Here is a 144,179-nt window from a genome sequence, read left to right on the forward strand (position 1 = left end):
GACTTTCTGGCTGCTTTATTACATAAGCAAACACTAATAGACATACGTTATTCGCCAGTTAGGGGGATTTGCAATTTTCATGACACCCTGGTGGCGTAACAGTTGCTAGTTACGTAAGGTGTATTACCATATAAATTTGAAGTTTGACATATGTCTCCCATACGCGCTCACGTTCACACTCATTTACTCTCTCCCTAACACAAAATATAAATATTAAGTTTTGAACTGTTATTTTCATTACAAAAGAAAAATTATCGAAAGTTTAGAACTGAAAACCTTTATAACGTAAATCGGCACACTGATGTGTTATTACTGTTTTCAAATAACAAAAGAAATATAAACTGTTATGGTTTCTATCTGAATTTAGTTTCTTAAGTTTCGTTTAAGTACTTTTAACGGATTTTTCATATCTACGAAACTATTATAGGTAGGAGTACCAAATTTTGACATACTGTTCATCTGAATAACAGAAGGTTATGTACCACTTTTGGAATAAAACAGATAATATTTAACATAGTTATTTAGTTTCTTAGAAGAGGTGAATAAGTGGACTCTATACGTTCTAACATTCATGGTGGTGTCTGTTACATCTATATCGTGTCTCCCTACCACTTTCGCGCCACGACGCTCTGAGCGTGTTTTTTAGGGAATTGACTAGTTTGAACCTGGGACCTGTTGCTGGTAAGGAGACGCCAGACCACACATGACCTGTAGAGTTTAGTGAGACTAGGGATGATACAACCAAATACTTAATGATTTCAGCGTCAGCTCCACTGCACTCCCTGTAAAAGAATCTAAATACTAACTAAATTTAGAGGAAGGGGTTCAAGGCTTTCCTATTTTTAGTTAGCTGGAAAAATAACGTCGAAAAAGCAGTTAAGTTTACCATTGGAAATTTTATTCTACTCACAAAACATTGTTTATGAATTGCACTATTGATAAAAGGAAATGTTCTAATACAGGATGGTAAAAACCAACTGCGTTCAACAAAAATGTGAACGAATATTCCCTGAATGGGTTTCCAAGTTCTACAATGGATCGAAGGATGACCTATGCCATATCACATCTATAATCTAGGTTTAAATTAAGTTTCCCAAAAGAGAAAACTATCAAAATGGTCTACAGTGACCCTCAATTATCTTTAATTACTTATCTAACCTGTCGTAAATTACAGTGGCTGATGTGGCTTCTGAATAATTATATAACAGAGAAATCATCGCGTTTCAGATCTTTACTTCATGTGGCAAATGTGAACACCATGAGCTTTAATTGACGATCGACACTAGTATTACGCAAGAAGGGGGTGTAACAGATGAGACTTCTGCAGTTCTGAGTGAAGCCTTACGCGCTCAAAAATGCGGCATCGCGTGCGTTCATTACCTTGTCGGTGTTTAGGCAGCGTCAGGGCGGCAGCGGCCGGCGTAGCAGCCATCCAACTCGCCGTCTCGGAACTAACTCACCTCTCCTCACATCTGACCAATCAGGGTCTCAATGTTAACCTTAAGCTCCGCCTACAAAAATTCTGTCTATCGAATGAGAAACGTTATACTTTTCGTGGCGGGGCAATGTTTTTAAAGTTTGCAACGTAACAGAGACGCGAAAAAGTGTCACGCTAAAACTTGCATCTGGTGTGGTCCTTTTAGCGTTATCGTAATATCTATACTGTTTTTCTGGAGGGCTCTATCTTTTAACATGGGCTGGGGGTGGTCCTAACGTAACAGAGACGCGAAAAAGTCTCACGCTAAAACTTGCGGGTGGTGTGGCCCTTTTTGTGTTATCTATACTGTTTTTCTGGAGGGCTGTAGCTTTTAACATTGGCTGGGGGGTGGTCCTTGATGTAACAGAGACGCGAAAAAGTCTCACGCTAAAACTTGCGGGTGATGTAGTCTTAGCGGTTAGCTGGCGACGTGGGTGTCCGTCCATCCCTTATCGTAGGGCCTTCCAGCTTAACACGATTCTGCTCTCGGCTTCTGTTCTCGTTTCTCCCCTCGGAACTCCGTCTATCTCACGGTGGGAAGGTATGACATGCATTTAGGCATTCTTGTGTTAGTCTGTGGTATTCCATTTGCTCACTCGTTACTCGTATTACTTTGGTTAATTTAATGTCACGATTTATTCGGAGCTATGTGACATTCTAATGGATTTGCTTATCATGTCAGGGTTTTCATGGAAGGTGTTGGATTTTCCTGACACCTTACAACGTGGCACACAACGCATTCCCACGCTCGGCCAAAAGGTTAGGTGGCTGATGACGGAATAGGCAGGCCACAAATCGGCCCCCGCTGGATGCTACTACACTGCAGGCTTCCAATACAGTTTTCATAATGTAACAAAACTTACTGCAAAAACAGCGGTCGCTTATTAACCCACGACGCTACAATATCAAGTTCAAATATATGTCACATATTAAGATCTGTGGTCGCATGGTGGCGTAAAACTTTTAAGTTTCTAAGCCAATTCAGTCAAAAAATATGGCCATTTGTGTCACATATTTTGATACTCGAAATCTCACTCATCAAAACCTGTAGGGTCTTTCCTGTTGATCTACAATCATACAGTTTGGCACGCAGCAAGGATTCAAGGTATACGTAAAGGAAAACTTCTGAAATTTGTTAATTTGTTCTTATATAACACGCAAAAATATTTTTTGTCATTTTTTATCGGTTTGTCTATTTGTCTGTTCGTACATTAAGACCTCTTTTCCTGCAACAGTTTGTCATCTCTATGTTCAAATGTATGTAACATATTATAGTCTATGATCCCAATGTGGTATAAAAATTTTAAACTTGTAAGTAATTTCAATTAAAATATACTGCCACATACGTCACATTTTTTGATACTCGAAAACTCACTCATGAAACCTATACAGTACTTTCAGTTGACCTGGAATCATAACGTTTGGAAAAAAAGCAAGGTTACGCTGTACAGGTAAAGGGAAAAATCTCAAATTCTTAATTTGTAATTATATCACATTGTCATATATTATTCCATTTCAAACTTGAAATTAAAACATTCTCTAAAGCTTTGGAATCTCTTGGACCGATATCTTACAAATATCAATGTCGATAACAGACAAAAACGGTCAGTATTCGATTCCTGGGATGGACTAACTGTCTGTATACATGACTAAGCTGTTGCGGAATCCTCAGTGCGCAAGCCCTGGCCGATTTTATTTCGTTTACTAGTGTCAAACTGAGTATTAGAGAAGTTTTCTACCCCTGCAAGAAGAAGGTCAGCATAAACACATGAAATAGTAACAAAAATTTTACACAAGGGATAGTAAAATTAAGCAGTATATCAAACTTGTCTTTCTCAATTTACTCTAAAATCTGGCGTAAAATAGTACTTCACCGCGTATTTACATGGCAACAAATATTTGCACAAGAACTCGTGTAAGACAGATAAATACAGTTGGGTATAACGGCATCAGCCCAAGAACATGTGGAACGAGAAGTAGGAGGAATTTCAGAGATGAACACAGTAAGTGCGATGTGTGTGTGTGTGTGTGTGTGTGTGTGTGTGTGTTTGTGTAAATCAAAATCAGAAGTTACGCCGCTCAGCTGCAGAATTTTCAGCGCCCTGGGAAAGTACTCGGAGACGAATACAATTAAAACAGTTCAGACTAAAAATACATAGGGTTTGTGGAGGCAAACGTATGCGTGATGCAAGAGTATACATCAAGTTTTCAGCAGAAGTTCGCCATTCTCCCACCAAGTAACGCATACATCATCTCCTCAGCTCTATTGGGGAACCTCGTGGCAGCGCAGCTGGAAATAATTCGGCACGTCACTTTCGTATGTTTTCGATTTAAAATTTGTATAGTTTGGAATAAATATTAATCAAACACAAATCTATTTGAAATTACATAAATTGTGTATCGGAACTGGTCAGGATAAACTCATTGATCTCCATGACTTTACTTGTTGATATTAACTGTAAACAGCCACGAAAAATAACAGAGGAGTGGGGTAAAAGTAGGCACTATGAAGTTCTACCCATACACCTACGTACTTTTAATCTGTCAAGAAACTATCTGCAAACATTTACCCTGTAACATGAGCATGGCTGTGTGGTCCCTTACAGCGCATTCAAGAATATTTTGTTGGTGTTTATTTACCTTCGATGCCTCATTATTCACCTCAGAGAACTTGAACAAATTTTCTTTCTTGTAGTTCTTCTTTTCATGGATAGGGAATTTTCAAACATGTCAACCTCTCAGGTACACTTTAAATATAATCACGCCTTTCACAGTGGGATTTTTCTTCCAGAAGCCAACTGTGAATATTAAACGGACAGCCATTGACTGAGCCGTTCTACCATAAAACTCTTGGACTTATTGAAAATGGGAGCTCAATATGGCGAGCATCCTATGCTAGTGGGTTTTCAAAGGCTGCATTAAGGAAACATCTTAAAACCGGGAGAGCTAGTGAGTACCTTGGCCCATTCACAAAAACCTTTTCATTCGTGGTACAACAAGCAATAGTGTTGCATTGCATTTCCCTCGATAAACATCTTTCTGGTCTTACTCTCAGATCATTACAACACTTACTTTCTGAATTACTAAAACATAAAGAGCTACTAATTTTTTCAACGTATTTATTTGTAAACCTTTTTCTTTTCTTCAGCTAGGGGTAAAAGTATGCTCTGCGTACCCTCGCCCCAGGGACGCTTCGTCTAACTTCGCAGCTTGGGGTTAGGGCATGCAAAATTATTCTTAGGAAAACTTTGACTATCCCTCTAATAATAATTGGACGACAATGAACATTTTACACAATGTAATCATAATTAGAAACTAGATGTTGCTTGCGTATTGGTTGCAATACTGTTGCAAATTTCTTAAATATATTTACTGACACCGTATAAGCGTAGTTTTACCCCCACAAACACTACACAGTTTTACTTGAAATTACCATAATTTTCTCCCATGTTCAGTCGTATTTACGTAACCCTTCACCAATCCTTCTACCACAATTGCATTGCAATGTATATTATTTAATTTGATACTTTTTACTCTTCACTTATTATCAGCTGTTTTGGGTGTACTGTGTGGGGTGTCCAGCGAGTCTTCTTTGAGTTCCGAGTGATCAGACAGTCAGGTCACAGTCAGCTTGGCTGAGAATTCTGCGATGTGAGTTTAAAGTAAACTCCCTTGTGCGCTACTGGGTTGAGGAAGGTCATGTTCGCTGCCGAATGGCGCGGATTGCTGGTTCCTAGCTGATGAGGTGGGAAATGTAGCTGGTCTGTGTACAGGAAGTTCGCACTTGCCATACGATTTTGTTAACTCTTCACAATGTACGTGTGGTCGGTTCTTAATCATTTTCTTGATTCACATCTCGAAATTTCTGTATCTTGCGTATGTTATGGACGTGTCTTGCATGTGGATACCACGTCTTTGGGCCAGCATGAGAAGAGTACGTTTCGAGCCTCGGTACAATATCTGTTTTCCGTCAATTCATCTGAATAGTAGTACAGTGTATTTAGTAAGCTTTCCTGTCAGTGAACGTTCTTAAACGCTTTTATTTTTCTTACAGATGGACCTCTGTGTTGTAGGTGTTTTCTGAGCAGCAGTAATACGTACGTCACTGTGATGTACCCCTTTTCTTGAAATCAGTTATACGAATTTACATTCAGATATTATATCCTGTTTCTTTCCTTGCCACTCATTTTCTAATTTTAAATAATCAGCTCTCAGCAGCTAACTAATTCATGCGAAATATACTGTTTATATTCTGCAGTTGGTAGGGTGTTATGTTATCACGGCAACTGACATCAATTACAGTACTATTCGCTACCAATAATATTCTTTACATTTCTTTGCTTGCTGTTCAGGAGAAAATGTAGGTTATGACGCTAATGCAGGTTACAGTTACGCAATGCTTTGCTTCATAGAAAGTGTTTTTTGTGCCTTGTATTTGCGAGTATCATTATAACAAACTGTGTCCATACAATAATTTTCCCTGTTTAAAGTTATAACCCAAGTTGCTTAAAGACTTCTATACTTGGAGAGATATTTAGCACGATTACTAATGTTCGGTTGAATTCAATTTTCGTTTCTCCTGCTTCCATTGCAAATGGTTGAGCTCATAAAAGTAAGCGTTCACTGTCTTGGTAGTGTTCTACAAAATGCTTTGCATTCACACCGCTTTAATAAATGAAATTCATGGGTCGAAACGTGGTATACGGAAAAGCCTTTTTCTTAAATAAGAGAATATTCGGATTTACTTTCGTAGGTGATTCGCTTTTCAAATGTAGCAGAAACATTCAAAATTTCTGGAAAAAGATGTAGGAATGAACATCGTACTGCTCAAGGTAGAAACAGCTGTAAAATTTTTCGTTTGAGTAGAGAAAGGGACGTCTATACATTTTACAGCAAAGGGTTCCTGTCTTGCACGTGACGATGACGGTGTTCAATTATCGTTTTATTTCAAACCTTTTGGGCAGACGCAACTTGTTAAAGTGTTCATGCAAGTTCAGGGCTCCTTAAAATTAAAGAATAACACTGTAATTATAAAAAAATATGCTACATTTTTTAAACTTTATTTTGTAAAGAATATTAAAATAGCATTTTCAGTGTTAATACTGGTTTTTTGTCGCGTCTATAAGGCTGTGGATGAACCTTATAAGTGGAATTATAACACTTTCAAAGAGTAAGCGCAGAATGGGGTAACAGGAAAAGTTCTATTGGGATGAAATGAGTGGAAATGCTTGCAGACTCCCGGACAATGGTGGCAGCCACAGAGAAGGGGAGACTGTTAGGAAGAAATTGTCTTATGTAGAAAAAAAGAGTGCTGTCACTTCTAACTAAACACCTTTAAGAAGAGGAACATAATGCGGCGGGCACATTATCACTCGTGGACTACGCCATAAAGGGCGGGAGAGGTTAACACACTCGGTCACGTATACTACATCTGCACAAAGTCAATAGCTCATAAGCCACCACTTGAAATTCTACGGAAGTAATTGTGAAGGCTGGAGGATTTACTCTAGATGGTGTAATTTAATTACTCAATGCAGTAATATTATCAATGAATAGGTGAAAATATGTTAGTGATAATAGAGAACAAAATTTTAATAAATACATAATAATTAGCACAATGCTTCACTGCTGCTCCTTCGGAAGAATAAATTTAGTAATTTGACACTGTGACAACAGCATTGTTCTTGTTGTTACATCTATTTCAAGACGATTTTCATAGAAGGTCTAAAGTGGTGTCTGAAGTTATTTGTTAAAAACAAAATTTTGCTAAATTTACAGAAAATAAGTAACTGATTACCAAGGCTTGTCTGGCTACTTATTTATGCTCAGCTCATATTAGCGAAGATACATAGATTATTTTTAGCTATGCGTCCTTCACATCTTCACCGTAAACTGAACTATATCTTAAGGCGTTTTTTGTCGCTGGTAAGTGATATGTGTACTACTTTCTGACGAAATTGCTACTGGCATTCAACACTTGTGCTTACATGTCACATGTAGAAAAATCAGAACTCTGTCACCCAGCATAAATATTAGCTACCGCAGCGAGGTAACCGACGACAAATGCGTTCATACACCCAGACCCAACATGCCAAAGTCTTGTCCCTTTAAATAAAGAGGCCGTAGGAGCCCAAAGAAACATTCAGTCGTGCTGCCAATCACTCCTTGTCACTATAACCAGAGATACCGACGGTCTTTTGGGTTTCAGTGAAACCACAAGAAGCTCATCGATGACTGTCAGCTAGCTACTGGCTTCAAAACTGAGCCGCAGCCAATCGGATGTATACGAGAGCTGTGATCTACAGTTGCTGCACACTGGTACTGCCCAGCGGCCAACCCTGCTCCACTGCGGGTCGCCACAGATGGTATGCAACCCAAGACCAGCCCTACGGGGCGTGGGGCGATTGTGCGGCTCTCCAGCCGACTCGTGATTACGTCACTTGCAGTCTTGGTCGATCCATGGTGGATTTATAGGGTCTAGATTCAGAGACAAACGACATCCTAGACTACAATTGGCCTTCCTCACCCAAATGTGTGACGAGCCTTCTGAGGGAGGGCTGAAGTTGAAGCAACACCGTATCACAGAACAACTGAGCAGACGACGCCTTCTCGTTCCGCTGCTGCCCCAACTACAACACGTGGCCGTGGCTCACTGGCCTATGGGGCTACATCACAGCTGCTTGACGTCGTGCCGGCACTTCTTCATGGCACACGCTTACGCTTGCCCGCCGACCGCTGTATTGATGACACTTTATAGCTCTGTAAACTCAACACAGTGAATAAATGATAGTACAGATACCAGAGTGTGACTGACGCCTCTGGACCGGTGAAACTCACTCCGAGCCCCGCTTCCTGCTCAGAACGGGAGCCCAGTCCTCAGATGCCTGGTTTGTGGGACGCTCAACTGCGTGATCATCAGCGCCCGAACAAATTCCCATTCGGTACACAGTCCAATCTAGCCACTTTCACGAATGATGCTGTAATGACGAAGACAATACAAACACTCAGTCCCTGGACAAAGAAAATAACCAACCCGGTCGACAATCGATCCCGGGGCCCCTTGATCCAGAGACAGTAAAGCTAGCCACTAGACCACAAGCTACAGATACCAGTCCTCTGGGTCGCATCGGCCACTCTATCGCTGTCGTAAGTCACAGCTCTGAAGTTGTGTGTAAGCGTTATCAGTAGTCGTAAATCAGTGTAGTAACATGGGCAGATGTAATAGAATGGCAGGGAGGAGCCATCGTACTAGGCATACCTATGGCCACATCTTGAGTGAAGTTACTTGATTTGTTGGTATATCAGTGCATACTGTCCAAAGTCTCTAGAACTAACGGTGGAGTACTAGCAGCCATGTAAGACACGTATTAATAGTGATCCTAAAAGTGATCATAAACAGAGCCTAACTGATTGGGAGTGGGGGCGATTTTCATGCCTTATCCGTAGCGACTGATTTTAATCACCAGAGGAAATTCTGCTGTTACTGGGTTCAATCACTAACCAGCGAACGTTAAAAAGGGTACCGCATACAATGAGTATTTGGAGTCAGATATCTCCCGCCAGCAATGCCACACATTCATTTCAATTTATCTCGCAAAAACCGATTGCTCAAAGTGGCACGACCGATGGCCGTAGCAGTCTGCTCCCTTCAACTCTACAAACCTCAACGTAGCACCCAAGAATACAAGCCATTAATGGACCAATCAACACAAAAACTGGACATTAGTTGATTAGGGGGCGTGTAGTATGATACGATCCTTTCAAAATGATGCAAGGTGTCGAATGCAGCGACGGCCCATTGACCTGTAGTTTGTGGAGGGTGTAGTACAGCTTGCATGCGATTGTGTTGTATTTTGGGGTTGTTTTGGTACTAAGGTTTAGGTCCACTCATTCAGGTTCATGTGAAAACAAAAACAGAACGTTTATTTCAGCATTATCAGTGACTATATGTTGTCCTTGAGTCTACCTATCCACGATCAATACGCTGCCGAAACTCCCCATCTAAGAAAGTGTCAACAGCTGTGTTTACAACACTGCATACGTAAGTTCCTGGTTTGTGGTTTGAAACACAGTCAAGCTGCATTCAAATCACAGCCATCCTACTAAATCGTGTGACTTTAATCTCATAGAAAATATTTGGGGCTATTTGGAACAACAGGTGATCTTTAGCTGGCTCATCTACGCGATTTGATAGATCTACTAGATCTAGTCCTCAATGAGTAGCTTCTGTGGGTTATGAAATACGTGAAGAAATATGTCGACTCTCTTTCCCAACAAAATGAGGCCATTTTATGAAGACTAGTGGCACTGTTACGATATTCACACCATGTTTCATTAAGATAACTAATTTTTGGAACTGTGTTTGCATATACAGAGAACAGGCTTTTTCTCCACAGCTTCACCCACGTATGCATTTTACACTTATAGTGAGAACACTTCCTCCATTCCCTTACTGTGTCTTCCTGTTCATCCCTCTGTCTGTCCATCTCACGTTTGTCTGTCAATCACCTTCTTCCCACCCTAGCTCTCTCTTAATCTCCTCCTCCCCTTCTTCGTCCATTTGCTCCATTCCTTCTCTCTGATCATGTCTTCATCTCACAGCATCTGACTTTATTATCCTCCCCCTCAGTCATTCTACCTCCCTCTCTTCCTTTTCCAGCAGCTGGCTACTCTCTAGATGTTCCACCTGCCTATACATATCCTCTCTCTCACCATTTCCTCCTTTCCCTCACTCTGTCCTTCGCTGTCCATCTTAACCTGTCCCCAGCCATATTCATCAGCACATGTAGCCCCTGCAATAGAGTTCAATAAAGAAGGCAGATTCTACACGCACAAAATGTCTGTTATGCAGGGTAGGGTACACATCAAAGCCTAGAAAACTGTTTCTAGCTTGCAAAGCTGATTAGTTTGGAAGGGCAATACTGTTACCACACAACATGCCGGTCACTCAGGCAGCCTATATACCAGGTGCTGCAAAAAGAAAAGAAATAAACAAAAAAAAACATTTCTGTCCCTGTCTCTGTTCCTATTGTAACTAGAAGGTTATAAATGTGTAGTGCTGATACTCATGGGTAGTGCCTGGATTACTATATAAATATGTATTTTTCTTTAAAGTAATGTGCATTTTTTGTAGTTTTCTAAAAAAGTCATGATATTAGGAGTCTGAAAATGTAACATTCATTTTCCATATTTTTATATATTTCAAGGTTTAGTAGACATTTTTCAATACTTCAATGTTTAGCCCATATTTTTTATATTAAATTTGCATAAATCCTTATTTTCAATGCTAAGTTATATAAAACTGATCTTTCTCAACCGTGACAACATTAAAAATTGATTAAATAACACTTCAAAGAGGGATTCCTGGCTTCAGAATGGGCGAGCCTAAAACACAAATGGCACTCTCTGAAGCAGAATAGTCTTTAAATAGCTTGCAAGACATTTAGTGTTTCTTCCCAGGAATTATGGTAAGATGGAAAAAAGCAAAACCTCCTGCGGGTAGTGAAGCAATGAAATGATGTTTTCCGAGTGGTGGGGTGGGGTAACAGTTTTTGATATGTTGTCCATTGCTGTTAACACACCCCTTCCCTGACTGTCATCTCCTGTAGTGAAAATACTCACTAAATTTACTAGCTTTCGTGGAAGCACACGTATAAGGACGCTTTTATCTGTCGTGGTACTTGTTTGTAGTAATGAACATGGGATTAATTTAAGACGGCTAAAATGCAATTTCTTTCAATGGCGAAGGTTGTCGGTACCCTCGACGTCTGTGAAATCCACCAGTCGAAACTAGGGTGCCAGAGCTCACCAAGAAGTATACAGTCAGTACCATATTTGCCGTTTTCGTCGTAGATATGTTACATGATTTCTATTCTTACACGCTTTCTGCCTCGTCATTCAATTGTCTTTCGCGTGGAAAGTAAAACAATTAGGCCTTAAATCAAGCGGGCTAGTTCACGACGCGCACCTCCACACGTAGTACACTAGACGTATGTATAACTTTCACGTCCGTGGCATTCACTGTTGGTAACGACTTGGTTTGCGGCTACAAGTTATTGTGTTATTTACGCATCTACGTTCTTTCAAGTGTAAAACTCGCATATCTCAGTCTCTGTGTGAAGTTTCTTATGTGTACATAAAATGCCGAAGGATGATCAACCGTTGTGTTTCAAATTGCTAAACATATTGAAAATTTCTCAATCCAGTCTTTGGGTAAAGTTGGTAACGTTCTCTTTTGTACTGCTTGAGAAAAATCCGTGTCGACTGGCCAACAACTTCTAATATCACTGCACGCATACAGCACAAATTTAAGATAAATACTATAAGGAAGAATAAATTCAAACCAAATTACTTCTGATGGAACAGCCAGTGGCTCCAAAAGTTATGCCTTCTCGAAAGATTCGTGTTATGCCGTGATTTGTGCAGATATACTTTTATGGAAATTAAGTGGCACAGTGTTTAAAAGCTTCCTGGAGAAGTATGCAGTCAAACATGTTCCTGACGAATCTACGTTTAGAAAAAATATGTCAGTCGCTTTTACTAGGATTGTTAGGCATCGATTCGAGAAGTAAGTCATGTTGGTCCTACGTAGGACGCAATCGACGAGACTACGGACATCCAAGAGCGATTCATTGGCTATGTAGTAATTGGACGACTTTTTGAAGACAAATCGAGCAAATCCTTTACCTTGGTATGTGAAGAACTTCCTGAATGTAACCACCAAATATCAGCAAAGCTCTTTAATGTTGCAATGTGTGTATCATGGTCTAGTGGAGCAACTTGAACAAGTTTTCTTGTTACTTGCCGATGCTGCTCCTTGTTTCGTTAACTCTTCAGATGTGCTGAATGTATTATATCCTAAAATGATACATGTAGCTTCCTTGGTACATGGAACAAATAGATTAGCTGAATGTTTAAGGATAAATCACAATAATGTTGATAGTTCAATATCAAACGTGAAAACAATTGAAACCTCTCACTAGAATCTCAAAATTTAAAAAGACGTATCCCAATATTACTTTGATACCAGAACCAGTACTGACATATTGGGGGACGTATCTAGAAGCAGTTGAGTACTACGTTGAACAATTGACATTATAATAATGATTTCTCAATTTCAATATGAGCTTGCTTGCATTTTGCTTGCACTTTGAAAGATACTGTACAGAGAAAGGTAGTGTACATAAAGAGCAATTACTATTTCTTATCGCGCCAGATTGAGACACTGGAAAGCCCTTCAGCATAATTGAAAAACAATGTAAATATTATCGAAGACACAAAAATGAAAATTACCAAAGAAGAAGGATCTGTTGTTTGGTTATTAAATCAAAAATTTAACTATGGACTCAAAAAAACTAAAGGTTTTAATCTCCTGATAAAAATTAAGAGTATGCTGTGCAGAAATATAACTGAAAAACTAGCAGAACTGCAAATTTTTAATTTGTTCGAGTCGCATCCTGGGACGCTGAAAGATCTCTGTCTGTACAACGCGTTGTTCTGCTCAAATAGAAGTAGTTTTCATTTTGGAAATTAAAAAGAACATGCGACTGTGTATTGTAACAATATAAATAAAGCCAGTGAAACTGAAGAAGCATAAAATTGCTTGTTTTTGGTATGATAAAGTGTGGTTTATTTGAAAATAGTTGTTTTCTGTCTTCATACTTTTTCCATATTTTACATAATTAATTCCGTATTATGTATACATATTTTATCACTATTAATGCTTATTTATCCGAACTCTGTAGTTTCTGTGCCAGATTTGTGAGAAATCGATACAGGCATATGTTTGGAAGCAAATCACAGACACACACACACGTGCTTAGCTTGCATCTACCATGTATCTCTAGCCCAAGTGACTGGAAAAAAGTGCAGGGGCGTCCTGTATATAAGAAAGGCCAAAGAGAAGACTCACAAATATACAAACTTAAGGATGGATTAGTAGTACAAGTTTGTATGTCAACTAGCTCTGCAGATGACGAAGGAATTGAAGAAATGTATGATGAAATAAAAGAAATTATTTAGATAGTGAAGGGAGACGAAAATTTAATAGTCATGGGTGACTGGAATTCGGTAGTAGGAAAAGAGAGAGAAGGAAACGTAGTAGGTGAATATAGATTGGGGGTAAGAAATGAAAGAGGAAGCCGCCTCGTAGAATTCTGCGAAGAGCACAACTTGATCATTGCTAACACTTGGTTCAAGAATCATAAAAGAAGGTAGTATACATGGAAGAAGCCTGAAGATACTGGCAGATTTCAGATAGATTATATAATGGTAAGACAGAGATTTAGGAACCAGGTTTTAAATTGTAATACATTTCCAGGAGCAGATGTGGACTCTGACCACAATCTATTGGTTATGAATTGTAGATTGAAACTGAAGAAACTACAAAAAGGTGGGAATTTAAGGAGATGGGACATGGATAAACGGAAAGAACCAGAGGTTGTAGAGAGTTTCAGGAAGAGCGTAAGGGAACAAATGGCAGGAATGGGGAAAAGAAATACAGTAGAAGAACAATGGGTAGCTTTGAGGGATGGCAGTAGTGAAGGCAGCCGAGAATCAAGTAGGTAAAAAGACGAGGGCTAGTAGAAATTTTTGGGTAACAGAAGAAATATTGAATTTCATTGATGAAAGGAGAAAATATAAAAAATGCAGTAAATGAAGCAGGCAAAAAGGAACAAAAACGTCTCAAAAATGAGATCGATGGGAAGTGCAAAATGGCTAAGCAGGGATGGCTATAGGATAAATGTAAGGATGTAGAGGCTTATCTCACTAGGGGTAAGGTAGATACTGCCTACAGGAAAATTAAAGAGACCTTTGGAGGAAAGAGAACAACTTGTATGAATATCAAGAGCTCAGATGGAAACCCAGTTCCAAGGAAAGAAGGGAAAGCAGGAAAGTGGAAGGAGTATATAGAGGGTCTAAACAAGGGCGATGTACTTGAGGACAATATTATGGAAATGGAGGAGGATGTAGATGAAGATTAAATGGGAGATATGATAATGCGTGAAGAGTTTGACAGAGCACTGAAAGACCTAAGTCGAAACAAGACCCCGGGAGTAGACAACATTCCAATAGAACTGCTGACGGCCTTGGGAAAGCCAGTCCTGACAAAACTCTAACTTCTGGTGAGGAAGATGTATGAAACAGGAGACATACCCTCAGACTTCAAGAAGAATATAATAATTCCATTTCCAAAGAAAGCGGGTGGTGACAGATGTGCAAATTACCGAACTATCAATTTAATAAGTCACCGCTGCAAAATACTAACACGAATTCTATACAGACGAATGGAAAAACTAGTAAAAGCCGGCCTAGGGGAAGATCAGTTTAGATACCGTAGAAATATTGGAACACATGAGGCAATACTGACCCTATGGCTTATCTTAGAAGCTAGATTAAGGAAAAGCAGACCTACGTTTCTAGCATTTGTAGACTTAGAGAAAGCTTTTGACAATGTTGACTGGAATACTCTCTTTCAAATTCTGAAGGTGGCAGGGGTAAAATATAGGGAGCGAAAGGCTATTTACAATTTGTATAGAAACCAAATGGCAGTTATATAAGTTGAGGGGCATGAAAGGGAAGCAGTGGTTGGGAAGGGAGTGAGACAAGGTTGTAGCCTCTCCGCTATGTTATTCAATCTGTATATTGAGCTAGCAGTGAAGGAAACAAAAGAAAAATTCGGAGTAGGTATTAAAATCCATGGAAAGAAATAAAAACTTTGAGGTTCGCCGATGACATTGTAATTCTGTCAGAGACGGCAAAGGACTTGGAAGAGCAGTTGAACGGAATGGACAGTGTCTTGAATGGAGGATCTAAGATTAACATCAACAAAAGGAAAACGAAGATAATGGAATGTAGTCCAGTTAAGTCGGTTGATGTTGAGGGTTAGGAAATGAGACACTTAAAGTAGTAAAGGGGTTTTGCTATTTGGGAAGCAAAATAACTGATGATGGTCGAAGTACAGAGGATATAAAATGGAGACTGGCAATGGCAAGGAAAGCGTTTCTGAAAAAGAGAAATTTGTTAACATTGAGTATAGATTTAAGTGTCAGGAAGTCGTTTGTGTAGGTATTTGTATGGAGTGTAGCCATGTATGCAAGTGAAACGTGGACGATAAATAGATTAGACAAGAAGAGAATAGAAGCTTTTGAAATGTGGTGCTACAGAAGAATGCTGAAGATTAGATGGGTAGATCACATAACTAATGAGGAGGTGTTAAATAAGATTGGGGAGAAGTGAAGCTTGTGGCACAACTTGACTAGAAGAAGGGATCGGTTGGTAGGACATGTTCTGAGGCATCAAGGGATCACCAATTTAGTATTGGAAGGCAGCGTGGAGGGTAAAAATTGAAGAGGGAGACCAAGAAGTTAATACGCCAAGCAGATTCAGAAGAATGTCGGTTGCAGTCGGTACTGGGAGATGAAGAAGCTTGCACAGGATAGAGTAGCATGGAGAGCTGCATCAAACCAGTCTCAGGGCTGAAGACCACAACAACAATAACATGGATGGCTTGCTGAAGAATTCTTCAGCACATTCTAAATGGAAATACAATAAACTTTCTTGAGAGACAAATTTTTCTAGGCACATATTTACACAGATCTATATCACATCACTCATGCAAAAATTAACTTGCGCTTTTCTTGTAAGATATCCCGTGAATGGCGAATGAGGGGCAAAAGGCAGATTCCATATTCCTAGCTTTCCAAAAAGCGTTGGACATAGTGTCACGTTGCAGACTCGTAATGAAGATATCGGCCATACGGAATAGGTTCTCAGGTACGTGTCTGACTCAAAGACTTAGTAAATAACAAAACCGAATAATTTGCCCTGGACGGTGATATTTCCTCGGATACGAAGATGTTGTCCGGTGTGCCTCAGGGAAGGAAATGCTACAAGACTGCTCTTGTGCTGTACATACATAAATGATCTGACGGATAAAGAGAGCAGCAGTCTGCGACTGATTTCTGTGACTCTGTCGAGAGCGGGAAAGTTTCGCCCGGCGCTGGATAAGTCAGGCAGAATTTTGATTTCATGTGAGGAACAGCAAATCACTGTAAACAAGGAAAAGTCTAAGCCTGAGTAGGAAAAACGGTACTGTAGGATTTAAATACACTATTCGTAGAGCGCTGCTTGCTACAGTAACAACGATTAAATATCTAGGCATAAGGTTGAAAGCAGTAGGAAATGGAGCGAGCACATGAAGTCGGGTGTAAGGAAGGCGAATGGTCGACTTGAGTTTATTTGGAGAATTCTAGGAAAATAAAGAATGATTCTATAGAATATAATGATCGAGTGCGTTGGTTCCACACCAGCTAAGACTAAAAGACGGTATCGAAGCAGTTCAGAGGCGTACTGCTAAATTTGTTACTGGTCAGTTCCAAGAACTCGAGAGTATTACAAAAATGCTCCGTGAATTCACACGAAAATCCCTGGAGGCAAGAAGACTTGCTTTTCTTGTAAGGATCGTGAGGGAAAGAAAAGAGAAGTCATTGCTCATATGGAAGCATATAGACAGTTTACTTTGCCTCGCTCTGTTTGTAAATGCAAGAGGAAAGGAATGTCAATAGTGGTACAATGTACGTCCGTCATACACCGTAAGTGTCTTGTAGAATATATTTTAGTTAGTTACTTACATGTTCCATAGATCATTTGAACGATTCATTTGTCGAAATGATGTGGAACAGGTCAGTTTCAAGATATGTATATTTAATTAGTGTTAACATTAATGAACATACTATCACTTTATTGCTCCTCATGTAACTACACTTAAAAAATAGTTGGTCTTCGGTTTGTAAGTAGAAATTCGTAGGTGGAATAGAATGAATTGTCCAGGAAAAATAGTTTTAAATTAGATTTAAAACTTGCCTCTCTATCTGTAGACATGGGTAATAGAGTCATTTTTCCCTCTAGTGTTGTGGGTATGTACAAAAATGTTTTTCCCAACGTGTAATGTTTATGGTGAATTTCACTAGCGAAAGTAGGTGTTATGGAAGTGCAGTAAAATCCCTAGCTCCTTGGATAAGTACCTACATGACGTCCGTCGGTGAACACCACATATTACTCTTGCTGCTCGCTTTTGTGCAATAAATACGTTCTTTCTAAGTGCTGAGTTATCTCAGAAAATTGCTCCGTATGACATTATGGAGGTGAAACATGCAAAATATAGCAGGAGGTTCGTAGTCTGTTTCCAAGATTAGCAACTGTACGAAGATCAAAAGTAGCTGAACTTAACTGTGTGAAAAGCTTAGTATCATACTTCTTGTAGTTCATCAGTATGTACTCTCTAAAATTTGAAGCATTCTACCGTATGTACTAGCTCTTGCTTATATGCGACATCAGTTATTATAAGACTCTATTTGTTGTACAGAAATGAATATTGTGTGTTTTTCATGGAATCATTTAATAATTCTTTGGGAAATGTCATTTATAAACTCTTTTGTTCCTTTTTTTTAAGGATTTACTATAACACTTGCCTCGTTTGCAACAGGTACCATTTTTTCTTGCTGAATGTTAAGTGGAAGGTCTCTCACATATATAAGGAACAGGAGTGGACGCAAAATCGAACCCTGTGGGACTCGGTTTGTAATTTTAGCCCAGTCAAGTACGATTCAAACCAGCCTGTGTGAAAAGCCATCAGTTCCACAAAACGTACGTTTTTCTATGAGATTATCACGATCTACAGAATTAAAGACCTTGGAGATATCACAAAAAAGTACCCCTGAATACGTATGTAACCCGCAGTTTGCCTCATCAGTACAGTAGTGACTCAAGCGGAAGCTTTTTGTGGTAGCGTATTTAATGAAATATACTTATTAACATACAGGCTGACAACAGAAAAATCCTTAATACTTCATCAGTAGTTCAGCCCTGTTCTCTGAGGATGTCTGCTTCAAAGATGGTAAAAGATTTCACCTTTCGTTATGGCAAAAGCTCAACACTTTTGTCTTCGCCCTAGGACGACCCATCCTGTTAGAGCGCAGTGCTTGCTAACGATGCCTGGAAGTCGCACAATTATTTTCGATTGTCGCGTCACGTTTTTTGCCTTCACCGCCGGCCCCTGGCCTCGCCGGTCCACAATCAGATGTCATTTTCTTCATCAGCGCGACTGTGCATTCGCAGCTGGCAGTCATTTTCTTCGTAGCGGTTCAAACACGCGCCCGCCTTCTAGCAAAGGCTGCGTGCGGTTGTTAGCGCGCCCCGGCCGCCAGCTGGCGCTCCGCGCACGGAAATTACTCGGCTCTGCGCCACACGATCGTAGCCGTCGTGTAAGTGCAAAAACGGCAGCCGCTTTCTTTCCTCTAAGCTGTGCTCACCATGAACTGGAGTGGCACGTACAGAACCCAGCGAGATAACTTCGTAGCTCAGCACAACGGAAATGTTTCAATCGTCCAACTCACTTAAGTGGCTGATGGGTGCTAAATCATTGTGACATAGCGACCCTCCATCTGACAGTAATTGGCTCCACATACGGTCGTGAAAGAAGTTTTCATCTGAGAAACAGAGTTGAATGGATAACTTCACTACACATTGCAACGAACCAAAATTGCTCTACTTTTGATCAATAGCAGATTACGATACTAAGCGTGTTTGACGAAATTTGTGATTCCGTTCATTTTTCAGCTATGGATTAGGTAAACCTGATAGTCTGAAGTATCAATCGGAGCCCGTGGGATTCGTGCACTCCGTGAAACAGCTAAATAAAATTTCAAACTTTTCCATCATTTCCCGTAGTATTTCGGATAATTATTTATATTTTTATTCATATAAAGATAATTAGCCTATAAATTCCATTTATTCAGTTTGAGAGAGAAAATGGTTCAAATGGCTCTAAGCACTATGGGACTTAACATCTGAGGTCATCAGCCCCTAGACTTGGAACTACTTAAACCTAACTAACCCAAGGACATCACACACGTTCATGCCAGAGGCAGGATTCGAAACTGCGACCTCAGCAGCAGGGTGGTACCGGAATGAAGCGCCTAGAACTGCTCGGCCACGGCGGCCGGCTCAGTTTGAGCGAAAACGCCATGTATTTCACACATTACAATATTCTGGTTATAAAATTTCTCAGGACATTTTAGTCTTCACTACTTCAAGAATAGTTATTACACAACTGGCCATTAAAACTGCTACACCAAGAAGAAATGCAGATGATAAACGGATATTCATTGGACAAACATATTATACTAGAACTGACATGTGATTACATTTTCACGCAATTTGGGTGCGTAGATCCTGAGAAATCAGTACCCAGAACAACCACCTCTTGCCCTAATAACAGCCTTGATATGCCTGGGCATTGGGTCAAACACAGCTTGGATGGAGTGTACAGGCACAGCTGCCCATGCAGCTTCAACACGATACCACAGTTCATCAAGAGTAGTGACTGGCTTATTGTGACGAGCCAGTTGCTCAGCCACCGTTGACTAGACGTTTTCAGTTGGTGAGAGATCTGGAAAATGTGCTCGCCAGGGCAGCAGTCGAACATTTTCTGTATCGAGAAAGGCCCGTACAGGACCTGCAACATGCGGTCGTCCATTATCCTGCTGAAATGTACGGTCTCGCAGGGATCGAGTGAAGGTTAGAGCCACGGGTCGTAACACATCTGAAATGTAACGTCCACTATTCAAAGTGCAGTCAGTGCGAAAAAGAGGTGAACGAGACGTGTAACCAGTGGCACCCCGTACCATCACGCCGGGTGATATGGCAAGATGGCGCTGACGAATACACGCTTCCAATGTGCGTTCACCGCGATGTCGCCAAACAAGGATGCGACCATCGTGATGCTGTAAACAGAGTCTGAATTCATCCGAAAAAAATGACGTTTTGCCATTCGTGTAGTCAGGTTTGCCGTTGAGTACACCATCGCAGGCGTACCTGTCTGTGATGCAGCGTCAAGGGTAACTGCAGCCATTTTTTCCGAGATGATAGTCCATGCTGCTGCAAACGTCGTCGATCTGGTCGTGCAGATGGTTGTTGTCTTGCAAACGTCCCCATCTGTTGACTCAGGAATCTAGACGGGGCTGCACGATCCGTTACAACCCTGCGGATAGGATGGCTGTCATCTCGACTGTTAGTGATACGAGGCCGCTGGGATCCAGCACGGCGTTCCGTATTACCCTCCTCAACCCACCGATTCCATATTCTGCTAACAGTCATTGGATCTCGACCAACGCGAACAGCAATGTCTTGATACGATAAACCGCAATCGCAGTAGGCTACAATCCGATCTTTATCAAAGACGGAAACGTGATGGTACGTATTTCTCCTCCTTACACGAGGCATCACAACAACGTTTCACCAGGCAACGCCCTTCAACTGCTGTTTGCGTATGAGAAATCGATTGGAAACTTTCCTCACGTCAGCACGTTGTAGGTGTTGCCACCGGTGTCAACCTTGTGCGAATGCTCTGAAAAGCTAATAGTTTGTAAGTAACAGCATTTAATTCCTGTCGGTTAAATTTCGCTTCTGTATCACGTCTTCTTCGTGGTGTAGCAATTTTAATGGCCAGCAGTGTATTTTTAGAAATCAAACTTTTATTTTCAATAAAATAGACATCTGACAAAGAATATTAAACATGTATTATTTTGGCGATGTGTCGTAACTGTAATTTATATAAAAATTCTGTTTCAAAATTATGTGTAGTAATCGGCATGAAATTTGCTAACCTGAAGATCCGTCTTTTCTTTGTGCTGTTCACTCATACGTGCAAAAAATTCTGTTCAAAATTTCTAGAACAACCTAGTATTTCATGCTGTAATATACCGTTTGTCATACACGTCAAAATGTAATTATTGCTTGTTTGGAGCTAAACTGGGACAGTCCTTGTCTAAACACAAGACTTACTTTATGTTAGTTTTTGTCCTGTGGACACAATGTGCGCCATGTAGGAATTTACTATTAGAAACTAGGATTTGTATTGAAAAAACATCTCATGTTGTACAAAGTTTTTTACTCAGGACGGTGATTGGTATGTTTTCTGTGTATTCTCGTAAGAAGACTCCCTTTAGCCGTTTGCAATAAGCTGATATAAGAAATTCATTGTTTACCACGTCCGGTTCGAAAATAAACGAAAACTAGATGAAAATGAAATAAGTACCTTCACAAATATTCGAAAAACGTGAAGCTTTACATCATACCCTGGGGAAGACAACGTTTGACGCCACAAATAAATCCACAAAATATTTTGGTCATTGCAACAAACGTTTCATAACTTCGTTTTTAACATTGAAGTTGGCCATGTTATACGACTATGCGTTTACGTATGTATATGACTAGCTAAAGAAAAGCAATTCTTTGTCATCAAATTACGTAACAGTGTCTTTTAATTGGTCACAGAGAGCGACAGTGTTAAACCATTCTGAAGATACAACTACATTCGAGCTCAATGGGAATATTTCCCAAACAGTTAGAAAGAAATTGTAAATGTGCATAACTCGAATAATATAGACAAGGCTATAAGGGAGATACACCGCGTCGTACACCGCGAAGCTAGACATTTGGAGGGGTCAAAACACTGAGAATACACACAATTTAGGCTGTGTCATAGACGCATAGGCTAGGAACGCAGAGGTGTCAGAACATAGACCACATACACAAAAAAACTTCAAATGTGTGTGGAATCTTATGGGACATAACTGCTAAGGTCATCACTCCCTAAGCTTACACACTGCTTAACCTAAATTATCCTAAGGACAAACACACACACCCACGTCCGAGGGAGGACTCGTACCTCCGCCGGGACCAGCCGCACGGTCCATGACTGCAGCGCCTAAGACCGCTCGGCTAATCTAGCTCGGCGACAAGATACAGCAATTATATCTGAAAATGTGGGGGCCTTCACCGCGCTGGCAAAACCGACCAGAAATGGTTCGGCGCGGTCCGGTGGAAAGGTTTTTGTAAGTCACTGGAAGGGCAGGAAGGTGACAAAGGCCATGGCGCGTACTATTACAAGCCATGTCAGGGGTAATCAGGGATTGTATTAAGTAGGAGGCCGCCACTCCACCCTCCCAGTGTTAACAACGCATTTTACATTGCAAAGATGTTTGGTGTTCATAAATAGCGCAAATAGAGTGTCGTAAAAAACAACTGTAGACTAAGACTAATTTTAGTTTAGTAAATAACAGTAAGATGGTTAATCAAAGATTAAATTTCCTACCAGTCTGACCTCTGTCGAGATATTTATTTAATCTATTTGAATAACGGGTTATAATATTAGCGAAAAAATGTTCAAAACTAATGATAAACTAGTACATTATACAAAATTATCTGAAATTAAAGTGCTCTGGGACGATTCCGGAGAGGACGTGTATGTTAAAAATTTTGCCTAATGGGTTGGAAGAATGAAAGTCGAAAGTAAAGACAAGTAAGGTAAAAATAATGGTAATAGATAATTAGAACAGACAATTAAGGGCAAGAAAATAAAATACTATAGCAAGAAAATTTATTTTGGTGCTTGGGTAGTATAATACAATAGTAGATGACAAAGGCAGTGTAATACATATCGGAAGAATTGCTATGATCAAACAGTCTTTCAGAAATGAGCAAAAGTTTTTGACAAGTAACTACCTCAACACAGCTCTGAGCACTATGGGATTGAACTGCCGAGGTCATCAGTCCCATAGAACTTAGAAGTACCTAAACCTAACTAAGGACATCACACACATCCATGCTCGAGGCAGGATTCGAACCAGCGACCGTAGAGGTCGCAAGGTTCCAGACTGTAGTGCCTAGAACCGCTCGGCCACCCCGTCCGGCGAAATTTATCAAGATATGGAGCATTTTAAGCTGTGACTGATAAGGGTGTACTTTGGAGAACAAGACATGCAGAAATTAGAAGAAATAGATATTACAAATAGAGAAGGGCCACAAAAAACATCGTGGACTGAAAAAAATGTAATGAACAAATACTAAAATAAATTAAAGAGAATAGGATGGTCATTAACGTGATTCAGAGAAGAAAACTAAATTATCTGGACGCCTAATTCGGCAAAGAGATACATGAATAGAACACTGTAGAAGGAAAAATCCTGGAAATGGTGAGGACGCAGGCTCAGAACATCCACACTGTAAAGCGTGAAATGCAGCTAATACAACCAAATAATATAGACGGCGATGGGCAGAGAGGAATGCCTATATAAACCAAGCGTTCACTTGTCTCATAATGGTGGTGATGATGATCATGTGAGGTAGAATTGAAAGTACATTACTTAACAGTACCAAATATTTAGCAAGTCGTACAACTCACTATTTTAATCGGGCAACAGTTTATGAGGTAAAACAAATAAAAATTTTCACACAGTTAATCCATAATAGTTGTTTCGTCTGTGAAGTAGGCCTATAGCTATGGGAGACTGTTCCACAACACTTCTTACACAACAAAATAGTTCTAGGGCACACAGCCGGATTTCAGGGTCCATTTGGCACAGTACTTTGGCAAACGACGACATGACCATAGCCAGGGCAGTTGATTAAGTGATCGCCACGAGATGGGAGCGCGGTTATTCACCCCAACCCTTCCGCCCCTCCCCATCTGCAGTACCCCCCCTTCCCCCCCCCCCTCCCCCCCCGTTGGGTTGCTGATACTCACTGCTCCTTCCTCGCCTCGCTGCCGGCTTCATTAGAGTTCCACCTGCCTGTGACATCAGTTCCTTGTAGTTGCAGACTGTCTACAGCCTCTTTTTAATCAGAGTACGGATCCCCACGCTTTGCCGCAACAGTAGTGCCCGTATTTTAGACAGAGCTCAGGAAATGGGAGTAATTGCTGCCTCCTGATAATTCGTTCTATCTTTCAAGATAATTCTCCGCTCTATGGGATGGAAGAAGTTGCTACATCCTATTAAACTACTATTCCGTTTCTGGAAGTTGTATTGCCTGTATAGGGCGAAAGCTCGTACCATATGCCACTCTCTGTAGCCCATCTTACGAAAACTCGTCTTCATACGTACTAGTGCTTGGATGACAATGTCCATATCAGACACTGTGCGATTCCTTGTACCATTGTTTTCAGCATCCCATTAAGAAAGAACTAGTTATACCAACCCGTTAGTTTATTTTAAAGTATCCAGGATTCCTTTATTATTAGTGACTAATTGGTCTCTGTACAAGATGACAGGTATTGAAGTATATGAGAAAACAGTAAATTGGTTACAAAATAATGCGTGCACACACTTCGTTCAACAGGTACACATCACTACAGATATTCGGATTTAAGTTATGAGACGTTCAATATGCCTGCCATCATTGGCGATCATGTGACGTAGACGAATAGCGAAATACTGCATGATTCGCTGAAGTGTCGGCACATCGATGCTGCCGATGACCTCCTGAATGGCTGTTTTCAGCTTAGCAATGGGTTTGGGTATTGCTGTACACCTTGTCTTTAACATATCCCCACAAAAAGGAGCCTCACGTTTTCAGACCCGAAGAATATGAGGGCCAATCGAGGCCCATTCCAGTGGCCTCATGGTAACCCAGAACCAGAATGCGGTCTAAAAGTGGTCTTCAAGGACGTCAAACGTTCTTCTACTTCGATGGGGTCGAGCTCCGTCTTGCACAAACAACATGTAGAAATCAGAGTCGGTTTGTATAACGGTCATGAAACCATCTCCCTAAGCCTTCATGTACCGTTCGGTAGTCAACGTGTCATCACAGAACTTCGCACCGATTATTCCGTGACTGGACACTGGTCACCACACAGTCAAACGTTGAGGGTGAAGAGACGTCTCGATCGCGAAATACGGATTCTCAGTCCCCCAAACGCGCCCACTTTGATTATTGACGAACCCAACCAAATGAAAGTCGGCTTCGCCGCTAAACCAAACCGCATTCACATCAAAGTCCTCTTCGTCAATTCCGCGGACAGCAGTGTTGGCGAAACACAGCCGCTGTTCCATGGTCAGGGAGCTTACCGGGTGATGGTTTAGAATTTTGTATGGGAAGAGATGCTGGTCTTCAACAACAATTTGTCGCAGTGTATCCCTGTTGATTCCTACTTGTTGTACAGCTCGTCTGGTCGATTTGCTGGGGCTAGTTTGAAACACAACGGGTGTCTTCACGAAGTTTTCAGGCGTTTTCGCCGTTTCTGGACGACCACCATTAACATTGTCATGACAAACACTACACGTTCTCTCGAACTCGTGAATCAAATTCTTGATTGTCAGTTCACTTGGACAGGTTGTCTACAGTTTGAACTCGGTCGTAAAGTTCCTATGAGCAGCAGTTTGACTGTTATTGCTCGCATAGTAGGTCTTCACAAGCGTTATATGCTTAGGCACGCTGTGTCGTGACATTTTTACGTGCAAATAGCCGACAGCAAGGCTCGTGCGCATGCGCATACCAATTCACATCATGAAAAGCGGCCAGCCGCACAGTTTGAACGCTCTAACTCAAATCGTTCATAAGTTATGACGATTTAATTTCATATAGTTCTATAACCGTAACCCTGGAATTACACTCCTGGAAATGGAAAAAAGAACACATTGACCCGGTGTGTCAGACCCACCATACTTGCTCCGGACACTGCGAGAGGGCTGTACAAGCAATGATCACACGCACGGCACAGCGGACACACCAGGAACCGCGGTGTTGGCCGTCGAATGGCGCTAGCTGCGCAGCATTTGTGCACCGCCGCCGTCAGTGTCAGCCAGTTTGCCGTGGCATACGGAGCTCCATCGCAGTCTTTAACACTGGTAGCATGCCGCGACTGCGTGGACGTGAACCGTATGTGCAGTTGACGGACTTTGAGCGAGGGCGTATAGTGGGCATGCGGGAGGCCGGGTGGACGTACCGCCGAATTGCTCAACACGTGGGGCGTGAGGTCTCCACAGTACATCGATGTTGTCGCCAGTGGTCGGCGGAAGGTGCACGTGCCCGTCGACCTGGCACCGGACCGCAGCGACGCACGGATGCACGCCAAGACCATAGGATCCTACGCAGTGCCATAGGGGACCGCACCGCCACTTGCCAGCAAATTAGGGACGCTGTTGCTCCTGGGGTATCGGCGAGGACCATTCGCAACCGTCTCCATGAAGCTGGGCTAGGGTCCCGCACACCGTTAGGCCGTCTTCCGCTCACTCCCCAACATCGTGCAGCCCGCCTCCAGTGGTGTCGCGACAGGCGTGAATGGAGGGACGAATGGAGACGTGTCGTCTTCAGCGATGAGAGTCGCTTCTGCCTTGGTGCCAATGATGGTCGTATGCGTGTTTGGCGCCGTGCAGGTGAGTGCCACAATCAGGACTGCAGACGACCGAGGCACACAGGGCCAACACCCGGCATCATGGTGTGGGGTGCGATCTCCTACACTGGCCGTACAGCTCTGGTGATCGTCGAGGGGACACTAAATAGTGCACGGTACATCCAAACCGTCATCGAACCCATTGTTCTACCATTCCTAGACCGGCAAGGGAACTTGCTGTTCCAAAAGGACAATGCACATCCGCATGTATCCCGTGCCACCCAACGTGCTCTAGAAGGTGTAAGTCAACTACCCTGGCCAGCAAGATCTCCGGATCTGTCCCCCATTGAGCATGTTTGGGACTGGATGAAGCGTCGTCTCACGCGGTTTGCACGTCCAGGACGAACGCTGGTCCAACTGAGGCGCCAGGTGGAAATGGCATGGCAAGCCGTTCCACAGGGCTACATCCAGCATCTCTACGATCGTCTCCATGGGAGAATAGCAGCCTGCATTGCTGCGAAAGGTGGATATACACTGTACTAGTGCCGACATTGTGCATGCTCTGTTGCCTGTGTCTATGAGCCTGTGGTTCTGTCAGTGTAATCATGTGATGTATCTGATCCCAGGAATGTGTCAATAAAGTTTCCCCTTCCTGGGACAATGAATTCACGGTTTTCTTATTTAAATTTCCAGGAGTGTATTTGCTCTGGTACCGAGAAACTCTGATGAAGAGGTGGACGCCACTGTGTTTATTTGATTATGAATTGTTGCACATTCCCTTCCCATTTCTGTTATGTTCCTCTTAAATATCAGAATGAAGGTTTTTTTGTGTGATTCTGTGAGTAGGTCAGCTGTAATGCAAAGAGGCATGTTTCATTTCCTTTAGTAGATTGGCAAAGATGCACTAGTAGTGGAAAAGTATACAGTGATTGGTAGCAAGTACGTTCATCACCTTCAGGGCTGAGTAGAGTGACCCATTAGGGATGCTCCGTCGTCTTGTATCACTTTGGTTAGCCGAGGGTATGGATGGAACCTGTGCTGGTCTCCGTCAAGCAGTCTGCTAATTTAACGTGGGGATGAGGTATGTCAGATCAGGTCACTAACCCGTTCTTTTCCAACGTCATCGCAGTTACGCTTACGTTATTAGCATTTTTTTTGTTTCCGTGTATAGTGAACAGTCAGAATTCATGACTCTAACGTGAGATTTGTAATCCGGTTTTAAGCTGTTAACTCTGTGGTGCGACAGCGTCCATAATAATTTTTCAGTTGATTTCTCGGTTATGAAGCGCTTAACAATTTTCTGTTATTAAATTTCATTCCAGAATTTGGAAGACTTTTATTGGTAACATGCACTTCTCCCTTTCTGAAACAGTTAAACATGTTGCAGTAACCGTGTGACAAGGAGTAACCATTATCTTACTGCGCTTTCAATTTTGCAATTGGGGGTGTGAAAAGTCTGAAATATTTAACGTATTTTGCATTTGACATGAGTTGATTAAATTTATTTTTTTCTTAGTTGGTCTTTCTCTCTACGCTGACAGGTGTGCAGTACTCATCGGAGAAACGCGCACCAGCAATCTAAATTAAATTCAGGTTCTGCGAGTGAAATTATCATACAAAATCCAAGTACGGTCACGGACGGTGAATAATTTGGAGCCAATGACTCCCAAGATCATACGTGGACTCGGCTGCACTGTCGATAAGCCAACGATCATTCCTGTGGAAAAAACGAGTAGAGATTGCGTGCGTTTCATGTGAAGATTTGAGACTATCCAAAAACGATCAAAGATAGTACGTTAAATTTTTTTGCAATGACAAGATGTTAATGAAATGTTGTGGTTGGTTCGTCACTATATATGATCGTTCTTGTGGAAATCCAGTGACGGTTTTGCGAATGTTCGTGTGGGGGATTTCGTAGGATGTATTTCATTTTCGTGTATTAACGGTGCATATGTGTGTCTGCTGGCTCGTGGTCTTGCGGTGGCGTTCTCGCTTCCCACGCCCGGGTTCCCGGGTTCGATTCCCGGCGGGTTCAGGGATTTTCCCTGCCTCGTGATGACTGGGTGTTGCGTGCTGTCCTTAGGTTAGTTAGGTTTAAGTAGTTCTAAGTTCTAGGGCACTGATGACCATAGATGTTAAGTTTCATAGTGCTCAGAGCCATTTGAACCATTTTTTGTGTCTGCTGCTAAAATTTTATTTAACAAAAAACGATGCATTCAAGAATAGAATAACAAAGAAACGAATGTTGTCACATGCTTCTTATAAATTTTAAACTCTCCCCGTATGCTGACCGTCGTTCTCGGCACACAGTGGGATTCGCTGCCATGTGCGTCAGCTTGCCCAGTGCACATTTCGGGAGTGATCATTCTCAGGGCTGTCTTTCGGCCAGATCTAAATATTTCGAGACCGGGAGCTGTGGTGCTCAGCACATTCATGTTTCGTCACAACCTTATGGTGAGCCGGTAATGCTGGTAATGCTGAAAGTAACTATCCACACGAATCACGTCGCGTATTCTTATCACGATCACTTGATTAACTGATGCTGCAGCATTGAAATAAACGGCAACCTTCTTTCGTCATCCAACGACGCATGAAGGTTCTAGGAATGTTCATGTCCGCCGACCGCATCATTTTCAGTGACTTCATTGTCTGTAAATTAATAATGGAGAGGAGAAGAAAGGGAAGGAAAAGGTAGGGATCAGTGGTGTCAGCTGCACTGGGACATTGCGCGGAATCGGCGGCGAGGAGTGAAAATGTGTACCGGATCGGGATTCGAACCCGGGAACTCCAGGTGCGGTAACCACTGCGCCATCCGGGACGCAGTGATATCGTTACTGCACGGATTGTCTAGGCTCGCCCCACTGCCAATCCACACTTCCATCGAATGCCACCCATCAGCAGCCCCAGTCAGTTTCATCCATATTCGCTCTTCCGAGATTCCCATAGGAAGTCGGACGTATCCGCGCTTTTGGAAATGGACAGTGGCTGTTGATATGTGATGCTCGATGGGAGTGTGGATCGGCCGTGGGGCGAGGCGAGATAGTCCGTGCAGCTGTGATAACGCTGTGTCCTGATAGCGCAGTGGTTACCGCACCTTCATAGTAAACAGGAGATCCCGGGTTCGAATCCCCGTCCGGTACACATTATTCGCTCGTTGCCGCCGATGCCGTGTAATGTTTCATTGCAGCTGACAGCAGTGAACCCTCCCCTTTCCTTTCCTTTCTTCCCCTCTACACCTTCAATTTGCTTATAATGAATAACCGCTGATGACTCTGCGTGTTGTCTGTTTCTTCGCACATGTCCGAAAGAACACACACTACACATTCATCTGACGCCATTATCGTCGTTACATGTTTTGCATCTTCCACTACGTGGTGTATCTGTTACAGACCCAGTTACAAACACCTTTATTTCCAGTTTCCAAAGATTAACCTCCACTTGAAGCGCTTAAAAAGGTGTTATCTAATTTCATCATATGTCTCACCCGTTCGTTTCTTTTCGTGCACCGAAACGCTCAGAAGAAGACGTTCTTCAGTTGTAGATCCGCTTGCTTCTGTCATTATACCACAAATGTTTACAACAGCATCGTCTTGGTAGGTCACAACACGATCTCATGATACATTTTCATGGAGTGGAGCCTACATTGTTGTAATTTGAGTGACCTCTACCAGAAGGCAGACTTACTAAGGGAATGGAACACTATTTTCGACCTAGAATACATTTGCAGATTCACGTAACCGTGTAAAGAAGTGATAAGCTACTTGAATACTTTCCATTCATGACTTCTGGCACAATCCACAACACAGTGAAATTCTTCGTCTGCTATAACTAAATGAATACTGTCGATATTAGCAATCACTGTATGCTTTCAAGTAGAAGATTTAAAAGTTGCATACATACTGCAGTGGCAGTTTATAGAAATATCACACTACTTTAAGGTCTGATTTCCTGCCGACGGACGACGGTTCCGGCAGTTTATCTTCTACGTTATTTATCTCAGCTCCAACCTATGCGACTGTAATAACAACAACTAATTTACCAGTTAAAATAATTAAAAGTTAATGTACTTGCGAGGAAAGCAGTACCGACAGGACTGCAGTATGGAAGGCCTAAGCACATGGCTCTTCCGACCGCTGTCACTATTACCTCCACTTCTGAATTAGTTTAATTAGTGCTTAACAAATTTTTGAGGCCGGAAATTGTACTTCAAAATGAATTAATTCTGACAATAATTTGCTTCGTGATTTTGAATATGTTGGGAAGTCGGGCAAGAAATGCCAAATAGTCAGCAATGATGTCGCAGTGTAGGAGTGCTGTCCATAATTTTTTTCTGGTCACTATTTCAGTGAATGCAGTAGTTAAAATTTTTCACGAATACATCAATTTATATTCTAAGGGGGCCACTTGTGCGTAATTTTGATGGTTATTCGCGCATGAATCCACCAGAAAGGGCCGGAGAGGCCATTTTGGTCGTTGGATGTGTGTCTGGCAGCCTAACATATCCAGACAGACCTCCCGATACTGTACATATGTGCGAAGTTTGGTTGGCTATGAAAAGTACGGCCCTGTCCTCATCGGCCATTTTGTTCGAAATCCGAGGGTTTAAATAACCCCCACAGCAAGAGCTGTGACTAATTGAGAGCTGAATTATTCAGCCATCAAGATTACGTAATCCTAACATCAAGGCCCCATGCCGACACAGTGTAACTGATAAGGAAACTAAAGGCTGTGCTTTATCTTTCTCATTGATATGGGAACTGATACAAGATATTGTAATAGACCAACCGAGTACGAAAAGCTTTTTCGGTTTAGCATTTTTTTCATATGCGTCTATTAAAATGTTCCCAGCCCAGTAAATCCTAACATTCATTAACACCTACTCAGCATATGGCAACCTACTTCCACCGCATCGAGTGGAATTTTATTCATGATTCGCAATGAGCAGTCATGATCTCTCTCTTGCTGTAGGGGGGAAGATTTTTGATTTCGCTATTAGCGGTACCCCAAGTGCAATGGCACTAACCGGTCTACTTAAAACATCTTCACCCTAAAACGAAGCAACGCAAAATCCGCCCGAACTTCGCCCACTTAGTGCATTTATTGCTAATCAGAACGATTTTAATGCGGCCTTTCAAACTATTCTCATGTGAGGCGGTGAATTTGTAGTGAATTAAAAACAGGTAAATTGACATTGGTACTTTATATTTATTTACAAAAGACGCGAAACTGAATGTTATATAACTACAATAATTGAACCTCTTTGTTCTTACTTGATCTGATAGCGTTAAACATGTTACAGGGGGTGGGGGTTAGGGAGCTGGAGTAGCAGCCTGTCTCTTCCACAATTATGATGAAACAAATGGATGGTGGACAAGGAAACGAGGAACCTGATTGTCGTGACTATAATTTACGCCACTTCTGTAAGCTAAACACAAGTGCTGAGTACTTGAATAAGAAGACGCCAAAGTTGCCTCCCACCCGGGAATCAAGTAACACTCATTAGTGTCCATGTCCGTCTGAACAAAGATTATTAAATTACTGCGGATTTAAATCGTTGCCATAAGTTCACCCCTTGTCACGTGGTCACATTTCACCAGGATAATGCACGACCGCATGTTTCAGGTCCTGTACGGGCCTTCCTGGATACAGAAAATGTTCGACTGCTGCCCTGGCCATCACATTCTCCAGATCTCTCACCAACTGAAAACGTCCGCTCAATGGTGGCCTAGCAACTGGCCCGTCACAACACGCCAGTCACTACTCTTGATGAACTGTGGTATCGTGTTGAAGTAGCATGGGCACTGTACCTGTACGCGCCAACCACGCTCTGCCTGACTCAATGATCAGGCGTAACAAGGCCGTTATTACGGCTAGAGGTTGTTGTTCTGGGTACTGATTTCTCAGGATTTATGCACCAAAATTGCGTGAAAATGTAATCACGTGTCAGTTCTAGTATAATATATTGTCCAATGAATACCCGTTTATCATATGCATTTCTTCTTCGTGTAGCACTTTTAATGGCCAGCAGTGTAATAACAAACTTTTCGGAAGAGAGAAGGAAATGTTTGCTACGTGAAAACATGGTTCAAATGGCTCTGCGCACTATGGGACTCAACTGCTGAGGTCATCAGTACCCTAGAACTTAGAACTAGTTAAACCTAACTAACCTAAGGACATCATACACATCCATGCCCGAGGCAGGATTCGAACCTGCAACCGTAGCGGTCGCTCGGCTCCAGTCTGTAGCGCCTAGAACCGCTCGGCCACTCTGGCCGGCCTGCTACGTGAACTCTAGTTAATGGGATTCCTGACAAAATGGTTCAAATGGCTCTGAGCACTATGGGACTCAACTGCTGAGGTCATCAGTCCCCTAGAACTTAGAACTAGTTAAACCTAACTAACCTAAGGACATCACATACATCCATGCCCGAGGCAGGATTCGAACCTGCAACCGTAGCGGTCGCTCGGCTCCAGACTGTAGCGCCTAGAACCGCTCGGCCACTTCGGCCGGCCTGCTACGTGAACTCTAGTTAATGGGATTCCTGATAAAATGGTTCAAATGGCTCTGAGCACTATGGTACTCAACTGCTGAGGTCATCAGTCCCCTAGAACTTAGAACTAGTTAAACCTATTCAACCTAAGGACATCACACACACCCATGCCCGAGGCAGGATTCGAACCTGCAACCGTAGCGGACGCTCGGCTCCCGACTGTTACGCCTAGAACCGCTCGGCCACTCCGGCCGGCCTGCTACGTGACTCTCGTTAACGGGATTCCTGGCAGTCTCTGCCATTGGACTACTAGTAAGTTTTGATGATCTCAGTGGAGCGTCGTTTTATCTTGGCCGGGAAGCGAAGCTTTACAGTTCCCTAAGGAAGTGACTGCGCCTTAGCAGTTTTCTTCCGCTGGACAAGGGCAGAGGCGAGAAATTCATCAGTGCGGCCCGTGCAGCGCAGGTGCCATCTGCAGTTGCTGGAATCGCAGCTCATCATGTCGCCTCTTCAAGTTGAGAACTTCTGGCAGCAAAGAGAAGCGATACGTCAATGATGAGACAGGGGTAAGCGCGTTTTCAGTTAAGTCGCGGAAGACGCTCATTTTAAATCACACTCTGGCAGTCGATGCCGTAACCCTGACTCAGTCTTTTCGGTTCCTGCGTTTATTTTCCTAAACCCACCTGAACGACAGAATCATTTTGTCAGGAATTTACTATAGTAACCCTGTCAGTTAGCTACAAGACTACGTAATGCCCTCCACTGCAGAATTTGCCGTTCAGTTTCTGGCAACTGTTTAATTATACGGATTTCGTGTAACGGTTTCTACTCATCTCCATTATATTAATGATTTAACTATTATGTTTGCTTGTCATGAGCTGTTCCTCCTGCTTCCCTTAGGCTCCAGAGAATTGTAGGACACACGAGGCAGTACTGATCCATCAACTCATCTTAGAAGACACGTTGAAGAAGGCAAACCTATGATAATAGAGTGTGTAGATTTAGAAAAAGCTTTTGACAATGTTTAATGTGAAACACGTCGGTCGCCTATTGGGTCGACCTGTTTTATAACACGAGGTATATTAATCCTCCATTTGTTTTAAAACGGTTAAATGAGAGGACTAGTGAGAGAAATTATTGTTACTTGTCGGTTGACGGCATATTAATCCTTCTCCTTCTTGCTGTTAATGTAAAGTAGTTACTGCAAATAACTAGCAGTTTCCATAACCCTGCACAAAATGAAGACCCTTTCTCACCTTTTTGACGTGCCTCTTGCTGCTAGACTTCACTCTTTGACATTTTGAACGTAGCAGAGATATAGCAGACGTGGGCGGAGATGTTATTTATAACTTGCGCAGATAGCAGTGAACGTTTATAAGACATTAGAGGGAAGCAATGGTTGAGAAGGGTATGTGACAGGAATGTAGCTTAAGCTCAATGGTACTCAATCAGTACACTGAGCAATCAGTAAGAAAACGAAGGAGAAACGTGGTGAGGCAGTTAAAGTTCAGTGACAGAAATAACTATTTTCAGGTTTCACGATAACACTGTAATTCTATCAGAGACGGTTAAACACTTGGAAGAGCAGATGAGCGGAGTGGATATCGCTTTGAAGACATATAGTAAGATGAACATCGAGGATAATTTATCAAGGGTGATGGAATGCAATCGACTTAAATCTCATGGTGCTGAGAGAATAAGATGAGGATATGAAACACTAAAAGTAGTAGATGAGTGTTGCTATTTATTTAGCAAAAGAACTGATGACACCCGAAGAAGCTAGGATTTATTACACAAACTTTCAGTAGTAAGAAAAGAATTTCAGGAAAAGAGGAATTTGTCACATTTGATACAGATTTAAGTGTCAGAAAGTTTTCTGTGAAGGTATTTGTCGGGAGTGTAGCAGAGTACGGAAGTGGAAAGTGTAAAGCAAGGTGTTCTAAAACATACTGCACAGCAAAAATTTTTCAAAAATTGATACACCCAGTCTATTCATATGAAACCCTATCTACCACAAATGTTCTTGCTGTTCTTTATGCTGCCATTGTTTAGGAGTGGTCAGTCATAACTTGTTCTTTCATTACAAAATTCACTCTTGAGGAAAAGAAAATATTGAAAAAAGAAATGTCGCACTGTAAACAAATGAACCAACAGCCCAAGAACATCTGCCACGGTTATGAAAATATTGACTTTGTATCTACCAAATTTGTGTTACATGCACGGAAAATTGTAAAATGTCTGCTGGATTATTCATAACTGTCACACTTATTATATGAAATGATTATTGTGCAGTCATTGTAGCTATTAAGTATGATAAGCCCTGTTCCAAATTATGAAACAGTTGATTTCTAAAAATGATACATTCATTTGTTTTTGATCCGCAGTTATATGTGTCATTGCCACTGTTGGCAATAATGCAGCAGTTGCTGTGCTCTACTTCTTGCTTTTGTGTACATTAGTGAACCAGAGAATATCTACTGTACTAGGTTTTCAAGTTGTTGGTTGTGTTTGAGTGTGTGCATTTATGGAGTTCCTGGAAGGGAAAACGTGGTTTACTTGGCACTTTTTTTTTTCAAATGCAGTTTATGGTTCATGACATCATCCATTATTTCAGAGTACTTCAGTCATTTCAGTGATACTTTAAAAGAAAGACCATTAGTTTTACTACTGGGTGGTCATCTTACAAGCGGAAGGCCTCAGACACGACCAACCGATTCAGCTCAAATTTGGCAGGTCGCTTGTGTACAACCTAAAACGAAGGAATCAAAGATATTTTGGGCCAACACCCCTGCAATTTTGAGAAAATCGCCCCTAAAGGTTATGACGAGCAATCGACTCAAAATTGGCAGGATCGATAGATAATTGTAAATATAGCATTTTTCATAATCAGGTATAGGGTACGAAAATGCATACTTTTCCAGAAATCGAGGTATGAAACTCTTACAGCTGTCGCTTCTGTAACCACATGGTAAACGCCTTTCGCTGACAGCACGGATAGCCCAACGGCCAAGGTAACTGTCTGGGACTCGGAGAACCCGGGTTTGAATCTCGAAGAAACCTAGCGCATGTTCTTCTTTTCGTTTGTATTTTTCCATATCTTAATTAATAGGGGTAGGAGGGTTAATAAGGTAAGTATTATTACCATTGATTTACTTACCTTATTAACCCTCCTATGCCTATCAATTGAGCTATGGAAAAATACAAACGAAAAGAATAACATGCGCTACGTTTCTGCGAGATTCGAACCCAGGTTTACCGATTCCCACCAATTACCTTGGCCATTGCACTATCGGCGCTGTCGGCGAAAGGCGTTTACCATGTGGGTACAGAAGCGACAGTTGTAAAAGTTTCTTTCCTCGATTTCTGGAAAATTTTGCGTTTGCGGGCCCCATACCTTATGATGAAAAAAGCTATATTTACAATTACCTATCGATCCCTGCAATTTTGAGTCGGTTGTTCGTCATAACCTTTAGGAGTGATTTTCTCAAAATTGAGGGGGTGTTGACCCAAAATATCAAAGAGTCCTTCGTTTTAGGTTGCACACAAGCGACCTGCCAATTCTGAACCGAATCGGTTGGCCGTGTCTGAGGCATTCTCCTTGTTAGTCATTTAGATCCCACAGTAACTGAAAAAGCAAAGGAACAGAAAATTTCAGTCGTGAAACTGTCACCATACACAGTTGATCAAATTTAAATAATATTTGGGTAAGTATTATTCCAAGCCATTCAGGCAAACTTGCATTACTCAGTTGATTCGGCGGCAAAGAAACGATCAGAGAATACCGTCTAAATCAGGATTGGCGAATCTTGTCTGTGAAATATGGCCATGGGCTTTGAATCGCAAAAAATAATTTCAGGCTCCAATGACACATGAAACTCTCACTACGATACACCACAGTGGCTTGACCCTGAAAAAGTTCATTGATATAATACAAAACAAAATCAGACTGAATGACACGTGTCACTGAGCTGGATCACAACATTTCAAAGACGCTATTCTTGCCTTGCTGCGATTGGGGTAAAATTGAAGCTAAGGAGTTTCTGAGAAAGACTGTGACCTTCGTATGCAGCAATGAAAATTTAGCAAGTTTTGAGAATTTACTGCGTCAGAGAATATAATAAACTGACGAACCTGTCACTAGGCCACTGTCCCAGCCTAAAACTTCAGAAGAATATAGTGTACTCAGTGCTGAAAAAGAAACTCCTCCAAACAGAAAACGCACAGGCCAAAATCAGAAAAGGCAGATATCAATCTCTGCGACCAAAGTTGTGGTGAGTACGTCAGAGAGAAATGAAACTGTGGAGACTGATTCGGATTCCGTCATCTCTTTGAAAAGTGACTACAATCTGCTCGATATGGATCCTTTTGAAGAATTCATCCCAGATCCCATCATAATGAGGGATCTCTCTAGAGATTAGACGAGACCAAAATAGTTTTAAAATTAAATATAAAAGACATTTCTCATATTAATATGAGGGATGGGATTGGGAAATTGCCAGGTTCTGATGTTGATTCTTTGGTATCAAATGTCGAACGAGGAATCTGCTTTGTGTTTAATGCTTCTGTTGATGTTCATGGAGAAAATAAGACAGTGATTAACTTGTGTATGTTTTTTATTTTTTCATTAATGTCAAAATATTAAATATATTTCTAAAGAGTTCCCGTCTATTGTTGGCTGGGCTTTATATTATTCAAGAGAGAGAAAAAAACAAATAAATATTTATAGTTCATCCTGACGTGCGTTTTGTGCTAAAAATATTCCATTAGAACTATCCCAGTTATACATACATTTTTTCTTGGTTCTTTACCTAATTTTTAAGATCTCAGTCACCTGTTTTCAATGTAAATGAGAATATCACATGCATATCGTATTTTCGATTTGCCGTATCAGATGTAATTATTTTAGTCCAAAAAGTGGTTTTATTTTTTCTTATCGTGTTTATAACATTTAAGAATGAAATACAGTGTCTTTTTAAAGCAGATGATACTGCCTACCATACGCAATTTTTTTCCTAACAGGTACTGTTTACTTTAAAATATACAAACAAATTTTATGATTTTGTTTCATATTTAGGTCACGTTACCTTGCAATGAACAGTTTAGACCAAAAATAACATACAATCTCTTAAGGTTTGGTGCTAAGAAAGATTGCTGAACTATAAATGAGTAGAACGAATGACTAACGAGGAGGTTTTGAAACGAATTGAGGAACAAATAAGTTACTGGCACAAGTTCACTGATATAAGGGATCGGCTGATAGAACACATCCAGAGGCATGAAAGAATAGGCAGCTTGGTAACAAAGGTAAATGTGGGGGTAAAGTAAGTATAGGGGGTCCAAAGCCCGTATACAGTAAGGTGCTTCAAAGGCTTGTAGGTAGGAGTACTTTTTCAGAGGAGAAGATGCTCGCACTTAAAGAGGCACTGTAGTGGCGATAGTCCATAAAACAGGGTAGCTATTAACTGCTGGGCTATTGCTAAACACAAACAGCTTCTTTGGTCTGTATCCACTAAGCACATTTAACACCGAGATCGCACAGTGATAAGCAAATATACAAATGGCGGTAGTACCGATTGCGTAAGGCCTAAAACGACAGTTCCTTGGAGAAGCAGTCATTTGTACTCAACTGATTAACGTGAAAAGGTTTTCCATGTGATTATGGCCGCACGAAGGGAATCAACCGATTTAGAAAGCGGAATGGAAGATGGAGTTATGCGACATTCCATTTCGAAAATCGTTAGGGAAGTTAGTTTTCGGACATCCACAGCGTCAAAAGTGTGCCAGGAATACTACATTTCAGCATTATCTCTCTCCAGAGACAACGCAGCGGCCGACGGCTTTCATTTAGCAGCCGATAGGAGCAGCGTTTGTGTAGAGTAATGAGTGTTAAAAGACAATGAACTCTGTCTTGAAATAACCGCAGTAATCAATGTGGGACGTACGATGAACGTATCCGATACGAAAGAGCGGCGAAATTTGGCGTTAATAGGCTGTGGCGGTAGACACCGACGCGAGTGTCCATGCTATCAGAACGACATCGCTTGCAGCGCCTCTCCTGGGCGCTTCACCTCACTGGCTAGACACTAGACGACTGGGAAACCGTGACATGGTCAGATGGATTCCGATTTTAGTTGGTAAGAGCTGATGGTAGGGTTCGAATGTGGCTCAGATCCCACACAGATTTGGCTCCAGGTTGTAAACAGGCACTGTGCAAGCTGGTGGTAGCGCGATAGTGGTATGAGCTACGTTTAAATGGAATGGACTGGATCCTCTGGATGTTCGGCTACTTGGAGGCCATTCGTAGTCTTTTCAGTGATGGAATATTTGAGGATGAGAATAGTCCATGTCACCAGGACACGATTGTGCGCAACTGGTTCGAAGAACATTGTGGACAATTCGATCGAATGGTTTGGTCATCAAGTTCACCCAACAAGTAACCCATCTAACATTTATATGACGTAATCGAGAGGTCAGTTCGTGCATAAAATCCAGCACAGGCAACACTTCTGCAATTTTTATTTAAATTTTAATTTCATTGTACAGCTAGGGCCCTTGTTGTGCAGACCGTTCGCCGGGTGCCGGTATTCTAATTTGACGCCACATCGACGACCTGCAGTCGATGAGAATGATAGGATGATGATGAGGACAGCATAACACCCAGTCCCTGGGCGGAGAAAATTCCCCGACCCAGCCGGGAATCGAACCCAGCCCAGAGGATTGACAATCCGTCAATCTGACCATTCAGCTACGATATGAGGAGGTATTCCATAACATTTTCACCTCAGTGTATCTTTCGTCTCAGGCAATCATCGATAGACTGTTCAGAATTAGTGCCACACGCCACCAACTCACCACCTATAATTAAACCTCGAGCGAAACGGTAACCTGCGCCTTGAGCATCACAAAAGAAAGAGAAACAACTGGCTGCTTTTAGGGGCAGTGATCTCGAGGCTGCTGAAGAAGGTGCGCCGCTGGTCTCGGGTAAAAGCAGCGTTTGGAAGAGCGCGCGCCGCGCCGGATCGCTACATTTGGCAGCGGAGAGAAGAGAGCGGCCCATTTCCGGGCAGCCGGCGAGGACCTGTCAGGGGCTCACGTGGAATTTCCTGCGCTCCTGCAGCGAGAGGCGAGCTTTCGGTAGGCGCGCCGCCCTTAATGGAGTTCCGGCCGGCTCCAGTGGCCGCGCGCACGCCACGCCGACGTGACCTCGCCACTCGCCCCCGTCTGCGCATGCGCCGGCGCATTCGCCGCCGTCTCGGCCATCCACTCTTAGCACAAGCACTACGTTTGTTCTTCCGAAGACGTCAGCCCCAAGTATGGACGAAACATTGGAAGAAGGTTAGTGTCTTGGGAAGGATATTTCGAGAAGCTAGGTTCAATTCGTTACTAAGCAACATAGTGACCGAAAGGTGCGTTACATCGCCTTTTGACGTCCAAGCTGACCGATAGTGACTGCAGAGCTCCGTGTGCAGGAATCAGAGGTTTGGGCTCCCTAGGAGCGCGGCGGACATGGAACCAAAAGAGGTTAACGTTGTTTCCAAACTTAACTACTTTCGTCCAAATAAAACTGTGGGCTCTTTGACTGCTCAGTAAGGTGGCATAAATGAACCTTAGCTCATGAAACGTTAGTTCACTTTATTACAAGTAATGAATAAGAGATTTACTTAACTTTTATACACATCTTTGCAAGAGAAGTACTCCATAACTTACAACTATCATTGACTAACAAAGTATCACCTATTGCACCAATCGACCAACTGCTCTCTTCAGTTACAATGTTCAACATTTACTAAAGTACAAGTTCACCAGAAACTTTAACAACTAGTTGGTCTTGCAATATGATGCTGACTCCTTCAATGAGGACACGAACTACACAGAGGTCTTCCATGCCCGACTCTATATTGATCTCAGTATGAGAGCACTGCTGTGCTGAGTGGTGAGGCACGTGGTCCTGGAGAGCAGCTCCCATATCATTATGTGGATTGCAGTAAGGCCTTGCTAATGTCCGTGGAATCGATAGTCGTTGCCACCATTGGTGTCGCACTACAAACTATAAATGATAGCACGCTTACTGACGATGCACGTGAGTAGTGGGGCAAGGCCAGTATCAGCACAATTAGATAGTGCAAGTGGCCTACATCAGGGGAAATCATACATTCAGGGGCAATAGTATTGTTCTCTTTTGATTAACAGGTTCCTAACCTATTGTTCTTCTAAACAGATTATAGCCCCCTGGGGACAATGTATCCCTAACTTATTGTTTGGTGAAGTGGTTTCCTATATTACACCCACCCCCTTTCACAGTCCCTACTCCTCTCAACCCCTCTGGGAACCTCCAAACCTGCCCCTCCCTTTTTGCCAATACAAGTATACTTTCGACAGCAAATTAATTATTAATCACTAAAATCCATAAAATAAAATCATAACCAGTGCATGGAATATTGTTTATTTAAAAAATTTCAAGGGTACAAGTTTATTTGTTTAAAGAATTTGTCAGGAAATTGACTGCATTGTATGGAATACATTTTGATTTCAAGAAAGCAATATGGAACATTTAAACAGTTGTAGCACTTTCTTTTTACTCCAATCACACAAGGAATACCATCATGAAACACTCATATCACACAATTATGCTGTTATAAATCTTTAGATCATGTGCCATCTACTGAACTTCACACATTACTGGCTTCCTCCATTGCAGCAGCAGCCAAACAACTCCACATGGCAGTGTCAAAGAGAACACACTATGCCCACTTGGGGGCCTTGTGATAGTTGTCATGTCAGCTACTACAACACGAGCAACCTCATGCAGTGCACAAACAACGTGTCATGCTCATCCATGAACAAGTGTCAGGTAATGGCATCCCTTTGATATTTGATGTCTGAAAAATTCCCTCCATCCACCCCTCTCTCTCACTTTCTCTCTCCCTCCCACCCTCCCACCCTCAAGCATTTACCATTGGTTGCCGTAGGACCAAACCATAAACAAAGAAGCATTTTCCTTGTAAACCCCAGCTGTGGATATCTTGGATACATCCCCTCATTCTATCAGATTGCCTGACTAATTACATTAATTGATACCCATTGTGTGTGACAGTTTTTATTTGCTTCTTATTAGTGGTTATTACGATTGGAACATTTGGCAAGACTCGATACTGCAAGCACCCAGTTTCCAAACTTTACTGGATCCCATCCCCCTTGCTACTCGTCAGTGGATCCCAGCACATATAGATCATTAGTTAGTGGGTCTATCACTGTGGACGTATCTGCACACTTAAAATTTCAGCTCAGTTGCATGTTATGTCCTTAAACAACTTGCAGGAGGGCCTGTAGTAGATGCATGCTTCCAATACAACTGTCAGAAACAATAAATTGATTAATTGGGAATTTCATGTTGTGATTGGGGTTTTAAAGTGCTATATAATTATGTGATTCTTGAGTTTCTCCCGGCGTATTTGATAATCAAAATATCCACGGGTGTACTGCCGGTCTATAGTGTCCAACGGGCTCAATATTTCGGCGATGAAACATGTCGCCATCATCAGGTGAACTGACGGACTGAGCTCCTGTGAACGTGCCGGCACGGAGATCCGTACGCTATGGCTGCTCAGGGGAAACTGGGTTCGGTCGCGGCGGCGGCGGATTTAAATACCCTCCGCCCGCGGCGCGCTCCCTCCGCCGTCCGCGCCCCGCGCCACGGTAGCGCGGTGGAACAGATTGCGACGGCGTCTGAGATGACGTCGGTGTGATGGCTCTGTCCGCCGTGGTCGTCACAACTATGCGTTTGCTCGATTTACTCTTGATTAACCCAATCGCTGGTTCCCAAGCTTTGCTAAGATTATAGCCACAGTCACGGTTTATGAGGTCGTCATTGGTGCGAATTTCGATGGCCTCTCTAACAACGCTGTCCCAGTATCTCGACGTCTGTACCAGAATCCACGTGCGGCCATACTCCATATTGTGATTTTCCGACAAACAATGTTCAGCGACCGCCGACTTGCTCGGATACATCAGTCGAGTGTGCCTCTGGTGTTCACGGCATCGATCCTCGACGGTACGCATCATCTGACCAATATACAACTTGTCACGTTGACACGGAATCTGGTACACGCCGGCCTTCCTCAAACCGAGGTCATCTTTGGCGCTCCCCACCAGTGCACTAGTTTTATTCGGAGGAAAAAACACAGTTCCGACCCGGTGTTTCTTCAGAATGCGGGCGATTTTCCCCGAGAGTGCGCCTGTGTATGGAATAAATGCAGTGCCTACCTCCTCCCTCGTGACCTTATCCATCTCAACAGGTGTGTGCTGCAGTGGTTGGGCGGAGAGCACGTTGGATCTGCCACTCTGAGTACCCATTTTTTCGAAATAGAGTTCTCAGATGTTCCAATTCCTGGGGTAGACTCTCTGTGTCAGAGATAGTACGCACCCTATGTACTAGAGTTTTAAGTACCCCATTCCTCTGTGAAGTGTGGTGGCAGCTGTCTGCATGCAAATACAGATCAGAGTATTCTCGTAACACACACATTCACTTCAATTGATGCCCACCCAGCACACTGGTCACTTTGTTAGCCCCACTGCTGCAGGCAAGAGCAGATATGTTGGTGCATTCTTTTGCCTATCCACCAATTACAGCCTGAGCTAATCTGTTATTTTGCTCTACATTTCCTCGTGGCGACTCCTGCCACCAGTTGCAGTGCACGGCAAAACCACTGCAGCTTAGATGTATACAGTAGTTCTAAGCAACTCCCCCACCACAGGCCAGTTTAAAAAATCCACTTTACACAATCAGAGACCATACACCTCGAAATTCTCATTTAAAATGTAGATTTCTCCCTTTTATACAAGTTATTTAGGAGATAGAAGACATTGGGCTGTACATGCATTTTCACATCGCTAAAGGACCGCAAAAATCCTGTAACAGTATGGCATTGGCTATATTTTCTATTTGTATTTTCTCATCAGGAAGGAAAAAAGGTCTGTCCTCATCACCTTAATATCTGTTACGTCACGTATCACAGGACTAGAATATTAAACTCATTTTTGTCCCATCATTGAGTGCTATCTCTGTCACTTTCGAACCCTCCTCAGGTAATCAAATGCCTCATGACATACAAAGGGTCATAAGGTAACAGCACAGAGAAGTTGTAAATATCAGGTTTACTCTATATGTCGCTTTATAATTATACTTATGATTTTTTATGATGCTTTTCTCTTCCTATTTAGGTGGGAGATTGAAATTTCGTTTCCACAATGGAAAGATGATGAGAGTCATTTTGCATGCTTTGTAGTTTCTTTTTGAGCAGTCTGAATACACTCATGTATCACAAATGGGAATCATTGGAGGGAAGACAATTTTCTTTTGAAGGAACACCATTGAGCATGGATATTTGAAGCCAACCACAGAAGAATTCTACCGCCAGCAATACGTATTTTGCTTACTGTCACCCTGCATAAATAATTGTCTTGGTTCCTCAGGCACACATAAAGGTCACCGATAGTGTTACGCTTTCTGGTAGAAATGGTGTCTGGTATTTGGAATCAAATCTGTCCATTCAACCCTACACATGCGTTGGATTCATGGAGATGTCTTTTAGTGATTACAGCCACTATTAAATCATATTCATTGCACTCTCATATCTCGAAACGAGTCACTTTTTTCGAACCTATCTGCTAAGGACGCCATACAGCTGAACTCCAGCATGGTTTTCAAAACACTCTCTCTGCTTGTGGTAAATGTTCCTCTGTCTGTGCCCCACCCTCCTTCCAGCATTCCAATTTAAGCTGGAATTGAACGGAAGTTGAAGAGTGCTATGTCGAAGACATTCTGCATCCCGCAAAGTAATAGAGTGTGGTTATGTTACAGGAGCGTGACTACTTGGTATAAATGAGAAAGTATTGTCATAGCTCTGCCAACTATGTAGAATTTGTAAGGCCAGCGATAAATGAAAATTTATCTTGCAACACGAGGTAGCAGAATAGAAAGTTCGAGCAATTACAGGGGTGTTTATTATCAGGAAAACTAGGAAGACTCCACATCATATGGAAACAGGAAGAAGGATGAGGAGTTTGCTACTGCATTGAGGTGCATATCGAAACTGCATTCAGTTACTGCAATCTGAAGGAGATCTGCCTTTCTCATGGTGTATTCATGTCTCTCACCAAATCATTCTTCCTCTCCTCGTTATTTTGTACCATCCAAAAAAGAAAAACTATGAAATATAAAAACTCTGTTAAAATCACTCGGTAGAGAACTTGATAATATATTACCATGTCCCTGTCTTCAAATGTATCGAAAACAAGTACTGTCTTTGTTCTGGCATCGATCATTTGTGACAATCCTATTACATATACAGGTCTTGGTCGATTGGTGCATGTGGCCCGTGGTCAAAGTCGCTTCCACAGGCAATAGTAAAATTTCGTTGCCTGTATTGTAGGAGGACCATATTCCACAGACTATCAATTGCAAGAGAGGATACCCATTTTGTTTTTTCATATGTACTTTGATTCATTGCTTTTTCCTGCTATAACACATTCAAGTAACGTATGACAACAGCTTTGTACATCGCCATCATTTTATTTTTTCTGCTACAACTCCAGGTCTGCTAAACTAACATTAACACATCTAAGTCCACTGGCTCCCACTGAAAGTTGGACATGGCATGTTTCTCCCACAATGCACAGGATCGTTGAAATAAAAGACAGAGGTGGAGTTTCTTATTGACAAAAATGTGGAAGGCATCATGACTTATGTAAACTGGACGAGTTTGCACTTTGCACAGCTGCTCGATGTGATTGATGACATCTACATTTAAAGTCGTCTTTCACAGTGACATGGTAGCAGATGTCTAGGTGTTCAGTTTCAAACAGACCAAGGCTCTGGTACCTTATACTACAGTCATGCACATGGACACTGTTTCGTGCAGACCATCCTCTGAATGTGCTGCTCCCACCAAGACTCTCTCGATCTCAAACAAGTTCTATTAGTCAATCATTATGTGGTAATGAACAGCATACCAGAAGATGGGTCGGATGGAAAAGACACCATAGATAAGTATGCTTCCCAATTTCAGTATCATCACTAACCAGTCCTCCACTACTTTATGTGCACCATATAGTAGATCTCAAATGTGGATAGAAGACTGTGCAGTACATGAATGTATGGGTAATTCTCGAACATATACACCAAAGTAAACCCTGTAACGATGTAGTTAGGTTACCTACATATTTCCAGTACTTGGATAATAGTGCGTAATTTACGATTGTCCATCCTTACGTGTGTGGATCAGAGTCACAGAACACTCTCGCATTTTTGGGATACAGTGGGATACTGAAATATTTCCTTACATTGTCTTTGACCAGATCTCCCTGCAACACAGTACTTGATTGAATTTGCAGCTGATCAGAAGTACATTCAATGTCTTATGAAGGAACAGAGCGACCCGTTTCCATACCTGCCATTCAGCAAAGAGTTTCTCACGAATCTTACTCATGGTGCCTGTCCAAGTACACAAAATTCCCTCCAGATGCGCACATGTCGAGGATACTAGCAGCCCTTATCGGTGTATAGTAGATACGAGAGTGTTATGATGGTACACCAGACAGTTAAGAAGAAATGTGTGGTTCATGCATGATGGAGCTCCAGAGGGATGTAGTTTCCAGCATTTTTTGTAAATCAACTGTGCTATCAATTCTAAATTATTCTTCTGGTGTTTGGTGTCCATGCCAAGAAGATATCAGAACAGAGAAATGACTGTGGAACATAAACAGTTTCCAAAGAAGTCTACATGGTTCATCTCTTAAACATGCTATAATGCTAGAGCGATATGGTTTCTGTCCTATTAGTCATGTGGAATGTCACATTGCTAATATTCCAATATAAGAGATGTATTGCCAGTGCATGACATACATTCTCACTGAATTTTTCTCTACCGTAAATTATGGTGACAAACTGTAAAATGATAAAACTATTACATTGCACACCAAAGAAAAGGCCGATTCTTTATAACAAAAACACTAGATGGGTTTCCAGAGGTATATGACGCCTGCTGATTACGAAGTTCAAGCCCGATTACGCCTTGGAAATTATATATTCACAACAGTTGGCTTCTGAAACTGCAAATGAAGAAACTGTGACGTCTTACGAGAGAAATAAACACCATGATCAGTAGCCAGAGGATATGTAACAGTGTTATCGCGGTTTACCATCACCCCTGGTAAACTTCCTATTACAGAAGTCATACTCCGATGTCAGGTTGTGTTGCTCATGTGTGGGATAATATTAACGTTTCACCCTGGCGCGATGCTTTATAACGCCTCCTCTTCCACTATTAAGACATGAATATGTAGTATCAGTCTACTTTCATCCTACAGGACCTTGTGTTTTATTGGTTTTGCAGAGAACCCGTTTCATGGTATTTTTCGCTACTTTGATGTATTCTCAGTCAATTCCTATAACTGTACTAGGTTTGCACTATATTACATATTTCATCGCATTTCCCTCAATTTTTTGTGATTATAAAAGTTTTTCCTCGAATTTTTCTGATGCTGAGTCTTTTTCACAGTTTTCCATATATATATATACTCATATTGCTGACATACCCATATATTATTTGATCTGTGCATCTTATACAGCAACCTACTAAAACATCCTAAAATATGCCCTCTCCCTGATAATACACATGCATGCGTTTTGGATAGGACAAACATGAGATGCGTAATAACAGTTGCTTTGTACCTACATGAAGGTGAAGACGCATATTAAGTTCAAGATTTGACAGAAAAATGGAGTACTTTGCATACATCTTCATTTGTCTAGAGGAGGTTGCTGAAACAAATCTTCCATCGATGAACATGATTCATCACACATGGATAGGAATTCCTCTATTGACTGTGGTATGGGAGAGTGGTTTTTCTATATACACAAATGATGTGGCAGACAGAGTGGGCAGCAGTCTCAGAGTGTTTCCTGACGAAGCCATTGTGTCTGGTAAGGTGTCGAAGTTGAGTACATGTAGGAAGATACAAGATGACTTAGGCAAAATTTCCAGTTGATGTGATGAATGCCAGGTGTAAAAATGTAAGTTAATGCAGGTAAGTTAGAAGAACAAATCTGTAGAGTCTGGATAGAGTATAACAAGTGTCCACCTCGACACAGTTAAGTCATTCAAATAATACCTGGCCGTAAAGCAGCAAAGCGATATGAGGAGGAACGAGCATGTGAAAACTGTGGTACGAAAGGCAAATGGTCGACTTCAATTTATTGGAGGAATTTTAAGAAAGTGTAGTTGTGTAAAACTTCCTGGCAGATTGAAACTGTGTGCCCGACCGAGACTCGAACTCGGGACCTTTGCCTTTCGCGGGCAAGTGCTCTACCAACTGAGCTACCGAAGCGCGACTCACGTCCGGTAATCACAGCTTTACTTCTGCCAGTATCCGTCTCCTACCTTCCAAACTTTACAGAAGCTCTTCTGCGAACCTTGCAGAACTAGCACTTCTGAAAGAAAGGATACTGCGGAGACATGGCTTAGCCACAGCCTGGGGGATGTTTCCAGAATGAGATTTTTACTCTGCAGCGGAGTAGTTGTGTAGTTCACCGGTAAAGGAGACCGCATATAGGTCTTTGGTACAACCTATTCTTGAGTACTACTCTAGTGTTTGGGATCCGCGCCTGGTCAGACTGAAGGATGTTATCGAAGCAATTCACACGAGAGCTGCTAGATTTGTTTCTGGTAGGTTCAAACAAATGGTAAGAGTTATGAAGATGCTTCGGGAACTCAAGTTGAAATCCCTGGAGGGAAAGTGACGTTCCTTTCAGGAAACACTATGAGAAAATTTAGAGAACAGGCATTTGAAGCTGACTGCTGAACGGTTCAGGTACTGCTAATGTACATAGGGCATAAAGACCACGAAGATATGAAATGAGAAATTAGGGCCCATACGGAGGCATACAGGCAGTATTTTTTCTCGCTCTATTTGTGAGTGGAACAGGAGGGGTAATGACAAATAGTTGTACAGGGTACACTCCGCTACACATCATACGTGGCTTCCAGAGTATCTATGTAGATGTAGTTGTAGAAGAACGATATGAGGTAAATAGTACTGTAAGTCACACATAGAACACACAACTGTATATGAGTCGAATGCAGGTTATACCACACAACTGATATACCTCACGAGAAAAACGGAAGAAATGGTTAAATACGCGATAGATAACCTACAGCAACAGCACCCTCTCTGTAGAATGCGTCATCAGTCTACCAATAAATCATATCTCATTAAAACCCCATGTCAATCGGTCATTGAATCCACTTTCAATTATCCTTTAATGCAGTTCCAAGTAAATTTACAGGGAGATCGTTGTCTCTTCCAGGAAAGCATCAAAGACTGCAGTCAACATGCACGTATCATTATTAACTCAATAGATATAATAAAGAATGTTGTAAAAGAAACCGGACAGTAAAACCTCTGTAAGGGGTTTGTTAGCTGACACTGCATGGTTGTGATTGATGAAGAGTACAGAGAAGCACAGTGTAATTATGTTTCTTATTGTTTAAAGCACCTAAACAGTCCTGCAGAAGGTCAAACATGGGATCCATTCTATAGCTATATATTTCAGTTACCCCAGCTGGTAATACAAACCTCTTTAGCTAAGGACACACTATAAAAATTTTCACATACTGTTGCCAGTAAGTTTGGGGCCACATCAGGGCTTGTAATCCAACACAAATAAATTTATTACCCTACAATTAGTGTTTATCCACGTTAAACATTCTGTTCCAACCGTCCTATCGGTATTGACAAAAATTACTGTTACTATGGTTCCCAGTGCTTCCATGTCAACTTTTCTCATATTCTTCTTGCTGCCGCTTACTCGTTCCCTTGTACGAGAATTTTTCTGCACCAGAAGACATGCATATACTTTCTCATTCTCCCTCAATTTCCACCGCATTTTGGCGTATTTTTCCTCATTTTACACGTTTTCTGAGATTTTTGTAATTTTGTGAATCTCATGTCACTTCTGTCCATGCGATCTTGACATCACTTCTTGCAACGTGTACCAAAATTGCTTGTAAATGTTATACAGATGTCAGCACCTAGCGGAAATGCACTATTTTTCTGGTTGGATGATGTAGTATAGCACAGTACTGAAATGTGTCCAGTCACATCCAACCACATATTCTACAGGTGAAATGCGCTTTCGCTATTTTCTGTATGTCTGTGTCTCTGCGTGTGTTGTGTATGGCTCTCCTGACCCACTCCTCCCGCTGCTATATCCAACTTCGGACACAAAACACATCTACGGATGGAACTTGTGGTGGATCTACCTTCAAACCCTATCCTGGACGTGGCACGTTGTGGATCCGCCTCCGAACATCGCTCCGGATGTAATGCGTGGCGCAGCCACCTTCAAACCCTATTCCAGACATTGCATATTGTCCGTCGGGATTCAGAAGGTCTTAGAGAGAGTACTTTCCGAGTTTCACTCAGATCGGAGTTAAATTGGAGTGGTCATATGGAGAAAGCTGCAGGGAGGGCAGGGCAGAGGCTGAGGACAGTCACAAGATGCAGGGGGAATGGGTAGAAGGCCGAGCTGGAGTTTTAACTGTGTGGGGTCCTTAGCAGATAGGTTCGAAAAAAATGACTCGTTTCGAGATATGAGAATTCCATTAATATGATTCACCAGTGGCTGTAATCATTAATAGATGTCTCCATTGGATCCAACGCATGTATGTGGCTTAATGGATAGACATGATTCTAAACTGCAGTCAGCATTTCTACTAGAAAGTGTAACAAACGCTACCAGTGACTCTCTTGTGGGCTGCAGAAACAAGACCGTTTTTTATGCACGGTGACAATAACAAAGTCGTTGTGATCATGATTTTTAATGGTGTGGTCCTTAAATGAAATGTATGTTTCCGGTGGTAGAAGGCTTCTGCAGTCAGATTCAAATGTCCCTTCTCTATAGTGGTCCTTGGAAAGAATATTGTCTCCCCTCCAGGAATTCCCATTTGAGCTAGTTGATGAGTGTAATGAGACTGCTGAAAAAATTACTCGCCGCGAGCAGCGACTCTCAAGATCAATTTAATTAATTAGCATATCAATTTTATATCAATGACGTGCCGTCTGGCGAATGGAGGTGATGGCTAAGGCACCACAGGTGTGATTCCTGAGTTGGAGTGGTAATCAGCTGCTTTTTTCGATGCTGCTATATCTTTTAACGAAATTTCCAGCTCCCACCTAGAGGGGGAGAGATGACCATCGTAATAAAATCAGATTTATCACCAAATTAACATACTGATACATTGTATAAACCTAATATTTACAACTTCTCTGTGCTGTTGCCTCATGACACTTCGTATTTGGCCTGTTATTTAGTTACCTCAAGTGAGGAGACATCCTGTGAGAGAGATAGCTCTTAGCACTCTGTCATGACCCAAAATTGAGTATAATATTCTAGTCCTGTGATGCATGATGTAACTGATATGAAAGTGGTTATAACAGATTTTTTTCTACCCAATGAGAAAATACATAGAGAAAACGTAGGATATGCCATACTGTTGCAGGAATTTCTGAACAACTAACGGTTCTTTAGCGATTTGAGAAGGCTTGCAAGTCCAGATTTCTACTGTCTTTGAAAGTAAGTTTTATAAAAAGGATAAATCTACATTTCGCATGGGATATTCGTGGTATATAGTCAACAACATTCCTGTCTCATATTGTGTAAAATGGGTTTTTTTAATGCCAGAAATGGGGTCAGGTGCTATGTTTGAGTGGAGGTGGGTAGAACCACTGTATACATCCAAGCCTCAGCTGTTTGTTTTATAGTACACTGCGACTGGTGGTAGAGGTTGTCACAAGGAGGGATTGACCCGAAGTAATGGATCAGCTCAGCCGGTGACAAGCAGTTAGGCTATCCCATCAGATGGTAGACTCTCCCACCCCCTCCCAAACGCAGCAAAGAGAACCAGTTTAGGAATTCTATGGCACTTTGGAAACAGTCGCAATGTGAAATTCCCGATTGATCACTTTATTGTTTCTGACAGTTGTATTGTAAGCATGTATCCGTCCAGTCCCTCCTGTAAATTGTTTAAGGACATAACATGGAACTGAGCTGAAACTTAAAGTTTTCAGCTACCTTTAATTTGATGGACTTCCTACCAAATGATGTAGCTATGCTGATGTTCTCCGACAACAGGCAAGAGGAAGGGGCGGATGGTTCAGTGGAATTTGGAAACTGTGTGGTTACAGGATCGAGTCCTACCAAATTTTCTAATCTCTATAACCATCAATAGGAAGCAAGCAAAAACTGCCCACACAAAGGGTATCAATTCAATTAAGTAGTCAATCATTCAGAAAGTGTGGTGGGATATATCCAAGACATCCCCATCTGAGGATTTAGAAGAAGAATGGTTCTTTGTTTGTTGTTTGATCCAACTGTGAATAGTGGTGCGTACCGGCCAAACAGTTACACACTCCTGGAAGTGACCACTTGAGAGAGAGATAGATAGATAGAGAGAGAGAGAGAGAGAGAGAGAGAGGAGGTGTTTTGTCAGGAATTTCTCAGGTATCGAATATCAAAGGGACGCCATCACCTGACGCTTTTGTCTGGAGATTATTTCCATTCTGTGCAGCACATGAATCTGCTGGCACTGTGGTAGCCATCATGGCAGCTGTATGGAGGCCCTGAGCAGGTGTCGTGTGGTCTCCTGGAAACCAGTGCTGCGGCTGCTGTGGTGGCGCGCCCTGGTGCTGTGTGTGAACCAACGGATCGCAGATGGCGGATGACGGTCGGCACATGCTTCGTGGCAGTGGAATTACGTGTGATTAATGTTTTACGGCAGTATTAGTTGCATAACTGGAATAAAGAAAAACGCGACACAAGTGTTTAAATATTCTGTACTATCTCATCTACCTCCAAATATTTAAATATGAGGTATTCCATACACTGCTGTCAGTTACCCGACAAATTCTTTAAATAAATAAACTATATTCTAAACACTGCCTTGTATCCCATATTTTGTTTAACTAAACAATATTCCGCATGTTGCCTTGTCTACCAGAAATTGTTTAAACAAAACTGCATGCACTGCAATCGATTTCCTGCCAAATGTCCAACCAAGTGAGTCTTTTCCGTTCAATTTGTGGGTGGGGGAGAGGTAGGAGACTGCTTGGATATTACCAGAGGGAAATGGGTTAATTAATCGATCGACTTATTTAATTAGTCAATTAGTTTGATACAAAAAGTGTACCTGTATTGGCTAGTGGAGGGATCTATCGTGTTGTGACGTGTTCACAAAAGAACGAACTTGCGCGATTTGTCGGTGTATCAGGGCAGACTGTTCTACGTATCTGCATGCTAACGAGTACCACTCGCTGCCACATAACAGTTAGTAAGAACGGTCGTCGTGAAAGATCCAAACTGAGAGGGACGGGAGACGATTGGCAAGCCTTGTGACGACCAGCTGTTTAGACGTGGCTTGAATTGTTGCTGTCAGTAAATGCAGGCTCATATTAACGAATTTCCAAGCGAACATTGCAAAGCGGATCTGCGCGCAATCGTGCAATAGATATCTGGAGTTGGGTCACTCGCAAAAGGCACTTCTGGCAGCAGCAAATAAAGCCTATGGTTTCCAGTAGTCCACACAGCAAAGCAATTTCTCGACAGCTGAAGAGTCGCGTTGTGTGGTTTAAAGAGTCGCGATTTCGCCTCTTTCCAAACGGACAATGGCTTCGATTGCATCGACGACCCAGTGAGGAATAGGTACAGTTCATTCCTATACACACTGCTTTCGTAGACAAGATGAAACTAAATACATGGTACACACAGGCGCCTAAGCAATCATTGTTTCCTGTCTCCATACGCGAGTGAAACGGAAAAGTACTTTAACAAGCGGTAAAACCCAGACCACAGTGAAGTACATGGAAGGTGATATTTAATGGCGTAGTAGAGGCGGTTTAAGTGACAGTATAGAATATTTGGAGACATGTGGCCCAACTGTAGGGGAGGAACCTATCTATTTGGTGGCAAAGTCATGTAGAAGTGTTCGGTGATCTTAACGGCTTCATAGCTGTTATTTAAAGAATTACTTAAAAAGAAATGTTTGCGTTTGGCTGCAACGAGATACATGAGCTCATACATGTCTTCATAAAAACACCTGTTTCCAAACCATGTAGGATCGTAGGAGATCCCCAGTAAGTGGAGAGCCAACCTACAATTATCCAATGGTGTGCTGCCTTATGATAATGCTATGTGGAACTTAGAATAGACGTTTTCTACAGTAAAAACAAACGGGAGCATTTGTTTGTGTATGAGCTAAGAACTTCTTTGGAAATTTAATCGCCGGCCGCGGTGGTCTCGCGGTTCTAGGCGCGCAGTCCGGAACCGCGCGACTGCTACGGTCGCAGGTTCGAATCCTGCCTCGGGCATGGATGTGTGCGATGTCCTTAGGTAAGTTAGGTTTAAGTAGTTCTAAGTTCTAGGGGACTGATGACCACAGATGTTAAGTCCCATAGTGCTCAGAGCCATTAGAACCATTTTTTTTTTAAATTTAATCTTATGTGTGGAACATTCTTTATTCGTTGGCCTTATACACCTCATTATATGCGTAATCAATAAAACGTAGTGTGTGGAATAACCTACTACGTGAAAGTGGAACAAAACGTTGTATTACACAGTATGGATCATTCTAAGCCTGAAATTAATGACAGTCAATCAATGGAATGCAACTGATAGATATCATTGGAGGCCGAGGGGTGTAAATGCTAACAAGATTGTTGGTCAAATCATTATTCAGCATAAGATTAGGAATTTAATTCACTGGCATTTTATGGTTCAAATGGTTCAAATGGCTCTGAGCTTTATGGGACTTAACTTCTGAGGTCATCTGTCCCCTAGAACTTAGAACCACTTAAACCTATGTAACCTAAGGACAGCACACACATCCATGCCCGAGGCAGGATTCGAACCTGCGACCGTAGCGGTAGCGTGGTTCCAGACTGTAGCCCCTAGAACCGCTCGGCCACTCCGGCCGACGACATTTTATGTATAGCTTCTTTAATTACCACCCCGTATGATGCTTATTGTAGACATTATAAGAAATGGACATAGAATTTTAAATTTGGTACAGACTCTGAAGCTGGTTTTCTCAGATTCGTGATTTTGTCATTTATAGCCCTTTGCTTTTAACCTCCTCGTACTGAAAAAAAGGTTTTTCTCTTGGTTTTCAGTCTGAACATTGGTTTGATGCAGCTCTCTGCGCTAATCTTTCTTTGTCTCTGAATAACTACTGTAGCCAACATCAATTTGAACGTGATTTCGCTGTCCATCATTAGGCCCCTCTCTACAGTTTGTAACCACCATACTTCCCTGCATAGTCGAATCGATTAATCCTTGGTGCCTCAGTATTTGTCCTATCAACTCATCCGTTCTTTTAGTGAAATTGTGACATAAGTTTCCCTTTTCCGCAATTGGATTCGGTGTCTCCGCGTCTGCTTGTTAGTCACGCTATGTACAATTTATGCTTCAGCATTCTTTTGTAGCAACACTATTCAAAAGCCTCTATTCTCTTTTTGTATAAAGTGTTTAATGTGAAGATTTCAGTTTCTCACACTCAAATCAATGTTACAACTGAAACCTAAATCATTTCTGTTTTACAATATTTATTTTACATTTAGTTCTGAAGCGGCTTTCGGCTTGCTAACCCATCATCCGATGATATAGAGAGCTGAAAGCCACTTAATAATGAAATATAAACTAAATACCGTAATTCCATAAATTTTATTGAAATCTGTGTTACCAGCTATGAAATTTGTCATTTCCAGGGATGTTGTCTTCATAGAGATAGTTTCCGTTTTATATGCTCTCTACTTCGGCTATCAGTAGTTTCTTTTGTGCCCTAATAGTGAAACTCACCTATTAGTGTAATTCCCTTTGTCTCGCCAGATTTAATTCGGCTACAATCCATTAACCTTGTCTTACTTTCGTTGGTGGTCATCTTACAACCTCTTTTCAAAACGCTAATGATTTCGTTCAGCTGCTCTTCCGAATCTTTTGGTATCTCTGACGGAATTACAATGTTATCTGCAAGAATGAAACGCCTTATTTCGTCTTCCCTTTTCAAATTTATCACCGTATTCCTTTACTGCTTCCCCAACGTACAGATTGACTAACATCAGGGTACGGATGCAATCCCGTCTCACTCTTTTCTCAACTATGTCTTTCGACTGTTATAACTACGGCCTTTATTCTATACTAGTTTTAAATAGCCATTTTCTTTGTCTATTCTATCCTTGATACTTTTTGAATTGAAGAAGCTTATTTCACTCTACATTGACAATTGCTTTCTCTAAATCTGCCGATGCTATAAACAAAGGCTTTCTTTCTTTAAATTGTCTTATTAGATAAGTCCTAGAGTCAGTATTGCCTCACGAGTTCCCATATTTGTCCAGAAGCTGATCTTACACCGATTTTATCTCGTAGCAGTTTTTCCATACCTCTCAATGTCATGTCAGCACTTTGCAGATAGGACTTATAAAACTAATGAATCTATTATACAAGGTGATTTCTTCCCCCGTGTACAAAAAGGTCTCATGAAAACTTACGTCCGGAAATGCACGGTTTCCATGATAGAGACCATTTATTCAATCACATACTGTTACAGAGACTGCAGTCGGATACACTCTGTACCACGCAGCCACAGTTACAGCATGTGCTGGAAATGGTTTCGATATGCCTCAACGCATGCGTGTACGCAGCATCGCATATTCTGTCTCACACGTTCATATAGGCAAGGCTGCATCCAAACACTACCAAAGGCAGCATGAATACGTTGCTCAAATGTCTCCACGTGTGGAACAGGCTCTGCACGCAGGACATTTTGAGATGCCCCATAACCAGAAATCACACGCATTGATATACGGTGAACGATTAGGCCATACAACTGGACCATTTCCCCCTCCCCGTCAGATTCATCTCTCATGGAAGACACGATTGTCATGCGTAAAGACGTTAACGGCGAAGTGGGCTGGAGCACCATCATGTAGCAGCCACATAACTCTTGGAACCATCAGTGGCATTTCTTCTAGCAGAGAAGCGAAAGTCACTAGCAAGAAACCCCGATATCTCCGGTGAATTAGGCGACATGTAAGGAAGACTGGTCCCAAAGTACAGTCACCAACTATCCCGGTCCAGACATTCCGGCTGCATCGATGCTGATGATTCGCTGTCATCATACCATGGAGGTTCTGCACAGATGACTGTTATGACAGCTGGAGATACCAGTGCACATGAAGGTGGCCTCATTTGTGAATTGGATGCGTGACACAAATCTCGGAATCGTGGTTGCCTGGAGAAGAAACGAGAGACAAAGCTTCTCCCTATGACGAAAGTCTGTCGCTAGTAAGCCCTGCACAGTGCACACATTGTAAGTGTCAAGGGTTGTAACAGTTGTCATGAAGAGTGTTCGGTCCCGGCGGAGGTTCGAGTCCTCCCTCGGGCATGGGTGTGTGTGTTTGTCATTAAGATAATTAGGGGTTAAGTAGTGTGTAAGCTTAGGGACTGATGACAGCAGTTAAGTCCCATATGATTTCACACACATATGACCATTTTTGGAGAATGTTCGACACGGTCGTCTGGCTTATCCTGCTCTGGCCTTCCACAGTGTTATTTACATTTTCCTTCAAGTCTGGTATCCGGGCATTTGGGGTGTGTCCTTCATGATTTCTTGCTTTCTGAAACTACCCTGCCTCAGAAAACGGCTGTGGTTGTTTTCGGCTGGGATACGTCTCCTGATACAACCTTGCTGTCCCCCACGCATTGCCATTTGCCTTTCCTTAAGTAAACACCATATCGTCCAGCTCTCGATTCGAACACGGAAACATTGTGTAGAATGCCGTATCACATCCACTACAAGGATCGAGCACATTGCTACCAATTACTATGTCAGGACAGGGTGGTAGGGCATGAAGTATGAGGAACAGTACCATCCTCTTGGAGGACACAATACCTAATGTGACTGGCTGCTTGGTACAGCGCGTATTAGACAGTAGTTTCCGTAGCAAAATACTACTGAATAAATGGCTCTAGCATGGAAACCATGCGTTTGCAGACATACGTTCATTATACATTCTTTGCTCCGTATCCTCTCATCGATCAATCCGTAGAGTTTGCAAACGTTGGAAAAAATCCGTATAATTCATACCCGTCAGCTTTTACCTTCCTTAGGTTTGCATGTAAATGTAAGGTCCCGAAATCTGCTACAGCCAGATGTTTCCTCTTTTCAACACACTGAGTTGTTGAACTTCTTCATCCAAATCCCCGATACGACGAAGGTTTCACTGTACACAGCACTGAGAGAGGAAAGCAAAGGACAGAACAGAAGCTATCGCAAAGGCTGTGTATGTAAGGTTACTTGATCATTTTATATCACACGATTTGCTATCAAATGTACATTTTAGAAATCGTTTGACAACTGAAAATTCTATATTCTCTTTTCTCTGTGAGCTACTGGATAGACTAAACAAAAAGTTTCGAACGCTTGGCGTATTTTTTGATTTAACAAAGCCATTTCACTGTGTTGATCTCACAATATTGCTCCAGAAGTTGGACCATTACGGAATAAGGGGAGTAGGTCACAATTGGTTCATCTCTTACTTCAGCAACAGGCAGCAAAATGTTGATAACGGCCGTGATGTGGGATCTGAGTGGGGTACTGTCAAGTGAGGGGTGCTCCAGGGATCAGTGTTTGGGCCGCTCCTGTTCCTTATTTATATAAATGATATGCCCTCTAGTATTATGGGTAAATATTTCTGTTTGCTGATGACACTAGCTTGGTAGTAAAGTATGTTGTGTGCAACACTGACTCGGTTTCAAGTAGTGCAGTACATGACCTCAGTTCATAGCTTGTAGAAAATAAACTAACGTTAAATCACAGTAAGACTTAGTTTTTATAGTTTCTAACACACAATTCAACAAAACCTGACGGTTTAATCTCACAGAACGGGCATATGATTAGTGAAACTAACCAGTTCAAATTCCTAGGTGTTCAGTTAGACAGTAAGCTGTCGTGGAAAACCCACGTTCAGGATCTTATTCAAAGACTTAATACTGCCATTTTCACTATTCGAACGGTATAGAAAGTGAGTGATAATTCGACACGTAAATTAGTCTACTTTGCTTATTTTCATTCACTTATGTCGTATGGTATTATGTTTTGGGGTAACTCTTCCCATTCTAGAAGGATATTTTTGGCTCAGAAACGGGCGGTTCGCCAATAAGTGGTGTGAGTTCACGAACCTCTTGTCGACCTCTGTTCACGAGTCTGGGTATTTTGACATTGGCCTCTCAATATGTATATTCCTTATTGTCGTTTCTTGTTACCAATATTAGTTTATTTCCAACAATAAGCAGCTTTCACTCGGTTAATACTCGGCAGAAATCAAACCTTCATTTGATCGGACTTCCTGAACTCTTGTGCAAAAAGGTGTGCAGTATACTGCTACATCCATTTTCAATAAGCTGTCACTCGAATTCAAAAATCTTAGCAGTAATCCACGCGCTTTTAAATCGAAACTGAAGAGTTTCCTCGTGGGTAACTCCTTCTATTCTGTCGAGGAATTCCTTGAAAAATTAAGATGATTTTCATTGTATTGCTGATAGCGTTTGCTTAAACTTATGGACTGATTTTCTTTCAGGTTCATGAACATTTATTTTAATCTGTTATTACTTTTATGTTGTAAGTTCATGTACTGACACGTTCCATGACCTTGGAGATTTGCTCCTTAATTTGGTCCTACGGAACTTGAATTATAAATACAATAAATAAATAAAAACTACGGGACGGTCCACGGTCTACAAGGCGTGACGCTGTGCAGAGCTGTGACGGCGCTCCGCCGTGTCCCGCAGCCTTTCTCGACGTCAGCCGATCCCCCTTCCTCCACTGGCAGCGCTTGCCCGTTGGAAGACCGCAATAAATCACGCAGCGCGCGCAAGTTCCGCCGGGGAGCGCGTCTCTCACTCACAAATTACGGCCGGCAAACGCTGCCCCCGGGGACGCTTTAAAAAATCGGCCAGCCGCCTTCTCCTTCTTCTGCTAGTCCTCTGCGATTCACTGCCGACTGCAGGATTCCCTCGCTCCGCCATGTCTCTGTTGCTGGACCATGTTTAATCTCACACTGCGATAACAGTTCGGTGTGACTCAGAAGTTATACGTTAAGTTTCTGTTTTATTCTCATCCCCATGGTTTCCGAGGGACATGAAAAACAGTATACGGAATATAGTCACTACCTGGACTGTATCACATTAGCGTCTCGTAGTTCTTCTGAAGGAGACGATTTCTCCACACCCTCTGCTGGTGTATTGGGGATCATGATATAACCGTAGAAGATCCATCTACGCATCAGGGAAGTAAACTAATCTATATGGTGATTGTTATTAACGTTTAAAAACCTCTAAAGCGAAGTACATGATGCCGAGACAAGTAATTTATTATGATACACATGGGAGCCGGCCGTGTTGGCTGAGAAGTTCTAGGCGCTTCAGTCAGGAGCAACCCGGCTGCTACGGTCGCAGGTTCCAATCCTACCTCGGGCATGCATGTGTGTGATGTTCTTTGGTCAGTCAAGTTTAAGTAGTTCTAAGTCTAGGGGACTGATGGCCTGAGATGTTGAGTCCCATAGTGCTTAGAGTCAATTTTCGCACATGGGGCCGCAAATGTTGGGAAATACCACAAATAGTGGACGAAAAATGCTGAACATGATACATCACTTCATAAATACGGAAGACGTTCTTGAGAGTATGCATGAAGTGATGATACAGTGATCCAGGTTGCTGCATTCAAGCAAAAGCCTCCTAATTCCGAACACCATTTCTAAATGTGATCTTTTCTAAAATTTGAAGTAATAAAATTATTGTCCTCGCTGTAGCCAAGCGAAAACTGTTTCTAATTTGTATTTCTTTTCTTTTACTCCTTCTTTTTATATTTACAGACGGTATGTATGAAAGAATACGAACGTCAGTTACTGATAAATTTCGGAACTTATACTCAAGACGAAACACGGTAGGGTTTTGTTGTGCCGTACATTGCAACGGAGAGCGCGAGAGTGGTACATGAAATAATGAGCCTTACCTCCATATAAACAAACAACTGTTTAGCGCGGCGGAAAATCACTCCTTCCAGGTGAAATATTTGAACCCTGAGCCCCACACGCTGGAGTAGGCCCGCGCCACTTGGGCATAAATTCACTGGAGCGCCAAAGAAACTGGTATAAGCACGCATACCTATTCAAATACAGAGATATGTAAACAGGCAGAATACGGCGCTGCGGTCGGCAACGCCTAAGTAAGACAACAAGTATCTGTCGCATTTGTTACATCGGTTAATGCTGTTACAGTGGCACGTTATCAAGATTTAAGTGAGTTAAAACGTGGTGTCATAGTCGGCGCACGAGCGATGGACACACCATCTCCATGTAGCGATGAAGTGGGGATTTCCCGGTACGAACACTTCACGAATTTACCGAGAATATCTGGAATAGGGTAATGCATCAAATATCCGACAACGCTACGACCAAAAAAAGATCCCGCAAGACTCGTTCAACGTGATAGAAGCGCAGCTCTTCCGCAAATTGCTGCAGTTTTCTATGCTGGGCCATCGTCAAGTGTCACCGTGCGAACCATTCCTCGAAACATCATCGATATGGGCTTTCGGAGTCCAAGGCCCACTCGTGTAACCATGATGACAGCACGACACGAAGCTTTATGTCTCGCCTGGGCCCATCAACACCGACATTTGACTGCAGATGACTGGAAACATATTGCCTAACGAGACGAGTCTTGTTTCGAATTGTATCGAGCGGATGGACGTGTACGGGTATGGAGAAAACCTCACGAATCCATGGACCCTGGATGTCAGCGCAGGACTGTGCAAGCTGGTGGAGGCGCTGTAATGGTGTGGGGCGTGTGCAGTTGGAGTGATATGTGACCCTGGCATGTCTAAATACGACTCTGACAGGTGATAGGTACGTAGCATCGTGTCTGATCACTTGCAACCATTCATGTCCATTGTGCATTCCGACGGACTTGGTCAATTCCAGCTGGACAATGCGACACCCCACAGGTCCTAAATTGCTACAGGGTGGCTCCAGGAATATTCTTCTTAGTTTAAACACTTCTGATGGTCACCACACTCCCCCGGACTTGAACATTATTGAGCATATCTGGGATGCCTCACAATATTCTGTTCAGAGGAGATCTCGACCCCCTCGTAGCCTTACGGATTTATGGATAGCCCTGCAAGATTCATGGAGCCAGTTCCCTCCAGCACTACTTCAGACCTTACACGATGTTAGGCAGGTGTGCCAGTTTGTTTGGCACTTCAGTGTATTTAACTTTGTTTGGGACGTTCAGGTGCAACAGGCGGATAGCCTCAACCGCTGCACGTGCGGCGAGTTACGTCACATGATTGTGTTACGTATTCAACTTCTGTTATCCATTATTCGGATATTTCGCGACTTTCTCGGCCCCGTACAGCCCACATTAAATTACTTGTCTCAGCATCATCTGCGTCTCTTCATTTGTTTTTAATTCTGAGTAAGACTCAACAAGTATATCTGCGGATTGGATCGCAGAGGAACTATCGTTAAAGAAAATACGTCTATTTTCATTGTAATCAGTCAAGTGGTTCTGTATACACACAAGTGAAACGAGTATTTAACTAGATAAATAAACGTAAGAAACACAGTCCTTCAGTTCGCTTGCTGACGCGGAAGTGTTAAGTCGTGCTACGCGGTCGCTCTTCCGTGTGACGCTTGTGTTTACCTAACTAGTGCACGCGCGTAACAGCTTTCGTTTGGTACGGTTTTCTGTTAGGCAGATTCACACCTGACATTGCTATCGGTGACGGCAAGGCCCGCCATGCATGATGGGGTGTATGGAGAAGGGGGTGGTCACTCTGACGCTCCTATGGGACAACATCAACAACCACCACCTGCCCAGCGGCTACATCCAGATGCAGCACCCTTACCAGCTCCTCCAGGAACTGGAATACAGCGGGTAGAAGAGCATATGGATTTATCGGAACGGGATTCCTCCAGCTTCTCCGCTACGAGAAACAAGCGACAAAGTGAGGTCAGTCTGGATTTAAGAAATTCCAAAACCTTCATAGCAGACGCTAATCAATTCTTACCTGTAATTGACGTTTCAAATGTAGCTGACCCCCCTGTAGCAACTGCTTCTGGGGTCACTCCTAACCAACATGCTGTAACTAACACCCCTCCTGTGGGACCTGCACCTACTCCGAGGTCTCTCAACTTTTACAAACGTACAGATAGGGGACCATTCATAGTTTACATGGAATGTTTGGACAAAAACTTAGGCCACTTGCACCCTATGGCACTAGGGAAATTATTGCATATTTCCTTGCTAGAAATGAAGAATTCTATACTTAACATCTCTTCAGCATGAAAAACAAAAGTTAATGTGGAAATGAAAACCCCAGACAAGGCTAATTTCCTAGTTACCAGTGAGGTATTAAAGTAAAAAAATATAGAAGCTTACATTCCTTCCTTTGTTGTCCATAAGCTGGGAGTAATCAGGAACGTAGACACCAACCTTGTAGAAGCGGAGATTTTGGAAGTCGTAAAATCTCCCCTCCCTGTTGTAGGCGTTAGGAGGTTTACGATGAGATATGGTAAAGACCAAATCGGTAAATTGCAGACCTGTTTTTCAACCCTCGACTCTCAAACCTCACCGGAAGCCGTGTCTGTTCACTGAACAAGATGTCCCGTTGACCTTTATGTACCAACTGTCAGGAGGTGCTTTAATTGTCTTCATTACGGGCACATGAGCAAACAATGTCGATCTCAGATGAGATGCATTAAATGTAGCGGTCCACATAATGTTGAATCCTGTGTTTCACCTATCACTATTTGTGTTCATTACAGAGGACAACACGCATCCACGGATCGTTCCTGCCCGGAATACCATACACGGCGACGAGCTCAAGAATTAGCTACGTTCAACAACATTGACTTCAGGGATGCGCTGTCTATTGCTCGTATGCCAACCTATGCATCCGCCACCGAGGTTCAACAGCATCACTTGCCGGCTCCGATCATTCCTGCTCCAACAAATTTGAGCTCTCAGGACTTTCAAAACCCACAACTCTTCCCGACGCTGCCCGCCGCAAGCATGCAGAGTCAACAACGCGGAAGTGGGGACGCAACTCAGTTTGCAACTGTGCCCCAGCAGACACTCGTCGCTTACCGGCCTCCCCGGTGGCAGGCGCAAGTAAACAACCAAAGTAATGTTCGTGGGTGGTCTCAGTACCGCAGCCTGTTATATTCCATGCAACATTCATTCACTCCTATCTGCCAAAATCCATACCAGCCTACTGCTCACAGATTAGCAACCCCACAAGCGCCGAATCAACGATAGCCTCATGATTATGCTGAACTTATAGATAAGATAATAATTGCGATTGATATTGTCATGCAAAACATGAGACAAAATCGTGCTATGAACAATTCCAATATCCGGCACCTCGTTACTGGCATATTTCAATCTCTCTCTCCCTAAATTATGGCGGCTTTAACAGTATTGATGGGGAATGCGAGCTCGGCTAATTCTAATAGAGAAAGCTTGCAACGAAAACTGTTCGTAAGTCAGCCTGATATCGTTCTGTTATGTGAAGCTTGGTTCACATTCGAACAAACTGTTCGCTTTCAAAAATTTTTTATAGTAAGGGAAGACCGTCTCGATGGGTGGGGCGCCGTAGGTATACTGGGAAAAACGTCGCTGCCGCATCGACCACACCCGCTACACGTACCTGTCACCAACCTTAAATTAGTTGCTGTGGAGTTACGAACTGCCCACAAAACCTTCACAGTTGTCTCGTTGTATAACGCTCCCCACCACAGTAGCGTGGAAGATGACTGGAGACAACTAATAAGTCAGCTTCGTCCTCCCTTTATCGTAGCTGGAGACGTGAATGCCCACCATGTGGCGTAGGGAGGAGACGTGACAGACAGGAACGGCAGGACCTTGATAAGCGTTGTCGAAGATAATAACCTAGTGATACTCAACGATGGCTCTCCTACTATGATAACTTCACCTGTCCGTAGGCCCTCCGCAGTTGATGTAACTCTTTGCAACCCCTGCTGTACCGAAATATCTAATTGGTGCGTTAAAAAGGATTCAATGGGATCCGATCATCTCCCAATAGAGTTTCACATTACATCAACGTCGATACTACGCACACCTGTTAGTGTAATAGTACGTGGAAAATCAGGGAAGCCAATTGGGCCTCTTGTAAGGAAACGGTTTCGGCGGGCACTCGCAAATACGAGACGTGACTTACGCGACGAAGATGCCTATCCAGTTTTACTCAATGCTATGAACGTCGCAGCTGGCATCAGCATCCCTAAGAAAAATGAGTTTACAGTAATGAAGCACCGTTCTTCTCCTTGGTGAAATTCTGAATGCTATCGGGAAGTTGCGAAGCGACGACTCGCCTTGAAAATCTGTCGTCAGAATCCTTCATTGGACAACTTCTTGGCTGTGTAAAAAGTGAATGCGCGATTTAACAAGTTCCTGAAGAAAACCAAGAAGGACAGTTGGAAACAATTTTGCCTGTCCGTAAATAATGAAACCAGTATGGCAAGCATCTGAAAAAAAATAAAAGCTTTTAGAACAAGAAGACTGCCTTCCTCCCCTCCTGCTAACACGGTCTGGTTAGAGGAATTCATAGATACAATAGCTCCTCCCACGGTGCCATTTTTAAACCTTCGGTTCCCTGCTGAAGAAGACCGCTATCATGTTCTCCTTCGTCCTTTCTCTAAAGAAGAACTCAACGAAGCTATTAAAGTATCGAGCGACAGTTGCCCTAGCATTGATCATATACACTACTCTATACTTGCACACCTTCCTATAGAAGCAAAAGACTTTCTCTTGAACATTTTTAATCAGTACTGGATGAAGAAAGACCTCGTGTCAACATGGAAGACGCAAGTAATAACTCCAATTCTCAAAAGTGGTAAAGACCCAAATGTCGGTGCTAATTATAGACCTATTGCAATGTCGTCGTGTGTTACAAAAACACTGGAACGAATGGTAGAAAGGAGACTAGAATGGTAGCCTGAAAAAAGTAATTTGTTGCCTCGGAGTCAATACGGCTTCAGAATAGGCAATATGGATATCACGTCAGCCTTTCAAACGAAAGAGACAGTAGTGGCAGCTTTTCTTGACGTTAAGCGTGCATATGATCACGTACAAATACCGATACTCTTGGACAATCTGGCAGGATTCGGAATTCCTTCACGGATGATCAAGGGTATCAGTACCCTGATTACTCAAAGAACGATCTACGTCCGTTTCAAAGGTACCATGATCGGACCTTTTTATGTCTCCCAGGGCTTGCCGCAAGGTGCAATTTTAAGTCCTCTCCTGTATACTCTATATACGCACGATCTAGAACGCATACTTACTTCCCACACAAAAACCGTACAGTATGCTGATGATATATGTGTTTATTCTACTGCTGCTTCATATCTTCAGGCCAAAACGGCATTAACCACAACCATCGCACACTTCGATGAGTGGCTCTCTATCAATGGGCTGGAGATCTCGGCTGAGAAATCAGCAGTCGTTCCCTACTCCAAGTCGACGACAGCTCGCACGGAAGGTCACATTACCTGTGGCAAGTACACCTTCCAAATAAAATCTCACGTTCGATTTCTGGGGATGATTTTTGATTCTCGGTTAAGCTGGGCGCCCCACATCCGATCCACCGTTACCAAGTGTGAAGAAGGTTTAAATGTAATCAGATCACTCACTCGTGTCTGGTGGGGAGCGCACCAGAATGTTTTACTCACCATGTACCGAGGGATAATTCCATCTCGATTAGACTATGGCTGTTAATTCTACCACGCTGCGTCAAAGATTCATCTCTCCAAATTAGATCCTCTTCAATGTAGAGCCATTCATACATGTCTTGGAGCCATGCGATCGAAGCCCACCAACGCCCTTTTAATAGAAGCAGGGGAGATGTCCTTGAGCATTAGGCGCCAAATGTTATCGGACAAATTCTACATTCAAGGCATGGCCATTATGAACAGTTCCGTCTATCAAATTAGAGACTGAGTTTATCGACTGTGGATTGCATCATACAGAAGGAATAAAGCGCCAGCCATTTGTGCCAGCTTTGACACTTGGTTACATGTCATACATTGTATACGTCGTTCAGCGCATCTACCTGTTTTTGAATATGATCTTCAAACGCTCTGCTCCCAGATCCCAGTCCATTATTTAAGTGCGACCTGGCTGGACAATAATAATGTCCGCGTTGGCTTCAATCGTCTCGTTCAAGCGCAATGGCCGGGTTTTCTCTGTATATTTACCGATGGCTCCAAAATTCCGCAAGAAGAGTGTGCAGGATGCGCTTTTTCTGCCCTCAGATCCAGATACGCAAAACCTTCAAACTGCCTACGAGAACTTCTATTTTACGGCGGAGACAGTGGCAGTTTTGGAAGCACTTAAGTTTGTCTCTAGCACTTCCTTCCCCAAGATATTGATAGTATCTGACTCGCAAGGCGTTTTTAAAAACATTCAGTACAGTCAATGGAACAAAACAAACAACAGTTATATCTTCGATGTGATATCTGAATATATTCGCAGCACACTCACGGCCCGTACGATCCATTTGTTGTGGGTACCTTCCCAGTCTGGTAGCCTCTATAATGATGAAGTTGATCTATTAGCCAAACAAGCGTCATCTTTAGGCACCGTCCTGGATCTGCACCTTCCTTATACAGACTACTTACGTGAAGTCAAGGATCACGCAAGACAACAATGGCAGGAAATGTGGAACGTCTCTCAACAGACAAAAGGCAGTTATTACGCAGTGCTCCAACCTCGGATTACCTCACAGCCGTGGTTCATGAGGACACATCTGGACCGATCCACGATTTCTACTATCATAAGACCCCGCTTCAATCATGCCTCTTTCCCACAACATCTATATCGGATCAACGTTTACAGTTCACCGGCATGTGAGTGTGATCCTGAGTCGGAATCTGATGCCAATCACATCTTATTTATGTGCCCCAAATTTGACCGTGAATGGTTGGTCTTTCTGAAGACATTGCTGAGAATGGGCTACCATCTTCCTCAATCAGCTTCTTCCGTTTTGTGTACTAAAGGCGTTCGTCTAAATAAAGTGATAGTTAACTTCATCAAGAGTATTGGCTACAATCTGTAGGTTTTCATGGTGTACGTAAATTATAAATACGTCTTGCTGATGAAGATATTTCAGAATTAGTGTGGATTGTGAGCCAACACACTTTTAATTATTTTCTAATTCAATTCAATTCAATTTTTAAAACATTATGTACAAAACTGTAACAGTTAAGCTTCTTATTCTTGTAAATAAGCATTTCTGTATTTGTTTATTCAATTATGTGTACATTGTCACAATGTGTTGCCCATGGCTAAATTGAGTTCACACTCAAAGGCCAAATAAACAAAAAAAAACACATAATCCTTTTCTTTTGAAGCTATGAACGTGATTTATTTGGTTCTTCAAAGAGAGTTACACCAACGAGCTACACTTCTTTTTAAAAATAGAACGTCATTTTTTTCTCTCATGCAGCTCATATGGATAAAAAAATTGAAGCCAAATTTGTACCAATCTAATCTAGGGAGCAAGACAAGTTCACAGTTTTATGTGTCGATGTGACATGCTGTACATACTTACCTCTGTTCAGGCGAATGTTCTGGTGAAGGAACTTTCTTCTGCGTGAGGTGTCGCGTTTTGTTCAAATACACGGCTCAGTACGCCTTCTCAACGACCTGAGGACGAGAGGTAAAGTTGCTGGTGTCACGGAGCGACAAGCTTTCTGGAATCGCTGTTTAATGTCACCTGGACTTTTGGACTCGGCAACATAAACACATTTTTTTCAGATATTTATACAAAAATAAATGGACTGGCTCTAAACTGGGCTAATGTGCTGGCCATTTTTGAGAACCATGGCGTCCTAACTATCTACATGGGAACCTGTTGTTAAGATAGGGCACATTGTCGCATGCGGAACAGGGTGAGTGAATATCGTTCTTCATTCACACGGCTACCTAGACTGAGATTTTCAAGGAGAGCACTTAAACTGTACACGATAAAAGCTGGATACCTCTCATGTGTCAGATTACTGCGAAGTAACGAGGAACAGTGATTCTCTCTCATTAATGGTCCACCTTCGGTGACATTCGACACGACGTATCCAATGACACCAGGAGTTTACATCTTGTCACAAAGTGGTTTAGAGGCTCACTGAGCTGTGCATTCACGAAAATAGGCAGTCATTTGAACATCTCAATTAAATAAACATTCCACCACCAAGAACATCCATCTGAGCACAGCCATTTATGTACATGTTTCATCCACTTCGAAAACTCTAAACGTTTCTACCTCCATGACGAAAATTAATAGAAATTTTATAGAAAGTGATTTACAAGCAGTTGGTTTAAATACATTAGCTAATAGACTCTTAAAAATAATTTTCTATTAAAAAATTACAACTGCCTAAACTCCGTTCATAAGTTTAGCTATCTATACAGTTATTAGTTTCACTTATTGTTTTGTAAGTTACAGGAATAAAGCCTTATCTAAAACACGCTATCTGTTCGGACTAGCCGGCCGCAGTGGTTGAGCGGTTCTAGGCGCTGCAGTCTGGCATCGCGCGACCGGTACGGTGGCTGGTTCGAATCCTGCCTCGGGCATGGATGTGTGTGATGTCCTTAGGATAGTTAGGTTTAAGTAATTCTAAGTTCTAGGGGGCTGATGACCTCAGATGTTAAGTCCCATAGTTCTCAGAGCCATTTGGGTCATTTTTTATTCCGAATACCATGCATCATGTACAAGAGACTGGTTGTCTTCATTGGCTAGTTGTAGATTAATTATTTTTCGTGTCAATTCTTAATTGCACATATTATTCCGTCTATTCTCATACTGAACTGGAAATATCGGTACACTAGTACAAGTATTAAGAGAATGTTGTGGTGTGTGCCTGCTGAGGTACAATGAGAATAATGCGCAGTTAAACAATTTACAGTAAGGTAATACAAATTCAAGAAGAGAAGCCTCCTTAATGGAGTTCTAAGTTACACACAAATCTAGGTACCGTTGTTACACTGAGTCTCATGATGATGATGTGGCTGAAGTCCAAAGTGAGTAACAAAAAGGAATGTTCTGGAATTATATGAATGCACAGTGGCTCATTTTTCTGACACGCACGAGGGAACAGACACCACGCATTCATTTAGCTATTTTATTGGCTTCTGTGGGCAATGAATCCACAGCCTTCAGTATGGATGCACAATATCAAACGACCTCCAGTGGGAATCTGAAGTTAGAGAGAATGGAGGACATGGACATGGAGTCCAGATAGGTGGCGCTACGTGGGAGTGGGAGTTGGGAAGGAAGCGTACCGAGATAGTGCTTGCATTTGCGCTGAACACTGGGTCTGAGATACGTACTGGTTTGCGCAACTGTCTAGTAAGCATGAATACCCGGGTTCAAATCCCAGTCACCTCTGATACCGCAAGAGGTCTCGATGCAGCTAATATCAATAGTTCCTTTCCTTTCCTTTCCTTTCCTTTCCTTTCCTTTCCTTTCCTTTCCTTTCCTTTCCTTTCCTTTCCTTTCCTTTCCTTTCCTTTCCTTTCCTTTCCTTTCCTTTCTCCCCACTGTGTCTTCGTTTACGTAATATGTTCTGCAGTAATTAACAGAATTAGTCTTGATTTCGGCAAAGAGAGAGAATATGCACTTAGTTGCTGCGAGGCCAAAGTCTGAAGAAGTACAGTCACTGTCTTAAAATCGAGATTAGAAAGTGAACACAGCAAGACGACTGCCCAACGAAGATTCCTTAGCGAGAGCTCTGATTGATGAACGAATACTGCGGTCTGCTTTTGGCCCAAAGAACTCGAAGTAGACATCATGTAGAACACTACTGCGACTCGTTCTGGGCTACAGTTCGACTGTTTGGGATCACCACCATGTCTAGCTAGAGGAAGACATCGAAGCAGTTCAGAGACAGGCCTCACGATTTGTTAAATGTAGGTTAGGCCAACACGCAAGTATTACGGAGATGCTTTGGGAATTAAAATGGGAATTCTTAAGAGGAAGGCAATGTTTTCTTCAACAAAACTATTGAGACTATTTAGCGAACCGTCATTCGAAGCTGACTGCAGAACGATACTACTGTTGTTAATGTATGTTTTGCGTAAGGACTACGAAGATAAGAGGAATTGGGGCTCGTACGGAGGCATTCAGACAGTCCTTTTCCCTTTGCTCTATTTACGAGTGGAAATGGAACAAGTAGTGGTACAAAGTAAATCCGCCACGCACCATACTGTCGCTTTCGGAGTATTGTATAAATGTAGATCACTGGAGGGAAGCGTGGAGGGTAAAAATCGTAAAGGGAGCCCAAGAAATGAATTCTGATGGCTCTCGATCTTCCACCATAATCGAGTCCATCAACATGAGATGGCAAATATGAGGTAGCCAAGGAGGTGGAAACGTGGGTTCTACTATGCCAAGACTGCTTGGTAGCTACAACAGATAACACAATTAATTAGAAGGAGTAGAAAATAAGAATGTATTTACTACTTAACTTTGCTGTAATCCATGATCAGTTGGTTGACAAGTATAGAAAACGCGAATAGACAAGGCGTCTGTAGAATGGCATAATTTACAAGTCACAAATCTTGCAGTGACGAATTAATCTCTCGTAATCTTAAATGACAAATCCGGTGAATTTGAAGACTAACTTGGAATGGTGCTTCAAAGACTTGATGGCTGCAATGGATGAGCTGCAGCGATGACTATCATTGGCGCTGGCTGACCACTGAGCGCAGCTACGAACTGTAGACTGGCACAACTGCACTACTCTCCTGCTACTCCTGAAATGGTCTCGAGGCGAGCATAAGTACTGCGACTGGCTGTGTACTCTTTGGCTAACACAGCCGTTCTTCTGTTCCGTTTATCGAGAGAACGGCATACGGCGACTCTCTCCCACAGGCGGTGGTGTGGTCGTATGCCTGACGACATCACAAATGCAGTAAGCAGATACACAAGGATATGGGTTGTAGTAGTTACTCGGAGATGGAGAGGCTTGCACAGCATAGAGTAGCACGAAGAGCTGCTTCAAACCAGTCTCTGGACTGAAGACCACAACAACAAGACAACTGTAGATGATTAAACACAGCATAACGGTTCCTTAGCGAGAACTCTGATTAATGGACTGCTACAGCATTCGGCGCCTGACCCAGATAACTTGAAGGAATGACTGGTTTGACTGCTAAGACCAAATTACCTTCCGTGGTTGTGCGCTGGCGTAAATACTATCGCTACGCACGGATAAGGCGCAGCCTGCTACTGGGCTCGTGATATCATGAAGGAAGTGCTACCTCCTCCCTCCACTTCCTCCGTTAGCGAATGGTCAGTGCGTCTGAGTGCCATGCAGTGGGCCGAGTGGGAGGTTCTCTCGGTTCAGGGATTGGGTGTTGTGTTGTCATCATCATCAACACACAAGTTGCCAAATGTGGCATCAGCTGAAAAATATTTGCAACCCGGCGGCAGAGCTTCCCAAGGAGGTACTCCTTGCCATCAATGTCGTATGATCATTTCATCATGTTGGAAAACAGTGCCCGCGATCACAACGCAATGGCCGTAGACGTCACTGCGACAGACTCCAAAGACAACATGTCGGCATGTTGTTGTTGTTGTTATTTTTGTTGTCTGAAATGGTGAAACTTTTATTACCAGGAAAGGCAAAGTAGTAATATGTCAGTAGCAGGAACTAACTTGGCCACGTAATTAGGTACAGTCACATTCCGATTAAAGTAGTGCACGTGCAGCGCGAAAACTGTCTTTGCCGGCTGGGGTGATGGCTTACGTCAACATGATTAAATTTGTTGACGACGAGAAAGGGGTGGCTTTACCGTACTGACGGAGAAGGAGCGAGGTACAGCCAAAATGTCAAAGCTGAGCAACGGAATTTTTTGCAGATTACGAAATGAGGGACACGAAATTGAGTAGGGTGGAATTTGAATTTCACGTCAGAGAAGAAGAAGCGAGGTGCTCACATTAAGAATTCTATTGACGATATGAATAGATGTATTCTTAGCCAGAAATTTCCACGCTGTTATGAACAAAACACAGAAACACCAACCGTGATTGTACTACACACCTTTTGCCACACCGAACTGAACTTCAAGGTTAGCCAGGAAACTCGTAGAAAAATGGTTCTGTCTATGGAATTTAGTTTTAAAGTGCTGCAAAATAAAAGTGTTGTTACTGGCGAATGAGAGGACTTAGTTGAAAAACGGGCATAGTGCATTAGTTATTTACCGATGAATGAAGCATCCTAATGAAAGCGGCCAGTGGTTTGATTAGATGATACACGGGTTCACACTCATTGCGCTGTAAATAAATGTTGGCAAAGTGAGGGAGTGCGAGGAGTATTGTCGAATGAAAGTACCCGTCAGCGTTTGATCGTTGTGCATAATGGTGGTGACATGCGTTTCACTAAAGGTCCACTCTGATATACGACTCAGAAACCAAAATGTTGGGCTATCGCTCAGAAATGAACCATGAAGTCTTTTATTTACTTATTCGTGGAGAACCACATATTATTATTCTATGATGAAGCATGACACACAAATGCTGAAATTAACAAAACAGAACTAATTGGCGACTACCGTAACAGCCTTCATAGCAGGCCCGTTTGTAAGTTATTACGACCAAACTTTCTTGTCCGTAATCATTTCCTGATGACAAAACATTCTGTAAATCACAGTGAGAGGGGTGGAATCGGCTTTTAAATCCATCTATAAGGTGGTAGAAAACAAAAGAAGTTAATATGATTATGAGAGTGGGGCGGCAAGGAACCATAAATAAATTAAATATAAGTAATTGAACAAAAATAATGAACGAAATCATTTACATGAAAAATTAAAAATAAAAACTTAAAGATATCTGTATCGATACGAACCGACAATCTCCAGCTCGTTACAAATTCCTCTTAACTGCCTAAGCAACACCATTCTTGTACAGGATGCAACTAATTTTAATGGTCTACAGGAAAACGCAAAATAATTATTGTTCATTACACGCAATGTCTTTACCCATTCGGAATATTTCTAGCGAGTGTCCGAGGGTCAAAATTCTTTTATTACAATATTGTTCAGCTACTGATCAATTCCTAGTGGGAGTAATAAAACAGTCTCACATGGTTTAGGTTTGTAAACCTCTTCTCTATTAAGTAAAAAATAGTGCGAAGGCGCTGATAATCTCCCTTCACATAGTTGAGTAGCAGGTTTACAAAACCCAGTCGCGCCAAACAGGGCGCACTTGGGAACCAACACTTTATCGGGTTAGTAAAATAGATTCAGGCCTAACATGTAAACACGACAACAAACATCGCATTCGGATCCAGAAATTAAATTTTTCGTCTCCTGCAAATTGTGTCGCTTGTATATTTGGCAATACACAGGCCGCGTGCGACGTCGGCCCACTTGTAAGAATACAGATCTGTACGCCAGCTCTGCTTCCCCCTCCACGTTTCTCGGGCGTAAACAGGACGGTGCTGCCACCGGTGGGAGATAAGCACTTCGCTTTGCCGATTAATACGAACATACGGGATGAGTGCGGTTATGTGTTTGGCTTGCAGGCGTTTGTCCTTGTTTGGGCAGGCGACGCCTGAAAGGCTTCAACCTACGGGACGATTATGTATTGCAGGTTGCTGTCTTGTAGGAGTCAAACTTCACTTGAGTGTTGGTTTGGAAACAAAACTGTTACATTCAATTTCGGTGCTTGGCGCTGGCGACGAAAACACTCACTTTACGTATCGCCCTCATGCGTTCAGCACTGCTTCATTTTGTCTCTGATTCGTTTTCCTGGCAGTATTAGCTGTACGTTAACAGTGATACACGGCAATGTAGCTGGATTTACGGAGGATGTGAAGGTCGATATATACGTTCTGCACGTGTTTTATCGAATGTAATAAGACAACCGCTCAACGACGCTATACTGGTGTGTCGCCACGGAGATGGACAACACATTTAAACACTTAAGTAGAACCAGATTCCCATGTTTCGTGTTGTACATTATAATTATTGCCTCTCCCACGCTTTTTGAGGGCTGCAAAGACATTTTCATAGAAAATAAAAGCGATAAATGTATCAACAACTTGAATAAACAACGATTCCATTTAATCCGTAAGGAGGCACTAGAAACTAGATCTCGTTATTTGTCCGGAATCAATATATCTGTTAAATGTTGATTAACTTTCAGGGGGATATTAATCGGCAGAATAGCCTTTCTTGTATCTATGTTCGGTAAGAAGATATGAATAGACTGCTAGTTACCATCATGTTTTGACAAAATTATCTTTTTAGGTATGAAGGGGGGAGGGGGGAGTTGATGTTAGTGCACGAAACGAAATTACCGGGACTGAGTTTGGACAATCAGTTGTAATCTAGAGAGAGACTTCACACTGCTGCATGGTAATTACGGTACTATTTGTTTAGAAAAAAATTACAAAACCAATCTTATTATATTCCCACAAAAAGACAAATTTATGTGCATACTGTTTTGTCTTTTTTACTGTAAGAAACGTCGTCCGATAATATTAGAAAACACAGTTTACATCATCCACTAACTGAAGAACTGTAAGCTTGCTCTTCATCAGTATCAGATGCTCTTAATGCCGCTGCTTCTGTCCTTAAAACACAAAAGTTGGAAACAAATATCAAGTTCATAAATTCAGAAAACTAATATTTCAGGAAGGAAAGTAGATATTTTGTAGTCAAGAATATCGATGATGATAGAGCACTAGAAAATGGAATGACAAGGTATGGACGGCAGACTTCGTGGGGTCGGACCAGCATTCGACAGAAATGATTAAAGTCCTATGTGCATTTCTCGGCTTGCCTTATCCCTTGCAAGTACATACCGATGAATCAGATATAAGTTCTGTGCAGATACAATTCACGTTGAGGATGCATAAATTGGCCAGCCCGTTCTCCTGATCTTACACCTCTGGACTTCTTTCTGTGGGTACGTTAAAGGAGAATGTGTACCGTGATGTGCCTACAACCCCAGACGATATGAAACAACGTATTGTGGCAGCCTGCGGCGACATTACACTAGATGTACTGCGTCGTGTACCACATTCATTACGCCAGAGATTGCAATTGTGTGCAGCAAATGATGGCCACCACATTGAACATCTATCGGCCTCACATGTCGGGACACACTCTATTCCACTCCGTAATTGAAAATGGAAACCACGTGTGTACGTGTACCTCACCCCTCATAGTAATGTACATATGCGTCAGTGAAAAAGACCAATAAAAAGGTGTTAGCATGTGGACATAATGTGCTGTTCCAGTCTCTTCTGTACCTAAGGTCCATCACAGTTCCCTTTGGATCCCTACGTAATTCGGTGCTCTCCGATACACACGATCGAACAACGGAGGAGTGGTACTCAAGCGTCAACTTTAGGTTACAATATATCCGGATTTAATTAACATTTTACAATGCAACAAACGGCACTGATTAGGTATTTGTTTATATGTTCAGATGTGCTAACAAAACTAACTGGGTTCCATTTAAAAATACGTAGGTTTGTGTTAAAAAACATACTTCTGTGCAATTTTTTATGGTTTGTATTAACCAATTACACTATTCCCTCTCCTCACGTTCGGTCTGTGGAATCGATTCGTCAGTATTTGATGTGGTTTACGAAATATATCCAGCGGTAACGTTAGGTGACTCAAACTGTATATAGAATCTATGCAAGGGCGATGTAATTGAGGATATGTAAATGGAAGAGGATGCAAATGGAGATCAAATGGGCGATATGATACTGCGTAAGGAGTTTGATAGAGCACTGAAAGACCTGAGTCGAAACGAGGCCCCGGGAGTAGACAACATTTCAGCCTTGGGAGAGCCAGTCTTGACAGAACTCTACAATCTGGTGAGCAAGATGTATGAGAGTGGCGAAATACCCCCAGACTTCAAGAAGAATATAAGGATTCCAATACAAAGCGAGCAGGTGTTGACAGATGTGAAAATTACGAAACTATCAGTTTAATAAGGTACGGCTGCAAAATACTAACATGAATTCTTTATAGAGCAATAGAAAAACTGGCAGAAGCCGACCTCGGGGAAGATCAGTTTGGATTCCGTAAAAATGTCGGAACACGTGAGGAAATACTGACAATACCACTTATCTTACAGGATAGATTAAGGAATGGCAAACCTACGTTTCTAGCATTTGTAGACTTAGAGAAAGCTTTTGACAATATGGACTGAAATACAATCTTTCAAATTCTGAAGGTGGCAGAGGTAAAATACAGGGACCGAAAGGCTATTTACAATTCGTACAGAAACCAGCTGGCAGTTATAAGAGTCGAGGTGCATTAAAAGGAAGCAGTGGTTGGGAAGGGAGTGAGACAGGGTCGTAGCCTATCCCCGATGTTATTCAATCTGTATATTGAGCAAGCAGTAAAGGAAACAAAAGAAAAAATCGGAGTAGGAATTAAAATACGTGGGAATGACATAAAAACTTTGAGGTTTGCCGATGACATTGTAATCCTGACAGAGACAGCAAAGGACCTGGAAGAGCAGTTGAACGCAACAAAAGCTAGACTAGGATAATGCTGTGTAGTCGAATTAACTCGGGTGATGCTGAGGGTATTGGATTAGGTATTGATACACTTAAAGTAGTAAGTGAATTTTGCTTTTTGGGGAGCATAATAACTGATGTATGGAGTGTAACCACGTATGGAAGTGAAACAAGGACGATATATAGTTTGGACAAAAAGAGAATAGAAGCTTTCGAAATGTGGTGCTACAGAATAATACTGAAGATTAGATGGGTAGATCACATAACTAACGAGGAGGTATTGAACAGAATTGCCGAGAAGAGAAATTTGTGGCAGAACTTGAATAGAAGAATGGATCGGTTGGTAGGACATGTTCTGACGCATTAAGGGATCACCAATTTAGTATTAAAGGGCAGCATGGAGGGTAAAAATCATAGAGGGACACCAAGAGATGAATACACTAAGCAGATTCAGAAAGATGTAGGTTGCAGTAGGTACTGTGAGATAAAGAAGCTTGAACAGGATTGAGTAGCATGGAGAGTTGCATAAAACCAATATCTGCACTGAAGACCACAACAACAACAAGGTTATTTTTCTTCCTAAATATCTTATTGCAAGTAGTGTGGGCTCACTTGTAGATACACGCTATCGAACAACCCAAAAATGGTCGGATGTGGGAAACAATTCGTGCAGTCACTAATTTTTGTACACTGCATGGAGGGAGTGTTACGAACATTGTACAAGAAGTTGCCAACAATACATAAGAAATCCTGATTGTTGGTATATAAGTGCGTCGGTGTTGAAGGTGGTATATACGTAGAGGGAGGGAGGGAGAGAGAGAGAGAGAGAGAGAGAGAGAGAGAGAGAGAGAGGAGAGCCCAGATCCGTTTGAAACAAACAGATGTCTCGAGACTATTGGAAACAACATTTAGGTTTATGCTGGGTAAAACACCAAAACCCTGCACGGCAGATGTTGCGAAAATGGAAAGCGCTGATGATGTGCAGTTTCCACAAAGTAGATTAGTAGTCAGACGAACATAGTGTCAGCCTATGAAAAGATGGTAAGAATACTTAAAAATGTATTTTTTCTTTGTGCAAACACACACTTCTTGACATGGAACAATGCCTATTGACATTAAAAAAAGTAGAGAAAACCGAATGTCTGTGGTGTTTGTTGTAGGATTCTAATTCGAATCGCTTACGAGAGGTATTTTGAGAAGTTCCCACACCGACACGTATGCAATACCTGTAGCAGCGCACACTAAAGAACAATACAACTACATACACTAGTTATGCGCAACGATATTTGTAAATTTTCCTGAACGATTAAAGTACTGAGTAGTAAAGATGATGACACTAGCTTGGTAGTAGAGGATGTTGTGGGCAACATTGGCTGGGTTTCAAATAGTGTAGTTCATGACATATGTTCATGTCTTGTAGAAAAAAAAACTAACGCTAAAGTTCATGGCTTGTAGAAAATAAACTAACGCTAAATCACAGTAAGACTCAGTCTTTACCGTTTCTAACACTCAATTCAGCAATACCTGGCGTTTTAATTTCACAGAATGGGCATATGATTAGTGAAACTGAACAATTCAGATTTCTAGGCGTTCAGATATGTAGTAAACTGTCGTGGAAAGCCCACTTTCAGGATCTTGTCCAGAGGCTTAATGTTGCCATTTTTACTATTCGAACGGTATCTAAAGCGAGTAATCGTTCAACAAGAATATTAGTCTGCTCTGATTATTTTCATTCCCCTATGTCGTATGGTATTATATTTTGGGGTAACTCTTCACATTCGAAAAGAAAATTTTTAGCTCAGAAATGAGCGGTTTTAGCAATAAGTGGTGTATGTTCACAAACCTCTTGTCGATCCGTGTTCACGAGTCTGGCCTCTCAATTGTATACATGCCTTATTGTCATTTCTTGTCAACAATATTAGCTTATTCCCAAGAATGAGCAGCTTTCACTGAGTTAACTCGGTAGAAATCAAACCTACATTTGGATCAGACTTCCTTAACTCTTGTGCAGAAAGATGTGCAGTATACTGCTGGATGCATTTTCAGCAATCTACCACAAGAATTCAAAAATCGTAGCAGTAATCCACGCGATTTCAAATCGAAAGTTTCCTAAAGGGTCGCTACTTCTTCTCTGTCGACGAGTTTCTTGAAAAATTGTGCTGATTCTTCTTGTATTGTTGATTGAGTTTACTTAAACTTATGGCCTGACTGTTTTCGGATTCATAAATATTTTATTATTTTTGTCTGTTATTATTTTTATGTTGAAATTTCATGTACTGACACGTTCCATGACCTTGAAGATCTGCTCCTCAACTTGGTCCTACGGAACGTGACGCGTAAATAAATAAAATACATTTGATTCATGACCAGTAACAAGACAATTGACCATTTCAGGCTGTGTTCAAAATGACCATCGACGACGGCAGTTATCGCTTCCGGGATAGTATGGTCCCACATGTTGAGCTTGGACCGTTCACTGTTTCTATTTCTCTTCATTTCTGACAATCTAGAACACCTTCACCCTGTTTTCATACTTGATCTGTGTTCAGTTCTTGAAGGGCTATCCACTCGGTCATTTTACCACTAAATCTGAGGGAGTGTAATGGCGAATTTCTCTTGTAAGCACAGACGAATTTCAGGGCTATAAAAGTTTTCCATCTTCTATCGCAAAGAACTGAAGCTTTAAAAAAACGATGCTGTAGATTTGCTTCCTGTTTTTATTTCAGAAATCAGTTAAAGTATTAATTATCGAACCACATTTCCAAGTTTTTTGCTGAAACCTCATAGACAAGGTATTGGGAAATTACCGTTACAAACTTGTACCACTTTTAGAAGGGAGTGAGCAAGTAATAGTTTCAATAGGAATCCATGTCGGAAACGTACCGTCTTTGATCTTCGACGATTTCAGTTCAGATATGTATCTCATCTACATCTGTTTGAGGAATTAGGCGCGACGTTGTACAATTATTAGGTAACAATTCGCTACAAAATATAATGAAACATCCATTTACCTTAAAGACAATTTGCGTGTATTAACGTTTAAACATTATGTGTTTACGTTACTCTAAAACAAAAAAACTGTCCATAAGTCCGTTGGATTACAATGGGTTGGAGATATCTTCCGAACAGCACGACGCAAGGCATTCCAGATGTGCTCAATAATAGCCATGTCTGGGGAGTCCGTGGCCAGCGGAAGTGTTCAAACTCAGAAGAGATTTTCTGGAGCATTGTCCTGCTGTGATGGCTCAAGTCCTTCGGAATGCAGTGATCAGACAGGATTCTTACGTACGTAGCACCTATCAGAGTCGTATCTAGACGTATCAGGGGTCCCATATCACTCCAACTGCACACGCTCCACACGATTACAGGAGCCTCCACCAACTTGAAGAGTCCCCTGCTGACATTCAAGGTTGCAAGCTCCATGGTTTCGTGAGGTTGTCCTCATACCCGTATACGTCCATCTGCTCGATACAATTTGAAACGTGACTTGTCCTACTAGGCTACATGTCTCCTGCGATCAACAGCCCAATGTCAGTGTTGACGGGCCCAGGCGAGGCGTAAAGCTTTGTGTCGTGCAATCAACAAGGGTATACAAGTGGGCCTTCAGCTCCGCAAGCCCTTATCCACGATGTTTCGTTAAATTGTTCGCAAGCTGACACGTGTTCATGGCCCAGCATATAAATCTGCTGCAATATGCGGAAGGGTTGCACTTCTGTCATACTGAACGATTCTCTTCAGTCGTCTTTGGTCCCGTTCTTGCTGGATCTTTTTCCGGCTACTGCGATGTCTAAGATTTATTGTTCTACCGTATTTCTGATATTCACGGTAAACTCGTGATATTATCGTACGGGAAAATCCCAGCTTCATCGGTACCTCGGAGATGCTGTGTCCAATCGCTGGTGCACCGACTATAACACCATGTTCAAGCTCACTTAAATCTTGATAACCTACCACTATAGCAGCAGTAACCGAGCCCCTATAGCAGCAGTAACCGATCTAACAACTGCGCCAGACACTTCTTGTATTATATAGAGGTGTTGCTGACCGCATCACCGTATTTTTCCTGTTTACATATCTCTGTACTTGAATAAGCATATCTATACCAGTTTCTTTGGCACTGTAGTATACTTGTTCGGACTGTTACGTCGCCATCATTGTTTCTATGAAAATACGTCCACAACAGCGAAAAACCAGTGATATGCAACCAGCAGAATACACGATGCAAAACAGAGAACGCGTCAGTAAGAGACCTCAGCTGTAAAAGCAACGTAATTTTGCTGCCGTCGATGTAGGGAAAGCTCAGAGTAGAGTCATTGTGGCGCTCTTCTCTGCATTCAGTGAACACATACACAAGGTGCATATCGACCAACTCTCAATCAGCAAAGCTGTGTACGAACCTTAACGTGCAGCTAACACTGCCGATGAAACACACACGGAGGTGGAACAAAACGGTATTGCATGTAAGCCTGAGAGCGAAGAGGGGGTTGGAAACTGTTGTGGTCAACAGCAACTGAGCGCTCTTATCCTAATGGACAGTGCTGTCTGTCTGTTTTGCGCAGGTCAAGTTTACTGAAAACTGTTCCTGCGTTTCCTTAAAGTGTGGTACTTTTTACCTAATGTATGTGCATTTCCTCTTAGTATTATGAGCTTTTTATGTGTTTTTTACCTATGTACACTGCCGTAGCAGGTCGGGCTATCTAGTGGTCGTTCTTCTGTGTTGCTGGTTTCCATGACTTGCAACCACCTTATTGTCAGATTGTCACGACGTTTCTTACGGCTGTCGCATAGTCCACATTTTATTCGGTCCCTAATCATGGGGATGCCTGTTTCTTGATGGAGTTCTCTTATACGATACTCTCGCTGCAGGCGAGTGGAGGTTCTTAACCGCTTTACCCTGCACACCGCGGAGCCGGCGAATATGACAGTCGGCTGCGTTCTCCCTCAATCTGGCCGCGTATTCTAGCAGCGGTCGGATCAGTGCTACACGGGGTGTAAATTTTAAGTTGACACACCAGAATAACTCGAAAAATGAGCTTCAAACGAAAAAATGTGTAGAATCCAAAGTTTATTATTTTCGAGGGGGACAACTGCTGGTGCTAAAATTAGCCAGCCACCCCAGCCAGCTCTCTGGGGGTGGGGCGGAAGGCAACTTCAAAATTTCAAATCGGAACACCCATTTTTAATGTAGAATTTTGACTTAAACATTTGTTGTTATTCCGGTACTTGGCGCTGTAATTAAAGAAAATACATGTTCTCATTTTTGCGTGGAAAATGGTTAAAGATAAATAGAAAATACTTATTTATTTCGTAAATTTTAATTTGCTAAAACTAAAACTCTCCCTCTCTCCCCATAAGGTGGGATTTGAGAGAGGGAAATTAAAGTTTTACAAATGTTGACCCAAATATTAATTTCTTCCGCAGATACGGATAAATTTTGTTTCTTTCATGGTCATGAGGCCATATAACTTTTAATTATAAAACAAATCATCTGCCTAGCTAACTAACTAACCAAACATCCTACTTACTAACGAGCGAAATCATTAACTACAAAATTAACTGAATCACGAACCTAATGAGCCCATGGATTTTTCTTGAACTATAGCACCAACTACCAAGGAACAAAACAAATGTTTAAGACAAAATGTACGTAGTTTTTTAATGTAGAATCTAATTCTGCAGTGAAAAGTGGGGGTTCCCATTAGAAATTTTAAAGTTGCCTTCCACCCTATGGGGCTGGGTTGGCAGGCTAATTTTAGCACCAGCAGATGTCCCCCTGCCTTCATGTAAAGCTAATTTTTCTAGTTATTCTGGTTTGTCAACTTAAAATTTACACCCTGTATATAGCGTAACACCACAGCGTGGTGGGAGCGTCGACCCTGGGCTAAGCAGGGGTAAAGCGTCTTCCGACAGGCACATGCTTTACGCCGGACGTCGCGCATATGTGGTTTCCCACTGACGGCCTGAAAGTTCATTGACTCTCTGCCTTTCGTAATTATGGCGGCGTGGCTTTTCGTGGCGTTGAACTTCGGACGCCATTTTATGGCCCATGCCTCTAGAACGTCCCGTGCTGGCTCCAGACAGCGGTGAATCACATCGATTTCCAGGGAGCGACCGTAGAGTGTGGTGTCGTCTGCATAAAGCGCTGTCGATACCCTCTGACGTCAGCGATATACAGGGAGTACAGCAAGGAGTCGAGGACAGTCCGCTGCAACATTCCTGCTTGTACTGGTGTAGCTGTTGAAATGCCGTCGTCTGCACGATCGTTGAAGCTCCGGTCACTCAGGTAAAACACGATGAGTCTGACATGCGTCGTCGGTACTCTCAATACAAAAGTTTGTAGACGAGGCCCTCGAACCACTCGTAATCAAAGTAGAGATGGCAGTTATCGCTGAAGCAGTCGGTATTCGTTTGTATCGTTTTTTCTCACACCAGATTAAAATGAATATTAAAACCGCACAAAATAACTGGTTTTCGAAATAAACAATTTTCCGTTTTTTATTCCTGTTATTTACTTCATTAAAGGTAAAATTTAAACAAAGATTGAAAAATTTTGACCCTCTCAGGTTCAAGACACATACGATCAAAATATTAAATTAATCTTGCAAATAAAAGAAAACCCACTATGTCCACTATTTTCTGTTTTTTTTTCGAAAATTAGTAGGCGGTTGAATACTGAAAAATGGTTCAAATGGCTCTGAGCACTATGGGACTTACCTTCTGACGTCATCAGTCCCCTAGAACTTAGAACTACTTAACCCTAACTAACCTAAGGACACCACATACATCCATGCCCGAGGCAGGATTCGAACCTGCGACCGTAGCGGTGGCGCGGATTTAGACTGTAGCGCCTAGAACCGCTCGGCCACGCCGGCCGGCGAATACTGAAAAAGACACCAGTATTCACCTACCGATTTTACTGTTTTGAAACTCTACTAAAAATCATTTTGCAATCGGGGATCATACCACTGTTCGGGCATAACGATCAGTCAGTGCCAAAGGGCAAAAACTAAGGTTAAAGAATTCTGTTTGCCGTGTTAATCTGTCTGTTTTCAAGGGCTACATGCATGCAAAGGCATTTTATGTAGACACAGGCAGTATATCAGTCACTTTCTATTTCTATTGTGTATTATACATAAATTATTGTTTCGTTTCATTATTACTGTTACCATATATTTTTTCTCTTTCATTTTTATAGAAATGGCAGACAAATATTTAGTCTTTTAAAGCAATGAACCATTGTACTTTATTGCTAAGCCACTTCGAAAAAATATTTCCAGACTGGGTTTGGTGCCATTGTGCAATAAAATGGTTGTCCGGCGACCCCAGAGAGAAACTACCGTGTAGACTAGACGAGGACAAGTCTTGCACACTGCGCACTGCACGTAAACGTGTGCCTTAAGCCACGACACACGGCAATGGGAACATTATTATCTCTGGATTACTATACCAGTTATTATGCCATGTGTTTGTTTCTCGTTTCTGTCGGCAGTGTTACTAAAACAGCGCTGATCGCATCTCCCGTATTCAATAATAATGCAATATTTCAAACCAATGAAAATTTTACGAATAAAATATACTCTCTTTTTAAATTTTTTTTATTTAAAACCAAAAAAATTCCACTGTTGCTATGGATAATTGATATTTCGGTTTTTTACTAGATTTTTATTGCAAAATAAAAAAACATTTGCAATAACTGAGACCAAAAAATACCGATAAATACCGGTTATTTAGAACTAAAATACCAGTGTCGGATTTAACCGGTCTGTTCTTTCCCATCCCTCAATCAAAGGCCTTGGGGACTTCCAAGGTACCGCCGCTGAGTACTCCCAAAGGTACAACGAGACCATCACATCTTCCCCTGTCAGTGCAATAAACATACAAAGCTAAATACACTGAAGCCCCAAAGTAACTCATATAGGCATGCGTATTCAAATACCGAGATATATAAAGTGGCAGAATACGGCGCTGCGGTCAGCGACGCCTATATAAGACAACAAGTGTCTGGCGCAGATCTTAGACCTGTTACTGCTGTTACAGTGGTAGGTTATGAAGATTTAAGTGAGTTTGAACATAGTGTTATAGTCGGCGCACGAGCGGTGGGTTATAGGATCTCTGAGGCAGCGATGAAGTGGGGAAATTCCCGAACGACAATTTCACGAGGGTACCGTGAATATCAGGAATCTGGTACAACATAAAATCTCCAACATTGCTGCGGCTGGAAAAAGATCCTGTAAGCACGGGACCAACGACGACTGAAGAGAATCGCTCAACGTAACAGAAGTGCAACCCTTCCGCTATTGCTGCAGATTTCAGTGCTGGGCCATGAACAAGTGTCAGCGTGCGAGCCATCCAACAAAACATCATCGATATCGCCTTTCGGAGCAGAAGCCCCTCTCGTGTAACCTTAATGGCCGCACGACAAAAAGCTTAACGCCTCGCTTGGTCCCGTCAACACTGACGCTGTTATGTTGATGACTGGAAACATGTTGGCTGGTCGGAAGAGTCTCGTTTCAAATTGTATCGGTAGGCCGGAGACAACATCATTAACCCATGGGCTCTGCATGTCATCAGGGGACTGTTCAAGCTGTTGGAGGCTTTCTAATAGTGTGAGGCGTGTGCAGTTAGAGTGATATGAGACCCCTGATACGTTTAGATACGGGTCTGAGAGGTGACACGCACGTAAGTATCCTGTCTTATCTCCTGTATCCATTCATGACCATTGTGCATTCCGACGGACTTCGGCAATTGTAGCAGGACACTGCGACACCCCACACGTTCAAAATTGCTATAGAGTGGCTCAATGAACATTGTCTCTGGTCACCAAACTCTCCACACACGAATATTATTGAGCATATTTCAGAGCCTTGCAACGTGGTGTGCAGAAGAGATCCCCCAAACCCTTGTACTCTTTTTGGTTTTTGGACAGCCCTGCACGACTCATGGTATCAGTTCCCTCCAGCACTACCTCAGACTGTAGTCGGTCCATGCCATGACATGTTGCGGCACTTCTGCGCGTTCGTGGGGGCACTACATGATATTAGGCAGGTGTATCAGTTTCTTTGGCTCTTCAGTGTAGGATAAAAAATAAATCGAAATACAATTGCAGTTCGATGGGAAACCAGATATCACGAGTCGCTCATATCAAAACAGTCAGAAAATACCCTGAAGAGTCTCCAAACTTTTGTCGGTCGAGTTCGTATTTATTGTGGGTATGTTACATTTTAGTCTTTGCTATTAACATCTACGATGAAATGTTCATGACTTCTCTTAGAGTATACGGGGGACGATCGATACAGAATACAACACATTTTTTTCGGTCAATGTATGTTTAAAAAATGCAGAATTTGATGTGAGGCGTCGTGGAATACATCCGTTTCAGCCTCCGTCGTTTCATGAAGTTCTGGTAAGTGGCAGCGCTATACGTAGCATTCAAAATGGCGTCTCTTATAAAGGTCCATTGCAAGCAGAGAATTGCCACAGAGTTTTTTTTGGCGGCAAACCAGAGGATCGCAGATATTCGTAGGCTCTTGCAGAATGTAGGCGGAGACTTGGCAGTGAACTACAGCACGGTGAATCATTTGGCTAGGCGTCTCTCATCATCGCAGTGAGATCGGAGAAACCTGCACCAACTCCGAAGCTGTGACTCCTGCAATGTTGGAATGTGCGTACACTCTGATCCGAGATAATCGATAGATCACAGGCGGCATAACACTAGCTCCTCAGTTAGACGTCTCTGTTGGTAGGGCTGATACATTCGCCCACCAGTTGGGGTTCGTAAAGCTGTGTGGCCACTGGGTTCCTCGCCACCCAATACAAGCTGGCCGGAGTGGCCGTGCGGTTCTAGGCGCTACAGTCTGGAGCCGAGCGACCGCTACGGTCGCAGGTTCGAATTCTGCCTTGGGCACGGATGTATGTGATGTCCTTAGGTCTGTTGGGTTTAATTAGTTCTAAGTTCTAGGCGACTGAAGACCTCAGAAGTTAAGTCGCATAGTGCTCGGAGCCATTTGAGTCATTTGAACCCAATACAAGAAAAAATTGGAAATTTGTTATAAGTCCTATGGGACCAACCCACTCAGGTCATCGGTCCCTAAGCTTACGCACTACTTAAACTAACTTGCTGCAAATACAACACACACACCCATGCTAGTGGGAGTACTCGAACCTCCGATGGGGGCAGCCGCGCAAACCGCGGCAAGACGCCCCTGACCATACGGCAACCCCGCGCGGCCCAACACAGGACTGTAAACGTCAACGAAAGACCATTTGTGTGCAGTTGCCTGCGTGTTACGAGACGATAGAACGTAGATTCGACACTTCTAACCCGAAACAAAATGGCATTCCATGGAGGGCGCAATACCCTTTTTCCTCCGAAGGAAAGGTTCCAAGCCATAACCTCAACTGGTAAAGTTATGGGGACGGTCTTCTGGGAGCCTGAAACGTTTATTAAGTTTGATGACCCCCTTAGAGCTGCTCTCAGGAAGTTGAAGAAACAACTTCAGAGTGGTCGTCACCACAAAATGCACACGAATTCTTCCATGACAAATCACGTTCTCTACATGTTTTCGCACCAGAGACAAGTCTACGGAAGTTCATTGGACACTTCATCCTCATCCGCAGCTTCCAGTCTTCATCTGTTTGACGCAATGAAGGCTGCTCTCCGCGTGAAGCAGTACGTGGTTGATGGGCAGGTTACTGATGCAGCAAGTCTTTGGGTCCGACGTCGATCAATGGGGTGGTGCCTTGCGGGCGTACAGGCTCTCCCAATAATGTAACGTAAGACCGTCGCATTGAACGGAGGTTATACTTAAAAATGACATTCTGCAGCCAGAAGAGTGGAGAATAATATCGTGTGCTGGAATACTGAACAGAAGCAAAAAAGGGTGTAGCATTACCTACTGAACGCGCCTCGTAAGTACAGAAAAAGAAAAGTACACGAAAGGGCTTACAGAGTTTATTAAACGTCTTCCCTTATTTAGTTGGCGTATTTTCGTGTACATATTTTTTTTTTTAAATGAGCCACAGTCTCGGAGCGGGATGCTGAAGACGCCCCAGTGAACCAAAGGCTTTGTATTGTTGTGTAATGAACAACAGGCACGTTCGATATGGTTCATAATTTGAGGGGATAACATGTCCTAGCAGTCGGAATTCGCCTGGGACAAAAAAAAGACGGACTTGCGCAATGTCCAGCCCACGTTTTTGCTCTTGTTAAATAAAGCCGGCCCTGACTCAAATAGCCGTGAAAAAAGGAACACGCGACAACACGGTTTGAGAATCAAATTACTGAGATGGAAAGAGCTCCGCTGTGCCGTCATTAATGTATAAAAGCGCGCCTGCGGCTAAATTCATTACACGTGAAAATGTGCTCAACAACAGAGGCAGCTGCCGCGCGTCTGTTTGATTCGGTCACATAATCTGCGTTACCCAGTGTGCCCGTGACAGTAACACATGCTCCATGTGCCACTAAACGTGACGCTTTAATTACGAGTGATTGCGTTCCCGTTAATTTGTTGTTGTTATTAAATTATTACGCCCCATTACCGCCCTCGTACACTATCATAGATGAAAACTGAATCGAGTCGTGCTGTCTGTTGCAAAGGGACGAGCCCTGCTGACACGTGTGTCACCTGGCCAGTTCTGCTCTCTCTGTTCTCCTAATGGCACCTCAACGTCGCCATAGCGTACAGTTAAAACACTCTTATTTGTATACAAATGTTACAAAAAAATAAATTCGATAATTAATATTAAAACTTTAGCTTTTGGTAATGCTTTCTAAAAGTTTCTTTTATTATACAGGTGCAACCTGTAGATTACTTACTATTTAACTATTCCTGTTTAGTCAGATTTGTTTCGGAGAACAGGTTGAATTTCCTGGGGATCGGAATCTTGTGTTGTAAGAATATAGCACCGTTTGGAGGTCTTTCCAACTTGACTACAAAGCAGTGAGCAAACTATTTCATGCACATTTATTTTTATTGATGAAATTCACTTTAAAGTATGTCATTTATGTTTAAAATCTAGCAGTTTGGTAGCTTTTTATAGAGTTTATTTGGCGGCAGCATGCCGTCATAAAACAATGAAAGCGTGGTTTTCTTCACTTATATGTATCTTGTTCATCGATTGTTATTTATTTCGCAGAAAATTTCAGGAGAGTAACGTTATTGCCTTTTCGAGTAACATCGTAGTCATTTCTGCAAGAAAAAGACTACAATACATTTTTTTTAATTCGCCCAGTTCAGAACAAGGGGAAAAAAATCACTATCCACATTTAGGATTATAATTCAATGATTTCTGTCACGTGCAAATTTATTCAATAAGAGAGAAATAAAACAAGCATCGAATGCTATTGGGGAGTCCGCAGCTCGTGGTCGTGCCGTAGCGTACTCACTTCCAGCGCGCGTGTTCCCAGGTTCGATTCCCGGCGGGGTCAGGGATTTTCTCTGCCTCGTGATGACTGGGTGTTGGGTGCTGTCCTTAGGTTAGTTAGGTTTAAGTAGTTCTAAGTTCTAGGGGACTGATGACCACAGATAAGTCCCTTAGTGCGCAGAGACATTTCTACCATTTTTGTTCAGGCAGTGTATGGTCAATATTTAGTCTGTAATAGTCAAAAATGCTTCGTAAAAATTCACGTTGGCTTTGCAAATGCTCTACCACGTCAGTAAAAAAAATTTCGAGTCATCTTGCTTTTCCATAGCCCCATATTAGAAGGTTTGGTTCATAAATCAGGGTGAAGCTTCTTCAACACATCGCTTGAAACTTCAGTTGAAGGGTGACTAGACATGTTGGCCGAAAGTTTGCTACTGAAATTGTACTATTTGCTTTTAGTGTTCAAAACATAAATTTCCCAAGAAAAAATTTTATACATCAAATTAGAAAATAATCCTGGAAATGTTATGATAAGATTAAAATTATGTATGACCAACAGAAAATAATATTGTCCAAACAAACAAAGAAATGATGGAACGTATTTGTGACTTTATACGCGTAGGGTAGCTAAAGACGACGACTGGATCAACTACAAAAGACGAAAACAAAGAGAAGAGAGCGAAACTGTTGAAACTTCTTTATTTACATGAGTGTGTCTGTACATAAACTGCAGAATGACTGAGAATATGAAGCTTCTACGTTATTTGATTCTGAAACAGCTGAGTAAAACTTAACATACTGAACCTACTTTCTCTTCACTTTTTCTTATCATGTCAACACTGACCCACAATACTCTAGCGCAACGCAATCTAACTGCTCGAAAGGATTACAGCCTGACTTCCAATAATTAATTCAAAAGACTGACCTTGACTAAAAAGAAATCTTAACAATAACCTATACATTTCATTAAGCACTTACCTCAGAAAAATCTTGATTACGCGAGCTACTGCAATACAGCGAGCGTCAATACTGCCAGCTAAATAAAAGATTCTAACTACTAAAGCCACTACCTACTAATAGGCATGTGGTTAGCGAAGGAAAGATTTTGTTGCAAACCAAATAATGTATTTTATACCTTAATAACGTGACATCCAGTTCAAACACGAATACAAATCGTCATTGACACCTAGTACAAAGGTATACAATTATTAATGACATTCAATCTCGAAGTCGAACATGTACAGATCGTTAGCCTACGCTAACCCTTCAGACCTATAACCTCCATCAATGCTAACTTCAGACATCTAACATCCATCACTGCTGGCTGTTCACCTCCAACTCTTCAACAGTACTTCCATGGCTGCTGGCGACTAATCTCCAACTGCCCAATAGAACTGGCGATTAACTTCCAACAACTAGTCCGACCAGCCACAGAGTATCTTAACAATGACAGCGCTGTCAGAGGTCCAATGCAAAGCGCTACACAGCGCTGCCAACATAGAAGCATCCTACGTACGCTGTATACATGTAAACTAAATGATGCTTCCAATACGTCTGACAAGGGGAGAGCCAGGGTTGGGAAATGGAGTTCGGAGTGGGACGCCGCGTGTTTTTGCAGCACTACCCCATAGTGTTACAATGCCCCAGCCACACGGCCAGATGGGCAGCCATTCACGAGAAACACGCTCCGAAACTTTCAGTCCTACGGTATATAATACCCATGCGTCCGCTCACTGAACAGAATGGCGAGGTGGCCGATGCAATATTTGTAACAAATCGTGCTTCGTATTTTCAAAGTATCTATTTGTTTTCCTTATTGAGAAAAATATACATTATAGAAATTAAATATTGTCAGTACACAGCACGAACGAATATTTGAAGGGAATAATTTGGTTGGAAAAGTTGAAAATGTTAGGCGCACAAAAGTTTTCAATTTGAACGTCAATGTACGTTTTTTAATAAGGAAAAGCAAATAGATACTTTGAAAATACGTATCACGATTTGTTACAAATACTGCATCGGCCAGCGCGCCATTCGGTTCAGTGAGCGGACGCATGGGTATTACATACTGTAGGACTGAAAATTTCGGATCGTTTTTCTCGTAAATGGCTGGCCATCTGGCCGTATGGCTGGGGCATCATAACTCTATGGGGTAGTGCTGCAAACACTCGGCGTCCCAATCCGTACTTCACTTTCCAATCCTGTCACTCCCCTTGAGAGACGGAAAGTTTACAATGAAAGTGTATTTCCGATTTTATATTGTGGGAATGAGACATGGACGCTTAATTTGATGACCATTCAGAACCTGAGGTCTAACAAGGGGTAGACTCAAGATGAAAATACCTAGTAAAGGAAAGGAACTTAAATAAATGAATCAGGAAAGACAATGTAGTGTAAGGCGTAACAATGACAGAAATGAAAATGAGATAGAGGTGGCTGAGACATCTAGGTAGGTGAATTGGTAGATAGATGATGGTAGATTCATCTTGTTTCCAATATGTAAGTAAATAACGACCTCACGAAATGCGGGTGGATGACTCTAGGAAACATGCTGGAACAACATAGATGATTACAACTGAGGACAAGGGTATCTAGACGTCTGGAGGATTATGATTAAAATGGTACAACTGTAATATCCTTTTTTTAATTTATTATTCTTTATTTTTGCTTTTCTAGATTTAACATCGTTCGTTTGGAGTATGTCGAAAAATGTTAAAATTCTTACAAATTAACTAGACCCACTCATTTACACAGAAAATTTGGAGAGAATACGGCAGAGTATTCTTTTTCTGAAGGTGAGGTTAATATCCTGACCTTTACATCACGCAGAACTGTATAACATTACTGTTCGATGGACCTTGTTGCTTTACCTACCGGCATTACGACTAGTGAACACGGGAACGGTTATCAGTAGTCAACACATGGCAGACATGGCTCCGGCAGCAGCACGAAGTGCTTCATTTTCTTTATTGAAATTTTATTACGAAATACGTCTCTGCAATTAACATCGTGAGTCATGACGACCAACGTATTATATCACTGATAGCAATGCATGAGGCAGCTTCTGTATTAAATTCATTGTTCAGTTATCAGTTAGTTCGACGATCCAGAGAGTGCGGTACCATTTCCGGCTGATACTCCTGGAATTGTCGTTTTATTAGATCGAAGAGTGTGATTCACTGAATCGTTGTCTCAGCACTTGAGCTTTCAAAGATATTCAAACTATAGCGTCATTATAATCATAATGTTCATATAATCCTGTTCTATGATTTAGGGCTTCTGATGTCCTCATCTCAAGCGATCAATGCTACTGTGAGAGAGGCATTTTATACTTATGAAATTACGTGTGTTCATCGTCAACTGCAAGCAGACATAGATTGCTGAACTGTGTGTGTAATGAAGGAGATGAGAGCGTAAGAGAAATTCAAAGCTAAAGCATATCATTCAAATATTTATATATTTTTATTGGTCATAGAGTTACATTTAAATGATCAATATTATTTTTCTATTAAGTTTGTTACACTGCTTTGTTTCCCATTGGTGACTTAACCACGATCGTACAGCCCCTATTTAGCTTACGGAAAGATAACGGCACTTACACCTCGAAAACAACCCACAGCAAATGGTCTTAACACGTCAGACATGTAGCACCTGCTGTACGAAATTGCACGTTCGAACAATCAATTACTGTGTTGTCTCAAGCGCCAGTTGCGTAGTATCGTTGCGATGCTGGATGGCGTTGAATATGATTCCACAGAACACATATTCGCATGACAATCGTGCGAAATCGAGTTGTTGTATGATCGCAGAACACACTGCAGTCTCAATAGACCAAGAGCCCACTGCTGTCGAAATCCGTCACATACTGGTTGACATGAAAGACATGATATGGTTTCGCAGTTTAGAATGCGAACCCCCTCTAGCTGTGTAATGGAATGACGACAGTGAAAATTTTTGCCCTTCTAATATTCGAACTCGGCTATCCGAGCACACTGTAAGTAAGCTGTTTAGGTTTTTTTATTGGTAACGCCGCCGCCACGTAGCGCTCTGTATAAAAATCACTGGCTGTGCCGTGCGCAGTCTGTGTTTAGTTTGCATTGTTGTCTGCCATTGTAGTGTTGAGCAGCGGGAGCTGGATGCTAACAGCGCGTAGCGTTGCGCAGTTGGAGGTGAGCCGCCAGCAGTGGTGGACGTGGGGAGAGAGATGGCGGAGTTTTGAAATTTGTAAGAATTGGTGTCACGAACTGATATATATATTACGACTAGTGAGGTAAATACATTGTTTGTTCTGTATTAAAATCTTTCATTTGCTAACTATGCCTGTCAGTAGTTAGTGCCTTCAGTAGTTTGAATATTTTATTTAGATGGCAGCAGTGGTGCTCGCTGTATTGCAATAGCTTGAGTAACGAAGATTTTTGTGAGGTAAGTGATTTGTGAAACGTATAGGTTAATGTTAGTCAGGGCCATTCTTTCGTAGGGATTCTTGAAAGTCAGATTGCGTTGCGCCAAAAATATTGTGTTTCAGTTTAAGCACAGTCTTGTAATAATTTTTCTAAGGGGACGTTTCATATGGCGACCCCTAATATTCGAACTCGGCTATCCGAGCATACCTCACAGCCAGACACCCGTATGTCGTCATCTATGTGTCATACCTGTAGTCGTACATCCAATTAATGTTACTTCCCTACAAGGGAGCCATTTTATTTGTAACTCTCAGGTCGGTATCTGCCAATAAATAAGAAATTGCAGATGTTTCTTCGAATAGAATTCGGTAAAGTGTGTTATGCCACGGCTAATTTTTCAGGAAATTGTGGGTGTAAGCTCCTCTCATATTTCGGTTCAGCGTTGCTCCACAGTGCGTACTGTCTCGCAGTCATGGTAACAGCATGGAATTTTGTACACTCCAGGCGTTCTAAGACATAGGTCATCATTCATAGGACTCACGAGCCGTCGTATTTTTGCTGAAGGCCTGAATACTGGAGAAATGTTATGTCTCTTCAGGAACCGGCTAATCTTTCCGGACACTGTTAAAAAAGTGTCTTTATTCTTCATCTTTATAATATACATATGCAACCCACAACCTTACATGATTAGAGGGTCCTAAGACGTTACAATATCATCATTGTTAGCAGCTAAGTACAGTAATTAGAAGTGAGCTACAGTACTGGTTTACAATGTACAATTTATATTCTATTAGTTCTCTACTTAGTTCTAATGGCTACTTATGACTAGACCTCTACTGCCTGCAGCGTTCCGGACACTGTTCCGCAAAAAGACAAATACGCAAGTTTGTTCTCTTCTTCGGTGGTGTTTACATGAGTGTCTCATCGGAGGTGATTCAATTACAGGGCAAGATTTTTATCATCTGCGGCGACTTCAGCACGGTGGACGAGGGTGTTCCGAACGCCACGTTTTTATGCCGGATGGTGGTGGTTAAGAGCGTGTAGATACAGATCAGTGTGTTTATGCTTCTTCTACACGCTGTCGTTGAGGTTTCCTCTGGTTTTTCGGCGAACGAGGGCGTCAAGGACGGGCAGTGCACAATCTATTTCTGCTTCCATCACAAAGCTAATGTGGTCGGGAATACTGTCCAGGTGTCATAAGACCATGCGTCCAAACACTGCGCCAGTGGTCTGCCTTCGGAAACAATACACAATAATCTTGTGGTTTTTTAAGTACGCTGTTTAGGTTTTCTTATTGGTAACGCCACATAGCGCTCTGTATGAAAAATCACTGGCTGTGATGTGCGCAGTCTGTGGCTAGTTTGCATTGTTGTCTGCCATTGTAGTGTTGGGCAGCGGCAGCTGGATGCTAACAGCGCTTAGCGTTGCGCAGTTGGAGGTGAGCCGCCAGCAGTGGTGGATGTGGGGAGAGAGATGGCGGAGTTTTGAAATTTGTAAGAATGGATGTCATCTTTCATTTGCTAACTATGCAGATCAGTAGTTAGTGCCTTTAGTAGTTTGAATCTTTTATTTAGCTGGCAGTAGTGGCGCTCGCTGTATTGCAGTAGTTCGAGTAAACAAGATTTTTGTGAGGTAAGTGATTTGTGAAACGTATAGGTTAATGTTAGTAAGGGCCATTCTCTTGTAGGGATTACTGAAAGTCAGATTGCGTTGCGCTCAAAATATTCTGTGTCAGTTTAAGCACATTCGTGTATAATTGTTCAAAGAGGACGTTTCAGTTTCTATGAGAGTTTGATTAATAGTGTGCTTACGAATATTGTGCATAAAAAGGAACCAACAACACGGCATTTTGTGTGACTTATCTTATTCCAAAATTCCAAAGATAAGCGTATAAAATTTCTCAACGCCTCTACGCTATCTTTCGAGAAAGTATAAAGACCGTTTTATTCCTGGCGTACAAGCGATGTCAGTGCTATAACTACAGCGTTAGCTTGAATTAATAACTGTAAACAACAGTTTCATTCTACAACATTGCAGTGCGTGTGTTTTGAAGAAGCACGATGCGATTTTTCTTCGGACGTGATTATGACACAGGACCAACAATGTATGCAAATTAGCGTCTTGGAGTGAGTTGTGCTGGGCTAGCCAGGCCAAATGGTAAGAAGATGGCTCACGTGGAGCGGGAAACATCGGTTCGCGTCAGGGTCGTCAAATCCTTAAAAAGCTGATGTTTCTATCCGCAACTGCGGATACATTTCATGTATATAATTACGGTTGAAGTCACCGCAATCCCTGTTTCTTCAGGTACGCATGCATGTCTGAAGGAAAGGTGCAGAATTATTCCTCAGCATCATGTTTATCTGCCATACCAAGCAGCGACTTAGTTAAAAATGTCCTCTCCTGTACGGGAATTACATAATGCACCAGAACAGGTTTCGGCGCAGGAATGACGCCTTACGGGAGTCTCGGCCTGTTCATGGGTCATGGACGGATAGCAAAAGCAGTCACTGTGACCACTCGCGTAAAGCAGGAAATCCGGGTTCGAGTCCCCGGGCCGGCAAGAATTTTCACTGTCGTCATCCCTTTGTATAGAGGTTCATTCTACCCGTCAGTTGTGAGCGTGCTGTGTTTCAAGTAGTGGGGGTGTGGCCGTAGTGCGTATTTTTGTGTCAGGAATCGTAATGAAGCAACGAACTGTACATCTTTAAATCAAGTGTTCACGAAATTCTTCTAAATGTTCTGAAGAAAAGAGAAGTGTGTACAAAAGCTAACCACCAAACTTGACTCCCGAAAAAAAATAACAATTCGCTGACACCCGCTGCGACTTGATTGAAATGAGAAACATAGACAGTTATTTTCTAGAAAAATCCATCACCGGTAACGAGACTTGGAGCTATCAATAAGAACCTAACGCAATTGATGGATCAACAACTTCCAGGAAGGTGCGAATGTGGCGTGCGAGTTTTCTGACACTTCTACATGGTTGTATGAACGTTTCGTGTGTTGCGCTTGGTTGGGGGAAAATATGTATAGCACTTCCTCTTCATTTCCTTCTTCCTCTTCTTTCGTATTATCTACGGCTTGCGCAGCTTCTTCGCCTCTAGTCGCTATCTTCTTGTGCCTTGACTTTCCTCAACAATCATATTCCTTGTCTACATTGCGTCCTCCATAATGCTTTGCCAATTCGATCATGGGTGACCTCATTTTCTTCCACTTGGATGGTATCTATATTAGTATCCTATTTGGTATTCTATCCTCATTCATGCTATTCATATGGCCAAACCTTTTTGTTGGACGTCGTCACAGATATCCTAATCCATTTTCATCCTTTGTTTGATTCGTCGTTTCTTTAATATCCACTCTAGCACAGCTCGAGCTTCATCTTAAGTAAACCATCTAAGTGGCAAGTACTTCTTATTTCCCATGCTTTTTCTCCGTACAACAGACCACAAATCTATACTTTGGAGCCGGCCGGAATGGCCTAGCGGTTCTAGGCGCTACAGTCTGGAACCGCGCCACTGCTACGGTCGCAGGTTCGAATCATGCCTCGGGCATGGATGTGTGTGATGTCCTTAGGTTAGTTAGGTTTGAGTAGTTCTAAGTTCTAGGGGATTCTTGACCTCAGAAGTTAAGTCCCATAGTGCTCAGAGCCATTCTTACACTTTGGACGTCCTTTTTCTCATTGTGGTTCTTGTCTTCTTGTTCTATAGGTGAGAGTTCTTTGCCTTGTTACAGCTTTTTCTTTATTAGCTCTACTAGTGACGTCATCGCTTTATTAAAAATACCTCAAGATATTTTGCTGTTTGCACACGTACAGATACTTCTCCATCGATCCCAATTTTTTTTTCTTTTTCCATTCCAACAGGTAAGTACTCACACTTCTTCATGTTCATACTGTTTCCAGCCTTACTCTATTCCTCTTCAAGCTTTCTTATCATGTATCTCAGATCACCTTCATCTTCTGCTATTTCAATCTGGCCAACTGCAAAATTCAGGCTATGTATCTCGCTTTCCTCTACTGTCACTTCTATAACCCGGCATTTTCTATGTCAAGTTTGCAGGATTACTCCTAGATACAGCTAAAAGACGGTCAGTGACAGCCCACATCCCTGTCGCAGACCCTTATTCACCACCAGTTCTTCTTTCCAAGTACTCCCAATCCTTATTCTTACTGTGTTGTTGTCATATAATTTCATAAAAGTATTTAGCAATCGTATATCTGATTGTCTCTCTTTCCCACAGTTTCTTGGTTGGTGCGTTATCGTATGCTGTCTCTAAGTTCCAAGCCCAACCTTTGTGCGTTTTCCACATATTAGTTTTATTGTGAAGATGTCAAACATTACCGATCTTCCAGCTATGAATCCTGCTTGCTTTTCTTTCTTCTTGTGACATGTTTCTTTGTATGCAAGGTCTTTCAGTACATTCGAGCACAATATTCCGACGAAAGGGATGCCTGCCAATTCGCTATAGACACATGAATCTCTAAAACCACATCTTCAGTTATCTCTACGTTTTTCTCGTTGAATCTCGAAAGTTTTTTGGCGTACGGGATATACCGGGTGACCAAAAAGTCACTATAAATTTGAAAACTTAATAAACCGCGGAATAATGTAGATAGAGAGGTAAAAATTGACACACATGCTTGGAATGACATGAGGTTTTATTAGAACCAAACAAGAAACAAAGTTCACAAAATGTCCGACTGATGGCGCTGGACAGCAAAACTGTTACCGTGACGGGTGAGAGGTACGCCGATATGTTACAGAATCGTATCATCCCCAGCCTCGCTGCAAAACACATACTGGTACGTACGATGTTTATGCAGGATAGCGCTCCACCCCATATTGCTAGACGCGTGAAAGATCTTTCGTGGGCGTCGTTTGGTGATGATCGTGTGCTCAGCCGCCTCCCAGGTCCCCAGACCTTAGTCCGTGGGATTATTGGCTTTGGGGTTACCTGAAATCGCAAGTGTATCGTGGTCGACCGACATCTCTAGGGATGCTGGAAGACAACATCCGACGCCAATGCCTCACCATAGCTCCGGACATGCTTTACAGTGCTGTTCACAACATTATTCCTCGACTACAGCTATTGTTGAGGAATGATGGTAGACATATTGAGCATTTCCTGTAAAGAACATCATCTTTGCTTTGTCTTTCTTTGTTGTGCTAATTATTGCTAGTCTGATCAGATGAAGCGCCATCTGTTGGACATTTCTTGAACTTCTGTATTTTTTTGGTTCTATCAAACCCCATTTCATTCCAAGCATGTGTATCAATTTGTACCTCTCTATCTACGTTATTCCAAGATTTATTCAGTTCTCAATTTTATACTGACTTTTTGATCACCCTGTATATCCAGGCTAGGACGTAACAGTTTCATTCTTAACGCATTTGTACATTTTCGTAAAATTCTTAACATTATTTCTTATCAACTTAACTTTCTATTATTACCTGTCACTATTACTACTGCATTAAAACCATTTTTTCTGAAGTTAATTTACCAGGAGTGCTAGTTTATTTATTGCGGTATGGGCTCTGTTGATCGACGCACCATGTGCTTTAATCGAAACAGCAGTTACAATTATTATACATTATCTTCGATGCATGCTAATGGTCAAATTGAAAAGTGTTTGTTTAAAAGATATGGTGTACGGTTTGTGCCCATAACCAACTCCACAGGCAAAACGGTACCATTTAACTGTATGCTTGCAAAAGACCATGCGCAAACTGAATTGTAATTGAACTGACAAACTATCATTGTTGCGGAACCTTATGTCAAGTTAAACAACGATTGTGTTTTAGATATACTTAGTGTACCTGCAGTGTTGCTTTGGAAGTCAGGCAGCAATATTAACAGTAATTCAAACGATAACTGTGTTTTCGGTTGTTGTGGAACATAGTAAAAAATGGTAGTCTTTCCGTCGCCCATGATGTCAGGAGCACTCTCGCCAGGTAGCAACATTTGCAGTACCGGATACTCGATTGAGAAAATCAGTCGCTGAAGTTGGTGATCTCTGTTAAAAGCAAGAACCCGAAACGCATAGGAGTGACAAGATGACAACACGCATCTGCAGAAGATACAGCGCATTCTCAAGAAAATATTGTTTGGAAGCAGGCTGCCATGTTCGTTCGTGTTAAAAGTCTTGAACTTCAAGTCCGCTAATAAAAAAGAAATTCTTTCTCGTTTCTTTGTTCATCTGTTAGCGTCCTGTGGGAAATTTCGCGCCGACTGCACGATTTTACCTCACGCGTAGCGAGGGGTGGACGGAAATAGAACAGAATGAAAACTTTGACGGACGTAGTGGTGGCGAAATTGACTTGTACCCTGCCGATTGCTGCGGGCGTAGGAAAACACACGCAAACAAAAGCGCTGTATATACACTGCCCTGTTGCCCGTCCCCCCGTCAACTCCCCCCCCCCCCCCCCCCCCCCAATTGATCTCGCTCCCCATCGGTCAGCCCACTACCATACGCCGACGCAAATTGGTGTACACATGCCAGTTGTCGCGTGCCTCTATACCTCCACCGATACACAACCACTCCCACCTCCCTTCTAACCACTGCCCCGCCCACCACACAGATATATACACAAGCAAAAGCGAGGCCGCTGTAACGTTGGACGAAACTGTCACATGAAGCAATCAAAAATGTCAACAGCGGACTCGCCGTGGTAAAGTGAATTTGGTGTAGAATACGATACACGCTCAAATCGTCTATATTTTTCATGTCTCGCGATCTCTGGTTGGCAATAAAGCGAGGTTGATACAGAAGACTCTAGGCGACGAAACAGCTCTCCACATAACTGCAAACCCACCTTCATAAAATTTCCACCAGCGCTCTCCATATAGTTACTTCATTAGAAGCGTCTGCGTTGAAAGATGTGGAAAAGGATGGGATACGTGAGAGTATAGGTACCTTTGCTCCATGTTGACGAACAACTTGTTGAAAAACAGCAAAGCCTTTTAAAAATTATTGAGTAGAACTAAACCAACGAAAATGAGCAATTGGACCCTCAATAGTCGACCGACCGCCTCGTCACCCTTCACTGTGTAGCGTCTTGCGTATGAGGTATGGTACGGCATAGCGACAGCACATCGCTCACCCCGCCGTTGTCCACTTTCGGACCTGGTAGCCTCGGCTGATCAATAAAGTGGAACCTCAGCTGACACTACGGGGATTAGTGCGCCCCCTTTCAGTCCTCTCGCTAAGTGAAAATCCCTGGGAATACCAGGAGTTTAACCAGTGCCCTCAGCAAGAGAAACAGATGCACTGTCCACTTGGCGACGTAGGCGGACGATTATCAGCGTTAATCTAATACAATACGCAGCGTGAGGATTAAGGTTACAACATACTGAAGTCGGAAATAATGAGATAGGAGATGACGTGAGTAGCAACGAAACTGGGAAAATGCAATAGGATAGATGATATGAAATGCAGACTGGAAACAGATGTAAAGTTTTGTTCAAAAAGACGAATATATTATAATGACACATGAATTTAGGAGCTACAAAGCCTTGGGAGAGTATTCCTCAATGATGTAACTTTATACAGAATTGAAACGTGGACTACACTGAGGTGAAAAACTTATGGGATAGCGATATGCACACTTACAGACTGCGGTAGTAGGGCGTACACAGGGTGTGAAGGGCAGTGCACTGGTTGAGCTATCATTTATACTCAGGTGATACATATGAAAAGATTGCCAATGTGATTTTGACTGCATGACGGGAATTAAAATGCTCTGAACGCGGAGTGGTAGTTATAGCTAGACGTACGGCGCATTCCATTTTGGAAATCGTTGTGGGACTCAGTATTCCCAGCTACACAGTGTCAAGATCGTGCCGAGAATACTATGTTTCAGGAATTACCACTTACCAAGGGCTATGTAGAAGCCGACGGCCTTTACTTAATGTCAGAAAGAAACGGTGTTTGTGTAGAGTTGTCAGTGCTAACACACAAGCATGAAGAAATCACAGAAATCAATGTGGGATTACGACGAACGCTTCCGTTAGTGCAGTGCGGCGAAATTTGGCTTTAATGGGTTATGGCAGCAGACGACCGACGCAAGTGCCTTCGCTAACAGCTCGATAATCGCCTGCAGCGCCACACCTGGGCTCGTGGCCGCATTGTTTGGACCGTAGACGACTGGGAAACCGTAGCCTGGTCAGATGAGTCCCGATTTCAGTTGGTTAGAGCTGATGGTAGGGTTCGACTGTGGTGCAGTCACCACTAAGTCAAGGACCCAAATTGTCAACATAGCACAGTGCAAGCTGGTAATGCTTCCACAATGGTGCGGACCGTGTTTACACCGAATGGAGTCGATCCTGGTTGTGTTCGGCTACTTGGAGACCATATCAAGCCATTCATGGTCTACATGTTCCTAGCAACGGGATAATTTTTATGAGTAACAATGCGCCATGTCACCGTGCCACAATCATTCATGACTGGTGGGAACAACATTCTGGACAATTGGAGTGCATGATTTGACCATCCAGATAACGTGACATGCGTCACAATGAGCATTTGTGGGTTATACGAGGGTTGTCCAGAACGTAAGTACCGATCGGTCGTGAAATGGACACCACAGTGAAAACTCAATGAAGCTTTGCGCAGATGTGTTGGTTAGTGTCTCTAGTATGACCGTCAATTGCATCAAGATGCTCTTTTGAGTTGTGAGCGCACTGTCAGCAAGTAAAGGTGCCTAGAACAACGATGTCTCCCGCCAAGTACGAGAGCCCCCTGAGAGGCTTCGCCTTAATGAATGCAGCCCACCGAACACAACAGCCACACACTTCCTTCTTCATGGCAATTCTCAACCGCACTGCAGGAGCAGTAAAGACGCTCCTGCAGCGTTTTCGGTGGGAAGTGTTCGATTACCCACAACACAGCTTTAATTGGCTCGTCCTGAGTTTCATCTGTGTTCACATGAATCGTTGGATACGAATACGACACTATAGACCAGCGCAGAGAATTATTGGAAAGCACAGGCGATTGCCTTCTAAGACGATTGTATTGAAAATTTGGTATAACGCTCCGACAAACGTCTGAATTCGGAGCGGCGACTATGTAGCGAAGTATCTGGAAACTGTAGCTAAATCTTGCAAATAAAATGTTTCTGATTTTCACTGCGGTTTCCATTTAGCGACCGATCGGAACCTACTTTCTGATCAACCCTCATATTCGACAAGCCAGTTCGTGCTCAAGATCGAGCACTGGCAACACGTAACCGGTTATGGACGGCTGTAGTGTCGGCACGGCTCATTATTTCTGCAGGTGACTCCCAACAACTTGTTGAGTTTATGTTATGTCATGTTACGGCACTAAGTCAGGCAAAAGGAAGTCCAACTTGATATTAGGAGATATCCCATGGCTTTTGTCACCTCGGTGTACCTCTACTACAAATGATTATAACGAATGAAGTAAGGGCAGTGATACAGCGGTTGCGAAGTAAATGAGAGCACTTGAAGTGCAGTGGGATATATCGATGGTTGTTAATGAATCTAAACCTCTAATTTGTCATGCAAACACACCGGCAAATCATACTTGGAGAAATTCATAGCGCAGGATCCAAAGTGCACCAGCTCCTTGGTAAAGAAACAGATCAATGCAGAACACTACAGTAATTTACAGTGTTTAGCCAACTAGATGTTTCAGTTGTAAGGGGAAATGTTGATATATGTACATTTAAAAGTGAGAAATAGCGTACCAGTACTCATCACAAGAGGCGTAACAACGAGACAGTATTTAGTCGCGGCTGCTGCAGTTCTTCGTACAATGAACATCAAGGGTTCACCAGAGTTCTCAAGAGAAGCTAACTGTTAAGCAAAATTTATATCAGCCCCCGCAACGCAACGCTTCCCCTCGATGAGCAATGACGTAACTTCTCGTGCTGTGACAATGCGAGCTCTTGTACAAATCACTTAAGAATACTGACCAGGAGAACATGGCAAGTGCCACCACGCGATTTCCAAGGAACTTCGCTCAGTTTGAGATGAGTCATAATAAGAGAACACGCGACTCGACTTATCAGTAAGCACTCAACCGTTTCTGAAAAAACAAAAAAGGTTTCAACGTATTTTCGAGGTGCTTTATGTGCCTTTTATCACGCAATATTAGTTTATTTTGTTGTTTTCATTTACCTACCAATATTCGTAGGAGATTAGTGCACGAGTGTTTCTCCTCAAATTGAAGACGCAAGGGCTCGATTTAAATTGTAAAATTGCTACAGGAATTCACAATAAACGTCACATATTTTTTGCATAATACTTGTGTGTATGATATGTTGAGGGCTCACGATCTTTTATAAGTTCCCATATTTTGATATTTCATTCTCAAATCAATTCTGATATTAATTGTTATATTTTACTCATGTGTTTACTCGTCAGGAAGATTTGGTGCGTTAGTAGTGATAGCAGAAACATTCGAAACATAGGTATTTCAAAAACCAAGCGCATCGCGCGAAGGCAGGTTTGCCACAGTGACATTTCTTCGTTTGAATCTCACTCGGAAGAGTTACACGTTTTAAATTCATTCATCTGACAAACAACTAGTAGACGAATAAGGACCATGTTACAGCAATATACACTGGAAAACATTTGTATAGTTAATTTCTACAGATATGGGAATATAAATGAGAAACAAAAATAAAATTAACAAACCGCGCTGCATGAGTTGTACCACCATTTCGTCTGAAAATATATAACAGTAAAAGGCACTCATGCTACCTGGAAAATACCTCGAAAATTTGACCGTCGTTTTCTCAGAAAAGATCAAGTATCTACGGATAATCAGGGTCACGTGTTCATATATTTTGACCACTCTTCCGCTGAGCGAAGTTTCAGGGAAGTCGAGTTGTGGCACTTGTCGTGTTCTCCGCGTGATTAATCTGGTGTGCACTAGACTCCTGGTGTTCAAGGACCACAACTGTAGTAGTCTGTTTCCTTGTGTCGAATTTTGGTGTTTGTGGAATGATGGTTGAGACTGTGTGAGTATCGTCGTGGAGTATTTCTGATTTGAATTCTTGGAAGTTTGATGAAAACTTTACATGTTAAGCCTCGTTCACACAATCAAACTATAGTGACGCCAAATCTAGTGGCATACCACAACGGCCCTGCAATTGCATGTGTGAACTCCCAGTTTTTCAGTGGTGTCACTCAAATGAGGCAACTTTTCACTTGTTAAAAGCAGTCAACTAGGTTATACTTTGCGACGGAATCAGCCCTCCTCTACCACTGAATAGTATCATTCGACTTTCCCTGCTGGCTGTACTTCGAAACACTAGCATTCTGTCACATTTATCGTGGAGTAATTGTTGCTTTACTCCAATCGGTTTCAGCGTGTTTACATTTCATTACTGAAAGAAATTCAATACAGGTGTGTGTGTGTGTGTGTGTGTGTGTGTGTGTGTGTGTGTGTGGCAGTGTATATCTGTGAGCATGTCGTCCTCATTTCCTCCAGAACCTCCGGACCGGTTTTAAGTAAACTTTGTGCCAAGAGTTTTTTCGTCATCTAATTTGTTTTAAGGAGGGTTATCGTGCTTATTTTTTGTAACTACAAAAATATTTGAAGCCACTGGCGCCCAAACCACGCTGAATAGATGGGAAAAGGTAGCTATTACCTTAAACAGTATCTTGTTTTTCTCTAAGTAATTACCAAAATAACCAAATTTTATAGAAGTTTATAAGTCTGTATATTTATCGTAAGGCACCGGTTCTTATTTCAGAGAAATGAAGTATATCGTGGAACAATTTCATTGGATTTCTCATTTATTTTTGCCTCGCCTCCAAGTCAGACTAGAGGTGAAGAATGATTATTTTTCTGAAATACCAGATCAAACTTTTATTTGAAGAGAAGCTGTAATATTCCAACCAACGGCTTTGCCACTGTGGTAACACGTCAGATCATCAATGTTAAGCTCTCTTGGGCTTGTCTAACGCTTGGGTGGGTGACCATCCGGGTTTGCCGTGTTCTGTTGGTAAGCGGTCTACACAGCCATTGTGAGGACAATTATCAGCAGATGTTTCGTGCATGCAGTTTGCGTCGAGCAGGGAATGAGTTCCTAGTTCATTAACTGCAGCGTTATGGAAGAAGTGAAGTCGATTACCATCCCTGCACTGCTCTTAGATTCTTTCTCCTTTGTATTCCTAAGCACTGAAACTGCAGCCACCATTAACAACGCACTCAGAAAAGAGACTGCATTTATGTAGTGATACCTCACATTCCTAGAATGAGGTGTATCACATCCTTAAATACAAGTGTCACAGGAAAGATGTTCGTTACTGAGAGAAGTCGATAAGTGCTGCGCACCCGCCTGTTGAGAGGTGTTTTAAATCGTAGGCGCTGGTACCAGAGCTAACGATCCAATGGCTGTACGAAAGTGGCCGGCCGCAGTGGCCGAGCAGTTCTAGGTGCTTCAGTCTGGAACCGCCGGACGGATACGTTCGCAGGTTCGAATCCTGCCACGGGCTTGGATGTGTGTGATGTCCTTAGGTTAGTTGGGTTTAAGTAGTTCAAAGTTCTAGCGGACTGATAACTTCAGATGTTAAGTCCCATAGTGCTCAGAGCCATTTGAACCATTTGTACGAAAGTGGGTTGCAGTCAGACGACACTACGTGCTGAGGTGGAGGTAGGAGTTCTATGGAGCAAGCTGTGTGAAGGAAGGTCTGCATTAAATCTATGAACCCAAAATTTGAAAGATAATAAATGTATTGTAATTCTTTCTTAACAAGTTTAATATGAGATCTGTTACGTACTTAGTACGGAGAGGCAGTATACGAGTTGGCACCTGTTGTCATTTGTCACGTATTGAACTGTAATTTTGATGTTAATACAGGAAAATGAACTGTACCTAACTTCTTATTTACACTGAAGATTCAAAGAAACTGGTACATCTGCCTAATATCGTGTAGAGCCCCCGTGAGTACGCGAAAGTGCCGCAATACGGTATGGCATGGATCGACTAACGTCTGAAGTAGTGCTGGAGAGATACGACACCATGAATACTGGAGGGCTGTCCGTAAGTCCATAAGAGTACGAGGAGATGGAGATCTTTTCCAAACAGCACGTTGGAAGACATCCCAGATATGCTTAATAATGTTCATGTCTGGGGAGTGGTGGCCACCGGAACCGTTGAAACTCAGAAGAGTGTTCCTGGAGCCACTCTGTACCAAATCTGGACGTGTGGGGTGTCCCATTGTCGTGCTGGAATCGCCTAAGTCTGTCGGAATGCACAATGGACATGAGGTGATGAGACAGGTGATCAGACAGGATGCTTACGTACGTGTCACCTATGAGACTCGTATCTAGACGTGTCCGGCGTGCCATATCACTCCAGGTGCACACGCCGCATACCATTACTCAGCCTCCACCAGCGTGAACAGTCCCCTGTTGGCATGCAGGGTCCAAGGATTATGACGTTGCCTCCATAGCCGTACACGTCCTTTCGCTAGATCCAATTTTAAACGAGACTCGTCCGCCAATGTGTCATGTTTCCACTCATCAACAGTCCAATGCTGGTGTTGATGGGCGCAGAAGAGGCGTAAAGCTTTGTTTTGTGCAGTCATCAAGGGTACACGAGTGGATCTTCGGCTGAAATCGCAGGAACCTGCCGAAGGGCTGCACTTCTGTCTCGTTGAACGATTCTCTTCAGTCGTCGTCTGTACCGTTCTTGCAGGATCTTTTTCCGGCAGCAGTGATGTCGAAGATTTGTTGCTTTATCGGATACCTGATATTCACGGTACACTAGTGAAATGGTCGTACAGCAAAATCCCCACTTCATCGCTACCTTGGTGATGCCGTGTACCATCTCTCGTGCACCGACTATAACACCTCTTAATAACCTGTGATTGTAGCAGTCGTGACGATGTAACAACTGCGCTGGACACTAGTTGTCTATATAGGCGTTGCCGACCGCAGCGCCGTATTCTGCCTGTTTACGTATGATATGTCTGTGTTTGAATATGCATGCCTGTATCAGTTTCTTTGGCGCTTCAGTGTATATGGTGGAATGAACGAGAACGAGAAGTTAATTTTCAGCAGCTTCATCTGGAGCCTGTAAGGAGAAGAAATAGCCACTCGGATTTAGGGCACAATCTAACTGGAACCTCCAGAATGAGATTTTCACTCTGCAGCGGAGTGTGCGCTGATATGAAACTTCCTGGCAGATTAAAACTGTGTGCCCGACCGAGACTCGAACTCGGGACCTTTGCCTTTCGCGGGAAAGTGCTCTACCAACCTGAACCTGATTAATAATACTTGACGGTGAGCGAATATTCAGTAAGCAACATTCATCGTATATGATAAAGTGTTCAAGTGGCAACTTATTTATGTGTCTGGTGCATAAGGTGAAGTATAACAAATCACCAAGGAGCCCAAACCAACCTGGGACACTTCACCTTAACAGTTCAATTAGCAAAGTTCCATGACGATACCGATTACCGACGAAACACTTCAACGTTTGGAGAATAAGAAAAAAGAGAAAAGGAAAGCAGAATTCATATGTAGTATAAAAACATCTTTCCGGTCATGTGCGAAAGAAAGTACAAGAATAAGAACTCCAAATAACACCTTCGTGCAGAATCCTGGCTGAACTGAGATGGGTGTGCATCAGCGCTACACTTCTCTTGTTCCTGCCGCTTGTTTCTGGCTGTTACCTGTTATTTCCTTCACAGCCTTTCCAGCCGGCGGAGAATTCGTTCAACGGCCCGCTGATTACCAAGAATCCAATCGGGCGCGCTAATCCGCTCCGGACAGTCGCGAAGAAATTAGACGGGATTCAATCAGGTCTCACTGAAGTTTTGCCTCCGGCCTCAGACGCGAGACAAACAAGCGCCGGTAGACGAGAGGCGCGGCCATTGTCCTCGAAACAAGACTCGTCGACGACGGAGAGGCGCGGCGCCCGCTCCGTTTCAAATGGCCCGAAATGTTATTCGGATAAATTCGAGCCAACTTATCTCCCGGGCGCGCGACAACAATGCGGTCTGCAACTTGGCCGGTTAACTGCGCCACAGCGGCGAAGTTTTTCTGGCGCGTTCGGCGCTGCAGCCGCGCGGGGAGGAGAAAAAAAATGGGGTGGCCAGTGCAGAAAAGCCCAGATCCGAAGCGGAGGAAGGCCGGATTTAAAAGAAACTGCCTTTGTAAATGGAACCTTTTCACGGGGAGATGAAAGCGCTTGAATTATTTAAGACAGAAACCGAAAACGCCGAGGAGAACAGAAATTCTTTTGTGACTACACGCGGCATCGCGAACAACGGGTTTACTCCTGTTTTTTTGTCAGCAACCGCGACCGTGGGCGTTGCGTGGGGGCGAGGGATTTTGGTGCAGCGTCCCACAAAGTGCTGCGTGCTGTTTGTTCCCTTTCTGTGCTTGTGCTTCGTCCGACGATGTGCAATGGCTTGCACGCAGAGCACTGACCACCCTGGTATCCTATAGGCATGGTCAGTACGAACCCTGAAAGAAAAGACTCCAGAGATAGCATTTGTTCAGGACCTGTAGGACACATTTAGACCGATGTAAATTAAAATTACAAGCAGTCTGTGTCTTCGGGACAGTTTTTCACAAAACATGAGCGCATGAACAATCGTCTGTACCACAGGTATCACTGTTGTAAGGTGGTATCCAAACGTTCTCGTAAATGGAATACATGGGCAAATATTTTTAAAAAAATGGTTCAAATGGCTCTGAGCACTATGGAACTTAACTTCTGAGGTCATCAGTCCCCTAGAACTTAGAACTACTTAAACCTAACTAACCTAAGAACATCACACACATCCATGCCCGAGGCAGGATTCGAACCTACGACCGTTGCGGTCGCGCGATTCCAGACTGTAGCGCCTAGAACCGTTCGGCTACCACGGACGACCACAAATATTAGGTTGGTAAAAAAGTTGGTACTCGTAGCGTTTCTGTTTCTCATGTTGGTTTCAAATTTTTATGGGTTTATTTTTCGATTTTCATTTTTTATTTACAGTTTACTGTTGCTATTTGAGTTTACATACTTTCATTTTGTCACGAGAGCAAAGTAAGTGCAGCAGTGGACGCTAGAAAATACGATGCCAAGTGAAGAAATCGGCTCATTTACAACATACTCTTCTGTTTGAGTTCAGTAGAGAGGTGACGGCAGCCGAGACACCCAAAAATATTTGCGCAGTTTATGATAATAATTCCACTGCACAGAGTATGGCAAGAAAATGGCTTTCTCGTTTGAAGGAGTGTCGTTTTGACATTAGTGACTCTCCAAATTGAGGAAGACATTCAGGGTTTGTCGAAGATCGTTTAAAAGCAATAATCCACAATAATCCATGTCATTGTACTCGACAAATGTGATGAACTATGATCATTACAATATAGTGCGATGTGCAGGTAATACATTTGCCAAGCCAAAAAATCAGCGGGTACCCCTATGTGCATCGCTGCTTACTCGTCATCATCCTCGGCTCGTGAACAACACCGACCATTCCCATCCCGTATTTTTACTAGTGACAATAAATGGTGTCTTTATTCTGACGTAGGGGAAATAACGGAATATTTCAGCCCAAACAAAGCAGCAACTCCCCGTACAAAGACATTGTGCACTCACAGAAGGAATTGTCATGCTTATGGTGGAGCAGCGATGGTGTGATATACTACTAATCGCTCCCCCCACGTGTAACCATAATTGCTGAAATTTATTGTCAACATCCGTGACATATTGCAAACGCAACCCAAGAGGTGAAGTGATGCTGCTCCACGCTTAAGTCCACCCGCATTTTGCTAGACTGACCAAAACTACTATACATGAGTTGGGTTCGAAAGTCATTCCGCATCCACCTTAATTTCCTGATTTTGTGCCTCAGATTTTCACCTTTTCCGCTCTCTATCGAACAACCTTCAAGGTAGTATCTTTCAGGATGAAAATGCGTTCAGACCATGGTTCGATGAGTTCTTCGCCTCGAAACAACGTGACCTATACAGACGCGAAATCGAAAAGCTACCTCAACATTGTCAGGTTGTTGTAAATAGTGAAAGGGATACATTATTGATTTGTAGGATATCTGTTATGTGTAGGCCCTATCTGCTGTGTTTATTAAACTTATCAAATAATGCTACGAAGTTATGCACCAATCCAATAGTTACTAGCACACTGAAATTTCGGTTTGTGTCTTCCCATATATCCTTATGGAATCTGCAATGTGATAAGCTACGTTTTAAACTTGAGAAAACTGCTGCTGATACGCAATAAGTCGTAAAGAAACCATTTGGAGAAAATTTATTATTAGTGGGGATCAATAAGTTTCCGTTTGGAGACATTGCTGCAGCGTGTATGGAACGTAACGCGACTTCGATGTGGGCACTTATGCACCGACGTGTGGGCAAGGGATTATTACAGTACTCGCCTCCTTGCGACATGCGTGCGTTTAATGTGGAAACGTGAACTATGGTGACATTATTATCAAATGCGTCCAAACAGAACCAAAATGCTGTTATTCTTTCTTTTGGTTGCCAAACAAACAGCGGTAGAGATCCATCGGAGAATGAAGAATGTTTATGAGGCAGCATTTTTTTTGAAAACCACCGCTGTGGAATGGTAATCCCCGTTCTGAGTGATGATGTTTCATCATAACACACGTCCCCATATCGTACATGTCGTAACGCAGAAGTTACACCAACTGTTAATACATTTTGACCACTGAAAAAAAGTCTTTGGAAGTTCAGTGATTACTATCAGACGACGAGGTGCAGCTGGCGGGTACGGATTTTTTCCCACAGCAGCACTCGGTGTTATACTAAATTGGTGTCTTCAGCCTTGTGCATCGGCGGAATGATTGTCTCAGTGATCACGGCAGCTTTACCTGATTGGCATACCGATTCTGGACTGCAAGGAAATCGAAGGAAAATATCTGATCGCCACTTGTACAGGGTGTTTCAAAAATGACCGGTATATTTGAAACGGCAATAAAAACTAAACGAGCAGCGATAGAAATACACCGTTTGTTGCAATATGCTTGGGACAAAAGTACATTTTCATGCGGACAAACTTTCGAAATTACAGTAGTTACAATTTTCAACAACAGATGGCGCTGGAAGTGATGTGAAAGATATAGAAGACAACGCAGTCTGTGGGTGCGCCATTCTGTACGTCGTCTTTCTGCTGTAAGCATGTGCTGTTGACAACGTGCAAGTGTGCTGTGGACAACATGGTTTATTCCTTAGTACAGAGGATTTTTCTGGTGTTGGAATTCCACCGCCTAGAACACAGTGTTGTTGCAACAAGTCGAAGTTTTCAACGGAGGTTTAATGTAACCAAAGGACCGAAAAGCGATACAATAAAGGATCTGTTTGAAAAATTTCAACGGACAGGAAATTTGACGGATGAACGTGCTGGAAAGGTAGGGCGACCGCGTACGGCAACCACAGAGGGCAACGCGCAGCTAGTGCAGCAGGTGATCCAACAGCGGCCTTGGGTTTACGTTCGCCGTGTTGCAGCTGCGGTCCAAATGACGCCAACGTCCACGTATCGTCTCATGCGCCAGAGTTTACACATCTATCCATACAAAATTCAAACGCGGCAAACCCTCAGCGCCGCTACCATTGCTGCACGAGAGACATTCGCTAACGATATAGTGCACAGGATTGATGACGGCGATATGCATGTGGGCAGCATTTGGTTTACTGACGACGCTTATTTTTACCTGGACGGCTTCGTCAATAAACAGAACTGGTGCATATGGGGAACCGAAAAGCCCCATGTTGCAGTCCCATCGTCCCTGCATCCACAGAAAGTACTGGTCTAGGCCGCCATTTCTTCCAAAGGAATCATTGGACCATTTTTCAGATCCGAAACGATTACTGCATCACGCTATCTGGACATTCTTCGTGAATTTGTGGCGGTACAAACTGCCTTAGACGACACTGTGAACACCTCGTGGTTTATGCAAGATGGTGCCCGGCTACATCGCAAGGCCGACGTCTTTAATTTCCTGAATGAATATTTCGATGATCGTGTGTTTGCTTTGGGCTATCCGAAACATACAGGAGGCGGCGTGGATTGGCCTCCCTATTCGCCAGACATGAACCCCTGTGACTTCTTTCTGTGGGGACACTTGAAAGACCAGGTGTACCGCCAGAATCCAGAAACAATTGAACAGCTGAAGCAGTTCATCTCATCTGCATGTGAAGCCATTCCGCCAGACACGTTGCCAAAGGTTTCGGGTAATTTCATTCAGAGACTACGCCATATTATTGCTACGCATGGTGGATATGTGGAAAATATCGTACTATAGAGTTTCCCAGACCGCAGCGCCATCTGTTGTTGACAATTGTAACTACTGTAATTTCGAAAGTTTGTCTGCCTGAAAATGCACTGTTGTCCCAAGCATATTGCAACAAACGGTGTATTTCTATCGCTGCTCGTTTAGATTGTACTGCCGTTTCAAATATACCGGTCATTTTTGAAACACCCTGTATGTCGGCCACAGAATTGTATAAGAATTTCAAAACTAGCCGTACACTGACATGATTACGACTATTGTAGTCGGCTGTCAACTCTTAGTACACAGCGCATGTTCAGGAAGCGAAGATATCCCATAAGGGAAGGGCAGTACAAACTGTGAATGAAAATCTTCTCTGCTCTGGTTTTCTGCCAAAGAAACTCAATTACAGCTCTCTGCTTGGGACGTACCTATGTTAGAGACGCCATTTTGAAGGCTACGTATAGCACCACCACGTTCTGGAACCTCATGAAACCATAAGGACTGAAATGAGAATAGCCCACGGTGTCTCTCAACAAATTCCGCATTTTATCAAGCGATTTTGGCCGCCAAAGAAAAATGTTTCGCATTACTTATTTAATATTTCTTGTTCAACGCCCGTCCTATATTTGATGCAAAACACCGCGAATACATCTCCTGCGCAAATGTCTTCATCGTAAGAGTTGCACTTGCACCTTTCTTCTTTTAAATGTTTTCTACGTGTTCCTCTAGTCGTAGATTCTGCGAAGAACGTCTTAAGTTCTTATCTTTTCACTCCATCCAATCTTTAATATCCTTCTACAACAGCACATGTTAAAACTTTACATTCTGTTTTTCTCCGGTTTACGTACGTCCTAAGGAATTCTTTAGGCAAACTGAGGCAGATGTTTAATTGTAGGAGACTTCTTTTGGCCAGGATGCCCTCTTTGCCAGCGCTAGCCTTCCTTTTATGTCCTCCTCGTTTCGTCCGTACAAGCTATTTTGATTCCAAGGAAGCAGAATTTCTTAACTTCATCTACTTCGTAGTCCCGAATTATGCTGTTAATTTTATCGATAATCTCATTTCTGCTGCTTCTCATTATTTCCATGTTTCATCGATTTACTGTCAATGCGCAATGTGTATTCATTACACTGTTCATTCCATTGAAAAGGCCCTGCAATGTTTCCTCACTTTTACTGACGATTACAATCTCGTCAGCGAATCTCACCTTTATTAACCTTGCACCCTCAGCTTTTATCCAACTGGCAAAGCTTTATGTTATTTCCGTCTCTGCTTATTCGAAGTACAGACGGAATAGTAGGGGCTAAAGAATACATCCGTGTCTTACAATTCTTCTCATTCGAGCACTTTACCCTTCGTTTTCCTTTCTTGTTTTTGTCTCTTGCTCCCTATATGAATTGTTTATTGCCCATCTTTCCCTATAGTTTAAACCTACTTGTCTGAGAATTTTGAACATCTTGCACTATTTTATACTGTGGAACACGATTTATAGGTTGTGGACTCCTACAAACGCGTCTTGGTTTTTCTTAAGTTTCGCTTGCATTATCGAGCGCAACGTTCTCCTCGTGCCTTAACCTGGCTTACGGACAAAGTGATCGCCGTCTAAGAGATCCACAGCTTTTTGTTCCATTCTTCTGTATATTTGTCTGGTCTGAAACTTGGATGCTCAAGATATTAAGCTGATTGTGCGGTAGTATCCACAGCCTCCTACGTTTATTACTTTAGGATTATGTAGCTGGCACAATTTCAAAAACCTGATGGTTTTTCTCCAGACTCAAAGATTCTACTAAATTACTTGAACAGCCGCCGCGCTGAGTTGCCTCGCGGTTTGAGGCGGCATGTCACGGTCTGCGCGGCCCCTCCCGACGGAGGCTCGAGTCCTCCTCGGGCATGGGTGTGGTTTCTGTTCTTAGCATAAGTTAATTTATTGTGTAGATCTAGGGACCGATGACCTTAGCAGTTTCGTCCCTTAGGAATTCACACACATTTGAACATTTTCTTTGAAATTAAATATTCGTTTGGTTGCCACTTCCCCAACGGTCATAGAATTTCCAAAATAACATTATCCATGCCTCCGTCCTTACTCGACCGCAAGACTTCCAAAACTCTGTTAGATGCTCCCGATGCCTTACATGTCGACTCCTACTCCTTCTATGACGTTATCAGACAGTTCCTCACCCTCGCAGAGGCCTTCAGTGTACTTTTTCCACATACACGGTCTTTCCTTTGCGCTTAACACTGAAATTTGTTTTGATCTCTGAACACTGACCCATTTAGTTTAAATTTAACCGAAGGTTTCTTTGACTTTTCAGCAAGCTGAATCAGTCCTTCCGACGGCAATTTGGCTTCCGAGTTCCTCACAATATTGATGCAGCCTTGCGGCGTCACTTCGCCGCACTTCCTATTTATTTAATTCCTGAGTGATTTTCATTGCTGTATTCCTATCAGTTTCCTTCACATTTTCTAATTTCTTTCTTTCGTTGATCAAATTTCTTCTATTGGAAAACGTTTCTTCGCAGTTGTCTCCCTAGTACTTATATCTGTATGTCCAACTTCTGTAATTACTCTTTTAAGAGATGTACCCCTCTTCCCTACCGCCATCAACCATGGACCTTGCCGTTGGTGGGGAGGCTTGCGTGCCTCGGCGATACAGATGGCCGTACCGTAGGTGCAACCACAACAGAGGGTAATCTGTTGAAAAGCCAGATAAACGTGTGGTTCCTGAAGAGGGGAAGCAGCCTTTTCAGTAGTTGCAGGGGCAACAGTCTGGATGATTGACTGATCTGGCCTTGTAACACTAACCAAACCGGCCTTGTTGTGCTGGTACTGCGAACGGCTGAAAGCAAGGGGAAACTACAGCCGTAATTTTTCCCGAGGGCATGCGGCTATACTGTATGGTTAAATGATGATGTGGTCTTCTTGGGTAAAACATTCCGGAGGTAAAACAATCCTCCATTCGGATCTACGGGCGGGGACTACTCAAGAGGACGTCATTATCAGGAGAAAGAAAACCGTCGTTCTACGGACCGGAGCGTGGAATGTCAGATCCCTTAATCGGGCAAGTAGGTTAGAAAATTTAAAAATGGAAATGGATAGGTTTAAGTTAGATATAGTGGGAATTAGTGAAGTTCGGTGGCAGGAGTTACAAGACTTTTGGTCAGGTGAATAAAGGGTTATAAATACAAAATCATATAGAGGTAATGCAGGAGTAGGTTTAATAATGAATAAAAAAATGGGGGTGCGGGTAAGCTACTACAAACAGCATAGAGAACGCATTATTCTGGCCAAGATAGACACGAAGCCTATGCCATATGCCAACTTGCTCTGCAGATGATGAAGAAATTGATGAAATGTATGACGAGATAAAAGAAATTATTCAGGTAGTCAAAGGAGACGGCCGGCCGCGGTGGTCTAGCGGTTCTAGGCGCTCAGTCCGGAACCGCGCGACTGCTACGGTCGCAGGTTCGAATCCTGCCTCGGGCATGGATGTGTGGGATGTCCTTAGGTTAGTTAGGTTTAAGTAGTTCTACGTTCTAGGGGACTTATGACCACAGCAGTTGAGTCCCATAGTGCTCAGAGCCGTTTGAACCATTTTTTTTCAAAGGAGACGAAAATTTAATAGTCATAGGTGACTGGAATTCGAGAATAGGAAAAGGGAGAGAAGGAAACATAGTGGGTGAATGTGGAATGGGGGACAGAAATGAAAGAGGAAACTGTCTGGTAGAATTTTGCACAGAGCAGAACTTAATCATAGCTAACTCTTGGTTCAAGAAATGTAAAAGAAGGTTGTATACATGGAAGAATCCTGGAGATACTAAAAGGTATCAGATAGATCATATAATGGTAAGACAGACATTTAGGAACTAGGTTTTAAACTGTAAGATATTTCCAGGGGCAGATGTGGACTCTGACCACAATCTATTGGTTATGAACTGTAGATTAAAACTCAAGAAACTGCAAAAAGGTGGGAATTTAAGGAAATGGGACCGGGATAAACTGACTAAACCAGAGGTTGTACATAATTTCAGGGAGAGCTTAAGGGAACAATTGGCAGGAATGGGGAAAAGAAATACAGTAGAAGAAGAATGGGTAGCTTTGAGGGATGAAGTAGTGATGGCAGCAGAGGATCAAGTAGGTAAAAAGACAAGGGCTAGTAGAAATCCTTGGGTAACAGAAGATATATTGAATTTAATTGATGAAAGGAGAAAATATAAAAATGCAATAAGTGAAGCAGACAAAAAGGAATACAAACGTCTCAAAAATGAGATCGACAGGAGAGGGAAAAATGGCTAAGCAGGGATGGCTAGAGGACAAATGTAACGATGTAGAGGCTTATCTCACTAGGGGTAAGGTAGATACTACCTACAGGAAAATTAAAGAGACCTTTGGAGAAAAGAGAAACACTTGTATGAATATCAAGAGCTCAGGTGGAAAGCCAGTTCTAAGCAAAGAAGGAAAAGCAGAAAGGTGGAAGGAGTATGTAGAGGTTCTACACAAGGGCGATGTACTTGAGGACAATATTATGGAACTGGAAGAGGATGTAGATGAAGATGAAATGGGAGATACGATACTGCGTGAAGAATTTGAAAGAGCACTGAAAGACCTAAGTCGAAACAAGGCCCCTTGAGGAGACAACATTCCATTAGAGCTACTGAGGGCCTTATGAGAGCGAGTCCTGACAAAAATCTACCATCTAGTGCGCAAGATGTATGAGAGAGGCGAAATACCCTCAGACTTCAAGAAGAATATAATAATTCCAATACCAAAGAAAGCAGGTGTTGACGGAAGAATGCTGAAGATTAGATGGGTAGATCACATAACTAATGAGGAGGTATTGAACAGAATTGGGCAGAAGAGGTGTTTGTGGCACAACTTGACAAGAAGGAGGGACCGGTTGGTAGGACATGTTCTGGGGCATCAAGGGATCACAAATTTAGCATGGGAGGGCAGCGTGGAGGGGAAAAATCGTAGAGGGAGACCAAGAGATGAATACACTAAGCAGATTCAGAAGGATGTAGGTTGCAGTAAGTACTGGGAGATGAAGAAGCTTGCACAGGATAGAATAGCATGGAGAGCTGTGTCAAACCAGCCTCAGGACTGAAGACAACAACAACAACCCCTCTTCAGTGTAGTGGCCCTTTGTGGTATTCATTGCCGCAGTATCTACAAACTTAGACAACATAAAACGCATACAATCATTCTTCAATAACTCACGTCTTACCACAATGACACTTCTGGGCGATTCTCTTGACTGTCAATGTACTCTTCATCATTAGTACATTGTACTCAGAGTATATATCTGCTCATGGCTGCGCCTAACAGTCCACTATCTGATTTCAGGATCTCTGTCTGACACTGATGCAATTCAGCTGGAAGATTCACGTGCTCCCAGGTATCTTCTAAGTATACCTTCTCCTTTTGTGATTACTATCAGAAATTTGCGTCAGAACTCAGTTACATTTTCTGCTTTCTCATTCTCAATATCGAGCACATATGCTCCTTAACGTGATAGACAGAGTGATTCCGACATTCGTGCATTCCGACGCTACAGGGCAATTCCTTGCATGCTAACACTACAAAGAAGTCACTATGAAATTTCTGTAGAAAATGGACATCAAGAAAGTCCATTTAGCAATACTGTAATTACAACTAAGTCAAAGATCGTTATTCAGTAGAGGGCAGCTGCGCTACGCAACTGCCGTCAAGGACCAACATTAACTTGCGCTATATCCTCAAAACTGTGCACACAACGACTCCAACGAACTCTACTTTCTTGATTTTGAGAAAGTTTACGACCATATGACTACATACACTGACGCTAAAAAATTATAGCACAAAGCAGTAATTGTGTGACGTAAACGAAATTTGGTAGGCGTGTTTCTTCGTATGAATAATGATCTGTATTCAGATTTCACTGCTGTCGCATAAGAATGGCGCTAGTAGTGCCATAATGAGGACGCAAATCAGGTATGCCCCAAATACATTCTGTGACATTCGTAATCGTTAGTCACCCTAGAGACTGGACGTCGTGAGTTGACGTTAGTCAAGAATGTTTTAAGGCGACAAAGAAGCGACTTTTAAGCACCTCACTGAGATTGAAAGAAATCGTGTAATAGGGCTACAGTAAGTTGAGGGTTCCTTCTGTGATATCGCAGAAAGATTTGGCAGTAATGTAGCCACTCTACATGAATGCTATCAGCGGTGGTCACGAGAATGTACGGTCGCAAGAAGACCGGGTTCCGGACTGCCATCTGGCGCGACAGAGAGGGAAGACCATCGTGTAGCCTATGGTTCTGGCGCATCGTACTCCATGTTCAGTAGCAATATCAACAGAAGTCGGCACGACACAACGAATCGCCACGAATCGGCTACTTCGAGGACAGCTAAGAGGCAGACGCCCTGTAGCTTACATTCTACTAATCACAAACCATCGCCATTTGTAACTTCAATGTTATCAACCGAGAGCTCATTGGAGGGATGCGTGGCGATCTGTTGTTTTTTATGGTGAAATTTGGTGCTGCCTCGGTGCCACTGATCACCGTGTGTTAGTTACAAGCAGCCAGTTGAGGACCTGCATTCAAGCCGTCTCCGTGTTAGACACACTGTACCTACATCTGAAGTTATGGTCTGGGGTGCGATATCGTGTGACAACAGAAACATTCTCGTCGTTTTCTCCCGGCCCTCTCCTCCCGCCCAGCAAAACTGTGCATCAATCTTGTGATTCGACATGTTGTACTGCCATTTATGAATAGCATTCCATGGTTCCATGGGTGTCTTCCAACAGGATAACACTCACCCACATATCGTTGTTGTAACCCAACATGCTCTACAGACTGTCAACATGTTGCCTTGGCCTGCTCGATAACCAGAGCTGTCTCTATTCTCGCACATATGAGACAATATCGGATTGCAGCTCCAACGACGTCCGAAAAATAGAAGTAGCCGTCCCTGTGTTGACCGATTAAGTGCGACAGGCATGGAACGAGATCCTAAAACCTTGCGCCTGCAACCTGTACAATACAATGCATGTACGTTTGAATGCTATCATTCAACATTACAGCGGTTACACGGGTTATTAATGTTCCAGCATTTCACATTAGCAATGGCGTATCTCGCACTCACATTAATCTGTGATCTTGCAATGTTAATCATCTAAACTTGTTATTTAGAGAAATGTATTTCTGAAATTTCATTACTCTAGATTAGCTATTTTTTGACGTTGCGATTTTTTTCCGTATATGAACATACAGATCATGGGTTTTGGCACGACTTCTTACCATCGTTAAAATAATTACTGCTAATTTGTAGTGCTGCATAATGATTAGCAGACACCTTCGTATAACTGTTTACATAGAACCTTTCATCAGGTAAGGTTGCCAACTTTTTTTACGGCGCAGTACGTCACTGCCATGGAACCCTTGCTGACTACTGCTACAGAAGAAACATCCGGAATCATCATCGGTAATACTTGCCAGCTTTGCATAACTTGCGGAGATGATTTCTCTGTTGGTATTACGTCCTCACATGAGTAAATTATGGCTGGGTGAGCTGAATACAGAAAAGTAGCCATACTACACGTTGGGAGTGGTGTTAACAATGTAGACAATACTGACTGCGGCACTTGCAGCATGAACCAAAATTCTATTGAATTACATGATGACACTAAACCAAATAAGACTAATACTCGTAACTGATAGGACATGTTGAACCAAAGCAAACGCTGGTATACAACGTCACATCACACAAAAGGTCCAGACCCTCCAACTTACTGTCACCAAAATATTCGGCTCCCTGGCACAGACCCTTCCTACAATGCCCCCATTGCAACAGACATCGCCCCCTAGGGGCTCGGCATTCATTTGTCGGGTACGGGCCTGGGGACCCTGGGGTCCTTTTGCTGGGGAATGGTAAGCGCCGCCAGTCCCCTGTCACCGTAAGCTCTGGGCGTGCTTCAGCGACCCCCTTGCGGCGCGGCGGTGGAACGTTGAGTGTCTCAGTGAACGGGGATCTTGACCGCCCGGAACGCGAGGATGAGGTTACACTCTGTTGTTGTTGTTGTTGTTGTGGTCTTCAGTCCTGAGACTGGCTTGATGCAGCTCTCCATGCTACTCTATCCTTTGCAAGCCTCTTCATCTCCCAGTACCTACTGCAGCCTACATCCTTCTGAATCTGCTTTGTGTATTCATCTCTTGGTCTCCCTCTACGATTTTTGCCCTCCACGCTGCCCTCCAGTACTGAATTGGTGACTCCTTGATGCCTCAGCACATGCCTCAGAACATGTCTTCTAATCAAGTTGTGCCACAAACTCCTCTTCTCCCAATCCTATTCAATACTTCCTCATTAGTTATGTGATCTACCCATCTAATCTTCAGCATTCGTCTGTAGCACCACATTTCGAAAGCTTCTATTCTCTTCTTGTCACAACTATTTATCGTCCATGTTTCACTTCCATACATGGCTACACTCCATACAAAAAGTTTCAAAAATCAATTTCTCACACTTACATCAAAACTCGATGTTAACAAATTTCTCTTCTTCATAAACGCTTTCCTTGCCATTGCCAGACTACATTTTATATCCTCTCTACTTCGACCATCATCAGTTATTTTGCTCCCCAAATAGAAAAACTCCTATACTACTTTAAGTGTCTCATTTCATAATCTAATTCCCTAAGCATCACCCGACTTAATTCCACTATATTCCATTATCCTCGTTTTGCTTTTGTTGATGTTCATCTTATATCCTCCTTTCAAGACACTGTCCATTCCATTCAACTGCTCTTCCAAGTCCTTTGCTGTCTCTGAAAGAATTACAATGTCATCGGCGAATCTCAAAGTTTTTATTTCTTCTCCATGGACTTTAATACCTATTCCGAAATTTTCTTTTGTTTCCTTTACTGCTTGCTCAATATATAGATTTAATAACATCGGGGACAGGGTACAACCCTGTCTCACTCCCTTCCCAACCACTGCTTCCCTTTCATGCCCCTCAACTCTTATAACTGCCATCTCGTTCCTGTACAAATTGCAAATAGCCTTCCGCTCCCTGTGTTTTACCCCTGCCACCTTTAGAATTTGAAAGAGAGTATTCCAGTCAACATTGTCAAAAGCTTTCTCTAAGTCTACAAATGATAGAAACGTAGGTTTGCCTTTCCTTAATCTTTCTTCTAAGAAAAGTCGTAAGGTCTGTATTGCCTCACGTGTTCAGTATCTCTACGGAATCCAAACTGATCTTCCCCGAGGTCGGCTTCTACTAGTTTTTCCATTCGTTTGTAAAGAATTCGTGTTAGTATTTTGCAGCTGTGGCTTATGAAACTGATTGTTCGGTAATTTTCACATCTGTCAACACCTGCTATCTTTGGGATTGGAATTATTATATTCTTCTTGAAGTCTGAGGGTATTTCGCCTCTCTCATACATCTTGCACACCAGATGGTAGAGTTTTGTCAGGACTGGCTCTCCCAAGGCCGTCAGTAGTTCCAATGAAATGTTGTCTACTCCGGGGGCCTTGTTTCGACTCAGGTCTTTCAGAGCTCTGTCAAATTCTTCACGCAGTATCGTTTCTCCCATTTCATCTTCATCTACATCCTCTTCCATTTCCATAATATTGTCCTGAAGTACCTCGTCCTTGTATAGACCCTCTATATACTCCTTCCACCTTTCTGTTTTCCCTTCTTTGGTTAGAACTGGTTTTCCATCTGAGCTCTTGATGTTCATACAAGTCGTTCTATAAAAAAAAAAAAAACCTTTGTCTCAAGGTGTGCTGCGCGCTGACGAGATGCATGGCTGTTGAGGTGGAATAGTCTTTGGCAAGCAACCTCTGGGGAACCTGCCGCCCCTTTGTTGTATAAGGCTTACCTAGGCACGCAGAGCTCTGTCTATGTGGACTTCTAGTTCTCTAGCTCCTCGTGGGGCCGAGATGGATCCTTCTACACCTTCTGTGTCTCCTCCCAGCGGAAAGGGTGGGCCGCTGGTAGGTACGAACACCCAGTCCAACAAGAGGACACGTGGTCCAGTCCTCCAGACTCAGGAGCGAAATCTCAGGATATCATGACTAGTAATAGAACACATGTTGGCGGTCAGAACATATTTTCAATCTTTAAAAGGAAAGAGGGCAGCTTAGAGAAAGTTTCACCTTCCTATATTCAAAAAGGGCTAGGGGGCATAGCTGGCAGTTTGAAATCTGTTAAGCGGTTGCTTAATGAGACACTGTTGGTGGAAACTGCAAGTTTCCAACAAGCTAATAATCTACAGAACGCGCAATCCCTTGGGGAATATGCCATCGAAAGTGAGCTGCAAACCACCCTGAATTACACCAAAGGTGTTGTGACGTACAGAGATCTGGTGGACAAACCGAAAGATGAGTGGGCTCCAGCAGGAATAGTTCACGTGCAAAATGCCATGAAGAGGTTGGACAGGGTTCTTGTTTAGTCCGACTCCTTCATCCTGACGTTTAATAGCAAGAAACTCCCAGAGCATATTAAGGCAGGTTTCCTCCACTTAAGTTCGCGGCCTTATGTACTAACCCAATGTAGTGTTTCAAACGTCAGCACTCTGGGCATACTATTCTTGACTGTTGTGGAGAAGCTATTTGTGGCAAGTGCGGTCAGGCCACCCATGACATCATCCATTGTTCGTCTCCTGTGAAGTGTGTAAATTGCTCTGGACCTCACCCCGTCTGGAGTCGGGGCTGCAGCATGTATCAGAAGAACGGAAGATATAGGAGCTTAAAACCATGAAGCACATCCCCTGAACTGTGGCAAAAATCTGTAAAAAGTCGAGCTGCCCCCGTGCTTTCCCACCTCCTTCACTTCAGTTGTTAAACAGTCCATACAGAAAGCTGACATTGCTATGCAAACAGAGTCTGCTAGTGTCTGCAATAGTACCTGCGTGTGTCCCTGCACTTGTGCTGCTGCAGTCTTTCTAAGCCTGTCCCTCCCCCTAGAACTTCAGAAAAAGCCATGGTTGCTGACGTTGTGGAACTCCCTGCCCCGCCAAATGCTCTGTCTGGTATGCTGTCCAATGCTGCCACACCCTCAACCGCAGTTGTGGCTGCAAAGTCTACCCAGGGGAAAAAACTCAAGGCGAAAGGCACAACGCCATTGGACTCGGTCAGAAACCAGCCTGACGATGTCGACATTGAGCTCTCTGATGTCTCTCTCGATTCTTCTTTAGGGGCTATGGAGATTGATGTCGGGCTGGGGCAACCATCTCCCTCCAAAACTGTGCCTCCACCCATTGTAAGCTCCCCTCCTCGTCAGAAAGTCGGGATGACAGTACTACCCCCTGGTAGATGGCTCCCATTATACAGTAGAACATGAATGGATTAAGGGCGTGCACGGAGGAACTGAAACCCCTAGTGCAGCAACGCCCTCTGTGCTTTTGTTTGCAGGAAAGACATTTCAAAGTATCTGATGCTTCTGCACTGCAGGGCTATACAATATATCGCAAGGATGTCCTGAATGGTGGAAGAGCCAAAGGAGGAATTGCTGTGTCTATCAATAATGGGCACCACTCCTCTGCTCTCCCCCGGGATATCAACCTGCAAGCACTTGCAGTTTACGTTCATTCACGTCGGCGCCTTACAGTTTCCTCCCCCTATTTACCTCCTCTGTATGCAGTAGCCTTCAAGGCTCTTACAGATCTTGTGGTACAACTCTCCTGACCATTTCTTCTCGAAGGAGACTTCTATGCCCATCATGTCCTGTGGGGCTCAACCTCTACTTGTCCTCAGGGTCAAGCTTTGGAAAGCTACCTCACAGCGTTGTGCATTCTCAACACTGGTACTTCGACTCATTTTTGTGCTGCTTCTGGGTCATTTTCAGACATCGACCTATTTCTCTGCCATCCAGCCCTCAATGTCTCTGTTCACTGGGAGGTCATTGGCGACTTTCATTCCATCGAGCACTTCCCCATCCGCATTCACCTCCGGGATGGAGTGTTGTTGGAAGAGCAGTCGCCAACATGAATGATTGGCATGGCTAACTGGCCACTGTTCAATCAGTTGGCTGTCTTCGAACGTCGTAACAGCAAACGAGAATGGGTATATCATATCACACATGTGATCAATCATGCTGCTGACCGGTCCATACCAAAGTCTCTAGGCCCTCTTAAGCGGCCATCTATACCTTGGTGCACAGAAGAGTGCCATTCAGACATCCGGGACAGTCTTGCAGCACTTCGACGGTTTAAGTTCCATCCAACAACGAACAATCTCACCGCCTTTCGAATCGCGAGAGCCAAGGTTCGTCGTGTCATTAAAGATAGCAAAAAACGGTCATGGCAGGAGTTCCTGGATTCCATCAACCGTTCCACTTGTTCCACAAAAGTATGAGAATGCATCCGTAGAATTTCCGGTACATGCAGCCGTTTACCGATAGCTGCAGTATTGAAACAGGGGTGCCTCTAGATGACACCCAGAAACATTGCTCTGACCCTGGCCGAGCATTTTGCACAAACTACTGCCAATGCAAGGAGTGATCTAGTGCTTCGTCGCTACCGTGCCTCTGTGGAACGCGAAAAATTGGACTTCAGGTCAAATGGTTCTGAGGCCTACAATTCCCCTTTCTCCATGTGGGAGCTCGAACCAGCACTGGCTGAGACTCATGACACTGCACCTGGTCACGACCACATCCGGTACTGCATGACTTTTGCCAGTGGCGTCCAGAAAATCCTCCTCGAATGTTTTAACCTAATGTGGCAGGTAGGCAACTTACCCAACTCGAGGAGGGAGGTAACTCTGATGCCTCTTCTCAAACCAGGAAATGACCGCACATGCCCAAGTAGTTATAGGAGCATCGCCCTAACGAGCTGTATAGGACAGACCATGGAGCGAATGGTTAACTGGAGTGTGGTGTGGTTGCTAGAGACTAGACAACTCCTTAGCCGTTCTCAGTGTGTATTCCGCCGATATCGGTCCACTGTAGACAACCTAACCCTCCTAGAGGCGGCTGTTCAGCAGGCTTTCCTCCCATCAGCATTGCTGTTTTGGCAGTTTTTTCGATATACGTAAGGCATACGATACTACCTGGAGACACTGTATACTCGCGCAACTTCATCAGTGGGGCTTTAGTGGCCTCCTCCCCGTTTTCATTTGGTCTTTCCTGAATCAGCTTTTTTATCGGACCCGAGTTGGTGTCACGTTCTCTGATCGATCTCCTTAGGAGAATTGAGTCCGTCAGTGCAGTGTTTTAAGTTTTACCCCATTTGCTACAGCCGTCAACAGTAATACATCTGCGGTAAGGATCCCAGAACAGTACTCCATATTTGTGGACGTTTTATCTGTTTTCTGCTCCTCCTCTAGTGTTGCAACACTGAGCCGTCAGTTGCAGCTTACAGTGCGGCGGTTTCAGGAGTGGTCTGCAAAAACGAGTGTTGCGGTTTTTTGCTGATAAGTGTGTATGTGTTCATTTTAATCGTTCTCGTCATCCTTTTAATTTGCCTGTATTGAAGATGGGGGACACCATCCCACATTTTAGAGACACAGTGCGGTTCCTGGGCCTTAGTTTTCACTCCAGATTGTCATGGTTGTCACACGTGCGAGACTTGAAAGCCAGAACCCTGAAGGCACTGAACATCCTCAAGTGCCTTAGCCACAGATCGTGGACATGCCCATCTCCTTCAGTTTTTCTGCGTTCACAGCTGGACTACGAGTGCACGGTGTATGGGTCAGTGAGGTATTCTTATTTGGGGGTCATTGACGCTGTCCACCATGAGGGGATTCGGCTGGCCACAGGTGCTTATCTTGCCTGTCCCAAACCCAACCTCTGTGCTGAGGTGGGAGATCCGCCACTTACCATCCGGTGCCAGCTCCTCCTGGTGAGCCAAGGGTGTAAGTTCCTCACAGGTCCTACTTCAGTCGCACACCACCCTGTTGTTCGTCCACATCTCTAGCGCCTGTTTTCCAACCGTCCATGAGTCACGATGCCGTTTTGGATCCGCGTGAAGCGTGTGCTGGAATCACTCGGTATCCGCCATTCCAACCCCAAATACAGGGTTTTAACCATCTGGCACCCTGGTTACTCGAGCAGCCCAGAGGGATTTTACATTTGGTACGGTTCAGGAGAGATAGCACTCCTACTTCCGTTTCTACTGCGGTATTTTCTGCCGTTTTATCTAAGCACCAGAACCACGTAGCTGTTTTTAGGGATGGTTCTAAACAGGATGACTCCGTTGGTTGCTCTGTCGTTTTCCCGGGTCGTGTCCTCAAGTTCATACTGTCTCCCGAATTTACGATCTTCGACGCAGAATTATATGCGATCTTGCGGGCAATGGAGCAGATGAGACATTCTCCCAGTGTTAGATTTCTAATCTGTTCAGATACTCTGAGCGCACTTTACTCTATCCAACGTTTGTACCCAGCAGGTAAAATAACACAGACTATTCAGGACACCCTCCTCCAACTACAGCGTCGCAGGGCACGTGGGATTTCCGGGGAATGAAAGGGCAGATTGAGCATCCAAAGAGGCATGTCGAGACCGTCAGGTCTTTCAGTGTGCAATCCCCTTGCATGCTCTCAGGTCGCTGTTGAGGTATAAAGTTATGTGTCGATGGGAAGACGAGTGGCTGGAAGAGACCGACAACAAGCTCCGCGTCGCCAAGCCCACAACTCGGCCGTGGCGTACCTCCTTCCAGCCACGTCGACGAGACGAGGTCCTTCTTACTCGTCTCCGCATCGGCCACAGCCCTATGACGCAAGGATTTTTACTCGGGCGAGAGGACCTCCGATGTGTGGTGGTTGTGGCATGCAGATCACGGTGTGTCACATTTGATTGGACTGCATTTTATTTGCTGACTAGCGGACTGAAGCGGAATTGACGGTGGATCTGCAGTCTATTTTATGTAATGATCAAACGAATGTGGTTCGCGTTTTATAGTTTTGTGAATTGTCCCACGTTTTTCACAAGAGTTTGGGGAGATGTTTTTAATGTATCAACCGGGTTTCTGGCTCTCCCAAGTGTTTTCTAAGTGGTCAGCCAGTCAGTTTTCCCTGTATTGTTCTTTCAGCCCTTCAGTGTTTTGTTTTCCCTCTGCTTTACTTTCTTAATTAACTGTCTTCTCTCCTAAATGGCTTCAGTGCATGTGAGAGTGCCTGTGTGATAGGAAGACTGTGTGCTCATTTCGAGTCCATGCGTGTACGACAGTTTTAGTTCTTATCCACATTCTTTTTCTTCAATAAACGTCAGAGCTCTGATAACCTCGCTGTTGGGCGCCCAATAGATCCCCAAACATGCACTCACATACACACACACACAGACACAGACACACACACACACACACACACACACACACACACACACACAAACACACACACACACATACACACAACTAACGTCCAAAAGACCTGTAGCTGGTTTAACAAGAGGGGGGAACATCAAGGTGAGTGCTGACACATTAGCATTGGCTCATGTGAGTGGTGACCTCAACCAGATAGATGTTGAAATACAAAACAAAGTGCTTCTAATCAACCGTTCAAGAAGACTGTGGAGAAAATAAAGCATTCCTAAATTTATAGTCAACCAACGGGTCCCACACAACACGAAATCTCCCATTAATACTACAGCTATCCACAACTTATTACTGCGCTCACTGGATTTCACTTGTATTCAAGGGTAAGGCTAGACATTAAAGATCTGCAGACCTGACAAGTAAGGCATCTGTCGAATACCATCGGAGAAACACAGCTGAAATGAAATACTCCATCATAGGTGGAATAAAATTTGGAGGAACATATTTAGTGACATTCTATCCTTCCATCTGGTATATGACTGCCGATGGGACTGTACCAGCCAACAAAACACTGTGTATAATTCGCCTCAGCAGCCCCTTTAAATGAGGTGCCTGAGAACTTGTAGACGTCTTATAACACCGACTGACCAGTTGACCGGCGGAAAAAATTACAAAATTCCTCTGCAGGAAACTCGCAGAGGCACCATAGGTCAGAAGTACTATCGTCGCCTACAGGGTGATTTTCTCCATCGTGTACGAACTCTAGGGATTGATCGATGAGGGGATACGGAACATAACAGGTCTAATGAAGTCATGTCCGGAAATGCTTGGTTTCCATGCTAGAGACCATTTATTCATTCACACGTCGTTACAAAGACTGCGGTATAATACGCGCTGTACCACACAGCCACAGTTACAGTATGTGTTGAAAATGGTTTCCGTGTGCCTCAATGCATGCGTGTTACCGAGCGTACTATAACTGTGGTTGCATGGTACACCATGTATTAGATTCCAGTCTCCATAGCAAAAGTATGTAGCATGGCAACCATGCATCTCCAGACATAAGTTCAAATGGCTCTGAGCACTATGCGACTTAACTTCTGAGGTCATCAGTCGCCTAGAACTTAGAACTAATTAAACCTAACTAACCTAAGGACATCACACACATCCATGCCCGAGGCAGGATTCCAACCTGCGACCGTAGCGGTCACTCGGTTCCAGACTGTAGCGCTTAGAACCGCACGGCCACTCCGGCCGGCCAGGCATAAATGATTAGGCTTTCTTCGTTCCGTATTCTCTCATCGATCAAACCCTAGACTTTGTACACGGTGGAGAAAATCACCCTGTATATCCACGTACAAAAGTGTAACATCGCAATCTGATAAATAGGCCCCACGGCGGTGCGCATCATTCAGCATCGCACGTTTCGTTTCAATGAGTACTTTACCTGCATTGTAAACGAAACGAACTCTTAAAATCTAGCCAACTGTGAACACTCACAACAATAAGGCAATTTTACTGGAAGAAATTGCTTATAACGAACCAAATTGTAAATAGAAGAAAGAAAAGTGTTTAATTCTGCTCTATATTTGAAAATATTAATTACATTATCTTTAATTGTATTTCATTTTGAAGTGCATACGTTACTTACCAATAATATGATAGAAGGTAAGCTACTAGGCTCGAAGCTCCTCCCGTATAGCAGAAACCGTTTTAATTCTTATTTTCTAGGAATGTTAAGAAGAAATCGTCGCTGACTTATTGCTTATCAGAGTTTCACCCACCGAGAATAATAGCACTTTTACTTAACTCTCTTCATTCTTAAGATCGTTGATAGCTATTAACTCGGCTCTATGCTTGATTTTGGTTCATGTCATGGTTCTTGCAGAAAGGAGGAATCATATTCTACATCATTCAAGTATCAACGTTAAATGGCTTTATTTGGTTTCTGCTATACGGGAGGAGCTTCGCGCCTAGTAGCTTACCTTCTATCATATTTACGCCATTCCCAGGTAGACTTTTACTAAAGGAACCAGGAAACATCAGAATGATTTTTTCCTACACAAAAGAAGTCAACGACAATTAATGAATCTTAAGCATAATTATTTATTCAAGGCGAAACAACTACTTGATTCCAAAGTGAATTTGAGAACCACCTTACGTCGTGCCCATTAATTTCTGACACATTGGTTCTCAGGAACAGAAATTATTTTATATTCAAAGAAGAAAGTTTATTTATTTAAATTCAAAAGAACGTTTAATTTTTTAAAAAAGTAGGGTAAGAAATAAAAAAAATTAAATAGAGAAGGATGGAAGGATTAAATAGTGAATATTATTTATCACTTATGGATTGATTTCTCAGGGGATTCGTTTCTTCCTTACAATTTTTTTAGCAGATATACATGTATAATGAAGGTACATTTCAGATGGGGAAGACGAGGGAATTGGACACATGCTGTGGAAAAATAATTCATCACAAACGTATTACAACACTTCTGTCACTTTGGATACTTAAGAGAGGATCCCCAAATTATTTTATGAGAGCAAAACTTAAGAGACAACTCTGAATAAGTAATTAAGTCATTAATGGCAAATAATTCCAATGGCTTTGAGCACTATGGGACTTAACTGCTGTGGTCATCAGTCCCCCAAAACTTAGAACTACTTAAACCTAACTAACCTAAGGACCTCACACACATCCATGCCCGAGGCAGGATTCGAATCTGCGACCGTAGCAGTAGCGCGGTTCTGGACTACAGCGCCTAGAACCCCATGGCCACCGCGGCCGGCAGTAATTAATGTTCAACCTTTGATGGCACTGAGCCGATGTCAATGAAAGCGGATAGCGGCAAGCGTGAGGGCTGCTAGGGGTGCAGAAGTTCCTTAAAGAAATGCTAGATGTGTCGCAGTGCAAACGCATAGCAAGGAGGTTGAGCCAACTACTTTCCATACTTTTTACATCGCACATAAGTTTCTTTGTAAAGTTAGTATGCACAGACTTTTGCCCTGGAACATTAAAGATCACGGGCACGATTCACGTCTAAGGTACTATTTGTCTATTTATTTATTTATTTTAGTGTGTCCAACAATGCTGAAGAGACTACTGTTTCTTGAATGATACGTGTCTTTCAGCTACAGGATTTTGGTAAGGTAATGTATGGTAGATAACTAATATAGAAAATAAATCAGCATCATTGCACACATAATCAATTAAAATATCTAATTTACCACAGAAACAGAAATACAAAAGCGAACGCTTTTTTAGATACAACAATATAGAAAGTTGACAATAACAAAGACACTGACATTCACAGAAATCCTACAGCAGCAGAAACAACTATATGTGCAAAATCGAAGCATCCACAAAACCTTAAACTAGTAACTTCCCAACACATGATAAACCAACTGAATAAAATCTCACTCGACAGAGATATCTACGAAAAATAATTCCAAATAAAGCAGCTCACAGTCAAAAACAATAAATAAGACGCCCACATATTGCAAAATCTCAACCACAAAATCGGAACATAGATAAAGAAAAACAAAAATAAACAGAGCAAACAAACAGCCTGGAACTCCACAGATAACACAGGAACACCCATGGCATGACTAACAGAGAAAACTTGTACACTTTAACACATAGCACATCAACAAATGAATTCGCAAAGATACAGAAGAAACAAGGATTACACATAGCATACAGAACAAGAAACATACTCGAGACAAATTTACAAAAGCAAATAAAGAAACCAGATAATACCAACGAGTTGTTGTATATCAGTTTGAATGTCAAGATTGCAAATTATTGTGTCTATGAATGATAGGCAGAAATTTCAAAACTAGGTGTAAACGACACATAACAAGCTGAAAATATATAAAATAGCTCTTCTACCTCTTTTGAACATCTAATGAAGCACGGATGTGAACACTCTATCATAGAACAGGATAAGAGATTTGTAAGGGTGAACCGTTACAATAAAAAACATGTTAGCCTCTACAACAATAACAGATATGAAGAATATTACCAGACTAAATGATATTTCAATGCACAGACACAAGCACGCACACACACACACACACACACACACACACACACACACACACACATGAAACATAAAGGACGAACGAAAAACACAGAGCGACATTTGGCAATACTGCATACAAGAAACATACCAAATAAAAACACAGGGATCGGTTGACTTGAGGCGGTAACTCGAAATGTGTCCATAAACTCCGAAAAAAGGAAATACTCGGTATGCAGGCCGTCTGCTTATAACTCCAAGACGGGACATACGCAGCAATAAGCTCAAAAAATGTAAGTAGAAAGAAAAAGCGTTGTAAACTCACCAAGCCTATGCTAAAAAAAGTTGATTCTCACCTAATAACAAAAAAGTAACAAAACCTGTAGTGCAGTAACATATTTGTAATTATTATATAATACAAAAACTACCATGTATTACTGGCCAATGAAGATGCTTAACATATAAAGGGATGCTAAAGGTGTATGAGACATATAAACAGCCTTCCGTTTAGTTCCGTTACGCGAACCATATCTCCAAGAAAACTATTACATTTGTTTAGAAACAAAAAACTAAATGGCAACAGTTATTTACCAAATTTTTATCACCCCATAATCATAAAAACAGGTGTGTCAATCACGATGCACCATATTTTTGTACACTTAGTGATCCCGTCAGGTGTTCTTTCAGTGAAAATTTTTTGAACGCTTTTTTGTTACCTCAGGTTCGACACTGCCTCCTACCAACATGTAAATTCAATTGACTAATGAAATGAAAACGTGCCACAAGAAAATGAGCTTTGTAACTGGTAATGATACCGCGGATAACATCGAAATTGGATGATTACTCTTGTTACTAATCAATAATTTTATTTTCTACAGTTGTGGAGTATGTCATTACATCAGTTGCAAAAAATTTGATCTGTTATGTTATTAAACGAATTGTGCACAAGGATAATCGCTAAAATAGGTAAAACAATACACATTCCCCTTTTTGTTAAGGTAAAATATCTCGATAAAAACGCTTGAGACAGGTGATGCGTCTTCTGATTGTATTACTCGTTTCGTAAGTGAATGGACATCAGTTAAAATTTTACTACAAATAGTCCATTTATAATTGAACTAGATGCGTGCTAGAGTACTAATTGCAATTCCGTTTCTCTAGACAGATTTAATACTACGGGATCTGGGTTTTGGTGACGGTAAATTACCGGCATTAGAATGGCCTGAGTGTACGACCTGTGTTTCGCCCTTGGTAGTAATGTGGCTAATTACTATCATTAGCGCAGTAACAGAACACGTAATGGCTGCTCTTTATTAGACAATGCTACAGGGGCGGTAACTAGTACTTATCGGAACGATGAAGCAGTTGTCGACATTTGCAGGTAAATATGGAAGCTTCGTTGATCAGAGCGAAATATTTGGCACATCTATTGTGCCGTTCCTGATGTATAATTAGCAGCTGAAATATAAAGTGAAAGTACATGTGCGTCACTAGAATAATTGTGTTTGATCTAATCACGGATGTAGTGGAGTGGTTGACAGTCACTGGTGATCTTCCGTAATTTTCCCCACAGTTTCTCAGAATTAAAGTGATTCATACTTCAGATTAATGAAATTCTAGGAGTATTTTCACGGTTTGTTGTCTGTATTTCTGCTATTTTTCTTTATACGTTCGGTAGACGAGTAGCAAGAAACTTTGTGAGTCGAATAGCATTCAGATACTGGAGTGTTTATCCCAAAGATTTCTGTAAATTTCCTTCTGGGTATCTAAAAAGACAGCCCACGACGAGCAATTAAAAGTGATTCTAATGGGCCTTTGCGTGATAGCAACCTTCTGTGTCGCTAGTCTTGTTGGCTGACTACGGATTTTTGTTCATGCAACAGCGAGTGACGTGCTATCAACACAGTTTCCATGCGCATCCATGGTCGGCACAGTTACTTCTCTGTAACATAAAACGTGACAGTAAGCCAACAAGCCAACGGACTTATTCGTTCAGTCCTGTCCTATAGCTCCCCTGTGATTATCTGAAATCTGTCTTGCGCAAGTAACTGCAGTATAAATCCTGCGTGAACAAAAGTGTAATCAGTTGGACTTCTTTCTTAGCAAATTTCGTAATTTGTAAACATTTTCTGCTGTATTTCAATTGATTTTGCAACTGCTCTCACTAGTTATTCATGCACGAGGGCCGATAAATAAAATATTCGTTACGCAATTTAATTTTCGTGACATACTTGAAAAACAGGGAGCGCTTTGGCTACCGACGGTCCAATACTGGCAGCAGGCACAAAGCAAAGATACAAGTCGAGCTCAAAATACGACGCCTTCCATACCTCACAACTACTTCAATTTTAACGCATTCCTGTTGAGTGTTCCCAATATACTGTAGCAGCCTTTCTTCTTGCAAAACAGGTTTACCGCGATGAAATGCCTTTTATAGGAGCTTTAACGCGGTCTGATTCAAAATGTCAGGATGTAATAGCTAATAACGTGAAGTTCATTTTCTAGTATTGAATATTTTGAGCCAAGGAAGTTTTCGATACGTTCAGACATGGCGATTGGATTTTTATTTCATTTTTTATTTTATTTATTTATTTATTTTTCTGCATAATATGATACCGTGAAGTAATGTTCAAATTATCATAATAAAAGAAAATTATTATCCCTAATAGGCACTTATTATGCTGCACATGGTCGTCGCCCACATTTTCACTACGTAGCGTCATGTTTATTCCTTGGTTAAATGAACTGGGAGTTACTCTGATTGTAAGATTCATCAGTTTGGCCACTTAAGGGCTGCTCCACATCTCATGTCACCTTGTTGACGTTCTGGAAATGTCTACCTCGGAACTAAATGAAAGGTATTTCAAGTGAGTATTCGAGACGGGACACATGTTCGTATGCCAAATGAGCTGCATGCACCATTGTCCGCTCTGAATTATTTTCTGGCCTGCCGGTTTGACCGAGCGGTTCTAGGCGCTTCAGTCTGGAACCGCGCGACCGCTTCGGTAGCAGGTATGGATGTGTGTGATGTCCTTAGGTTAGTTAGGTTTAAGTAGTTCTCAGTTCTAAGGGACTGATGACCTCAGATGTTAATTCCCATAGTGCTCAGAGCCATTTGAACCATATGAGCCAATTATTTTCTTGCATACTTTCAAGTCGATGTCAAATTCCCCTCGAGCTCCTAAAGCCATCATTTCTGTATTCGCAAGTCATTTGCGTGATCCTGGCCAATGCAAGCAGCAACATTACGGAATGATAAACTGCATGCTCGGTAGGCCACGATCCTGCGCCTGTCGAGTTGGACAAGTTCTGATCCTAATTACACAAGGCATCACACAGTCTTCTAACAAACAGCCAAAATTCTAATGAGGCTTTTAAATGTGAAATTTACTGCATAATCTTTCCTTACATACATTCATTCAGCTTCCCCTACCGATATCATTTTATGTAACCAGCATCTAAGCACACAACAGCCATATAATCGGTACCAAGTTCCCTCTCAGAACTTTGCGCAACCGTTAGCAAATGGAATAATACTACACAAAATACAAGTGAGGGTTGGCCACGAGATATGTGGTATTTCTGGGCCAAGATATACCTTACTTCTGAAATACATATTCAAGTGCCTCCAATATTTCTTTGTGTCAGTAGCGGTGCAGTCATATCGGTTTTGGATATCTGTGTAGGTTAGGGTGTCCATATAATTTTCATTGAATAAGGGGACATTTAAAATAAATTACAGAAAAACCTAGGACAATGAAGAAAAAAACGGGACATAAATATAGTATTGACTAAATTTAGTAGAGATATAAGTTTACCTTTACACCGTGCACTTCATGATCCCAAATCACGTTTTACAATTATTCTGCCACACTATCACCGTACTTTCACTTTAATGTACTTTATCAAGAAGTGCATTTTCGTTTAAAACTGTATCACAAAAGTCACTACACGATAAACCATTAAAATGTGTTTTGACAATGAGCAAGGCCCTCACTGTTTCAATTTTCTTTCTGTTTTTTTCATCTGACCACAAAGAGTTCACTAACAAAAACACGCGTTCCACAGCAAAATTTGACCCAGGAATTGCCAGACAAAACTTCACCAAATGAATCATGTTAATGTTTTTACTTTTGAAATAAGCAAAAATTTTCACCACTGAAGTTCTGTGTATATGAAAATTCATCGAACAGTTCGTCTTCATCAACAGGAAAATTTGGTACAATACTTTTAGCAAAAACACAACAATCCTGAATATCCTTCCACTGTAGCTGCTCCTTTTCAGTATTAACCCAGTCAAATGCTTTGAAAGGTGAGAGAAATGGTAAACACCATTCTTTAATATACTCAATGCAAGAGTCGAAGAAGATGTCAGCATAAATATGAAATTGTTATACAGTAATTTCACCCTCTTCTTCCAGCTTTCTTAGAGTCTTATGTACAAAGGATGTGAGAAACCTTTCAGACCTTCTACATTGTACACTGTACGTTTATTCCATTTATAGTACTTAATCTCGTGTAAATTATTCAGAAGCTTTGCTTATACAATGTGTTTCATGGCTGGAAACACCGGAATTCATAAGGTATATCAAAATGTGAACTGTAGAAGCAACGATTTTCCAGTGTATAATCTAACAAAAAGATTAATATGTGACTCCGCCACATTAAAGTGCTAAGGTAGTTTCATAAACATAATTTCTACAGTAGTTGTAACACCTGTTCGCGTACTTTATCAGTCAGTCTGCAAGATTTTTACAGTTTGCTTCCCATCTCCAGAGCTAACCGGCCCAAAACATTGTTCTGTCATATGGGGTTGCATAAAACGACACGGTTAGGGGAAGCTGACTCACCCTGTACACAGAATGGAGATGGTTCAAAAAATGGTTCAAATGGCTCTGAGCTGAGGTCATCAGTCCCCTAGAACTTAGAACTACTTACACACATCGATGCCCGAGGCAGAATCCGAACCTGCGACCGTAACACTCGCTTGGTTCCGGTCTGAAGCGCCTATAATCGCTCGGCCATAGTGGCCGGCCTACGTAGTTAGCGCTGATACGTTGAAATGGTAGTGGTCTGCACATATAGTGTGAACATCAGACTTTTATATCTCTCATACTCGTGAAGAGGTCCCGGCAACCGTTTTGTCCAGCCCTAACCAAGAATGAGTTACGTTATATCTAATATTGAACCTAAGCAGAGATTAAAATTGTAGAAGAGTGTGCGAACCAGACAACTGCACCTCGGGTTGACAGTGTGCATAAGCAATTATCTGGGAGATTTGGTAGACATACATCAGGACAGTCTGAAATGTTGCCCAGGAAAATAGCCACAGAATAAGAAGATCTGGATAATTTTCATATTGATGGAAATCAATTTATTAAAGTAGTCCCAAGATTATGCGTTCGTTAAAATGGAAGTTTAGAGTGGTTGCATTCAAACATGCTTCCCGGTCACACCGCAACGGAACAACATCTGTTTTTCCTGCCACTTTGGCCTAGGCAACGTATGGACCGCCAGTTGCACCTTGCTCCTCGCTGCTGCTCAGCAATAAAAAGCAGAATGGCTATCGCCGTCTTTCCTGTAAGGTTGGCGCTACAGGCTATTTTTTGCATACGAGGCACATCAAATAAGGAAACAAAATCGACAGAGATACACTCTCCAGCCCCAAGCTGAAGCAGTTACTAGCTGCGGTTGGTTGATTTCTTTTCTTCGTGAAGAAATAACATATGCTGAACTCATTGCCTAGACGTCATACGTGGACGGGATACTCACGTTAGGAATCTGGTCGTACCTCAGGAAGACGCATGCGATTTCCGCAACTGCTGTAGCAACAAGCTCTCGTACTTGCTTTTACAAGCAACTTATCACCAGCATGCAAAGGCTTTTGTTGTAAGAAACGCATAAATGCGCACTTTTGTTCGTTCTCGTCTCTATTACTGTCACGTCTCATTAACTGCCTCCTCATTTCCTTCCAATCAGTTCTCCCTCAACATGTCGCCCAATTTTTCCTAAAGGCTGTATTCTTTATTTATTTTCATGTATTCCTTTCGCGTGTATGGGTTTCTTGAGTCAACAGCAACCGAGAATTGTGGATTCATGGTTTTCCCCACACGGTGAAGACTAACACACCTTTCTCCCAATGTCCGAGATATACTCACTTATTGTGGATTCAAGCCGAACCCTGTGGCCGAGCGGTTCTAGACGCTTCAGTCCGGAACCACGCTGCTGCTACGGTCGCCTCGGTCGCCTCGGGCATGGATTTGTGTGATATCTTTAGGATAGTTAGGTTTAAGTAATTCTAGGTCTAGGGGACAGATGACCTCAGATGTTAAGTCCCATAGTGCTTAGAGCCATTTGAATTTTGTGGATTCAACGGCAGCTTCTATGTTACTTCCCTGTACCAATTCCGCCGTCACTAAGTAAATCAAAAAAGCGACTATTGAAACACCTGCTGTACGTTCTGAGCTTCGGAGCACTACAGCGGAGGAGAAAAGCAGTTTTGCAAGTAAGTCCTACCTTATCCGAAAAGCTACAGGAAGGATTAACAGAAGTAGAGATATGCTTTTGATCATAGAGTGAAATCAACAGTTTTTCCACATTAATTCTGAGTCGTCACATGAATGGTCGCACCCAACGTTTTTCGTTTATTAATTTTGTCACGAGTGATGCAGACTCAATGTGAAAAAAGTCTCGCGGCCTTCACGGGCCTAGAACATATACAAGTACAGGTGTAAGCCTGCACTCCCGTTTTAATTATAAAATGTTTGAGTTATTTTTCTGTCGAAATAACAGCCAGTGGACTAATACTTTGACAGCAGCAGAGGGCAGGCCAACGCCCATGGTACACGCATCAAATTATTAAAATTACTAACGGTGCTCCTACAGACGCGTTCCGTATCGAAACTTCAACTTCTTGTGTCCATTATTTCCTACCAAAATAAAAGAAATATGAAAGGAAAGATTTCAATGAAATGAATACAGTTTAAAAGAACACTGTATTTTACTGTTCTTGATACACAAACAATATGTCTCCATGCTCCTTAATCACCAAGCACACTACAGTCAATGTGAAACGTATTTCACAATTTCTTCGGAATTTGTCACCGCTGTTCGGCTCGATGCGGTTGCCTTCAATTAAATACTATTTCGTAAAGCGTGAAATTAAACGCATACTTCAATTACCATACACTGAGGTACAAAAATCATGGGAAAGAGATACGCACATGTACAGATGGCAGTACAATGGCGTTCACGTGATATATAACGGTAATGTGTTGGAGGAGCTGTCATTTGTGGTTAGGTGATTCATAAAATCCGTCAACTAACGCAGATATCAATGTGGGACGTGAGACGAACGTAACAGTTAGGACAGTGTGGGGAAATTTTTGCATTAGTTGGCTGTGACAGCAAATGACCGACCTGATTGCGTTTTGCTAACAGTACGACACCGCCTGCAGCGCCTCTCCTGGGCTCGCGGTCCCATCAGTTGGATGTTAGACGACAGGAATACCGCGGCCTTTTCAGATGAGTCCCGATTGCTGTTTTGTAATCGGTGATGGCAGGTATCGAGTGTGGCGCAATCCCCAAAAAGCCGTGGACCCAAGCTGTCAACGAGTCACTGCGCAAGCTGGTGGTGGCTCCATAATGCTGTGGGCTTCATTTACATGGTATGAACTGTGACCTCTGTACCAGATGAACCGATAATTAACTGGTAAGATTATGTTTGGCTACTTCGATACCATTAGCAGCCATGTTCGCAAACAACTCCTGAGTTTTCATGGGTGACAACGGGCCATGCCACCGTGTCGCAGTTGTTCGCTGTTGGTTTGAAGAACTTTCTTGACAACTTGAGCGAATGATTTGGTCATCCAGAACACCCGACGTGAAGCGCATCGGACATTTATGACAAATAATCAAGAAGTCATTTCGTGCACCATATCTTGCAGCGGCAACACATTGACAGAGGCGGGGATCACCAATTTTGTATTGGAGGGCAGCGTGGAGGGTAAAAATCGTAGAGGTAGACCAAGAGATGAATACACTAAGCAGATTGAGAAGGATGTAGGCTGCATTAGGTACTGGACGATGAAGAAGCTTGCACAGGATAGAGTAGCATGGAGAGCTGCATCAAACCAGTCTCAGGACTGAAGACCACAACAACAATAGAGGCGGTATGGCTCACAAATTTCTGCATTGGACTTCCACCGACTTGTTGAGTCCACACCACGCCAAGTGCTTGCATTAAATTGGTCAAAAGGAGGTCCAACACAATATTAGATAATATCTCACTATTTTTGTCACCTGAGTGCAATTCGGTACTTAGTCAGGCTCAAGGCGTGTGCTCATGAAACGTTCCGTGTACTCTCTCACGCTAGACTGACTCATTCGTGCGTCAGACATCGGCAGGTGCCAAATCTCGCCCTATTCGTAGTAGGGGCATCCCCCGTCAGCGATTCCCCTACACCCGAACATAGACGAGTGAGGGCTGGTCCGATTTGATACAGGATCGATATCTGTGCCGTCCCCAGGTTACAAAAGTATGTAATACTCTTTTGTGCAAATTTGTAGTTGGCCACATGCCGAATTCGTTGTGTTGTAATTTTAATGACCGTCTACATCTACTGCATCTACATCTACATGGATACTCTGCAAGTCACATTTAAGTGCCTGACAGAGGATTCATCGAACCTGCTGCACAATTCTCTATTATTCCAATCTTGTATACCGCACCGAAAGAACTGAATACCTATATCTTTCCGTACGAGCTCTGATTTCCCTTTTTTTTTTATCGTGGTGATCGTTTATCCCTATGTAGGTCGGTATCAACAAAGTATTTTCGCATTCGAAGGAGAAAGTTGGTGACTGCAATTTCGTGATAAGATTCCGTCCTAAAGAAAAACACCTTTCTTTTAATGATGTCCAGCCCAATTCCTGTATCTTTCAGTGACACTCTCTCCCATACTTCGTGACAATACAAAACGTGCTGCCCTTCTTTGAAATTTTTCGATGTACTCCGTCACTGCTATCTGGTAAGGGTCCCACGACGCACAGCAGTATTCTAAAAGAGGAGAGTGTAGGCAGTATCCTTAGTAGGAGACCGTAAGTGCAGTAGCAAGCAACATAGTGACACGATACGATACTGCAGTGCCTAAGTTGTTCAGAAGTACCATGGGACGTTCCTTCGGACATACTCGCGGAAGTCTGGGTCTCACTGTGAAGCGTGTTCGGATAGCTTTATAGTAAAGCGACCGCTCGTGATAAGCAGGAAATCCGAGTTCGGACCCTGTCCGGCACAGATTATCATTGTCGCCTTTATATCATAAAGCTGATGGTTGCCCATGTTCGTGAATCCGTAAACATTTGGTGTGTAACGCAGTGACGGTTAGCCGAGATTATGAAGAAGATGACGAGCTGCAGCTTCCGTCGGAAGGTCATCGGGAGGTTGTGAGTGGTGCAGTGCGCCTCTGTCAACAGCAGGAACAGGGCAAGTGTGGTGGAAGCGGGCGGCGTGGGCGACAAATTGCGGACTGCGCGTGTGCCGCACGGATGCGGCCGCACGCCTCATGCATGTTTCACGACAGCAGCAGCGGCCGAGTCCTCGCAGGCTTCCGGCTGCAGGCAACAACAGCAACAAACCGTGCAGAGATTTATGCGCCCGCCGCCACGGCCCGAGACATGGGTAGTGGGAGGGGGCTAGAGCGAAGTAGGTGGAGGGGGAGGGGGGGGGAGAGGAGAGACTGCGTGGCGTTTATCTCGCCCGGACAGAGCGAGAGAGCTGCGACGACAAAGCGTGAGCATTAGGAGGGAGAAGGGGGAGGGGAAGAAAAGGGGGGAGGGGGAAGCGTTGCTTGCAAGGAGTCGCGGTTCCCGGAAACTCCAGGGCTCCTTCCACGTCCCTGGACAGATAAAATAAATGGCGCAAGCGATAGGATTGTGGAGCTGGTCTCATTCTTCGGACAGCGGTATCGCCGTGGATGAGATTAAACTTCTCCATCTCTTGATGAGCCGGCCATTCTAAAGAAGGGCTGCAGCCACCAAGCGACGACAGCGTGTCATTCCATTTTCCACTATTACTCCCCGTCCTTTCCCGAATTTCTCCTTCTCAGTTAATAGAATTAGCTATTTTATATACTGTTCTGTTTTCTCAGCGAGTTTCTTACAGAGCTACAACCTCAAGCAACAACTTTTGCTTCTTTCCTTACCTCTTCCGAGAAACAGGTGCCAATTTCAATAATTGAAAAAATGGTTCAAATGGCTCTGAGCACTATGGTACTTAACTTCTGAGGTCATAAGTCTCCTACAGCTTAGAACTACTTGAACCTAACTAACCTAACGACATCACACACATCCATGCCCGAGGCAGGATTCGAACCTGCGACCGTATCGGTCTAGCGGTTGCAGACTGTAGCGCTTAGAACCGCTCGGCCACTGCGGCCGGCCGTCAATACTTCACACTCTTCTTCCATTTTCTCTAGTTCATATAGAATCAGTTTCCTTTTCTTTCATGTCCTATAATACTCCAGTCTGCAACATGTTTACCCTAAGAATATCTCTGTCGGTGGTTTCTTTTTCGCTAGTGGTCTTCCGTTGTGAATCTATCTGCAGCTCGTCAGCCTGCCTTGTTGACTTCTGTGGCTAATGCTATTTAAGCGTCTGTCTGGTTAATTTGTTGTCATCTTTTTTATGCAAATGGCCAAAAACTAGCTGTCTTCTTTTTCTTATTTTCTCTGTCGTGACATACTTAAAAATTATTTCTCTGTGTTCAGTGACATGTACTCAAATGATTTCGATATACACTCCTGGAAATGGAAAAAAGAACACATTGACACCGGTGTGTCAGGCCCACCATACTTGCTCCGGACACTGCGAGAGGGCTGCACAAGCAATGATCACACGCACGGCACAGCGGACACACCAGGAACCGCGGTGTTGGCCGTCGAATGGCGCTAGCTGCGCAGCATTTGTGCACCGCCGCCGTCAGTGTCAGCCAGTTTGCCGTGGCATACGGAGCTCCATCGCAGTCTTTAACACTGGTAGCATGCCGCGACAGCGTGGACGTGAACCGTATGTGCAGTTGACGGACTTTGAGCGAGGGCATATAGTGGGCATGGGGGAGGCC

Source organism: Schistocerca gregaria, chromosome 4, assembly GCF_023897955.1.
Source record: "Schistocerca gregaria isolate iqSchGreg1 chromosome 4, iqSchGreg1.2, whole genome shotgun sequence".
NCBI classification, from domain to species: domain Eukaryota; kingdom Metazoa; phylum Arthropoda; class Insecta; order Orthoptera; family Acrididae; genus Schistocerca; species Schistocerca gregaria.